The 144179-nt window shown below is 42.0% G+C and overlaps 8 protein-coding genes, 2 pseudogenes and 1 gene segment (V, D, J or C); 7 read left to right on the top strand and 4 right to left on the bottom strand.

The window, feature by feature from the left end:
• Positions 1-16715: 16715 nt before the first annotated feature.
• LOC135510081 (uncharacterized) lies at positions 16716-17841 on the bottom strand. The gene is made up of 5 exons (XM_064930875.1): positions 17790-17841; positions 17338-17685; positions 17119-17247; positions 16966-17015; positions 16716-16841 (listed from the first exon to the last, which is right to left on the bottom strand). Exons 1-5 carry the CDS (start codon positions 17839-17841, stop codon positions 16716-16718), a joined length of 705 nt encoding a protein of 234 aa, XP_064786947.1.
• A 4155-nt stretch (positions 17842-21996) lies between these two features.
• Positions 21997-23628, bottom strand: LOC135510557 (uncharacterized). Its single transcript, XM_064931573.1, has 4 exons — positions 23213-23628; positions 22912-23046; positions 22642-22703; positions 21997-22529 (listed from the first exon to the last, which is right to left on the bottom strand). Exons 1-4 carry the CDS (start codon positions 23559-23561, stop codon positions 22398-22400), a joined length of 678 nt encoding a protein of 225 aa, XP_064787645.1. The 5' UTR covers positions 23562-23628; the 3' UTR covers positions 21997-22397.
• Positions 23629-48371: 24743 nt separating this feature from the next.
• Positions 48372-50017, bottom strand: LOC135510545 (uncharacterized). The gene is made up of 5 exons (XM_064931557.1): positions 49939-50017; positions 49431-49793; positions 48965-49315; positions 48699-48865; positions 48372-48608 (listed from the first exon to the last, which is right to left on the bottom strand). Exons 1-5 carry the CDS (start codon positions 49982-49984, stop codon positions 48465-48467), a joined length of 1071 nt encoding a protein of 356 aa, XP_064787629.1. The 5' UTR covers positions 49985-50017; the 3' UTR covers positions 48372-48464.
• A 2202-nt stretch (positions 50018-52219) lies between these two features.
• LOC135510543 (uncharacterized) lies at positions 52220-89440 on the bottom strand. The gene is made up of 8 exons (XM_064931555.1): positions 87208-89440; positions 86935-87134; positions 53949-54027; positions 53471-53821; positions 53003-53353; positions 52767-52895; positions 52574-52623; positions 52220-52476 (listed from the first exon to the last, which is right to left on the bottom strand). The coding sequence occupies exons 2-8, from the start codon at positions 86938-86940 to the stop codon at positions 52357-52359; spliced, it is 1086 nt and encodes a 361-aa protein (XP_064787627.1). The 5' UTR covers positions 86941-87134; positions 87208-89440; the 3' UTR covers positions 52220-52356.
• LOC135511210 (uncharacterized) lies at positions 62963-63956 on the top strand (annotated as a pseudogene).
• On the top strand, positions 77357-79874 carry LOC135510544 (uncharacterized). The gene is made up of 6 exons (XM_064931556.1): positions 77357-77433; positions 77577-77939; positions 78085-78435; positions 78549-78680; positions 78795-78844; positions 78949-79874. The coding sequence occupies exons 1-6, from the start codon at positions 77388-77390 to the stop codon at positions 79090-79092; spliced, it is 1086 nt and encodes a 361-aa protein (XP_064787628.1). The 5' UTR covers positions 77357-77387; the 3' UTR covers positions 79093-79874.
• A 5599-nt stretch (positions 89441-95039) lies between the features above and the next one.
• Positions 95040-97323, top strand: LOC135510541 (uncharacterized). Of its 2 annotated transcripts, XM_064931554.1 has the most exons (6): positions 95040-95120; positions 95259-95624; positions 95741-96091; positions 96272-96412; positions 96621-96682; positions 96799-97323. In XM_064931554.1, the coding sequence occupies exons 1-6, from the start codon at positions 95057-95059 to the stop codon at positions 96928-96930; spliced, it is 1116 nt and encodes a 371-aa protein (XP_064787626.1). In that variant the 5' UTR covers positions 95040-95056; the 3' UTR covers positions 96931-97323. The 2 variants fall into 2 exon arrangements, with proteins under 2 accessions (XP_064787626.1, XP_064787625.1); XM_064931553.1 differs by having other exon boundaries at positions 96621-96912.
• Positions 97324-113703: 16380 nt separating this feature from the next.
• LOC135510554 (uncharacterized) lies at positions 113704-114911 on the top strand (annotated as a pseudogene).
• Positions 114912-128187: 13276 nt separating this feature from the next.
• LOC135510558 (uncharacterized) lies at positions 128188-130185 on the top strand. 2 transcript variants are annotated; one of them is made up of 5 exons: positions 128188-128279; positions 128508-128869; positions 128978-129561; positions 129739-129788; positions 129907-130185. That transcript is itself a non-coding variant. In a coding variant (3 exon segments), coding segments are annotated over 3 exon segments (225 nt in total).
• Positions 130186-134931: 4746 nt separating this feature from the next.
• Positions 134932-136831, top strand: LOC135510546 (uncharacterized). Its single transcript, XM_064931559.1, has 6 exons — positions 134932-135000; positions 135112-135453; positions 135667-136017; positions 136166-136294; positions 136438-136487; positions 136594-136831. Exons 1-6 carry the CDS (start codon positions 134940-134942, stop codon positions 136711-136713), a joined length of 1053 nt encoding a protein of 350 aa, XP_064787631.1. The 5' UTR covers positions 134932-134939; the 3' UTR covers positions 136714-136831.
• A 966-nt stretch (positions 136832-137797) lies between these two features.
• LOC135510547 (signal-regulatory protein beta-1-like) lies at positions 137798-140116 on the top strand. Of its 2 annotated transcripts, none has more exons than XM_064931561.1 (6): positions 137798-137860; positions 137998-138366; positions 138528-138860; positions 139214-139267; positions 139439-139473; positions 139776-140116. In XM_064931561.1, exons 1-6 carry the CDS (start codon positions 137818-137820, stop codon positions 139914-139916), a joined length of 975 nt encoding a protein of 324 aa, XP_064787633.1. In that variant the 5' UTR covers positions 137798-137817; the 3' UTR covers positions 139917-140116. The 2 variants fall into 2 exon arrangements, with proteins under 2 accessions (XP_064787633.1, XP_064787632.1); XM_064931560.1 differs by having other exon boundaries at positions 139136-139267.
• The last annotated feature ends 4063 nt before the right edge of the window (positions 140117-144179 follow it).

Below are 144179 nucleotides of genomic sequence, written 5' to 3'. Positions count from 1 at the left end.
ACAGGGATGCTGGCCCGTGTTGACTCCAATGCTTCTCACAGTTGTGTCAAGTTGGCTGGATGTCCTTTGGGTGGTGGACCATTCTTGATACACACAGGAAACTGATGAGTACGAAAAACCTATGCAACATTGCCGTTCTTGACACACTCAAACAGATGTGCCTGGCACCAACTACCATACCCCATTCAAAGGCACTTGCATCTTTTGTCTTGTCCATTCACCCTCTGAATGGCACACATACACATTCCCTTATCCCAAGGCTCAAAAATAATTTTTAAACCTGTCTCTTCCCCTTCATTTACACCAATTGAAGTGTATTTAACAGGTAAAATGGATCATAGGGATCACCTGGATTCACCTGGTCAGTCTATGTCATGGAAAAAGCAGTGTTCTTAATGTTTTGTCCACTCACTGTATATTTATTAACATGTGACTATCAGGATCTCCTCGTGGTTATATTGTAATTTAACAAACAGGCTTGAGGCTGGGTCTCCTACACAGAGCTGTGTTTACAACCTCCCCAAGAGGAACCTCAGCCTCTCTGATGCTGGGACTTACTACTGTGCTGTGGCCTGAAGTGGGGATATACTATTTTGGAAAGGGACCAAGCTGGACATTGAACATAAGTGATATTTCTGTCATTTCTGAAAATGTTGAACATTCTTTCACATTGCTGTGAATACAACGTATGCCTGGTTGAACAAAATGTTCTGAATTTCCTTTATCACTATCTATATTTCCACAGATGGTTGTAAGGAGGACCCTGTTCTCTTGGTGTCCTGTCTGGGTGTAACGTTGGCTCTTTGTGTCATCATCATCATTGTCCTTGGTTGTGTTAAGTATAAGATGACCAAGAAAACCTCTCTGCTGTGAAGAGGTCAGCATTATCATTGCCCACAATATATATATAGAATGTGCCGGAGAGGATGGCTGATGTTTTACGTGCTCCTGACCAACAGTGTGATTTTGTTCGTTTTTTTGCAATGTTTATAACTTATTTTTTTACTTATTTTGTTCAATAATGTTGCTGCTACTGTCTCTTCTGACCGAAAATAAATTCTGGACATCAGAACAGCGATTGCTCACCATGAACTGGTAGAATCTTTATTCCTTTAACGTGTCCGACGAGACTAACATGAAGGATATACTGCTTTTTTGGGAACATGCCTAAATCCACGTCATTTGCTTGAGTAGAAGATGGAGAAAAAGTGGGCTGAAGTTGGGCTGCCTTCTGAGAATATTCAGGCGAGCGAGTAAAACCCCACTACCATCCATTCTATTGGCAAACATGCAATCATTGGAAAATAAAATCTATGCAAAACTACCAACGGGACATTAAAAACTGTAGGAATTTATGTTTCACTGAGTCGTGGCTGAACGATAGCTGAGCAGCTGGCGGATTGAACAGCTGGCGGGTTTTACACTGTCTCGGCAGGAGAGAACAGCAGCCTATGGTAAGGCAAGGGGGGACAGTCAATGTATATTTGGAAACAACAGCTGGTGCACAATATCTAAGGAAGTCTCAAGGTTTTACTCGCCTGAGGAAGATCATCTCATGATTCATCTGTATTTTTCGTAGCTGTCTACATACCACCACAGACCAATGCTGGTGCTATGATCACAGTAAATGAGCTGGATACTGGCATAAGCAAACAGGAAACCACTCATCCAGAGGTGTCACTCCTAGAGGCCGGGGACTCTAATGTAAGGAAACATTATTCCATTCTACCAAATTTCCACCAGCATGTTAAATGTGCACCCAGAGGGAAAAAAACCTCTAGACCACCTTTACTCCACACACAGAGACGCGGACAAAGCTCCCCCTTGCCCTTAATTTGGAAAATCTGACCATAATTCTATCCTCCTGATTCCTGCTTACAAGTAAATATTAAAGCATGAGGCACCAGTGACTGGGTCAATAAAAAAATGTCTCCTTTCTCATCCTCCTGGTTTTGACCCTTGCCTGTCCTGACTCTGAGCCCCCCTGCCTGACCACTCTGCCTGCTCCTGACCCTGAGCATGCCTGCCGACCTGTACCTTTCACCCACCTCTGGTTTACTGACCCTTGCCTGCCTTTATCTGTCTATGGCCTGCCCCTGTTGGAATATTTGATCATTGTCAATTTGACGTGTCTGCATCTGGGTCTTACCTTGATCCCTGATAGTACGTACTGGCCATGACTGACCCAGCATACCAGGGCCAGCTGCGCAACGTCATCTCCACCCAGGGAACCACAATCAGTAGGCACAAGGAATTGCTTCATGGCCTTGTAGATGGGGTCCAAACTTTGGCTGAACACCATGACCGGTGTTGGACAGTTTGCTGGAGCAATTCCATGGGTAGTCTGTGAGGCCGCCTACCATGGTGGTAACCACACAGCTACTTAGCGACTCAACTGCTCGCAGCGCCATCTCATCGGTCACTCCACCTTCTCGGGAGCCCTGCTTACCTTCTCCGGAATGCTTCTATGGAGAGGAGAGCACCTGTTGGGCATTCCTAGCTCAGTGTGCCCTCGTCTTTGAGCTTCAGCCCTCCACTTTTCCCTCGAATTGCTCCAACATGGTGATGTCCGGGAGGGCTCTCAACTGGGCTACTGCCGTCTGAGAACAACAGCCGGCCACATGCGCTAGTCTGGAGGGGTTTGTGGTAGAACTGAGAAAGGTTTTTGATGCTCCGCCTGGAAGCTAATCCAGATTTGTAAGCACTCCCGCAGTGTAGCTGATTATGCATTGGATTTACACACGTTGGCAGCGGAGAGTGCTTGGAATCAAGAGGCACTGTTCGATATGTTCCTGCACATCGTCTCGGAGGAGGTCAAGGACGAGCTTGCAGCCCGGGAGTTACCTACGGAGCTCGATTCGATCATCGCTTTGACGATCCGTATCGATGGGCACTTACGGGAACAATGGAGGGAGAGGAAACTGGATTCCCTGAAGCTTTCCTCTCTGCAGTCCTGGAGTAGGCCCATTCCTCCAGGCTTTCCATCCACCGGGGATCACGTTGAACACATGCAATCATGCAATAACGCTTTTGGTGGCCTAGAATGTTTCCGGATGTTGCCGCATTTGTCTTCGCCTGCACAGTCTGTGCTCAGAATAAGACTCTTCTGCAAGCTCCGGCTGGTCTTCTTCAGCCGCTGGTCTTCTTCAGCCACTGCCTGTCCCTCATCGTCCCTGGTACCACATATCCCTGGATTGCGTCACGAGTCTCCCCAATCTGAGGGAAACACTGAAATCCTGACTGTGGTCGACCGGTTTTCCAAAGCTGCTCACTTCATTCTTCTCCACTAAACTACCCTCGGCCAAGGAGACGGCCCAGTTCATGGTGCATCACATCTTCCAGATACATGGTCTGCCGTGGACATGTTCTCCGACTGGGGGCCTCAGTTCTCGTCCTGGAAAGCGTTATGCGCCCTCATTGGTTTGTCGCCCAGCCTGTCTTCTGGGTTCCACCCCCAGTCCAAAGACCAGTCGGAGCGAGCCAACCAGGATCTTGAGACTACTCTGCGCTTCCTGGTCTTTGCCAACCCCTCCTCCTGGAGCCAGCACATGGTGTGGGTCGAGTACGCCTGCAACAACCTTCCGTGCTCTGCCACAGGCCTTTCTCCATTTGAGAGTTCCCTGGGGTCTTAGCCCTCGCTCTTCCTCGAGCAGGAGGAAGACGTCGGGGTACCTGCTGCCCAGATGCTTGTCCGCCGCTGTTGTCATACCTGGAGAGCCCGGTCGGCTCTCCTCAAGACCACCTCCAGGTATTGACGACAAGCGGATCGCTATCGGACACGGGCTGCCCGACATCGTCTCGGGCAGAAGGTATTGCTATCCACCCGGGATCTGCCCCTCTGGGTGGAATCCCGCAAACTCTCCCCCCAGTTCATCGGCCCATTTCCCATCTCCAAGAGTATTAGACACACTGCTGTTCGTCTTCTGTTGCCACGTACCCTTCGTATACATCCCACCTTTCATGTGTCCAGAGTCAAACCTGTGTCTCAGAGCCCTTTGTCTCTATTTTCCAAGCCCACTCCTCTTCCTCGTATCATCGACAGTCAACCGGACTGCACGGTGAGACAGTCTCCTGAAGTTTCGACCTCGGGGCAGGGGGTTCCGAAATACAAAATTCAATCTTATTTTTCCATTTCATGACATAAGCCCATTTTCTGGACATATTCACTGAATTTAGCCTTCAGAAATAACACCAGGGTTTGATTTGACAGCTTGGATCCCGTGTGGATTTTAGTTTCCATTGAAATGTTTGACTGGGAGCGTTATGGCCTGGACGAGAGGTGCTGGGTCCCCGCCAGGGATATCCTGAACCCAGGCCTTATCGCCGACACCACGGTCAACCAGGTATTCGCCCAGGTAGGACGCCAGGTGGTGCCCCTAGGGGTGTACTGTCACACCCTGATCTGTTTCACCTGTCTGTGTGCTTGTCTCCACCCCCTCCAGGTGTCACCCATCTTCCCCCTTATCCCCTGTGTATTTATACCTGTGTTCTCTGTTTGTCTGTTGCCAGTTTGTCTTCTTTGTCAAGTCAGCCAGCGTGTTTTGTATCAGCTCCTATCTCTCTTTTCTCATCCTCCTGGTTTTGACCCTTGCTTGTCCTGACTCTGAGCACACCTGCCTCACCACTCTGTCTGCACCTGACCCTGAGCCTGCCTGCCGACCTGTACCTTTGCCACCAACTCTGGTTTACTAATCCATGCCTGCCTTGACCTGTCTATTGCCTGCCCCTGTTGGAATATCAAACCATTGTCAATTCGACATGTCTGCATCTGGGTCTAACCTTGATCCCTGACAGGAAGCTCATAAGAAATCCTGCTATGCCCTCCGACGAACCATCAAACAAACAAAGCGTCAGCGCAGGACTAAGATCGAATCATACTACACAGGCTCGCAAACTATTACAGACTACAAAGGGAAGCACAGCCGAGAGCTGCCCAGTGACATGAGCCTACCATATTACTTCTATGCTCACTTCTAGTCAAGTAACACTGAACCATGCATGAGAGCATCAGATGTTCCGGATGACTGTGTGATTATGTTCTCCGCAGACGAAGTGAGCAAGACTTTTAAACAGGTCAACATTCACAAGGCAGCAGGGCCAGACAGATTACCAGGAAATGTACTCCAAGCATGCGCGGTTCAACTGGCAAGTGTCTTCACTGACATTTTCAACCTCTCCCTGTCTGAGTCTGTAATACCAACATATTTCAAGCAGACCACCAAAGTCCCTGTGCCCAAGAACACTAAGGTAACCTGCGTAAATTACTACCGACCCGTAACGCTCACGTCTGTAGCCATGAAGTGCTTTGAATGGCTGGTCATGGCTAACATCAACACCAGTATCCCAGAAACCAAAAACCAGGGCAGCCCAACCCCCTTCCTGGAGATCTACAGTCCTGTGGGTTTTCAGTCCAACCCTATTTTAACACACCTGATTCTACTTATTAGCTGCTCAACAAGACCTTAGCTAGCTGAATCAGATATGTAAAATTAGGGTTGTACTGAAAACCTACAGGACAGCAGATCTCCAGGAAGATGGCTGAGCAGCCCTGCACTAGACTCACTCCAACTTGCGTATCGCCTTCACAGATCCGCAGATGATGCAATCTGTATTAACCTCTTACACTTATGGTGGCGCTATTTCATTTTTGGAAGAAAAACGTTCCCGTTTTAAACAAGATATTTTGTCACAAAAAGATGCTCGACTATGCATATAATTGCTACTGTTCGAAAGAAAACACTCTGACGTGTCCAGAAATACAAATATCTTCTCTGTGCGTGCCCTTTAACGTGAGCTTCAGGCAAAACCAAGATGACTTGGCATCCAGGAAATGACAAGGATTTTTGAGGCTCTGTCTTTCATGATCTCCTTATATGGCTGTGAACGCAAGAGGAATGAGTCTGCCCTATCTGTCGTTTCCCCAAGGTGTCTGCAGCATTGTGACGTATTTGTAGGCAGATCGTTGGAAGATTGACCATAAGAGACCACATTTACCACGTGTCCGCCCGGTGTCCTGCGCCGAAATTGGTGCGCAAAAGTCACCTGCCAGTATTTTTCCATGGGGCATAGAGAGAGAAGCAAGCTTCCACGAACTGCATGTCAATGAAGAGATATGTGAAAAAACACCTTGAGGATTGATTCCAAACAACGTTTGCCATGTTTCGGTCGATATTATGTAGTTAATCCGGAAAAAGTTTCACGTTGTAGGTGACTGCATTTTCGGTTCGTTTCGGTAGCCAGGCGCAATGTAGAAAACGGAACGATTTCTCCTACACACAGACGCTTTCAGGAAACACTGCGCATTTGGTATGTGGCTGGGAGTCTCCTCATTGAAAACATCAGAAGCTCTTCAAAGGTAAATGATTTTATTTATTTGGTTATCTGGCTTTTGTGAAAATGTTGCGTGCTACATGCTACACAAAATGCTATGCTAGCTTTGCATACTCTTACACAAATTAGTCAATTTCTATGGTTCAAAAGCATATTTTGAAAATCTGAGATGACAGTGTTGTTAAGAAAAGGCTAAGCTTGAGAGCAAACGCATTATTTTAATTTTATTTGCGATTTTCAGAAATCGTTAACGTTGCGTTATGCTAATGAGCCTGAGGCTTAGTCACAATCCCGGATCCGGGATGGGGAGTTTCAAGAGGTTAAACTCCACACTGCCCTTTCCCTCCTGGACTAAAGGAACCCCAATGTGAGAATGCTATTCATTGACTACAGCTCGGTCCTCAGATCTGGCATTGGTCCTCAGATCTTCAAAATGTTCTACAGCTGCACCATCGAGAGTATCTTGACTGGTTGCATCACTGCCTGGTATGGCACTGCCTGGTATCGCAACTGCCAAGCTTCCTGCAATCCAGGACCTCTATACCAGGCGGTGTCAGAGGAAGGCCCTAAAAATGGTCAAAGACTCCAGCCACCCTAGTCATAGACTGCTCTCTCTGCTATCGCATGTCAACTGGTACCGGAGCTCCAAGTCAAGGTCCATGAGGTTTCTAAACAGTTTCTAACCCCAAGCCATAAGACTCCTGAACATATAATCAAATGGCTACCCAGACAATGATACTCTCTGTTATTATCAATACATAGTCACTTTAATAACTCGACCTACAGGTACATATTACCTCAATTACCTCGACTAACCGTTGACTCTGTGCTGGTCGGTACCCCTTGTATATTGCCTCGTTAGTTATTTTACTGCTGCTCTTTATTAATTTGTTACTGTTCTTATAGGTATTTTTTTTTATTGAAACTGCATTGTTGGTTACATTCCTTGTAAGTAAGCATTTCACTGTTTGTTTTTCCTCTCAGGATGAAGATGCTGAAAACTCCATGACGCTGCTCTGAACGTCATCCACAAGAAAGTAAACGCCGGGAGACAGAGGGGCGCCATGGAGAGAGACACTGTTTACTCTGGGGTGAGATGACAAACTATGGACAGAAATGTAGACCTTTGCTCTTCAATAACTTTCATTGATTATCTTTTCTACACTACATGTATAACTATGGCTTTTTCATTGTGTGTTACGATTACTTTCTGTCAATCTCCTTTTAACATTGATACTGTTGTGCATTATAATTCAAATAAAGCATTCAAATGCTTTCATATAGAGATATTGTTTGATTTGATATTTCTCACTGTCCTTAAATTTCATCCACAGATTCGGTTTGCAAGAACCATATTAGGCTGATGCTCAATGTAACAAAGCTATTTTTGGTTGCATAATGCATCTATTGACTGGTGTTTTAGTGTCTCAAACCCTTTTTTAGCTGTATCCTAAAAACATCTCTGTGGTGTTCTGAATACCCTAAACAGATCTAACTCTCAGCTGAACTCATCTCTAACCCCCAGCAATGACTGTCAGTCCACACCATGTGCTCTCTACACACACATCTGCGGCTCTAAACCACACACAATGTCACCAAGTGTACAACTCACTCTCTTCATGAGAAAAGCCTGAACTAAAATTACAAATACTATAATTTGAACAGTGCTGAGAGACTGGTTTTAAATATGATGTACACATTGTGATTTGGCCGTTTTCAGAAACTATTGACAAAATCTTAACGTATGATTCCAAATTTCAGGATTGCAATTCATGTATCTTTCAATAGGGAGCAGCAGTATTTACAGAAGACCATGTGACTGCTTAACCAGTAGAGTTGGCAGCAACTTTTAGAAGATGAAAATGTTCAAATTGTTCACAAATATTATGAAGAATCGTTGAAAACATACTATCCTGTGATAGTTGATGTGTGTAGTCATAATATCTGTCAACAAAGGCACAACAAAGACACTGTGTGGCTGTTAAGGATCTATAACAAGGTAATATATACATTTATTACATATATATTACACATCTGTATCATGTTATAAATCCATTACAGAATCATAGACTCACATGCATCAAACAGTCTAGGTAGTCATCATCACTGGATAATTGCTATTAACATCAACTAAGTTATTATAAAGTATAGCTTAGTTACCACAAGGAGCAACACAATCACTCAAAATGAAATGGGCAACAAAGTGATCTCTATATGATGATGACAATGACTCTTGTTGACGTGTAGTTTGTATTGACTGCCAGGGAGTCAACCAATTTCTTCAAGTCATCTCTTCTCTGTAATGTGTTTTAGTTGTGTTGATAGCATTTCAATCACCCCCACCCCCACACAGTGAACAAGTTCCCAGCTACTCTGCACTCTTCTGTAAGCCCCAGACGAGGCCATATCTACTCTCTGGTCAGGTGGGCCTGCTGGCTTTGTGCACACAGGACCCTCCTACCTGCTCTCTGTGTCTCTGTGTCTCTATGTGGTTTTCAGCAGGATGTCTATGTGGTGTCACTGTTGTTCTCACTATCTTTACTTGTTGTTCATGTTTCCCCTGACAGCTTACATCCAAAATAAAACAGTTATTTATTAAACTAACTGTAATATACATTTAATTATCCGAAATCAGTTATAAACCACAAATAACTACTAAATAACCCTTTTTTAACCATCCGAGTTAAGCAACTCATGTGTGGTACAGCACCATCTATTCTCACTTGTGGTCCATGGGGAGGGGCCATTGTGATGATGTCATGGGAAAACTTTCAGTACATTCTCAAACAGGCATGTCTTGTGAAGCACAAAGTCAACTGCAGGTTCCTCTTCCAGAATGAAACTTAAAAAAGGAGGATCCTCCTTAGATTGCTTCCTTTCAGAACCACACTAACCACAGACTTAAACAGACTATATGAGGTGGGTCACATTAGCTGAGTGGCTGGGGTATCCAGTCAGGCATGCACGCTCAGGTGTTACACTTAGTGAATGTTTCCCGTGAATGATATACTAGGAATGGAGGAATGACGTGCACTAGTTTCATTGGGTAGGTGTTTACATTACTCATATTCACTCTTGTACATATATACAAAAGTATGTGGACAGCCCTTCAAATTAATGGATTTGGCTAATTCAATCACTGAGCCTTATTGAAGAGCTAAGTGACTTCCAACGTGGCACCGTCATTAGATGCCACCTAACCAACAAGTCAGTTCGTCAAATTTCTCTCCTGTTAGAGATGCCCCTGGTCAACTGTAAGTGCTGTTGTTGTGAAGTGGAAATGTCTAGGAGCAACAATGCACTACCACAAAGTGGTAGGCCACAGAAGCTCACAGAACGGGGATCGCCAGGTGCTGATGCATAAAGCGTGTAAAAATCGTCTGTCCTCGGTTGCAATACTCACTCCGAGTTCCAAACTGCCTCTGGAAGTTGTCAGCACCCGACGTCAGCACAAGAACTGTTCATTGGAAGCTTTATGAAATGAATGTCAAAGAATGAGCAGCCCTATACGCCGCTCTGAACGTTGTCCACAAGTAAGTAAACGCCGGAAGACAGGGGAGCGCCATGGAGAGAGACACTGTGTCCTCTGGGGTGAGACACCAAAACATGGACTGAAATGTCAACTATTGCTCTTTAATAACTTGCATTAAGATTGTGTTTTCTACACTATATGTATTACTATGGCTTTTCATTGGGTGTCACAATTACTTGTATTCTGTCAAGCTCCTTTTAACATTGATACTGTTGTGCAATTTAGATCAAATAAAACATTTCATACAGATGCATTGTTTGGTTTGCATTCATATTTTTCTCTGTCTTTAAATTTCACCCACCAATTTAAAATACATCAACCATATTAGGCTTATGCTCATTGTAACAAAGCTATTTTTGGTTGCATAACGCACTGTGAATATGCATCTATTGAATGGTGTTTTTTAACTGTATCCTGAAAACATATCTGTGGTGTTCTGACGGCCCTAAATAGATTTTCCACTCTGCTAAATTCATCTCTAAGCCCCAGCAATGACCTTCAGTCCTCACCACGTGCTCTCTACACACACCTCAGTGCATCTAAACCACAAACAACCATGTCACTAAGAGCACAACTCACTCTCTTCATGAGAATAGTCTTGAAGTAAAAATAAACATCTTAGGTGAATATACTTTGAGCAGAATTTATATTGTTGAGACTGATTTCAGATATGACAATGTACACATGGTGACTGAGCAGTTTCCACAAACTATTGACAAAACGTGAACGTATAAGTGCACCTTGCAGGATTGCAATTCGTGTATCTTTCAATAGGGAGCAGCAGTGTATATGAAGGTCCCTGTGAATCAAATCAAATCAAGTGAATGGCGCCAGAGGGGATGGCTGCTGTTTTACGGGCTCCTAACCAATTGTGTTATTTTAAATTGTTTGTAACTTATTTTGTACAAAATGTTGCTGCCACCTTCTCTTATGCCCGAAAAGAGCTTCTGGATATCAGAACAGCGATTACTCACCTCGAACTGGACATAGATTTTTTATTTAATGAGTCTGACACAGGATATAATGTTGCTCCCGGACAAGGCCCAAATCCCCATTATTCACATGAAGAAAATAAGGAAATACAGGGGGAGCAGATCAGGGTGCCTTGTGTGAATTCGTCAGCGAGTGGGTAACCCGCCTCTACCATGCATTCTATTGGCCAACGTGCAATCACTAGAGAAACAATTCAATGAGCATAGTGACTTTACAAATGACCTTGACTAACCTGTACCCTGCACATTGACTCGGTACCTGTACCCCATGAATATAGCCTCGTAACTGTTATGTCATTTTCTTGTGTTTTTTAATTTAAAAAAAATGTACTTTCGTTTTTGTAATAAATATTTTCTTAACTCTATTTCTTGAACTGCTTTGTTGATGTCATCCACAAAGTAGATAACCGACTTGCCAAAACTATAGTTTGCTAACAAGAAATTAGTGGAGTGGTTGAAAAACGAGTTTTAATGACTCCAACCTAAGTGTATGTAAACTTCCGACTTCAACTGTATATCGACTATGAGACAAATAGGACATGGCCTGCTTATGAGTTGGCATGAAAGAAAGCTAGATTAATTCAACTGAAAATGGCAAGAACAGGTGTTCGTAGCTAAATGCTTTTGGTTAGCTTGAGAATAATAATTGAGTGATTTATCATTCTATGGTATGTAATATAGTAGAATGTTATAAACCGACACTGAATCATAGGAGCTAACTACTAGCTATGTAAAAGTTTAACAGGAGAATGCCCAGTGCTGCTTACCTGAGAAGCCATCACCACACAGTCCTTCTTCGAAGGTGTCTGCTATGACTTCCTTTTTGTCAGAAAAAAGTTGCTTTCAGAAAAATTACTTTTGATAGAAAATAAAGAAGTTTTGCTCTCGACAAAAAGACACAAATGTACCTCCATTGCATTTAACAATTTGCCTGTGAACAACCACACCTTCATACAAACATGCTACTGTATGCAGAATTCTTGACGCACAACCGAAGTTGCTGCCGTATCCTGACAGCACCTCCACTAGCGACCTACTCAGGCGCATAATAATGACACTTGGAAGAGGGAGATGAACGAGATGGGAGTAGTCATTTGTTAAGTTGGGGAGTGGGGCTAATAGCTGAACAACAGACTAACCCCCCTATCACAGACCAGATTTTCTCTAACGACCAAAGGGTAGCTTGCTGCTCAATGTAATAAAGTACTTACGTTTCAAATAAGTTAACTTACACGTTATGTTGGCTGACAATTTGTTAGCTACGCCGTCCTTACGGACCACATGGCATATCATTACAGCAGTATGTGCCAGTATGTTAGCTAGCTATCTAATATTAGTCAAACTTGCCAGTATATTAACAAAATCTAACTACGCAACATTTATTGACTTGATTATTCCCGTCATTCTTAGTTTAGCTAAATGGTATAGTCATTGTGAGTTCTCAATGGACATTCGGGTGCTTTCGTAAATTCACTCCGACTATCTACACCGATTTCAGAGCACTCTTGTCTGAGTGTACCAGCGCGCATAATAATGAATTTAGAGTACTGCCAATTCTACTGTTAAGGCGGTAATAGTGAGTTCCATGTACACTGCTGCATCCTATTGAAAAAATAAATTAAGTGCAGTACTTCGATCTGCACGTATGCATTTTCACATTTTGTATTGTTTGTGAAAACGTCTCAGTTACAATGTATACATTGTCATATTTTGATTATAGATTATATTTTACGGAGACTTGATTACACACAGGTGGATTGTATTTATCATCATTAGTCATTTAGGTCAACATTGGATCATTCAGAGATCCTCACTGAACTTTTGGAGAGAGTTTGCTGCACTGAAAGTAAAGGGGCTGAATATTTTTGCACGCCCAATTTTTCAGTTTTTGATTTGTTAAAAAAGTTTGAAATATCCAATAAATGTTGTTCCACTTCATGATTGTGTCCCACTTGTTGTTCATTCTTCACAAAAAAATACAGTTTTATATCTTTATGTTTGAAGCCTGAAATGTGGCAAAAGGTCGCAAAGTTCAAGGGGGCCGAATACTTTCGCAAGGCACTGTACTTGTGTTTGTTATATTGTTCTATGTTCCATATATTATTAAACTCACCAGCTGCACTTGTTTTCCGACTCCCAGCGTATACATTACAGAATACGTCCTCAACAAATGGAAGCATCAGGTAATCAGGACATCTCCCAAATGGTTGAAGAACAGGTATATCTACTTCTTCAACACCACAACCAGCTGGTGAAACAGGGGAAGACTATGGACGAGGTTCTTCGCAGTCTTCAACGTCTGGAACATTCCCGAGAAGCGTTGCCTTCATCTAGCAGACGATACTCTAACACCAGTCGACCCAGTGAGACAGCACACCAGTCCACTCAGCAGTCCACCCAGGTCAATAATGACCGTCTGTCCTTCCCGGATTAATATGATGGAACCCCATCTCAGTGCCGTGGCTTCCTACTCCAGTGCTCCCTCTATTTTGTGCACCAGATGAGAGCTCCCACCACTGAGAGGTCCAAGGTTGCCACGGTTATTTCTCTGCTGACTGGGAGAGTGTTGGAGTGGGCTACGGCCACCTGTGAGAGAGGAGAGGAGGATATGGATTCATATGAGAGGTTCATGGCTCTATTCAGAGGTATCTTCGTTCATCCACCGGAGGGAGTGCAGAGAGGGGGGTGAGCGCCTAATCCAACTGTGGCAGGATGACCAGACTGCTGCTGAGTACCCACTCACCTTCTGGACTGTAGCAGCATCCAGCTGATGGAATGAGCCAGCGGTTCGTATGCTATTCAAAAGAGGAATGCGCGAGGAGGTCCAGACGGAACTGGCATGTCGCGATGACAACCTCTCCTTGGACACACCCATCGTGATGACCATCCGTCTGGATAACCTAATTCGGGAGCATCAGTACCCTCATCGCTTTTCTCCCTCGCTCGGTGACCATTCTGTATCAGAGCCTGAGCCCATGGAGGTAGTGGTCACACACTTCCCCGTGGCTGAACGACGTAGACGGAAACAGCTGGGGCTCTGTCCCTATTGTGTTCAAGGAAGGATCCAGCTTCAGCAGTGTCTGGTACATCCTCCACAAGAGCAGAAGGACAGTCATCTTCCACCCCCTGGGGCAAGTGTGATTACCCCAACCTCATAATTTTCTGCCAGACCCTTTTTAGTGTCGATCACACTAGCTGGCTGTCCCTCAGGAGTTGTTTCTACAGCGCTAGCGGATTCCGGTGCCATGGGGAGCTTTATTGACCAGACCTTTGCCACCTCTCTAATATCACCTCATACACATTCTCTTCTCCGTTTCGTGTCCAATCCCTTGAAACTCAACCACTAGGATCACATCACCACACCACTCACCCTCACCTTGGAGTCCGTTCATCAGCAGAATGCTCCCTTCCTCATCAAGAGTGCACCAGATCACAAGATCATCCTCAGCCTCCCATGGCTCCAACGCCATAACCCCACCATCTCATGGTCGAGGATGAACATCACCGACTGGTCACCCGAATGCCAGAGGACCTGCTTTCCCATTCCATCTCGCATCGTATTCCCTGTGGTCTGGGACGTAGATGTAGATTTTCGCCAGGCTCTGGAGCGGGAACCCACACCCACTAATTGTCCTCCTTAGCGCATATACAATACGGGGATAAGGGAGTGGCTGTTGACTTGGGCACACACGGCTGTCGTCGCTGGATATCCTGGGATCACCCGTACTATTCAATCTATCTCCGATAAGTATTGGTGGCCCAACTTGGCACAGGATGTTATTTGTTACATCAACTCCTGTTCTGTGTGTGCTCAAACTAAGTCCCCCCGGCACACTCCAGCAGGGAAGCTCCTTCCCCTTCACGTGCCTCAGCATCCCTGGTCTCATCTGTCCATTGACGTTGTTACTTTGTTATCTCCCCTCCTCTGATGGTTTCATCACCATTCAGGTGGTTGTAGACAGATTTTCCATATCATGCCAAAAGGGGAGTGGGCTAGATTCCTTCCCTGGGCTTAGTCACTTCCAATCAACCGGCCCTGGCTCCGTGGACTCCGAGCCAGACCAATGCCCCAGTGGTGGACAACTGGTTCCGGTGCGCAGAGGATGTTTGGAGTGATGCTCATGTGATGGTCCAGCTTGCCGTCATCGCCAGAGAAGGAGCAGGTGCCCATGTTCCATCCTGGTGATTGCGTCTGGGTTTCCACCAGGACCTTCCCACTCCACATGCCCTGCAAGGTGCAAAGCCCCCGGTTTGTGGGGCCGTTCAAGGATCTTCGGAAGGTCACATATAGTTAACAGCTTTCCAGTGACTACCGTATCTCACCTTCGTTTCATGTCTCCCTTCTTAGGCCGGTGTTTCCTGGTCCCTTGGCTGATGCTGTCCCCCACGACACCCCTCCGATAACTGGTGTTTGAGATGCACATGAAAAAACCCCACTATATTTTCTGCTTTTTATTACATTTACCAAATGCCTATAGTAAGCACTTTAAATGTATAAAGAGCATGTATAACATTAGTCAATTGAGCTAGATGTTACTGACATGCTTTCCAGATCAAAGAAAGGTGAGGAGTTTAATCATCCTAGTTGCTTCCTTCACTGGACGAGACTGACCTGTGTAAAATGCAGTCTCTCCACAGAAAGGAATGGAAACTTGTGTTTGCGTTCACTGGTTGATTTAAGATAACGTCTGATTCTGATGGTCAAATTTGATGAGCTGAACACTCGATAGACCGCCTAGTAGACCATGAATAGAACAAACACTATCCTTTCATGTTGTTCTACAGCTTGATTCTGTAATGCACTACTTTATCACATAGCAAGTTTGAATATGTCGATGTTCAGTTTTTTTGTTGATTTTTTAAACGTCACTACTGTGGATTTATCCTTTATTAGGCCTAACTATGCTCACACTGTCTACAATACTATGTACTGCAGCTGGCCAACAGAGGGCTTGTCCACCCAAAGTAAGAGACACAACAGCAACAGAGACACAACAACACAACAGCAACATCTGACTGACACCACGGAGACATCCTGCTGAAACCACATAGAGAGAGACAGAGAGAGAAAGACATAGAGGGTCCTGTGCAGAAGGCCAACAGGCCTTAACAAAGTGTAGATAGCTACAGCCTTGTGTATTCTTCATAGCAGACCACAGAAAGCCTGTACATATGATGCTGTGTATGTAAAGGGGTGTGTGGCATGCAATCTGTAGGCCTATGTCTTAAAGAGAAAACAAGGAAGAAAACCTACACTAACTGGCCTGTCCTCCTTCTGTGGTGGTGGCTGTTATGCCACTTTCACTATGAGTGATTATGTTTAAAGGGGCCTACGTTATTCACTGTAACATGATGCAAGGGACTACCTGACTTCACATAAATGTGAAGACATTGACCTTTACACTGTAAGCACTCAGACCATTGTTGCACTAAAGGGTGTGACTAGTACGGTGGCCCTGAGAGGAAAAGTAGAGTGCAGTGTGTTGCTGCAGGTCAGTCTTCCTGTGTTAAAGGTCTATGAAAGGTTCATTTCCAAAAGTGTAAGGTCACTGTAACATCCTCCACTATGACCACAGAGGTGTGTGAACAAAATGCATTGAGTTCAACTTATTCAAATTAATTAGGTTTAACCGCTGGAAATGCTTTCTTTTTTCTTGACAAATGCAAATCAACCGTAAAAAAAAGTTTGACAGAGAAGTTAAACATGAAATGATTTATACTTTTAATTACATAAAAAAAATATTTAACAACTGTTTTCATCACATTTCTTCAGCATATCCATTCAAAGAAATAGCTAACGAAGCTAGAGCTAGTTAAAGAGTTATCTAGTATGAAGGGGAAATTGTTTAATTCATCCAGTTCTACTGTCTAATTCCAGAGTACATGACCACTGTCTCTTCCTCCATGTTTCCTCTCTGTCTTCTAGACCTGTTCTTCTTGTTGCTCAGAGGCAGAGAAACATAATAGAGACTGTCTGCATCTTGGCTCTGTGAAGAACAAAATAGTTTTTTGACATTAAAGGTATTACTTTTTGCAGAATTTGGTTTTGCAAGCCAAGTGTGAAAGTTTGTATTTGTACAAGACATGCAACATAAAAGTTTTTCTGCTTACACTTGCATCTGACCGGGAAACTGAAGGACCTCTTGTCTGAGAGACCAGTTCTGAGAAAAAAAGACACAAAACCCTATAGATACTGCCAGGTCTTCCAGTTGATCTACATCTAGAGATGGTGACATCAACGAAAAGCAACTTTTAATCACTTACCACTGCACTGCAGACACGTTGTCTTCTTCATCTTGTAAATGATGCAGGCAAGGAGAATGATCAAGATAAACGCAAAGGCCAATGTTACGGCCAGGCAGTATACAAAGAGAAGAGGTTCTACACTCCCGCCTGCTGAAATTTTAGAAAAAATAGAAGACACTCAGAATAGCAACCATATGTATAGGAGATATGAACAACAATGAAAGCTATTTAACCTACCCTCAATGTCCAACTGGGTCCCGTTCCCAAACAGTATCTCCCCACATGAGGCCACAGCACAGTAGTAAGTCCCAGCATCAGAGAGAATGATGTTCCTCTTTGGGAGGTTATAGACACAACTCTGTGTTGGAGACCCAGCCTCAGGGCTCTTCTCACACTGATCACTCCTGTCTCCATGGGTGTAAATGATTCCTGGATGGGATTCTCCTGAGCCTTGTCGAAACCAATAGACGCTGTGTTCTGCACAGGTCTCAGTGTGTATTGTACAGTTCAGAGTCACAGAGTCTCCTGGCTGAACTGACTCAGACAAAGGCTGCTGGAGCACAGACATGCTGTTGGACCCTGAATCTGAAGAGAGTGAGTAAGATCATGGTGTGTAAATTCCATGTTTTTTTGCTAGATTCATTAATTTAGCATTATATGAACACACATTAGGAAGCAATTGAAGTTACCTTTGACAATTAAAAATGTTCCTTCTCCAAATGTGACTTGGCCCACTTCCATAGCACAACAGTAGTATATAGCTGAGTCCCCTGACTCTGTCTTTGAGATGGTCAGGTTAAAGCTGTCAATTCCTCTCTTCACACTTAAACGTTTAGTCTCATTAAAGTCCTTGGTAAAATGCAAACTATTTTTAGAGAGATAATATGATGATGCCATGAGAAGAGGCTTCTGTCCAACAGATTGCTTGAACCAAGAGACTCTGCTCATCAAATCAAGTTGAAAAAAGCATGTGAGAGATACACTTTGTCCCAGGCGTGTAACTATCACAGGGTCTGGTTGGATTACATCCTTGTTAAGTGCACAACCTGTGAATCAAACAAACTAAATAAATCAAAGACAAAGGTATAGTACATATTTATACATTATTAACATTATTCAGACTACATAGTCATTCAAATGGATTCAAAAATACTGTTGTAAAAAAGTATAAGGAACCGTATTAATATTTCTTACTTACCCAAATTGGCATAAAACAAAAATATTGTCCAATATATAATCATAATTTGAATGTCCTTTCTGCACTATACAGTGTGTAGGTCTGACAACAGGGCACCTTTTATATGATGACACTCATTGGGTAATCATTATGAAGTAGGATGACACACTGAACTGAGTGATATTATTGGATGTCTGAACAGGCATAAAACATGTGATAAAAACTTCAATCTAACATGTGTCCTGTGGCATACCATAGTTAGAGCAGCCCTTCAAATGATGTACAGTCAGAGTTACTGGTTTGTATTTTTTCATTAGTTGGGTCGCTGGCTGAGACTACAGGTACATATGTCCTCTTTGACATACACTCTTTGAAATACATTGTATTTCTCACTTCATGTCTGTAGATGGCAATTCAAAGCTTTCAGAAGGAAGTGAACTCTGGTGTTTTTTGGCACCTTTTTGACAAAATAAAGATTTGAAAAATCGATACATTTTGTTGCACACTTCTACAAAAACAAGTCAACCTCAGCCACTACTGCTGAGGATTTGAGAGTTATGATCAGACTTATGATCAGCTTATCAGCTTTCACACTTGGAGGACAATTATGTTCTGGAAATGAGTTATTTTACATTTATATCAGGCCAAACTAGGCCCATGCAAAGGCATCCTACAGCAAATGAGAAATGTATATAATAGCCAGTTCACACTGGAACAGTCAAGATCAAAGTTGAGTTCAGAGGAAGAGTGGAACATAACTTAGAATGATGCTGATTGAATGACCCTTACATGTCACATCCTGTCTTGATAAGTCAACCAGAGTAGATGGTGTCTTACTCTCTCTGTTCTCTCCTCTGTCTCCTGGGCTTGGTACTCTTCATTTCAGTGAACATCAGGGTAGTATAGTTCAGGGCATCATCGTCACTGTGGAGCTATGGAGATGAAACACAGACTCACTCAATTCAGACTCTGGGTCAAATCTAATGCTGTACTATTTATAGTGGGGCAAAAAAGTATTTAGTCAGTCACCAATGGTGCATGTTCTCCCACTAAAAAAGATGAGAGGCCTGTAATTTTCATCATAGGTACACTTCAAGGATGACAGACAAAATGAGAAAAAAAATTCCCGAAAATCACATTGTAGGATTTTTAATGAATTGATTTACAAATTATGGTGGAAAATAAGTATCTGGTCAATAACAAAAGTTTATCTCAATACTTTGTTGTATACCCTTTGTTGGCAATGACAGAGGTCAAACATTTTCCCTAAGTCTTCACAAGGTTTACATACTCTGTTGCTGGTATTTTGGCCAATTCCTCCATGCAGATCTCCTCTAGAGCAGTGATGATTTGGGGCTGTTGCTGGGCAACATGGACTTTCAACTCCCTCCAAAGATTTTCTATGGGGTTGAGATCTGGAGACTGGCTAGGCCACTCCAGGACCTTGAAATGCTTCTTACGAAGCCACTCCTTCGTTGCCCAGGCGTTGTGTTTGGGATCATTGTCATGCTCAAAGACCCAGCCACGTTTCATCTTCAATGCCCTTGCTGATGGTAGACTTTGTTACTTTGGTCCTAGCTCTCTGCAGATCATTCACTAGGTCGACCCGTGTGGTTCTGGGATTTTTGCTCACTGTTCTTGTGATCATTTTGACCCCACGGGGTGAGATCTTGCCCCAGATCGAGGGAGATTATCAGTGGTCTTGTATGTCTTCCATTTCCTAATAATTTCTCCCACAGTTGATTTCTTCAAACCAAGCTGCTTACCTATAGCAGATTCAGTCTTCCCAGCCTGGTGCTGGTCTACAATTTTGTTTCTGGTGTCCTTTGACAGCTCTTTGGTCTTGGCCATAGTGGAGTTTGGAGTTTGACTGTTTGAGGTTGTGGACAGGTGTATTTTATACTGATAACAAGTTCAAACAGGTGCCATTAATGCAGGTAACGAGTGGAGGACAGAGGAGCCTCTTAAAGAAGAAGTTACAGGTCTATGAGAGCCAGAAATCTTGCTTGTTTGTTGGTGGTCATTAAAAATCCTACAATGTGATTTTCTGGATTTTTTTTCTCATTTTGTCTGTCATAGTTGAAGTGTACCTATGATGAAAATTACAGGCCTCTCTTATCTTTTTAAGTGGGAGAACTTGCACAATTGGTGGCTGACTAAATGTTTTTTGCCCCACTGTATATTAACAAAATGTATCACTTACCTTTGATGTCAAGCTTGGTCCCGTTTCCAACCTGACAAGAAAGTCTACATGTCAGTAAATCTGTTTCCTATGGTGATCTGATTATGTGAATAATTACCTCATGTTCAAGACATAGTATCCAAAAAAGTGCAAAAAGTTGCAGAAGGTACTGATTTGAGCATTTTTTTTGCATCATGTTCTATCATCTATAAGTGACTCTGTTGAGCTTCTGAATTAATTTGAGATACCTTCAAATGATTTGGACTTTATGTGTGAAAAAGGCTAATATTGGACCCATGACTTGAATGGGATATCTGCCACAAATGCTAAAATATTAGCATTTAGAAACAGTGCCATGTAAACTAAACCAAAGCAAGGATTGCTGTCATATCTTGTCCAAAGACTGCTTATAGGGTAAGGAAACCAATGTGTAATTTCAGGGGCACAACTTCCACTAGGGACAGTGTCTCCTGGCTGGACTGACTCAGACACAGGCTGCTGTACAACAATTAACATAACTAGCCATATTTTATAACATTACTCTTAATAAAACAGTACCCCACCTTTCAGAAAGAGAATGTATTTGAATTCCATTCCCCTATAGAAAATGTGGTGGCTGAGTGTTGGAGATATGTCGATGATAAAAATCAATTTCCACTTTGCATTGTGAACTGAGGGTAATCCATAAACTCATTGTGAAATATTGCAACACCATCATACTTGTGAATTGGAAATACAAGTTGAGGACTCTTTCCTACAGTTATCTTGTAGCATCAGATAAGATGTTCTGTTCAGATAGAAGCATTGCAGAGTCACATTGTCTCCGAGATGAACGTGCAGAAGAGGACATGGATTGCCAATGTCCACCGTGTTCACAATAAATGAAATGCAGAGAAGATTAATCAGACAACACAAACATTTACTTACTTCAATTACATTAATCTTAAATCCTGGTTGGGTGTGGTGTACAGTGTTTGGTTTCCTTGAGTGTGTGAATGAAACATTGTTAAACATTGATTCAGGAGTAAGAAATATTAGAATCCTTGGTTTACAAATAGTATTTTAAGTTGTTAAACTGGAATGATAAACAGGACTAGACACAAACTGAACATCTTTCAACTTCTTCTCTCTTGTCTGGTGTAACAGAGATGAGGGTCAAGAGACAAAGTGAAGTGACAGCATCAGCGGAAATATGTATCTACATGCACCACAGGTTGGCTCCATTGGTTGTTTGAAGAGGAAGTGAGGTCCAAAAAATGTCCCATCTTACATACATACAGTATGTATTCATAGATGAATCAATGATGCTATTCTCTCTAAAAATGTTTACGCTATCACAAAGGAGTGCTATCACAAAGGGAGGAGTGGTGTGAAGTCAGAGTTACTGGTTTGTATTTTTTCATCATTTTTGTCAACGATCTACACAAAACACTCATGTCAAATTGGAAGAAAATCAAAGACAAGATAAGTGGTAAGAATTGGGCAAGTGAATAAACATAGGAAACAAAAGAATGTGTTTATTGAACTGTCACACACACATATATAGGCAGGTTACAGAGTTCCATGTTACAACTAATATCATCAAAGGGAAGAGTTCAGACATTTGTAAATCATTATATACATTTTGTTGTACACTTCTACAAAAATACATGGATCCAGTCAGTAAACCTCAGCCACTATTGGTGAGGATTTGAGACTTCTGAAACCATCCTAGAATCATCTTTCACACTTGCCGGACAGTTATGCTCTGCATCTGAGGGATTCCATGTCGTTATTAGGAGAATTTTCCAATGCAGTGACTGTCTCTACAGCTAGACCCTACTATTACATTTTATAACAAATGAGGAATGTACAGAACAGCCAAGTCACACGGACACAGTAAAGCTCAAAGTGGAGGTCAGTAGGGCTCAACTTAAAATTATGCTGATTGGAGGACTGTCACATCCTGACTTGATGACTCACACCAGAGTAGATGGTTTCTTCCTCTCTCTGTTCTCTCCTCTGTCTCCTGGGCTTCTTGTCAGTGAACTTTAGGCCAGCATAGTTCAGGCCATCATCGTCACCGTGGAGCTGTGGGAATGAAACACAGACTCACTCAGTTCAGTCTCTGGGTCAAATCTAATGCTGTACTCTTATGCTTATCCAGACGCACTCTTGATACAGTGGAACTGATCCAGCTAACCTGTTGGTCTGTGTTGTTGGAATGAGGATTCCCATAGTGGCTTTGCTGAAAAGGGGTCCCCGCTAAAAGACAAATGTCAAAACATTCAATATATTCTAAACCTTTTCTTGTTTACCAATAAAAATACATACTACTGTGAATGTCATATTTTCTGTTTCAAAATGAAGTAGGCCAGAGAGGGATGTGATAAAAGGAGGTTGAGCCTTCACCCTACTTTATGATCTATAACTATTATTAATGTTACTATTATTATGAAGACTTTTACTGTACCTGCACAGTGTTCACATTGTGACCTCTTCATTATCACACAGAGGATAATGTTGACAATCACACTCAGAATCACAGCAGTTGTCAGGCCAGATATAAATACGAAGAAAAGAAGATTACTCTTATAACCCAACAGGTCTGAAACTCAAAAAACAAGGCTTAATTATTTTCTATTCTTTTTTTTCTCAATGCATTTGGCATGAATGTTAGTTAAATCATTTGAAATCTACTATCAACTAAAGGTGTAAGATTTACATATCGATATTGATGTAGTAGTGCCGTATTTTGGTTATGCACAACTTACCTTCAACATCCAACTTGGTCCCGTTCCCAAACAGTATCTCCCCACATGAGGCCACAGCACAGTAGTAAGTCCCAGCATCAGAGAGGCTGAGGTTCCTCTTGGGGAGGTTGTAGACACAGCTCTGTGTAGGAGACCCAGCCTCAGGAGGACAAGCCTCTGGACTTTTCTCACACCAATCACTCTTGTCTCTAAGGGTGTAAATGATTCCTGGATGGGATTCTCCTGAGCCTTGTCTAAACCAAAAGACACTGTGTTCTCCTGCACAGGTCTCAGTGTGTATTGTACAGTTCAGAGTCACAGAGTCTCCTGGCTGAACTGACTCAGACAAAGGCTGCTGGAGCACAGACATGCTGTTGGACCCTGAATCTAAAGAGAGTGAGTAAGATCATGGTGTGTACATTCCATGTTTTTTTGCTAGATTCATTAATTTAGCATTATATGAACACACATTAGGAAGCACTTTAAGTTACCTTTGACAATTAAAAATGTTCCTTCTCCAAATGTGACTTGGCCCACTTCCATAGCACAACAGTAGTATATAGCTGAGTCCTCTGACTCTGTCTTTGAGATGGTCAGGTTAAAGCTGTCAATTCCTCTCTTCACACTTAAACGTTTAGTCTCATTAAAGTCCTTGGTTAAATGCAAACTATATTTAGAGAGATAATATGATGATGCCATGAGAAGAGGCTTCTGTCCAACAGATTGCTTGAACCAAGAGACTCTGCTCATCAAATCAAGTTGAAAAAAGCAAGTGAGAGATACATTTTGTCCCAGTTGGGTAACTATCAACGGGTCTGGTTGGATTACATCCTTGCTAAGTGCACAACCTGTGAAGAAAACAAACAAAATAAATCAGACAAAGGTATAGCACAGAATTATACATTATTATCATTATTCAGACAACATAGTCATTCAAATGGATTCAAAAAGACTGATGTAAAAAAGTAAAAGGATCCACATTTATATTTCTTGCTCACCAAAATTGCCATAAAACAAAAAGATTGTCCAATATATAATCATAATTTTACTGTCCTTTCTGCACTGTACAGTGTGTGGGTCTGACAACTGGGCACCATTTATATGATGACACTCATTGGGTAATCATTATGAAGTAGGCGGAAACTCTGAACTGAGTGATATTATTGGATGTCTGAACAGGCATAAAACATGTGATAAAAACTACAATCTAACATGTGTCCTGTGGCATACCATAGTTAGAGCAGCCCTTCAAATGATGTACAGTCAGAGTTACTTGTCTGTATTTTTTCATTAGTTGGGTCGCTGGCTGAGACTACTGGTACATATGTCCTCTTTGACATACACTCTTTGAAATACATTGTATTTCTCACTTCATGTCTGTAGAAGGCAATTCAAAGCTTTCAGGAGGAAGTGAACTCTGGTGTTGTTGGCACCTTTTTGACAAAATAAAGATTTGAAAAATCTATACATTTTGTTGCACACTTCTACAAAAACAAGTCAACCTCAGCCACTACTGCTGAGGATTTGAGACTTATGAAACCATCCAAGTATCAGCTTTCACACTTGGAGGACAATTATGTTCTGGAAATGAGTTATTTTACATTTATATCAGGCCAAACTAGGCCCATGCAAAGGCATCCTACAGCAAATGAGAAATGTATATAATATCCAGTTCACACTGGAACAGTCAAGATCAAAGTTGAGTTCAGAGGAAGAGTGGAACATAACTTAGAATGACGCTGATTGGATGACCCTTACATGTCACATCCTGTCTTGATGAGTCAACCAGAGTAGATGGTTTCTTCCTCTCTCTGTTCTCTCCTCTGTCTCCTGGGCTTGGTACTCTTCATTTCAGTGAACATCAGGGCAGTGTAGTTCAGGGCATAATTGTCACTGTGGAGCTGTGGGGATGAAACAAAGACTCACTCAATTCAGACTCTGGGTCAAATCTAATGCTGTACTATTTAGCTTTAATACTCTTATCCAGTCTCACTCTTGATACAGCAATTCTGCTAACCTGTTGATTTGACGTGTTGGCATAAGGATTCCCATACTGGCTTTGCTGAGAAGCATTCCAATCTAAAATATAAAATACAAAAGATTTAAAACCTCTTCTTGTTTACTAATTTAAAGCCGTACCACCGTGTCTTATTTTCTGAGTATGGCTGAGTATGGCCCAAATAAATACCTTCAACTTCCTTTGTCTTGATTTTTGTTAAATGTTTCATTTATCTTATCACAAGGTAGTCATTGTCAAATGAGTTTTGCGGAGAAACAATGCACCTTATTCATTGCAGTTACAGTGAATAAAGTTAACAAGTAAGGCTGTGTCATTCATCCAGTCTGTTCCCAGTGTACACCATCTCTTCCTACATGTTGCTTCTCTGTCTTCTAGACCTGTTCTTCTTGTTGCTCAGATTCAGAGCTACATAATGAAGACTGTCTGCATCTTGGGCTGTGAAGAACAATTATAAAATTATTTTATTGTAACCCCTTTCACACTTATGTTTATGATAATACAACATCAGGAATTCGGCTTATCCCTGGATCTGAAGAGGAGACTGCTAGACCTCTTGTCTGAGAGAAGGGTCCTGAAATGAAACACAGATAAATAAAGATACAACTCCATCTTCCATAACAGATACATCTGGTGATATCAAAGAAGAGCAACTTCTATGAAGGTGTCAGCGATTGGGTGCAGAGATGTAGCGGAGTCAGTCACAGGACACAGGTTTGAGCAACACAACTGAGTTTACTCACAAAAGTCAAGCAAGATTCCAAATAGGAAAATATATACAAACTAACACCTACAACAACCACTAAGACACCAACAATCACGGACAGACCAGAAACGTATGCCAGAGGGTTAAATAAGGATCATGATATGGGAATTGAAACCAGGTGTGATTAATACAGACAAAATTAACCTACATGAACCAATTAACACTCTGTTCTCCTGAACAGGTCTCAGTGTGTATTGTACAGTTCAGAGTCACAGAGTCTCCTGGCTGGACTGACTCAGACATAGAGTGCTGAACAACAGTTGTGATTCAAAACGTAAAGTGCAAAAATGCTGGAGATTAATTTCAAGTTATTTTCTCTCTAAATTCAGATTTTGTACCTGTATGAATAAGAATGGATCCTTCTCCAAATTCCACCTTGTTGGAAATATAACTCCCACAGTGATATGTTGCTGAATCTGAGAGCTGCATGTCTGAGATCCATAGCTGTTTTATTCCTTTACCACTTGGCACTGAGAAGTGAAGGTTGCCTTTAAATTCATTGTGAAATGTAGCATTAACGTCATACTTGAGGATTGTCACCCAAGGTTTTCTTGAACCACAAGTGCAGTGCTAAGTTGCCTTCATGGAAGCAGTGCAAAGTCACTGTGTCTCTTATGTTGGCTAACACAAGGTGCATGGCTGAGTATTGTACCACAGCTAGAATACACACAAAGACAAATATGAATTGCATCAATAATGTTCCTGGGTGTCTACAAATTGAGGGTGTACCCCCTATAAGCACTTAAAAATACAAGTTGGACCTACCCATCTCCCTGAGAAGTGGAAATATCAGGCAGAGTGTGATGATCCATCTAGACACCGTTGCCCTAGAGCACACAAAAAACTATACATACCTCGGCCTAAACATCAGCGCCACAGGTAACTTCCACAAAGCTGTGAACGAACTGAGACACAAGGCAAGAAGGGCCTTCTATGCCATCAATATTTGACATACTTGACATACCATTTAGGATCTGGCTAAAAACCCTTGAATCAGTCATAGAACCCATTTCCCTTTATGGTTGTGAGGTCTGGGGTCTGCTCACCAACCAAGAATACACAAAATGGGACAAAATTCTAATTGAGACTCTGCACACAGATTTCTGCAAAAATATCCTCTGTGTACAATGTAAAACACCAAATAATGCATACAGAGCAGAATTAGGCCGATACCCGCTATCTATCAAAATCCAGACAAGAGAAGTTAAATTCTACAACCACCAAAAAGGAAGGAATTCGCAAACCTTCCATAACAAATCCATCCCCTAGAGAGAAGAGTCCTCTAAGCAAGCTGGTCATGGTCCCTAACACAAACAGACCCCACAGAGCCCCAGGACAGCAACACAATTAGACCAAAACAAATCATGAAAAAACACCTTGACTGACCCAAATGGAAGTAAATCTTTGACTATGTACAGAATCGGTGAGCAGAGCCCTGCTATTGAGAAATTAAGGCAGACCTGGCCCTCAAGAGAAGACAGACTATGTTCACACTGCCCACAAAATGAGGTGGACACTGAGCTGCACTTCCTATCCTCCTGCCAAATGTATGACCATATTAGAGAAACATATTTCCCTCAGATTACACACACCCACAATGATTTTGAAAACAAATCCAATTTTGATAAACTCCCATATATTTTGGGCGAAATACCAGTGTGCCATCACAGCAGCAATATCTGTGACCTGTTGCCACACAAAAAGGGATGTTTTTATTGTTTATTTCACTTTTGTTTATTATCTATTTCACTTGCTTTGGCACTTACGTTGGCACTTGCTTCGCCAATTTAAATTGAATTGAATTTGAAATGAAAATTGAATTGACATTGAATTGATAATCTATTAGGTTGTCACCCTCTTTACTAACTGTGTCTTGAGTGGAAGCAGTCTACCCATGTAAACAACATTTCAACAGTGGGCATTTTGGTGATTGGTTGAACTGTACGCATCGTTTTTGTTGATGTCTTATACAGCCCTCCATTGTCTTCACAGGTTAACTGAGAATCACTGACTGTATATAGTCAATGCTAAAAGTGGAACAATTCTAGTCATTTGCAACACATGGCTGGATGAAAGCTGTCTAATACTCTTATCTGGATAGTCTGAACAATTCAAATATCATCGAAAAACCATTTTTCTTTTTTGGCAATCATCGTTTTCTGTACAGCACTTTGTGACATCGGCTGATGTTAAAGGGGCTTTATAAATACATTTGATTGATTGATTTAACACCTGATTTACCATCACAGGTTGTTGTTGTTGTTTTTTAAATAGTCGTTTGCACTTTTGTACTTTTTAAGCATACATTACATGTACCTGTATGCTCTTGGTATCAACATCAGTGGTTAGAGCGTTGGACTAGTAACCGGAAGGTTGCGAGTTCAAACCCCCGAGCTGACAAGGTACAAATCTGTCGTTCTGCCCCTGAACAGGCAGTTAACCCACTGTTCCCAGGCCGTCATTGAAAATAAGAATTTGTTCTTAACTGACTTGCCTGGTTAAATAAAGGTAAAAAAAAAAAGTTGTGTGCCTTAGATATCTTTGGTTCCACCATATGCAGCAGTTACAGTTCTCCTGATGACCTATAGGAGGACTGTTATTCATAGAACATGACTTGATACTGAACGTACAGGATGAATAGGGGTGGAGCATCATGATTGTATAAGGGGGAAACACTTACAGGATGAAGCAAGTCTATTTTATGTCAGTCTTACTTTCACTATTTCACAGAAAAATTAAGTGTAACACCTTAGAGTTTAGTAGGGGTCAGAGGTGTACCTGGGTGGGTAGGGCTCTTGGCTGTAGCCTGGATACACATTCTACTCTACACTCTGTAAACTAATGATTACAGTTCAAGATTTGATAAAACATATGATCTTGTAAGTGATAAGATACTGTGTTAGTCTACATGTCATGCAGTATGTCAGTGGATCTGTGTTTCTAATAGTGATGGGGGAGAACAACAACTGAAGAGAGTAACTGACTGACACCACATAGACATCCTGCTGAAAACCACAGGGTGTGTAGAAGTTCAGCAGGCCTGTCCAAAGTGTAGAGATGGTCTCGTCTTGAGCTCTCAGCAGACCAAAGTGTTCAGGTACCTGTGAACAGCTCACTGAGTGCATGTTGAGTGGGTGGGTTCAACATGGTAACAGTATGTTGTCTCTGCAGAAGCCCTCTGGACAAATATTCATACAGACATACTGTATGTAGAGAACACTTCAACAATGGGCTTATTGGTGATTGGTCGGACTGGACGTGTGCGTCATTTTTGTAAATGCCTTATTCAGCCCACCATGGTTTGCATATCTGAAAATCACTCATATAATCAATGTTTAAAGTGGACGAATGCTTACTTTCTATAATATTTTGTGCAGGTTTGGTGAATCACACCTATTGGTGTCTTGATGATGATGTCTTTTTTTGTAAACATGGTGTTGTTTGAAAGCGCTATCTGGACAAAGATGTCCAATCCTGAGGTTTCACTGTGGAAAGAGAAGTATAAATGTCCATCAGTAAAATGTGTTTAAAATAATAACATGCAGTATGTCAGTGGACTGTGTTTCTAATTGTCATGGTCATGATCAACAATGCAAGCATGAGAGAAAACACACAGACACCACATAGACCTTCTGCTGAAACCACATAGTGAGTGAAAGGCCAATCAGGCCTATCAAAAAGCAAAGAGCTAACAGCAGACCAAAGTGTGCAGGTACCTGTGAACAGCTCACTGAGTGCATGATACATGGGTGACTTTAGCATGGTAACAGTAGGTTGTCTCTGCAGCAGCCCTCTGCACAAACAAACATACAGACATACTGTATGTACAGAAACTAAGAGATGGAAGAAGTCTATTTTAGTCTGTATCTGTTGTTTAAATAGATATTTATTAATGCAAAAAGAAGGCACATTCAGTACACAGGGATTTCGGTTCAATCAATTAACACATACAGCATAAGCAAGGATGATGATGCTCAATTGAATTAAAAGTCGCAGGCTAATATTTTTCAAATGCAATACGAGCAACAAAGCAATCTCAGTTAATCATCATTTGTAATGCATAGCGATGATACAGTATCTCCTACTTTACTCAAAAACCTGTCTCTAGTCTATTGACACTGGTCTTAGCTTTATCTATTTACTGTTGGTGTAGATGATGATGAAGATGGTAGGACAGAAGAGGAGAATTCCCGTTCCTATGATGGAGAGAAGGACCAGGATTCTCATCTGTGGAACAACATCACCATCTGAAACCATAAAATTGCTCTTTCCATAACATAGACTGACCAGGTGAAAGCTATGATTCCTTATTGATGTCACTTGTTAAATCCACTTCAATCAGAGTAGATGAAGGGAAGGATACAGGTTAAAGAAGGATTCTTAAGCCTTGAAACAATTGAGACATGGAATGTGTGATTCAGAGGGTGAATGGGCAAGCCAAAAGACTTAAGAGCCTTTGAATAGGGTATGGTAGTAGGTGCCAGGCACACTGGTTTGTGTCAACAACTGCAATGCTTCTGGGTTTTTCATGCTCAACAGTTTCCTGTGTGTATCAAGAATGGTTCACCACACAAAGGACATCCAGCCAATATGAGGAACGTGCCACAAGAGCATTCATGAGGTTGTTCACTGATGTTGGGCGATTCGGCCTGGCTCACAGTCGGCGTTCCAATGAATCCCAAAGGTGACCGATGGGGTTGAGGTCAGGGGTCTGTGCAGGCCAGTCAAGTTCTTCCACACCGATCTCGACGAACCATTTCTGTATGGACCTCGCTTTGTGCACAGGGGTCTTGTCATGCTACAACAGGAAAGGGCCTTCCCCAAACTGTTTCCAGGTTGGAAGGACAGAATCATCTAAAATGTCATTGTTTGCTGTAGCATTAAGATTTCCCTTCACTGGAACTAAGGGGCCCCAGACCATTATTCCTCCTCCACCAAACTTTACAGTTAGCACTACTTTACAGTTAGCACTACCCAGATTCCCAGAAACCCATTTCATGAAGCTCCACGTTATTGTGCTGACTTTGCTTCCAGAGGCAGTTTGGAGCTCGGTAGTGAGTGTTGCAACTGAGGACAGACAATTTTAACGCGCTTTGCTCTTCAACACTCGGCGGTCGTGTTTTCTGAACTTGTTTGGCCAACCACTTCGTGGCTGAGCCTTTGTTGCTCCTAGACATTTCCACTACACAATAACAGCACTTACAATTGACCGGGACAGCTCTAGGAGGGCATAAATTTGACGAACTGATTTGTTGTAAAGGTGGCATACTATGAGTGCCACATTGAAAGTCCCTGAGCTCTTCAGTAAGGCCATTCCACTGCCAATGTTTGTCTATGGAAATTGAATTCCTGTGTGCTCGATTTTATACACCTGTCAGCAATGGTTGTTGCTGAAATAGCCGAATCCACAAATTTGAAGGGGTGTCCACATACTTTGGAAAAATATAGTGTATTTTTTATTTTTTATATTTAACCTTTATTTAACTAGGTAAGTAGGTTAAAAAGAAATACTGATTTACAATGATGGCCTACTCTGTCCAAATCCTTACGACGCAGGGCCAATTGTGTGCCGCCCTTCGGGACTCCAAATCACGGCCGGTTGTGATGCAGCCTGGATTCAAACCAGGGATTGCAGTGACGCCTCTTGCACTGAGGTGCTGCAATGACATAGAACGCTGTGCCGCTCGGGAGCCCTTTTATGTACAAGTGTGAACATGAGCAGGGTAAACACCTACACAATGAACCAAATACATTTCATGTCAGTCCTCCATTGCTTGTACATCATTCAAAGAAACATTCACGAAGTGTAACATTTGAGAGTGATATTCTGATTGGACAACCCCAGCCAAACAGCTAGTGACACACTTTATCTAGTCTTTTTAACTCTGTGGTTAGTGTGGTTCTAAAAGGAAGCAATCTATCAGAAGGAAGATCCTCCTCTATTGGTCTCATTCTGACAGAGGAACCTGCAGTAGTTTGTGTGCTTCATAAGACATGTCTTTTTGAGAATTTACTGAAAGTTCTTCCATGACATCATCACAAAATGGCCCCTCCGCCCTGGACCACAAATTAGAATAGATGGTGCTGTACCACACATGAGATGCTTAACTAAGAGGGTTCAAATATGGTTCATCAGCAGTTCTTTGTGGTTTGTAACATATTTCAGATAACTAAATATATATTAGTCAGTTTAATAAATAACTGTTTTGCTGACTGTAAACTGCCAGAGGCAACATGAACAACAAGTAAAGATAGTGAGAACAACAGTGACCTCACATAGACATCCTGTTGAAAACCACAGAGACACAGAGAGCAGGTAGGAGGGTCCTGTGGGTACAAAGTCAGCAGGCCCACCTGACCAAAGCATAGACACAGACTCATCTTGGGCTTACAGAAGACTGCATAGTACCTGGGAACTTGTCAACGTGTGGGGGTGGGTTTCAGTGACATGTTATCAACACAACTAAAAGAGAACAACACATTACAGAGGAGAGATAACTTGAATAAATAGGTTTTCTCCCATACTTATTCAACTACTCCCTGGAAATCAATTTAAATAAACTACACGTAAACACAGGCATCATTGTCTTCATCATATAGAGATCACTCTACTACCAGTTTTATTTTTAGTGATTGTGTGGCTCCTGGTAACTTAGATACACTTTATAATAACTTAGTTGATGTTAGTAGTAATGATCCAGTGATGATGACTACCTGGACTGTTTGATACAAGTGACTGATTCTGAAATGTATTTACAACATGGTACAGATGTGTAATACGTATGTAATACATTTATATATTACCTTGTTACAGATTCTTAAAAGCCACACAGTGTCTTTGTTGGGCCTTTGCTGACAGACATTATGAGTACACACATCAACTATCACAGGAAAGTGAACAATTTGATAATTTTCACAACTTCTAAAAGTTGATGCGACTCTACTGGTGAAGCATTCACCGGGACTTCCATATACACTGCTGCTCCCTATTGAAATTTAAATGAATTGCAGTCCTGCAAGGTGTACTTATAAGTTCACATTTGTCAATAGTTTCTGAAAACTTCTAAATCCCAATGTGTACATTGTCATATTTGAAATCAGTCTCTCAACGATATACTGTTCAAATTATATTCAGCTAAGATTTTATTTTTAGTTCAGGCATTTCTCATGAAGAGAGTGACATGGTTGTTTATGGTTGTTACATCCGTTGTTGGAATGAGACCAAGGCGCAGCATGGTAAGCGTACATCTTTCTTTATTTTGATGAACACCAAAAAAACAACAAAAGATAAACAAACGTAACGTTCTGCAGGCTACATAGTAACTGAGCAAAAACAAGATCCCACAAACTAAGGTGGGGAAAAGGCTGCCTAAGAATGATCCCCAATCAGAGACAATGATAGACATCTGCCTCTGATTGGGAACCATACCCGGCCAACAACCATACCCGGCCCGCTTCCGTGGAACCGGGCCATGGATCGTCGCCAGAGGCTCTGGTCTGGGAACCCCCACTGGAGGCTCTGGACTGCAGACCGTCACGGGAGACTCTGGAATGTAGACAGGAAGTTCAGGAAGTTCCATAGTTCCATAGTTCAGGAAGTTCCATACTGTTGACCGTCTCAGGAGGTTCTGGGCTGTGGACCGTCTCAGCAGGTTCTGGACTGTGGACCGTCTCAGGAGGTTCTGGACTGTGGACCGTCTCAGGAGGTTCTGGACTGTGAACCGTCTCAGGAGGTTCTGGACTGTGGACCGTCTCAGGAGGTTCTGGACTGTGAACCGTCTCAGGAGGTTCTGGACTGTGGACCGTCTCAGGAGGTTCTGGACTGTGAACCGTCTCAGGAGGTTCTGGGCTGTGGACCGTCTCAGGAGGTTCTGGACTGTGGAACGTCTCAGGAGGTTCAGGACTGTGGAACATCTCAGGAGGTTCCGGGCCATGGATCATCACTGCAGGCTTCGTGCCATGGATCATCACTGGAGGCTTTGGGCCATGGATCATCACTGCAGGCTTCGGGCCATGGATCATCACAGGAGGAGGGTAGCCTACTGCAGGTGTTACAGAGTTTGTGTTCTTATTTTAATTGTTTTATTTTTTTGTTCACCTTTCTTTAACCAGGTAGGCCAGTTGAGAACAAGTTCTCATTTACAACTGTGACCTGGCCAAGATAGAGCAAAGCAGTGCGACACAAACACAGAGTTATACATGGGATAAACAAACGTACAGTTTGAGAACAGTCTATGTACAGCGTGTGCAAGTGTAGTAAGATTAGAGAGGTAAGGCAATAAATAGGCCATAGTGGCGAGATAATTACAATTTAGCAATTAAACACTGGAGTAATAGATGTGCAGAAGATGAATGTGCAAGTAGAGATACTGGGGTGCAAAGGAACAAAGAAATACATAACAATATGGGGATGAGGTAGTTGGGTGGGCTATTTAAAAATGGGCTATGTACAGGTACGGTGATCAGTAAGCTGCTCTGACTGCTGATGCTTAAAGTTATTGAGGGAGATATAAGTCTCCAGCAATTCTTTCCAGTCAATGGCAGCAGAGAACTGGAAGGAAAGGCGGCCAAAGAGGAGTTGGCTCTGGGGGTGACCAGTGAAATATACCTGCTGGAGCGTGTGCTACGGGTGGGTTCTGCTATGGTGACCAGTGAGCTGAGATAAGGCGGGGCTTTACCTAGCAAAGACTTATAGATGACTTGGAGCCAGTAGATTTGGCAACGAATATGAAGTGAGGGCCAGCCAACGAGAGCATACAGGTCGCAGTGGTGGGTAGTATATTGGGTTTGGTGACAAAACGGATGGCACTGTGATAGACTACATCCAATTTGCTGAGTAGAGTGTTGGAGGCTATTTTGTAAATGACATTGCCAAAGTTAAGGATTGGTAGGATAGTCAGTTTTACGAGGGTATTTTGGCAGCATGAGTGAAGGATGCTAGGAAGCCAATTCTAGATTTATTTTTGGATTGGAGATGCTTAATGTGAGTCTGGAAGGAGAGTTTACAATCTAACCAGACACCTAGGTATTTGTAGTTGTACACATATTCTAAGTCAGAACCGTCCAGAGTAGTGATGCTAGATTGTGGGCAGGTGAGGGCAGCGATCGGTTGAAGAGCATGCATTTAGTTTTACTTGCATTTAAGAGACAGTTGGAGGCCACGGAAGGAGTGTTGTATGGCATTGAAGCTCGTCTGGAGGTTTTAACACAGTGTCCAAAGAAGAAGAAGTGTACAGAATGGTATCGTCTGCGTAGAGGTGGATCAGAGAATCACCAGCAGCAAGAGCGTCATTGATGTCATTGAGCAGAGCACTGTGTTGATACAGGAGAGACAGATGGACATCTGTGGATTAGATGAAGGAGGTGTTGAGATCAGGAGGTGAGGACAGGTCACCTGAAGGGAGTAATACGGGTTTGGGATCTTGTTACTCTCTTTCTGTTAAACCATAAGAAGGATTGGAGAGAAGAAGGAGTGCCTTAAGTGGGATATAAATATCTGGATGGGACAAATGTTGGGTTGTCGGTGTAACAGCGTTCTTCGTTTGTCGCAAGAGAGTCGGACCGAAATGCAGCGTGTTGGTTACTCATGTTTTTTTAATGAAACAAATGACGATACATGAAAATACTGAGACAAATACAAAAACAACAAAACGGAACGTGAAACCTAAGTGCAGCCTATCTGGTGAAACTACACAGAGACAGGAACAATCACCCACGAAATACACAGTGAAACCCAGGCTACCTAAATACGTGTTCCCCATCAGAGACAACAAGAATCACCTGACTCTGATTGAGAACCGCCTCAGGCAGCCAAACCTAAACTAAACACACCCCTAATCAACCACAATCCCAATGCCTACAAAAACCCCAATATGACAATACAGTAACATAAACCCATGTCACACCCTGGCCTGACCAACTAATTAACTAAAACACAAAATACTAAGACCAAGGTGTGACAGTCGGATTACAGCTGTACAGAACCGTTGGGAGAACATAAATGGTTAAAGAAAAGTGTGATAAATAAAAACATATACCAATTTCATTTTTAAGGACCAAAAACTGACAGCTGTTCCATATAAATTGCAAAATAGTTGGGAAGAGATTTTCAATGTACCCATTCCATGGCACATGGTTTATGAATTGATACGCAAAACAATGCCGGATTCAAAACTTCACATTTTTCAATATAAATTACTATACAAAATTCTTGCAACTAATAGAATGTTATACATATGGTGGATACAATCTTCATTTATTTTGGTATTGTCCATATGTAGCTCGTTTTTGGTCACAGGTCCAGGAATGGCTGAAGAATTGCAACATTTGCCTAGAACTAACACTACAGATAGCAATACTGGGTCAGTCAATAGTCAGTCAATCAATAATATAATATTTTTTTTTGCAAAAATGCTTATTTTTAATTTACAATCTATAGAAGCTATGAGAATAGGAAGGTTCAATTATTTTGTGAAGCATCACAGCACAGTTGAAAAATATATGGCAAATAGAAATCCGAAATGGATGATGTTGAGAGATAGATGAAAGGGGTTTAATGGAGCTGAAGGGTGGGACTGGATGGTGTTGAGGGATAGATGAAAGGGGTTTAATGGAGCTGAAGGGTGGGACTAATAACAAGATAAACAATGTAAAACATACGGGATCTGTAAAATAGGTTCGGAACTTTTGTTAAATAGCACAGTTACAAATAGAATCAAACTGGATGGACATCAGAAATAGAGGAAGGACTAAGAACAAACAAGAGAGAACTACTGTAAAGTAGACTGTGTCTGTAAAATGTGTATAAGTGTATAAATTGAAGGTAAAAGCAGAAGTGTTTATTAGTTTACTCCGATTGGGGGATCGGCGGTAGGGTTTGTGGGGAATAATAAAGGTATGTTCTTTAAAAAAGTATGTATGTCTATAGGTGTCTGTATGTATATATGTGTATATGTATGCATGCGTGTATGGATATATATATTTACCAAAAAAATATGGGGGATTGGAAATGATGCAGACAATTACATTGGAAGTGTCACGGCAGATTTCCTCCTCTTCGTCTGAAGAGGAGTAAGGATCGGACCAAGATGCGCCGTGGTAAGTGTTCATGACCATTTTAATAAGAAAAGCACTGAACACTATGTAAAACAAAAACAATAAACAAAAACGTGAAATAACCAAACAGTACCGTGGGGCGACAAACACACACACGGAAACAAACACCCACAAACCAACAGTGAAAACCAGGCTACCTAAGTATGATTCTCAATAAGAGACAACTAACGACACCTGCCTCTGATTGAGAACAATACTAGGCCGAAACAGAAACCAAACATAGAAAAACAAACATAGACTGCCCACCTCAACTCAGCCCTGACCATACTAAATAAAGACAAAACAAAGGAAATAAAGGTCAGAACGTGACAGTACCCCATCCAAAGGTGCAGACTCCGGCCGCAAAACCTGAAACTATAGGGGAGGGTCTGGGTGGGCGTCTGTCCGTGGTGGCGGCTCTGGCGCGGGACGTGGACCCCACTTCACTACAGTTTTTGTCCACCTCCTCAACCGGCCCCGTGGACTCTTATGAGCAGCGACCCTCGCCGCCGACCTCCGACTGGGGACCCTAGCCATGGGTCCCAAATGGACGGGAGACTCCGGCCGCGCCGGACAGGCGGGATACTCCGTCAGCGCCGGACAGGCGGGAGACTCTGGCAGCTCCGGAGTGAAGGGCGATTCTGGCATTGCCTGGCTGATACGAGGAGCTGGAATGTACCGCACCAGGCTATGCACCGGGGACACCGTGCACTCCAGGTTGGCGCAGGTCTCCTACCTGGCGCGCCACACTCCAGGGTCCTCTCCCCTCTAGAATTTCCTCCCAAGTCCATGAGTCCAGTGTCTTCGGCCGCTGTTGCTGCTGCCCATTACCACGCCGCTTGGTCCTCTGTTTCCGTGTGTGTGTTTGTCGCCACACGGTACTGTTTCGGTTTGGTTATTCCACGTTTTCGTTTATTGTTTTTGTATTTCATAGTGTTTAGCGCCTTTCTTATTAAAATCACTTACTACGCTGCATCTTGGTCCGATCCTTACTCGTCTTCAGATGAAGAGGAGATCAGCCGTTACAGGAAGCAGCCTTCTTTCCGCAATATTAAGCTGATCCACCCCTTAAAAAAAATATTTTAAAAAACGAGATGGTGGATTTCAGGAAAGAGCAGAGGGATCACCCGCCTATCCACATCGACGGGACAGCAGTGAAAAAGGTGGAAGGCTTCACGTTCCTTGGCGTAGACGTCACTGACAAACTGAAATGGACAACCCACACAGGCAGTGTGGTGAAGAAGGCACAACCTCAGGAGGCTAATTAAATTTTGCTTGCCATTAAGCTCAAGGCTTGTCATTAAGCAAGCACTGCCTGCTACGGCAACTGCACCGCCCATAACTGCAAGGCTCTCCAGAGGGTGGTGCGTTCTGCCCAACGCATTACCTGTGGCAATCTACCCACCCTCCAGGACAATAAGATAATCAAAGACATCAACCACCCGAGCCACTGCCTGTTCACCCCGCTATCATCCAGAAGGCGAGGTCAGTACAGGTGCATCAAAGCCGTGACCGAGAGACTGTTACACAGCCATCACTAGCAAATTAGAGGCTGCTGTCTATAGGCATAGACTAGAAATCACTGGCCACTTTAATATGTATATGCTGTATTCTATACTATTCTACTGTATCTTAGTCCGTTCCCCTCTCACGTCGCTCGTCCATATGTATATAGTCTTAGTTCACTCCTACTTAGATCTGTGTGTATTGGGTATATGTTGTGTAATTTGTTAGATATTAATGCACTATAGGAGCTAGAAGCACAAGCATTTAGTTTATGTGACCAATATACTGTAATGTGATTGGACATTGAACACTATGGTGGCCCTGAGAGGCAAAGTCGAGTACAGTGTATTGATGCAGGTTATTATTCCTGTATTAAAGGTCTATGAAAGGTTAGTTTCCAGTAGTGGAATGTCACTGTAACACCCTCCACTAGGACCACCGAGGTGTGTGAACAGAATGCATTGAGCTCAACTTATTCAAATAGATTTTGGAGTTGGAAATTCTTTCTTTTACTTGCAAATCAAATGTTTGACTGAGAAGCAATGCATTACAATTTTTGTACCTTGTTACAGCTATGTCCACTAATTTCAACACATTTTACTGAAGCATTCATACAAAGCTAATGAAGTTAGAGCTCGTTAAACAAACAAAGTTTAGAGACTATTTGATTTGAGCCAGTTGAAATCTGTAAATAATTGTATAATTCGCATAGTAGTAGTAATTATCGTGTCATGGGTCAATTGGAATGATCTTTGTGCATTGTATTTGGGCAGTGTCAGGACCCGGTTACGAACCTGGGTCTCCGGAGTGAGAAACAGTCACTTAACCAATTGAGCCACGAATAGTCAGCAGAACCCAGAAGATGAGGCAGACACAGCAGTACTTAAGACGGTGTATTTAATAAAGTAAAAAAGAGAAGTCCTTCAATACAAAAATGGCAAATCCAAAAGGTGGTAGGAATAGCACAAAAAAGCCTCAAGAGATACTCAAAAACAAAAACAGAATTCCACAAGAGCATCCACCGGAATCGACAAGAAAACACAGAACACTAGGGCTGGGTGCTAACATACAAACACAGAGCCCAGAACTGAGGGAAACTAAGGGTTTAAATACAATCAGGGGGAAACGAGGCACAGGTGCAAATAATAATGGGGAACAAGGGAAAAAACATAAGGTCAAAAAGCACAATGGGGGCATCTAGTGACCAAAACCCGGAACAACCCTGGCCAAATCCTGACAGAATCCCCCTAGGAACGGCTCCTGACGTTCCTACCAGCTCTCTCAGGGTGGAGGGCCCTGAACTGACGAATGAGGTCAGGGTCCAGGATGTCTTTGGCAGGAACCCAGGAGCGCTCCTCGGGACCGTAGCCTTCCCAGTCCACCAGATACTGCCAGGACCGCTGCACCCGGCGGGAATCCAGTATCCGATGGACGGTATAAGCCGGCTGGCCTCCAATGACACGAGGCGGAGGGGGAGGTCTGTCTGCCGGGACAAGGGAGAAAAACAACAGGTTTTAACAATGAAATGTGAAATGTGGGATTAATCTTAAGGGATCTGGGTAAGTGTAGGCGATAAGAAACTGGGTTAACTCTCCTGGCAACCTTGAAGGGACCGATGTATTTTTGGGACAGCTTGCGAGACTCCACCTGTAGAGGTAAGTCTCTTGTGGAGAGCCAGACTCTCTGGCCGGGGCGCAGGGTAGGCCCGGGACGGCGACGTCTGTTGGCTTGTTGTTGGTACCTCTGTGAGGAACGCATAAGATTAAGACGGGTCTTCCTCCACATAAGCCGACAGCGTCTGACGAACTTCAAGGCTGAAGGCACTCTGACTTCTGCCTCCTGGTCCGGGAACAATGGAGGAGCATAGCCAAACTGACACTCGTGCGGGGACATACCAGTGGAGGAGGAGCGCAAGGTGTTGTGCGCGTATTCGGCCCAAACAATAAAGGATGACCATGTGGACGGGTTGTCACGAGTCATACATCGGAGGGTGGTTTCCAGCTCTTGATTCATCCTCTCTGTTTGGCCGTTGGACTCCGGATGGTACCCTGAAGATAGACTGGCAGAAGCCCCCATGAGTTGGCAGAAGGCCTTCCAAAACCTTGAGGCGAACTGGGGACCTCTGTCAGAAACCATATCTTGAGGAATGCCGAAGACTCAGAACACATGATTAATTACCAACTCAGCCGTTTCCTTGGCAGAAGGTAACTTAGTCAGAGGGACGAACCTGGCCGCCTTTGAAAACCTGTCGATTATGACTAGGATAGTAGTATTGCCATGGGATGGAGGAAGTCCAGTAATAAAGTCCAATGAGATATGGGACCAGGGTCTGTGGGGAACAGGTAAAGGGTGAAGGAGTCCTTGAGGGCGGAGGTGAGAAGATTTGCCCTGGCAGCACACGGGACAGGCATTGACGAAAGTGGCAACGTCTTCTCTTATGGTAGGCCACCAGAACTTACGCTGGATGAACTCCAAGGTGCGACCTACGCCCGGATGACAGGTGAGGCGAGAGGAGTGCCCCCACAGAAGGACCTGAGTCCTCACTGCCTTGGGGACAAACAACCGATTGGCAGGACCTCCTTTCGGGTCCGGTTCGCTAGCTTGAGCACGTCTCACGGTATCCTCAACTTGCCACGAGATCGGAGCCACAATCTTAGCAGCAGGAAGGACAGGCATGTCCGTGTCATCTCGAATGGCAGGAGCGTAGACTCGGGACAGGGCATCCGGTTTGAGATTCTTCGACCCGGGCCGATAGGTGAGGATAAACTGGAATTGATTGAAGAAAAGAGACCATCTAGCTTGTCTAGAGTTCAACCGCTTCGCCTGCTGGATATACTCCAGATTTTTGTGGTCCGTAAGCACTTGAAACGGGTGAGAAGCCCCATCGAGCCAGTGTCTCCATTCCTTCAATGCCATCTTAACCGCTAGGAGTTCACGATCCCCCACATCGTAGTTCCTCTCAGTCGGGGTAAGCCGGTGTGAGAAGAAAGCGCACGGATGAAGCTTCTTGTCTTCACCCCTCTGAGACAGGACAGCTCCAACACCAACCTCTGATGCGTCTACCTCCACCACAAATGGTTCATCCGTAGTCGGTAGTATCAGGATGGGAGCAGAGAGAACGCGCTGCTTGAGTCCTTGGAAGGCCGTCTCAGCTTCTCTTCCCCACAAAAACCTTGCATTGCCACCCTTGGTTAAAGCTGAGAGAGGGGCTGCCACCAAGCTGAAGTTCTTGATGAACTTGTGGTAAAAATTTGTGAAGCCCAGGAAACGCTGAACTTCCTTAACGGATTTGGGGGTGGGCCAATCCGCTACCGCCCCTACCTTCCTGGGGTCCATTTGGACTCGACCGGGTTCCACTACAAATCCCAGGAATTGTACTCGGGATGAATGGAATTCACATTTTTCCGGCTTAACGTACAGATGGCTGTCCAGGAGGCGTTTGAGTACTTGTCTGACATGCTTAGTGTGTTCTTGAAGGGAGCTCGAAAAGATGAGGATGTCATCCAAGTAAACGAACACAAATATGTTAAGCATATCCCTAAGCACATCGTTTATGAGCGCTTGGAACACCGCTGGGGCGTTGGTCAGGCCGAAGGGCATCACCAAGTATTCATAGTGACCAGTAGGCGTGTTGAAAGCGGTCTTCCACTCGTCACCAGGTCTGATCCGCACAAGATGGTATGCGTTCCGCAGGTCAAGCTTAGTGAAAACAACTGCTTCCTGGAGCAGCTCGAAGGCTGTAGCGGGTAACGGTTACGGACGGTTATGGCATTGAGTCCCCGGTAGTCGATGCAAGGACGTAATCCACCGTCTTTCTTGGCCACAAAGAAAAACCCTGCTCCCGCCGGGGAGGTGGATGGACGCATGAGGCCTGCTTCCAGAGCGTCCTTGATGTAGGTATCCATAGCAGCTCGTTCGGGTGGAGATAGGGAAAGATCCGACCCCTGGGGGCAAGTGCCCGGAAACAGGTCGATGGGGCAATCGTAAGGTCTATGGGGTGGTAGCATGGTGGCCCTCTGTTTGCTAAACACCAGTTTGAGGTCATGGTAACACTCGGGAACTCGGGTCAGGTCGATGGATTCTAAAGACTCGGGAGTAGAACTCGGGGAATTCTGGAAAATACAAGTAGCTTGGCACGTAGGACCCCACTGCTTGATAGTGCCCACAGACCAGTCGATGTGAGGGTTATGGCTGTGAAGCCAGGGGTATCCAAGGACGAGAGGGAACTCGGAACAGGAGATCAAATGAAAGTTCATCAATTCCTGGTGTTGTGAAACTGAAAGTCGCAAGGAGGTAGTGACATGAGTGACAAGTCCAGATCCCAAAGGGCTTCCATCCAATGTAGTGACCCTCATGGGTTCACTTAGAGGTTCAGAGGGAACGCCATTCTCCTTCGCCCAGACACCATCCATGAAGTTACCTGCGGCTCCAGAGTCTACCAAGGCTTGAAGGTGAAGCTTGTGGTTGTACCAGGAGAGGGTGACTGGAATGAGCAGACGGGAGTTGGACGGATGGGAGGAGGTTATGTTTCCCGTTACAGTTCCCCCCGGTCTGTACGGGACAGAGCGTTTCCCTGGAGCCCTGGACACGTGGAACGGAAATGGCCCGGTTTGCCGCAATATAGACAGCGTCGCTCCCTCATCCGGCGGTCTCTCTCAGCCTGGGAGATGCGTCCAATCTGCATGGTTTCCGATGGAGCCAGCGAGGATAAAGGTGGGGACTCGGAGCTGGGACTGATAGGGGCTAGAGGTCTACGGTTGAGTTCTCTCTCTCTCAGACGCTGGTCAATGCGTGAGGCCAACTTGATCAGGGACTCGAGATTGTCCGGTGGTTCCCGAGTGGCCAGTTCATCTTGGATAGTGTCGGAAAGGCCTTTCAGAAAGCACACCGTGAGCGCCTCGTTGTTCCAGCCACTTGCTGCTGCCACCGTGCGGAACTGGATGGCATAGTCCGTCACGCTGCGCCAACCTTGGTGGAGAGTCAGGAGCTGTTTGGCTGAGTCAGAACCACTGCTTGGGCCTTGAAACACTCGTTTGAATTCCTCAGCAAAGGCAGAGTAGCTGGCACAGCAGGAACTATGGGCATCCCACACAGCAGTAGCCCAGGCCAGGGCTTTTTCCGACAGCAGGGTGATGATATAAGCGATCTTAGACCGGTCGGTGGGAAACGACGAGGGTTGTAGCTCAAAGGAGAGAGAACATTGGGTGAGAAACCCTTTACAAGCACTTGGATCACCTGAGAACCGTTGGGGAGGTGGAAGACGAGGTTCAGCCAGGGGGTTAACTGCCATGGGTACGTGAATCTGAGGTACTGGGACGGGAACTGTTGCCGGGGTAAGACGATCAGATATTTGCTTAATGGAAGTCAGCATCTCCGACAGAAGATGAGAATGTCTAGCCATTAAGGCCTCTTGCTGAACCAGGGCGGCTTCGTGGCGTTGGACAGTCTCCTGGTGGTGGGACAGCATGGCAAAAAGGTCCTGGGAACTGGCTGCCTGTGGGTTCATTTATGGCTCTGTGTTTCTGTCAGGACCCGGTTACGAACCTGGGTCTCCGGAGTGAGAAACAGTCACTTAACCAATTGAGCCACGAATAGTCAGCAGAACCCAGAAGATGAGGCAGACACAGCAGTACTTAAGACGGTGTATTTAATAAAGTAAAAAAGAGAAGTCCTTCAATACAAAAATGGCAAATCCAAAAGGTGGTAGGAATAGCACAAAAAAGCCTCAAGAGATACTCAAAAACAAAAACAGAATTCCACAAGAGCATCCACCGGAATCGACAAGAAAACACAGAACACTAGGGCTGGGTGCTAACATACAAACAGAGGGCCCAGAACTGAGGGAAACTAAGGGTTTAAATACAATCAGGGAAAACGAGGCACAGGTGCAAATAATAATGGGGAACAAGGGAAAAAACATAAGGTCAAAAAGCACAATGGGGGCATCTAGTGACCAAAACCCGGAACAACCCTGGCCAAATCCTGACAGGCAGAGGGAAATAATAAAGGCTGATTGCAAGAATGATTCAATATGGGTTGAGTCAGGAGTCATGTGTCTGATGGATCGTCATTTCTGTTCTATAACATTGTCTTATATAGTTACTGTTTGATATCATTATACTCTCTTTTTGTGAATATACAGTTTTTTATTCTTAGAGATTGAAAGTAGTGTTAGGTTTAAGCTGTAAATATCTAGTGGACTGCAGTAGACTATAGGAATATGTACTCCCCAGTGGTGAACCATCATTCAGGGCAGGTGTGGCTGAGCCCCACATTTGAGCCCCACATTTATTTTTTATTTTTTTGGCCTTTCCTGATTTTCATGTTAGTTTTGCATTCATATGTGTCACAAATCCATTTGCAAACAATATATATATATATATATATATATATATATATATATATACTTTTTAGTTTTTTTGAGTAAGGCAACTCCAATATGCAGGTGTTTCAGCCTAGCTCAGTGCTTTCTGTAGTGGTGGGGCAAGCCAGCAGAAAATATGAAGTGTTGCGCCATGATTGGCTCAGTTTTCTGTAACTCATGGGACACTACGTCACAGCTAAGTCTAAGGGTAGAGCTAGAAAAATTCAAGCCCCTTGGGTGCTGCCATAGAGTTACATTAGAAGTGCCTATCAAATAAGGTTCAAGGTTATCGGCCACAGATAAAATGATGTCAAATCTCATATCTACAGTGGCTTTGATTGGACTTTCAAAATCTTAGCTTGCTGTGATTATCATGAATCAAGTCGACAATCTACAAAAAAAATGTTAATCCTTGTCATATGAAGAGAAATAATGAAGAGAATTTATAGATAAATGTATCGGTGCAAATCCTTTTTAATCCTTGTCATATGAAGAGAAGTAATAGAGAAATTATAGATAAAATATATTTGTGATCATCGGCCATTGGACATAAACATTACAAAACAAGTTGGAATTTGCTAATTCAACCATGAGTGGTTTGGAAGGAATCAGTGGCCAACTGCAAGCATCGCAAAGCAGTCTTTAGCCTTCTATTCAGTGCTGTGGCTGTGTGGTCCCAAGTCTAAGTTTAAGTGTCTCCTTTCCTAGTTCAAAATGATAAACATTCAACATTGGCCATGCGGTCAATGAAGCATGATTTATGCCACGCTCAAAACAACTGTTAACTCGGAACTGCAAAGTCTGACTTTAGTGAGTTCAAGACAACTGGGAACTCGTGAAAAATTAGCTACAACTGGGAAAATTTTGAATTTTCATCCAACTTGAGCCTTTTTCTTGAGATACGACCTGAAGTTCACTGATGTCATCATGATTCAACCTTTTTTTCCCGAGATCCTAGTTGTCTTGAAAGCACCATAAATCCAGAGAATTCCTGACTTTGATGACAAAGTTTAATGACAAAATTTTCCCACGAAGGACCGTCTCGCAACCTTTCTGTTCAAGTGAGCACAGCACAACAGGTGAATGCAAAAATAGCTTGTATGCTGCTGGATAAATTATGTAACATGTCAGGGAGATATGTATACTGTAGATAAGAAAGTAATACAAAGTGTATGTTGTGTAGTAAACTGTTAGTAGCCCATGTGCCTCAGCCTAATCATTTGGTCTATTTTCACCTCTTAATTTCGCCTACTGTTCTGACTTGGTGGTGCACATGTAGCCTATAATCTGTTTTTGAGAAATGTAATCATTGAATATTGTAAGAGCTTTCATTGTCTCTTTATGCCCCTTTTATTTATCCTACGGTTTTGACTTTGTGAACAGGGAGAACACTGTAGAGGCTTTGTTGATATGCATCCCACATTTTTTGGGGGGTCCCCACCAAGATGTACATGCTAAAATCGTCACCGGTACTGCCAATTACTCAATGTCTCTTCTGACTGATAAGAAGACACGTGAAAGGCACAGAGGAGTATGAAGGTTCTGGACTCGACAGGCTGGAACACAATAACATCCATGGGAGGAACAGACTCAGTCCCTGCGCAGCAACAGAGCCTAGTCGTAAGGTATAAATACATATGTGTCTGTGAAAGTTTGTTGTGCTTTTGCAGCTGCAACACCTAGTTTGGTGAATACATTTAGCTTGTATCCATCTGGATTATTGTAACAGATATTAGAACCTAACACAATACTCCTGATGGTATATAGGAGGTATGTTGTGCATTTAACATGTGTTGACATGTAGGGGTAGAGCAACGTCAGTGTATATAGGAGAAACCTACAGAGTGAAACAAGTCAATTTTGTGTCAGTCTCGTTCCCTGTATATCATACACAGAAACATCCACTAACTGAAGTGTAAACCTGAGAGTTCCATGACTGATTGGACACACCAGCCTAACTAATACATGTGACATGCTATTTCTATTCTGTTTCACTCTCTGGTTAGTGTTGTTCTCATAGGAAGTAATCATCCTCTATTGGTCTCCTTCTGAAAGAGAATCCTGCAGTAGTCTTACAAGACTTGTCTAATTCAGAATGCACTGAAAAGTTCCCACATGACATCATCATAAACTGTCCCCTCCCCTGAGCCCATAGATCTAGACTAGATGGTGCTGTATCACACATGACACAGTTAACTCAGAGAGTTCAAATAGGGTTCATCAGCAGTTCTTTGTGGTTTGTAACTGATTTTAGATAACTAAATAGTCAGTGTAATAAATAACTTTTTCGGCTGTCGCTGCAAAATGTAAAGGGCAACATGAAGAAAATGTAAAGATTGTGAGAACAACAGTGACAACACATAGACATCCTGCTGAAAACCACTTAGAGACACAGAGGGCAGGTAGGAAGGTCCTGTCTGTGCAAAGCCAGCAGACCCACATGACCAATGCTTAGATATGGCCTCATCTTGGGTTTACGGAGGACTGCAAAGTACATGTGAACTTGTTGTGTGGGGGTGGGTGGCATGCTATCAACACAAATAAAACAGGACAACACATTACAGAGGAGAGATGAATTGATAAATAGTTTGTCTCACATACTTATTCAATTACTCCCTGGAACTAAATACAAAACTACATGTAAACACCTGTATGTTTGTTATACAGATCACTCTACAACCAGTTTTATTTTGAGTGTCTGTGTGGCTCCTCCTGGTAACTAATCTACACTTTATAATATCTTAGTTGATGTTAGTAGTAATGATCCAGTGATGATGACTACCTAGCCTGTTTGATGCATATGACTCTATGATTCTGAAATGGATTTATAACACGATACAGATGTGTAATATGTAAGTAATAAATGTATAAATTACCTTGTTATTGATTCTTAACAGCCACACAGTGTCTTTGTTGGGCCTTTGTTGACAGATATTATGACTAGACACATCAACTCTCACAGGAAAGTACTTTTTCAACGATTCTTAGTGAACAATTTGAACATTTTCACGACTCTTAATGAAGTTGCTGCACACTCTACTGCTCAGGCAGTTATTGGGACTTCCACATACACTGCCGCACCCTATTGAGTTCCTGTACCTATTGAGTTCCTGTACCTATTGAGTTCCTTCACATATGCATATTCACATTTTGTGTTGTTTGTGAAAACGTCTCAGTTACAATGCGTACATTGTCATATTTTGATTGAATTATCAACAAGGACACAGGACACAGTTTAAAAAGAGAGTTTGAGACAACTGAGTGTGTGTTAGTCAGTAGAATGTACTCTACGCATGCTATTATAAACATCATGTAATCAGGATGCGGTGTACCTGCAAACCTACCAGTTTAACTTGAAGAATATGAGAGAAAATCAAACAAAACATCCACATTGCAGTGAATTTGTTTTATTTGATACAAAATGCACGACAGTAATGTAAAAAGGAGTTAGAGAGAATACAAGAAATTGTAACACAATTATAATAATAAACACAATGTGTAACAGAAAAAAGCAATGCAAGTCTTTTCAGTCCTTGTTTTGGCACCTCACCCCAGAGTACACAGTGTCTCTCTCCATGGCGCTCCTCTGTCTCCGGGTCTTTGGCTTCGTGTGGATGACATTCAGAGCAGCGTAATGGACCGACGTGAGTGTGTCGTTGTCTTTTTGATCCTAAGAAGAATAGCAGAACAAATTCCAAAGACATCAGGAAATGATCTGATCATTTCTTTACAGTTCATCAACGTCATAATGTCTGAATACCTGGTTATAAGAACTGTGGACTGCCGGACCACTTGGCTGAGGGTGCAGAGAGATTTTCTTGGTCATTTTGTAAGTAACACAACCAAGGACAATGATGATGATGACACAAAGAGCCAACGCTACACCCAGGCAGTACACCAAGAGAACAGGGTCCTCCTTACAACCATCTGTAGAAATACAGACAGTGATAGAGGAAATTCAGGACATTTTGTTCAACCAGGCATAAAATGTTAGAAATATTTTAGAAATGTCAGAAATATACTGACAGTCCATTTCCAGCTTGGTCCCGTTCCCAAACAGTATCTCCCCACATGAAGCCACAGCACAGTAGTAAGTCCCAGCATCAGAGAGGCTGAGGTTCCTCTTGGGGAGGTTGTAGACACAGCTCTGTGTAGGAGACCCAGCCTCAGGGCTCTTCTCACACTGATTATTCCCGTCTCCATGGGTATAAATGATACCTGGATGGGATTTTCCTGAGCCATGTCTGAACCAATAGACACTGTGTTCTCCTGCACAGGTCTCAGTGTGTATTGTACAGTTCAGAGTCACAGAGTCTCCTGGCTGAACTGACTCAGACACAGACTGCTGGAGCACAGACATGTGGTTGGACCCTGAATCTAAAGAGAGTGAATAAGATCATGGTTTGTACATTCTTCCCTGCTAGATTAATTAATTTAGCATTATGTGAACACACTTCAGTAACAACATTTTTAAAGCAACTTATTAAGTTACCTTTGACAATTAAAACAGTTCCTTCTCCAAAATTGTCTTCCCTCGCTAACAAATTAACACAGTAGTATGTAGCTGAGTCCCCTGACTCTGTCTCGGAGATGGTCAGGTTACAGCTGTCAAATCCTCTCTTCACACCCAAACGTTTAGTCTCAGTAAAGTCCTCGGTAAAGTTGTTGAAATAGAAAATGTTTTCACTGCCAAAATAAGATGATGCCATGAGAAGAGGCTTCTGTCCAACAGTTTGCTTGAACCAAGAGACTCTGATAAACTGAGATCGACAAAAGCAATTGAGTGATACACTTTGTCCCAGTTGTGTAACTATCAACGGGTCTGGTTGGATTACATCCTTGTTAAGTGCACAACCTGTGAAGCAAACAAACGAAATAAATCAGACAAAGGTATAGCACAGAATTATACATTATTATTATTCAGACAACATAGTCATTCAAATGGAGGAAAAACACTGACATCAAAAGTATAAGGAACCATATTAATATTTCTTACTTACCCAAATTGGCATAAAACAAAAAGATTGTCCAATATATAATCATCATTTCACTGTCCTTTCTGAACTCTATAGAGTGTGGGTCTTGTGTGTGGGCCCCTTTTATATGATGACACTCATCGGGTAATCATTATGAAGTAGGTGGAAACACTGAACTAAGTGATTTTATTGGCTGTCTGAACAGGCATAAAACATGTGATAAAAACGACAATCTAACATGTGTCCTGTGGCGTACCATAGTTAGAGCAGCCCTTCAAATGATGTACAGTCAGTGTTACTGGTTTTTATTTTATCATTTGGGTTGGTGGCTGAGACTGGTACATATCTCCTCTTTGACATACACAGGGGGTTTACATTGTATTTCTCACGTCACATTTGAAGAAGGCAATTCAAGCTTTCAGGAGGAAGTGAACCCTGGTGAGGTTGGCACCTTTTTGGCGAAACAAATATTTGAAAAATCTATACATTTTGTTGCACACTTCTACAAAAACAAGTCAACCTCAGCCACTACTGTTTTTCACTAGTCATGTGACATTCAATAGTCACATTGCCTCCCAGCTCTGCTTTCTGGGAAGAAGTGGGCTGAACAAGAACTGGTGTTGAGATGCACCTGAAAACAACAATGTTTACTGCATTTATTACATTTTCCAAATGCCTATAGTGAACACTTTAAATGTATAAAGAACTTGTATACCATTAGTCAATTGAGCTAGATGTTACTGACATGCTTTCCAAATCAAAAGACATGTGAGTACTGTATTCATCCTGGTTGCTCCTTCACGGGACGAGACTGACCTGTGTAAAATGCAGTCTCTCCACAGAAAAGAATGGAAACTTGCGTTTGCGTTCATTGGTTCATCTTTGATGGTCAAATTTGATTGGCTGAACACTTGGTAGGCCGCCCAGTAGACAATGAATGGAACAAACACTGTCCTCTTATGTTGTTGTGCAGCTTCATTCTGTGTTGCACAACTTTATTACATAGCAAGTTTGAATATGTCGATGTTCAGTTTAATGTTTTGAACAATGTCACTACTGTAGATTTGTCCTGTCTTAGGTCTAACTACAGTTCATACTGTCTGCAATACTATGTACTGCAGCTGGCCAACAGAAGGCTTGTCCACACAAAGTAAAAGACACGACAGCAAGAATCAATGGATCCCTTTACTTAAGGTTTTTCTTGCCATTGTGGTCCATGGGAGTCATACAGTAGTTGGGACCTGGTTGGCCACATGTTATGACACTGTCATCCTCTAGGGCCTCTATGACTTGCATACAGTCACTTAGTAACACAGAGAAACAGAAAACATGTCAATAGTTTACTTAACCAACAATACCTCATACACTATTTATTCTGAATGTATTGACAGATTAAATTCCTCCCATCATATAATTAGAAGGAGGCTCTTTCTTCTTGGTCCAGATGATGATGATACTTTACATCACACTTCAGACCATGGTTTGTGTTTAACTACGGACTTCAGATCTCTAGGTCAATTAACTAGTAAATAGTTAATTGTGTTTTCACACAGATTCAATGTCGACTTACGTATAGTTAACTAGATGCCTCAAAAAAATAGTGTTCTATTGTTGATTAAAAGGGCAACATGAAGAGTAAAAGAGTATGTGATACATCTAACTGACTGACACCACTGAGATCCTGTTGAAACCACATGAAGAGAGACAGAAAGAGACAGAGACAGAGGGAGAGAAAGACATAGAGGGTCCTGTGCAACAGGCCAACAGGCCTTACCAAAGTGTAGATAGCTACAGCTTAATGTTTTGTTCATAGCAGACCGCAGAGTGCATGTAAATATGTTGCTGTGTATGTGAGGGGGTGTGTGGCGTGCAATCAGTAGGCCTATGTCTTAAAGAGAAAACAAGGAAGAAAACCTCCTACACTATAATTGACCTGTCCTACATTTGTGGTGGGGGCTATGGTCCACTTTCACTATGAGTGATTATGTTGAAAGGGGCCTATGTTATTTACTGCAACATGATGCAAGGGACTACCTGACTTCACATAAATGAGAAAACATTGACCTTTGCATTGTAAGCACTGTGTTTAGAGACCAGTGTTGCACTCAGGGGTATGAACAGTACTCTGGCCCTGAGAGGGAAAGTAGAGTGCAGTGTGTTGCTGCAGGTCAGTCTTCCTGTGTTAAATGGCTATGAAAGGTTAGTCTCCAATGGTGGAACGTCACTGTAACACCCTCCACTATGACCACAGAGGTGTGTGAACAGAATGCATTCAGTTCAACTTATTCACATTTATTTGGTTTAACAGATGGAAATGCTTTATTTTTCTATTTGCACTTTATATTACACTTAAAAAACTGAAGCATTCATATAAAGCTAATTACGTTAGAGCTAGTTAAGAGCTATCTGGTATAAAATGACAACTATTTAATTCATCCAGTTCTACTGTCTGATCCCAGAGTACACCGTCTCTTCCTCCATGTTGCTTCTCTGTCTTCTAGACCTGTTCTTCTTGTTGCTCAGATTCAGAGCTACATAATGAAGACTGTCTGCATCGTGGGCCTGTGAAGAACAATACAAAATGGAGGAAGAATATGACTACACGTTATTATTATTATTTTTTTACGTAGTAATAGAAAATGTAATGAATTTGACTTACCCCTGAATCTGAAGAAGAGACTGCTGGACTTCTTGTCTGAGAGGCGGGTCCTGAAAAGAAAGACAGAAAATATAAAGATACGACTACTCTTTCCGTTACAGATACATCTGGTGATGTCAAAGAAGAGCAACTTCAATGGAGAACTTTACCTGCTACATACATCATTAGTTCATTTAATTTGGATATTTCTCACCTCTGCACTGCAGACACTTTGTCTTGTTCATCTTGTACATGATGTAACCAAGGAAAAGTATCAGGATAAATGAGAGACCCAATGCTGAGCTCAGGCAATACACCATGAGAAGAGGGTCTCCGTAATTGTCTGGAAAAACATGTTCTTATAAATATAAATAACTTGTACTGTATGTAGTTGGACAAAGTAAATTATACAATAGATATAAACAAAAACTGTAAAGACGTATCACTTACTACTAATCTCCAGCTTGGTCCCATTTCCGAACAGTATCTCCCCACATGAGGCCACAGCACAGTAGTAAGTCCCAGCATCAGAGAGGCTGAGGTTCCTCTTGGGGAGGTTGTAGACACAGCTCTGTGTAGGAGACCCAGCCTCAGGGCTCTTCTCACACTGATCACTCCTGTCTCCATGAGTGTAAATGATTCCTGGATGGGATTCTCCTGAGCCATGTCTGAACCAATAGACACTGTGTTCTCCTGCACAGGTCTCAGTGTGTATTGTACAGTTCAGAGTCACAGAGTCTCCTGGCTGGACTGACTCAGACACAGACTGCTGAGCAAGATGCTGGTTCCTGGACCCTGCACCTTTTACACAATAAAACCAAGGTCCTAATGAACTTCTAATTACAAATGAAATTCACAATTTCCATATGCAAAGCCACTGAAACAGTAACATTCCGTATTAACTTCTGTGTTACTCACCTTTATGCATCAGAAATATACCATTTCCAAAGATCATGCCATCATAATCACGTGCAGCACAGTAATACATCCCCACATCCCATGTCTTGGCATTTGAAATGGTCAGCACAAAACTGTCTCCGTTCTTCTCTGCAGAAAACCGAGGGTTGTTGTCAAACTCCCCATAGAACGTTGGATCTTTTGAGTCAAGGTAAAGAGATACCATCATCACTGGAGCTTGTCCTACTGTTAGTTTGAACCAGTTGTAGTAGTCTCCGCCAGTCCCAGAGATGAAGCATTTCAAATCAACAGTGTCTCCAGGGATGAAGTTCTTCAAAAGATCAGACTGAGTGATGATACCAATGGACAACACTGAAAAAAATACATGTTTTATGTCAATCAAAGCCTCCACTCCAGATTCATGCGTTTACAGGTCCCGTAACATTAAGTACCCCTATTCCACCAGATTTTTTAAAATCTTGTCAACACAATGTCTTACCTGCTCTAAATAAAAGAGAGATTACGAGACACAGTTTTGTCATCGTCCTCTTCTGTGGATTGCATGTCCTTTTGTCGTCCTGTGAGTCAGATAAGAGTGAGAATCAGGAGGTTATGGGTGTCTTTTTATACATGACTGGAGAGATGGTCCACTGGCCTGATTGGCTGCTGTGACATTAGTAAAGACACGGAACAGGAAAGTTGAACCCTCCCCTCTGATCTTTTTCTATCCTCATGCTACATGAGTACACTTTCCGTTTTCTTCAGAAAGCTATCGCCTTAGTAGTGATTGAGAGATATGGACAACAAATGCTTATACAGTATATTCTTGTCCACATTTCAGTTCCTGAATGTAAGTGTTTACGATAATATGGCTTGATTACGATTGGCAGGCTCCTATCTACACACTCATAGAAGTGTAATTTAATAAACGTATCATTAACATTATTCATGAGTATGGCAAATGCATGTGAATGTCTTCCCAAGCAGTTGACATCTATGACTAAGTCGTTGTGGTGGAAGGGGCGTTCTACTAAGATAACATATGGAATTGTTTTAAGATGGTCATACCATGGATCAGTTACCTATTTGATTTTGAACTTTAGAACCCTTTAGGTATCAAAAAATAATAAAGTATTTGATAAAACATTGAATGTGGCCTTTACTGCTATAGTCCATTGAAGCGCATCGAATTACGCATTTATGAATGGAGAAAAAAAAGACAGCAAAAAAATCACAAGGAATAAGGTTTTGAGGTGTCTGTCCTATATCTACGAGATATAAGAAAGCTTTAGGTTTTTTGGACATATATGTAACCCAGAAAGATGTTAATCTCTCAAAATAAGTCTCTCACTGTCGCCGCCTGTTCTAGAACCCCCTCAGCTCCCAGCGGTGCCCTGGACACCATATGTGAATTGATTTCCCCCCATCTATCTTCAGAGTTCGATGTGTTAGGGGACCAAAACTGGGATATGCTTAACACCACGGAAGTCCTACAATCTAAGCAAAATGCCCTCAATCTCACACTAATTATCAATGAACCCACCAGGTACATGGGCACCCTCATAGATATCATCCTGACCAACTTGCCCTCCAAATACACCTCTGCTGTTTTCAATCAGGATCTGCCATGAGTCCGCGGTCAAACGACCACCCCTCATCACTGTCAAACACTCCCTAAAACACTTCTGCGAGCAGGCTTTTCCAATCGACCTCGCTCGGGTATCCTGCAAGGATATTGACATCATCACGTCAGTAGAGGACGCCTGGTCGTTCTTTAAAAGTAATTTCCTCACCATCTTAAATAAGCATGCCCTTTTCAAAAAATTTAGAACTAAGAACAGAGATAGCCCATGGTTCACTCCAGACCTAAATGCCCTCGACCAGCACAAAAACATCCTGACTGCACTAGCATCGAATAGTCCCCACGATATGCAACTGTTCGAGGAAGTCAGAAACCAATACACGCAGTCAGTTAGGAAAGCAAAGGCTAGCTTTTTCAAACAGAAATTTGCATCCTGTAGCTCTAACTCCCAAAACCTTTGGAACACTGTAAAGTCCATGGAGAATGAGAGCACCTCCTCCCAGCTGCCCACTGCACTGAGGCTAGGAAACACCGTCACCACAGATAAATCCACGAAAATCGAGAATTTCTCGACAGCTGGCCATGCTTTCCCCCTGGCTACCCCAACTCCGGCCAACAACTCCGCATCCCCTGCAGCTACTTGCCCAAGCCTCCCCAGCTTCTCCTTCCCAAAATCCAGATAGCAGACAATCTGAAAGAGCTGCAAAACCTGGACCCGTACAAATCAGCTGGGATAGACAATTTGGACCCTCTCTTTCTAAAATTATCCACCGCCATTGTTGCAACCCCTATTACCAGTATGTTCAACCTCTCATTCGTATCGCCCGAGATCCCTAAAGATTGGAAAGCTTCTGCGGTCATCCCCCTCTTCAAAGAGGGTGACACTCTAGACCCAAACTGTTACAGACCTATATCCATCCTGCTCTGCCTATCTAAATTATTCGACATCCAAGTTAGCAAACAGATCACTTCGAATCCCACCGAACCTTCTCCACTGTGCAATCTGGTTTTCGAGCAGGTCACGGGTGCAACCTCAGCCACGCTCAAGGTACTAAAAAATATCATAACCGCCATTGATAAAAGACAGTAATGTGCAGCGGTCTACATCGACCTGGCCAAGGCTTTCGACTCTGTCAATCACCAAAATCTTATCGGCAGACTCAACAGCCTTGGTTTCTCAAATGACTGCCTCGCCTGGTTCACTAACTACTTCTCATATAGAGTTCAGTGTGTCAAAACAGAGGGCCTGTGCAGTCTCTATGGGGGTACCACAGGGTTCAATTCTCGGGCCGACTCTTTTCTCTGTATATATCAACGATGTCGCTCTTGCTGAGCGTGATTCCTTTACCCACCTCTACGCAAATGACACCATTCTGTATACATCTGGCCCTTCTTTGGACACTGTGTTAACAAACCTCCAAACGAGCTTCAATGCCATACAACACTCCTTCCGTGACATCCGACTGCTCTTAAACACTAGTAAAACTAAATGCATGCTCTTCAACCGATAGCCACCCTCCTGCCCGACTGGCATCACTACTCTGGACGGTTCTCACTTAGAATATGTGGACAACTACAAATTCCTAGGTGTCTGGCTAGACTGTAAACTCTCCTTCCAGACTGATATTAAACATCTCAAATCCAAAATTAAATCTAGAATCGGCTTCCTATTTCGCAACAAAGACTCCTTCACTCAACATTACCCTCTTATAAAAAATTACAAGACAGAAATACCTTATTTCCATAAGTATTCGGACCATTGAGCACAGGTACATCCTGTTTCCATTGATCATCCTTGAGATGTTTCAACAACTTGATTGGAGTCCACCTGTGGTAAATTCAAATGATTGAACATGATTTGAAAAGGCACACACCTGTCTATATCAGACTCCACAGTTGACAGTGCATGTCAGAGCAAAAACCAAGCCATGAGGTCAAAGGAATTGTCCATAGGGCTCCGAGACAGGATTAAGTTGAGGCACCAAAACATTTCTGCAGCATTTAATTTCCCCAAGAACACAGTGGCCTCCATCATTCTTAAATGGAAGAAGTTTGGAACCATCAAGACCCTTCCTAGAGCTGGCCACCCAGCCAAACTGAGCAATCGGGGCGAGAAGGGACTTGGTCAGGGAGTTCACCAAGAACTCGATGGTCACTCTGACAGAGCGCTAGAGTTACTCTGTGCAGATGAGAGAACCCTCTAGAAGGACAACCTTATACATCTATGCAGCAGTCCACCAATCAGGCCTTTATGGTAGAGTGGCCAGACGGAAGCCACTCCTCAGTGAAAGGCACATGACAGCCCCGCTTGGAGTTTGCCAAAAGGCACCAAAAGACTCTCAGACCATGAGAAACAAGATTCTCTGGTCCGATGAAACCAAGATTGAACTCTTTGGCCTGAATGCTAAGCGTCATATCTTGAGGAAATTTGTCACCATCACTACGGTGAAGCACGGTGGTGGCAGCATCATGCTATTGGGATGTTTTTCAGCGGCAGGGACTGAGAGAATAGTCAAGATCAAGGCAAAGATGAACAGAGCAAAGTACAGAGAGATCCTTGATGAAATCCTGCTCCAGAGCGCTCCTCCTCGACCTCAGACTTGGGCAAAGGTTCACCTTCTAACAGGACAAGTACACAGCCAAGAAAAGGCAGGAGTGGCTTCAGGACAAGTCTTTGAATCTCCTTGAGTGGCCCAGCCAGAGCCCAGATTGGAACCATATCGAACATTGACCTGAAAATAGCTTTGCAGCAAAGCTCCCCATCCAACCTGACAGAGTTTGAGATGATCAGCAAAGAAGAATGGGAGAATCTCCCAAAATACAGGTGTGCCCAGCTTTTAGTGTCATACCCAAGAAGACTCGTTGCTGTAATTGCTGCCAAAGCTGCTTCAACATAGTACTGAGAAAAGGGTCTGAATACTTATGTAAATGTCATATTTAGCAACAACAATAAAAAATGACCTGCTTTTCTTGTCATTATGGGGTATTGTTTGTTGATTGATAAGGGAAAATATATATATCCATTTTAGAATAAAGCTGTAACGTAACAACATGTAGGTAAATCAAGGGTTCTGAATACTTTCCGAAGGCACTGTATATAGACGTCTCCTTAATTATTGTATCCTCTCAATACTTTATTGAAAACATTCTAATATTTGTCAGACATCACGTGATAAAAGTCCATGTTTAGGGGACCTGCTTGGTTCTGGTCCCGGTTCTGACCGACCAACATGTTCACTTATAAATTGACCTGTAGACACCGTAGATCAAAATGTCTTGCATTGAGCAATAGCCCTGGTTCCCACGGACACAGTAGTACATTTTTTGTGTGACTTAGGATCTGAATTCTGAAACCACTTAAACCTGGGATGTCCCTCCCACCATTTCATTCGCTCATCCGACTGTCAATCAACTCCTGGCTGAACCCTACATCACAGCGCAGCAGGAGAGAGCGGTTTCATCACTACAGCACATTAAGAGATCGATTTATAGCCATTCATCTAAAATAATGAAGATATTTTAAACAAAAAACACTTTCTGTTTGTCATAGATGGACAAGATTTGTATGAGATGGAAGGCAGTTATAAAGAAGTTTAAATCTATAGTTAGTGGTTTTATAATTTAATTATACTATATTAAGAAAGTATTTTCAAGCCTTTCTCATGCAGTTTTGTTGAATAGAAAATATGTCATGCAATATTTCCTATTTTCACATTTTTGTCATATTTGTAGTTTCTTGAGCTTTTGTCCTCATAAGTGACAAAGCAATTTATAGCTATTTTCACCAGAAAGGTGATATTTTAACCTTTCTTGGAGTATGCAGCATTACTAATTATTGTTTATGGCCCTCTCATGATAAATTATTACTTTTAAATGTTTTATTACATAGATTACATTTTAGATTACATTTAAGAGAAAGTATTTTGTTAACATTGTCAGATGAATATCATGACAACAACAGGTTGTGGTCTGCATATAAATGTAATGTGTGTATGATTCAGACAGAGGGTTTGGTGCAGAGGGTGAAGACGGAGACCTTGGTTGCATCCAAAATGGCACCTTGTTCCCTATATAGTGCACTACCCTTGACCAGAGGTGACCAGATGTTTTTTGACTAGGGCCCATAGGGAGCCATTTCAGAAGCACACTTGTCATTTGGTTGATAACTGTTTTGTTATCTATAAGGAAACAGACTGCATGGCCCTACGTCCCTGAAAAGTGTGAAAACTATGATCTGAAAGTGTTGGACCTGAGCGTTAGTTATCAACCTCCTCAGAATCACCTGTCCAGCAGAAATAGTGACATTGAAAAAGTGACAAGGCTCATCACAGGCCTTAGAAACACAGTGAGAAAGTATCTGCATGCAAATCAAACTTCATTGGTAGCAAACCATAACAACCCCTTAATGTTACAGTAACAGAGGAGGTTTTGAACTCAAAAGTACCTAAGAAAAAAAAGTTCAAGCCAAATGTGTGAAGGCATGATGTCAGTGTGTTTAGTTGTTGAGTGGAAACGTTGGACCACAGAGATCTCTGTATGAGGTGGGTTTTTTCCATCCGTGTTCACGCCAGCGAGGTGACACTTACTACAGGTCGAGGATGTTGCGTCTGCAGTGAATGCATCAGATGAGAGTCTGCAGAGAGGGTTGACACCTGCCTCTGTACACTCAACATTACAGCAGTAGGTCTATTGTTTATGGTGAATTCACTCTGCATGCAAATACATCATGGATGCGCTATGACTGAAGTAGACCTACAAGTGCTCAATGTGTTCAAGATGTTGCATACAACACATTTATAGTACTTTTGAACATAGCCCACTAAAGTATGGTTATTGTACTAAAAAGCAGATGGTGGTGTGCAGGTGTCCCAAACCTCCGGTGTCCAACATACAGTATCATTGTACATCAGAGCATTCAATTAAACTCAACTCTATTATGATAACAAAAGTAGATAAGTGTTTGTCTTTATTTGTACTCCACCCACGTTGTGCACAAATCTAGTCTAGAGCCTGGGGGAGTTTGGTTTTGGTCAGGTATTTATAGTGAGAGAGAGAGAGAGAGAGAGAGAGAGAGAGAGAGAGAGAGAGAGAGAGAGATTCGTCTCGCTAGCAACAATTCATGGTCAAATGAATCAATAGCTGCATGTAATTTGAAATGTCTTTATTCCTTTGGAACTTCTGTGAGTGTAATATTTACTGTTAATTTTATTGTTTATTTCACTTTTGTTTATTATCTTCTTCACTTCACACAGGACAAGAACGCCAAAGTAACCTGTCTAAATGACTATCGCTGCTTGGTACATACATCTGTAGCCATGACATGCTTTGAAATGCTGGTCTTGGCTCACATCAACACCATCATCCCAAACGTCCTGGACCCACTCCAACTTGCATTCTGCCCCAACAGATCCACAGATGACGCAATCTTGATTGCATTCCACACTGCCCTCCACACTGTCCTTTTCCACCCGGACAAAAAGGAACACCTACGTGAGACTGCTGTTCATTGACTACATCTCAGCATTCAACACCACAGCACACTTCAAGCTCATCCATTAAAAAAATTATCTGGGATCAAACACCTCCCTCTGCAACTGGATCCGGCACTTCCTGATGGGCTGCCCCCAGGTGGTGAGGGTAGGCAACAAATGATATGCTCGCATTAGACTAAATCATGCATGAGCGCACCAGCTGTTATGGATGACTGTCTGATCACGCTCTCCATAGCCGATGTGAGAAAATCCTTTAAACAGGTTAACATTCACAAGGTCGCAGGTCCAGACGAATTACCAGGACGCCAACTGAGAGCATGCGCTGACCAGCTGGCAAGTGTCTTCACTGATATTTTCAACCTCTCTCTGACCCAGTCTGTAATACCTACATTTTTCAAGCAGACCACCATAGTCCCTGTGCCCAACAACAACAAAGTAACCTGTCTGAATAACTATCGCCCCATAGCACTCAAATCTATAACCATGAAATGCTTTGAAAGGCTGGTAATGGCTCACATGAACACCATCATCCAAGACACCCTGGACCCACTACATTTTGAATCCCCCTCCAAAAGATACACAGATGCACAGATGACGCAATCTCTAATGTCCTCAGCACTGCCTTTTCCCACCTGGAAAGGGCAGTGTCTTATGACTGCTGTTCGCAAGCATTTCGTAAAACAATAACATATGTGTATGTGACCAGTACAATTTGATTTCTTTTGATCTTTATTTAACTAGGCAAGTCAGTTAAGAAGAAATTCTTATTTTCAATGACAGCCTAGGAACAGTGTGTTAAATGCCTGTTCAGAACAACAGATTGGTACCTTGGCAGCTCAGGGATTTGAACTTGCAACCATTTTGATTTACAAGCCCAACGCTCTAACCACTAGGCTACCCTGCCACCCCATCTGACTTGACTACAGCTCACCATAACGCATCCAAGCTCATGACTAAGCTAAGGAGCCTGGGATTAAATACCTCCCTCTGCAACTCGATCCTGTACTTCCTGACAGGCTGCCACTAGGTGGTGAGGGTAGGCAACAACACATCCGCCGTACTGAACCTCAACACCGGGGCCCCTCAGGGGTGCATGATTAGTCCCCTCCTGTACTCCCTGTTGGCCCATGCCTGCGTGGCTGCCACGACTAAGACACCATCATTAAGTATGCAGATGAAACAACAGTTGTAGACTTGATCACAGATTACAATGAGACTGGGGGGTCAGAGACCTGGCAGCGTGGTGTCAGGACAACAACCTCTCATTCAATGTCAGCAAGACAAGGGAGCTGGTCGTGGACTATAGGAAACAAAGTGCAGAGCACGCCCCCATCCGCAACGACGGGGCTGTAGTGGAGCAGGTTGAGAGCTTCCTCGGTGTCCACATCACTAAATAATTATTATTTTCCACACACACCAACACAGTAATAAAGAGGGCAGAGTTCCCTGCCATCAGGCGGTGTCAGACGAAGGCCTTTGTCAAAGACTCCGCCCACCCAAGTCATACTGTTCTCTCTGCTATCGCACGGTAAGTGGTACCGATGCACCAAATCTTGAACCAACAGGACCCCGCACAGCTTCTACCTCAAAGCAATAATACTGCTAAATAATTAGTTAAATATTTAACCAATAGCTACCCAGAGTATTTGCTTGATGCTTTTTGTACTAACTCTTTTGACTCATCACACATTCTATGATCACTGTTTATTATCAATCCTGTTGCCTAGTCACTTTATCCCTACCTATATGTACATACCTACTTCAATTATCTCGTATCCCTGCACATCGACTCAGTAGTGGTACCCCGTGTATATATCATTATCATTACCCATTGTGTGTTTATTCCTTATGTTATTATTTTTCTATTCAGTCTCTTTTTCTCTCTCTGCGTTGTTGGGAAGGCCCCGTAAGTAAGCTTTTCACTGTTTGTTTACATGTGACAAATACATTTGATTTAATTTTGATTTGATTTGCCAAGCAGAGACGCATCGGGTCCCATATTTACAGTCTTTGGAGTTGATTTCAGCCAGACTAAAAAAGTACTATATAAAAATGTCAACTCTGAGTTGGGCTGGGTTGGGATGGGCTCAGTATTAGAGGCACTAGAGACTGGAATAGGATCCTTTACTGTTTGTCCAATTATCAAACGAGAACTGGTCTTTAATAAAAGTTTCATTTCCCAAATAAATAACCAGCCACATCAAGCCACTATTTCATTGTCTTGGTACAATAACTCTGACTTGCTTTACAATGTCTTCTCTAAACTGTGGTAAACCAGGCAAAAAATGTTTTGATTCCTGTTAACACAGCCAATACAATCTCTCGTTTTAGTGTTCCCTCCTACACTGTATAACAGCTATGTAAAGTGTCATCATTTAAAGGGTGGACCGTTGTCAGACCCTCATTCTATACAGTCCAGAAAGGACTGACGTTACAATGATGATCAGACATTGGACAGTCTTTCTGGTTTTTTTGCCAACTCTGGTAATACATTTTTATTTAGATCCTCTTTAAAGATCTATATATTATTGGCTTTTAGAATCGATTTGATTTAGTTTTTAGCAATTTTATTTTAGATGTTTTTCTATCTTTATCTTGGTCTTTGGTCCGTATTGTTTGTTTGCTTTGACAGTTTGTGCATTAATAACCAAGGACATTGTTCAACCAAACCCAGTAATGGTTACTCACCATAGAGGTGGTGTGAATATCACTTGCTTTTGGCCAACTGATGTCAATACCAATGTCGCTTGGTTCAAGCAGACTCTTGGACAGAAACCCCTTCTCATGGCGTTGTCATTTTAAAGTGGCTAAGATATTTTTTACTTTAACAACTTTACCAAGGACTTTACTGAGACTAAACATCTGAGTGTGAACAGAGGAGTTGACTGCTTTAACCTGACCATCTCCAAGACAGAGCCATGGGACTCTGCTACATACTACTGTGGTGCTATGAAAGTGGGCAAAGTCAAATTTGGATAATGAACTGTTTTAATTGTCAAAATAACTTAACTTCTCTAATTTTGGATTTTAGGTTTGTACCATCAAATTAAAAATATACTTTAGAATGTGCTTATAAATGAATACACCAGGCCAATACAATTTACACTATGATCTTACTCCGTCACGCTCTTCAGGTTCAGAGTCCAAAAGCATGTATGTACTTCCGCAGCCTGTGTCTGTGTCAGTCCATCCAGGAGACTCTGTGATTCTGAACTGTACAATACACTCTGAGACCTGTGCAGGAGAACACAGTGTCTTTTGGTTCAGACATGGCTCAGGAGAATCCCATCCAGGAATCATTTACACCCATGGAGACAGGAGTGATCAGTGTGAGAAGAGCCCTGAGGCTGGGTTTCCTACACAGAGCTGTGTCTACAACCTCCCCAAGAGGAACCTCAGCCTGTCTAATGCTGGGACTTACTACTTACTATGATATTCCTCTTAGGATCAAGAAGACAATGACACACTTATGTCGGTCCATTACGCTGCTCTGAATGTCATCTACAAGAAGCCAAAGACCCAGAGACAGAGGAGCACCATGGAGAGAGACACTGTACTCTGGGGTGAGGTGCCAAAACACGGACTGAAACGTAGACTTTTCCTCTGTATAGACTTGCATTTCTTTCTCTGTGTTTTATGCTTATGTGTAACTTGTGGCTTTTCAGTGTAACTATTGTACAAAACAATGGCGTGTATTCTGTCAAACTCCTATTTACATTGATAATGTTGTGTATTTTAGATCAAATCAAAATTAATCTGCTGTCGTATGAGGTATTGTGTGATTTGCATTCATATTTTCCTCTGTCCTTACATTTCCACAACAATTTCACCCACAGATTCAGTCTGCAACAACCATATGCGGCTTATGCTCTATATAGCAAAGCTTTTCTAAAGCTCTCTTTTTAAGCTGTATCCTGTATCAGATCTCTGTGGTGTTCTGACGGCCCTAAATGGATTCTCCACTCAGCTTAACTCATCGCAAACCCCCAGCAATGACCATCAGTCCTCACCACACACTGTCTTCACACATCTCAGTGCATCAAAACCACTGTCTTCATGAGAAAAGCCTGAATGAAATATACATGTCATAGCTGAGTATATTACAGTTGATAATGTTGAAAAAAAAAAAATCAATAATCACAATGTGGACACTGAAACAGAGCAGTTTTAATAAATAATCTACCAACTGTGTATTTATTTTATGTGGACATTGAAGTATTGCAATTCTACTAAATGTCAATAGGGAGCAGCAGCATACACGGAAGTCCTCATGACTGGATCAACAATAGAGTTTTAGGAACTTTTAGAAGTTGTCCAAATGTTTAAAATGTTAGATTCTATGACAAGGTAATATTTAAATGCTTACACAGCAATTACAGGTTTTGAATCAATTTCAGCATCATGGAATAACATGCATGAAATGGGAGACAATCTATTTATTCAAATCAACTCTCTCTAACGTGTTGTCCTCTTTTAGTTGTGTTGATAGCATGACACTAACACTCACCCCCACACAGTGAACAGTTTCACAGGTATTTTGCAGTCTGATGTAAGCACAAGATGAGGTCGTATCTACATTTTGGTGGGAGGGCCTGCTGGCTGCTGTAAGCACACGGGACCCTCCTACCTGCTCTCTGTGTCTCTATGTGGTTTTCAGCAGGATGTTGATGTGGTGTCAATGTTGTTATCATTATCTTAACTTTTTGATCATGTTGCCCCTGACAGCTTACATCCAAAGCAAAACAGCTACTTTTAAAACAGACTCTATATATTTAGTTATCATATATCAGTTACAAACCACAACAAACTGCTGATGAACCCTATTTGAACTCTCTGAGTGAACTGTCTCCTGTGTGATACATTTATTCTAGATCTATGGGCTCAGGGGGAGGGGACAGTTTATGATGATGTCATGGGAGGCATTTCAGTACATTCTGAATCAGACACGTCTTATAAGACCACTGCAGGATGCTCTGTCAGAAGGAGTCCAATAGAGGAGGAGCCTCCTTCTGTTAGATTGCTTCCTATGAGAACAGCACTAACCAGAGAGTGAAACAGACTAGACAACATGTGTCACATGTATTCGTTAAGCTGGGGTGTCATGTCAGCCATGCACTCTCAGGAGTTAGTAAATGATATACAGGGAATGTAAGACTGACTAAAATGTACTTGATTCATTCACTACAGGTATTTCCCCCACTTATACTCATGACGCTCCACCCCTGCTCACTCTTATACTGTAGATGACAAGACATGCTCTGTACACTACAGACCTATTGGTTGTCTGGAGTATTGTAACTGTTGAATGACATGGTCAAAATGGTGTTCGTTTCCTTTCCAATTCTTCAGGTACACTTGTTTAGCTTGACCGGCGCAATGGAGGCAAGATAAATCAAGTGCACCTAAAGGAAGTGTGAGAAAACCAGTAGTCTACTATTTAACCCAGGTCTGTCCAGAGTGGTGAGACAACCATAAACCAACAAACAAGTAAAACCTTCAAGATAATTACTTACAAGACCTTTCAACAGCATCCTGTGTCAACAACTTAAACAACTGATACCAACTGAAATTGGATTCATCTTTCTCTTGTGTTCTGTACATACAGTATGAATGTTTGTGTAGAGGGCTTCTGAAAGAAACAACCTACTGTTACCATGCTAAAACCACCCACGCATCATGCACTCAGTGAGCTGTTCACAGGTATCTGAACACTTTGGTCTGCTGTGAGCTCAAAACGACACCATCACTGCACTTTGGATAGGACTGAAACCCTTGTGCACACTGTGTGGTATTCAGCAGGAAGTCTACTGTATGTGGTGTCAGTCAGTTGCTCTTATTCTGCGTTGTTCACGCCCATGAAAATTGGAAACACAGATCACTGCCATGCAGACCAACAAAGTATCTTATTACTTACAAGTTCAAAGGTTTTATAAATTCTCCAACTGTAATCGTTAGTTTACAGAGCGTAGAGTAGAATGTGTATCCAGGCTGCAGCCACGAGCCGTACCCACCCAGGTATGGGTCACCTGGAGTATTGTAACTGTTACAAATTCCCTGCTGTTGACTCGTAGCCCATCATATTATTCTCAGAGCCCTTTCCCAGGGACAAACTCTTTAACTTTCTAACTCCTGCAGTAGGCTCCCCTCCCCTCTGGAGCCTAGCAGGCTAGGGGTCGTAAAGTGGCCCCTCACACCTCTGTCCCTTGCCAAAACGATTGGTTGCTAGAGGTCATGGTTGCCAGGTGCTTCATCACACCATGATGTCAGCCGATCACAGGCAGTCATCTTTGGGTCCCAGATCCCAAATTCCTGTCTCCCCCTCTCAGTCACCAGTAACAGAAAGAGCAGCAAACTCATCTCTGTCCGTCAAAACAAAAAGCTGGACTCACTCATATCTCTTTGGACATGTGGGATGGTGTGCATGCACAAAGTGAGTTGTGAGACATGTCTATATTGTTCTTAATAGTTATCTATTGTTACATTATGTATGCTGCCTCTGTACAGTTTGTGGCCTATAAACATTTTCAGGGATTATATACCATTCATACATTCCTGTATTACTGTTTACTACAGCTCTTGTAATATCGCATTTACAGCATATTGATTGCATTTTAATTCCTTCTACAGAACCACAACCTTTCCCACGTTCCATCCCCATGTACATCTCCTGGGTGTGTGAATGAAGTTCCTGTGTGCCAACTCTTTGGCTGTCAGTTGGTCACAGACTAGTAAACACGTAAAGCTGGGTTGCTGTTTTTCAGTAACTGTTGAATGTCCCGGTCAAGATTACATTTGTTTTCTTTCAAAGACGTAGGGTACACTTGTATCATAGAAGACACAGGGGATTGTGTGTGGCTGTCCATGTGGGTGTTTGAGTGAGAAAGACACAGGGGAGAACCTATCAGTAAAAAAGCACAGCCCCTTTCATTTTCGACTCTGAAGTCAGGAGATTTTCTAGTTAGTTGTCAAAAGGAGGTAGCCTAGCATGAGCCTTGGCTTTTGCGAGCCAGAACAGCTCATAGGAACCGCAACCTATATCCTGTTTCTGTAGAAGGAGGCAGCTTGATGTACAAGTACACCCCCTTGACAGGACTGTAGTCGATCACATTGCCTTATCCGAAATCTAAGATGGATCATTTGTCACTTTAAATAATGCCACTTTAATAATGTTATCATATCTTACATTACCCATCTCTTAAGTATATACTATTTTTTATACCATCTATTGCTAACTTGCCTATGCTGCTCATCCATCGCTCAATCATATATTCTTATTCCATCCCTTTACATTGTGTGTAACAGGTAGTTGTTGTGGAATTGTTAGATTACTTGTTAGATATTGCTGCACTGTCAGAACTAGAAGCAAAAGCATTTCGCTACACTCGCATTAACATCTGCTAACCATGTGTATGTGACCAATAACATTTGATTTGATTTGATTTTGACAAGGACATGGTAAATAAAAATCGAGCTGCTTTTTCAATACATCGGCAGGACAGAACAGTGGTGAAAGAGAGTGAACCGGCTCTACGTATTCGACTGGTTTGCGACCCACTGACACCGCCCCCAGATAGAGGGGAATAAGCCAGTCCAAGAGTTGACACACACACAGGAAATGTATTTACACACACTGGAGGTGACTGTGGAGATGGACATAGGAATGTACATGGGAATAACACGTGGGAAAGGTAGTGGAATGGTAGTAGTTCTGAAACAGAGGTAATGAATCCACGGTACGCAATACTATCTAATAGCACAAGTAGAGCAACAAGGCTATTAAAAAGGGGGGGGGGCTGTATGAAAATGTATATGCTACCTACACATTACAATACAGCAATACACAAAGGCAGCATACAACAATCGTAACTAACGATGAAGAACAAACAACAAATATCACATAACTCACTGTGCACGCACACCACCCCACAAGCCCAGATAGATGTTATTGACTACAGTTGTTGATGGGTAGAGACAGAGATGATTCTGATTGAGGTAGAGTGCAAGTATTGTGTGACCTGCATCGTCAAGGAGATGAACAGATATCCGACCCCCTAATAACGTCCCTAACAACCTGTCAGGGCAGTGACACAGGTCAGGGAGAGTTTGAGAGGCAGGTTTATGCTACCCGCTAGACTCTTAGGTTCCGGACGGTCATGGGGGAAGGGGAGTGGAGTGTGTAGCTCAGGGTTGTGAGGTGCTGATTATTTCACCCACAGATTCAGTCTGCAACAACCATATGCGGCTTATGCTCTATATAACAAAGCTTTTCTAAAGCTCTCTTTTTAAGCTGTATCCTGTATCAGATCTCTGTGGTGTTCTGACGGCCCTAAATGGATTTTCCACTCAGCTTAACTCGTCTTTAAACCACAGAACTTACCATCAGTCCTCACCACACACTGTCTTCACACACCTCATTGCATCAAAACCACAAACATCCATGTCACTAAGAGCACAACTCACTCTCTTCATGAGAAAAGCAGTGCAAACTGAGCAGTTTTAATGTATTTAATGTGCACATTGAAGTATTGCAATTATATTATCTTTCTAGTCCTCATGACTAGCTCAACATTAGAGTTTCAGCAACTTTTAGAAGTTGTCAAAAGGTTCAAAATGTCAGACTCTATAACAAGGTAATAATTACATACTTACACATCAATTACAGGTTATGAATCCATTTCAGCATCATAGAGTAACATGCATCAAACAGGCTAGGCAGTCATCATCACTAGTTTATTACAACTAACATCTACAATGTTATAAATTGGAGCAAAACAATCACTTAAAATAAAATGGATAGAAAAGTGATCTCTATATGATTAACACAATGACTGGTGTCTGTGTGTAGTTTTGTATTGACTTCCAGGGAGTAGTTGAATAAGTACAGTGCCTTGCGAAAGTATTCGGCCCCCTTGAACTTTGCGACCTTTTGCCACATTTCAGGCTTCAAACATAAAGATATAAAACTGTATTTTTTTGTGAAGAATCAACAACAAGTGGGACACAATCATGAAGTGGAACGACATTTATTGGATATTTCAAACTTTTTTAACAAATCAAAAACTGAAAAATTGGGCGTGCAAAATTATTCAGCCCCTTTACAGTGCAGCAAACTCTCTCCAGAAGTTCAGTGAGGATCTCTGAATGATCCAATGTTGACCTAAATGACTAATGATGATAAATACAATCCACCTGTGTGTAATCAAGTCTCCGTATAAATGCACCTGCACTGTGATAGTCTCAGAGGTCCGTTAAAAGCGCAGAGAGCATCATGAAGAACAAGGAACACACCAGGCAGGTCCGAGATACTGTTGTGAAGAAGTTTAAAGCCGGATTTGGATACAAAAAGCTTTCCCAAGCTTTAAACATCCCAAGGAGCAATGTGCAAGCGATAATATTGAAATGGAAGGAGTATCAGACCACTTCAAATCTACCAAGACCTGGCCGTCCCTCTAAACTTTCAGCTCATACAAGGAGAAGACTGATCAGAGATGCAGCCAAGAGGCCCATGATCACTCTAGATGAACTGCAGAGATCTACAGCTGAGGTGGGAGACTCTGTGCATAGGACAACAATCAGTCGTATATTGCACAAATCTGAGACACACCAAACATGTGGAAGAAGGTGCTCTGGTCAGATGAAACCAAAATTGAACTTTTTGGCAACAATGCAAAACGTTATGTTTGGCGTAAAAGCAACACAGCCCATCACCCTGACCACACCATCCCCACTGTCAAACATGGTGGTGGCAGCATCATGGTTTGGGCCTGCTTTTCTTCAGCAGGGACAGGGAAGATGGTTAAAATTAATGGGAAGATGGATGGAGCCAAATACAGGACCATTCTGGAAGAAAACCTGATGGAGTCTGCAAATGACCTGAGACTGGGACGGAAATTTGTCTTCCAACAAGACAATGATCCAAAACATAAAGCAAAATCTACAATGGAATGGTTCAAAAATAAACATATCCAGGTGTTAGAATGGCCAAGTCAAAGTCCAGACCTGAATCCAACCGAGAATCTGTGGAAAGAACTGAAAACTGCTGTTCACAAATGCTCTCCATCCAACCTCACTGAGCTCGAGCTGTTTTGCAAGGAGGAATGGGAAAAAATTTCAGTCTCTCGATGTGCAAAACTGATAGAGACATACCCCAAGCGACTTACAGCTGTAATCGCAGCAAAAGGTGGCACTACAAAGTATTAACTTAAGGGGGCTGAATAATTTTGCACGCCCAATTTATCAGTTTTTGATTTGTTAAAAAAGTTTGATATATCCAATAAATGTTGTTCCACTTCATGATTGTGTCCCACTTGTTGTTGATTCTTCACAAAAAAATACAGTTTTATATCTTTATGTTTGAAGCCTGAAATGTGGCAAAAGGTCGCAAAGTTCAAGGGGGCCGAATACTTTCGCAAGGCACTGTATGTGAGACAACCTATTTATTCAAGTCATTTCTCTGTAATGTGTCGTCATCTTTTAGTTGTGTTGATTGCATGTCATTCACCCCCACCCCCCACAAAGTGAACAAATTCACAGGTACTCTGCAGTCTGCTGTAAGCACAAGAAGAGGTTGTGTCTACTCTCTGGTCAGGTGGGCCTGCTGGCTTTGTGCACACAGGACCCTCCTACCTGCTCTCTGTGTCTCTATGTCTCTATGTGGTTTTCAGCAGGATGTCTACGTGGTGTCACTTTTGTTCTCTCTATCTTTACTTGCTGCTCATGATGCCCCTGCCAGCTTACAATCAAAGCAAAACAGTTATTTATAAAAGGGACACTAATATATATATATATATATATATATATATATATATATATATTTAGTTATCATATATCAATTACAAACCACAAAGAACTGCAGGTACTTTTCACAGGTACTTTGCAGTCTGCTGTAAGCACAAGATGAGGTCGTATCTACGTTTTGGTGGGAGGGCCTGCTGGCTGCTGTAAGCACACGGGACCCTCCTACCTGCTCTCTGTGTCCCTATGTGGTTTTCAGCAGGATGTCTATGTGGTGTCAATGTTGTTATCAATATCTTAACATTTTGATCATGTTGGCCCTGACAGCTTAAATCCACAGCAAAACAAGCTATTTTTAAAACAGACTCTATATATTTAGTTATCATATATCAGTTACAAACCACAACGAACTGCTGATGAACCCTATTTGAACTCTGAGTGAACTGTCTCATGTGTGATACATGTATTCTAGATCTATGGGCTCAGGGGGAGGGGCCAGTTTATGATGATGTCATGGGAGGCATTTCAGTACATTCTGAATCAGACAAGTCTTATAAGACCACTGCAGGATGCTCTGTCAGAAGGAGACCAATAGAGGAGGAGCCTCCCTCTGATAGATTGCTTCCTATTAGAACAACACTAACCAGAGAATGAAACAGACTACATAAAATGTGTCACATGTATTAGTTAATAAGCTGGGGTGTCATGTCAGCCATGTACTCTCTGGTGTTACACATCAGTTAGTGCATGTTTCTGTAAATGATATACAGGGAATGTATGACTTACTAAAATGTACTTGTTTCATTTTGTAGGTGTTTCCCCCTCATGTACTCATGATGCTCCACCCCTATTCACCGTCATACTGTACATGACAAGACAAGACATGCTCTATGCACTACAGACCTCCTATTGGTCGTCTGAGGTATTGTAACTGTTGAATGACATGGTCAAAATAGTGTTAGTTTCCTTTCCAATTCTTTATGTACACTTGCTAAGCTTGACCGGCGCAATGGAGGCAAGATAAATCAAGAGCACCTAAAGGAAGTGTGAGAAAACAAATAGTCTCCTATTTAACCCAGGTCTGTCCAGAGTGGTGAGACAACCACAAACCAACAAACAAGTAAAACCTTCAAGATAATGACTTACAAGACCTTTCTACATCATCCTGTGTCAACAACTTAAACAACTGATACCACCTGAAATTGAATTAGTCTTTCTCTTGTGTTCTGTATGTACATTATGTCTGTATGAATGTTTGTGCAGAGGGCTTCTGAGACAACCTACTGTTACCATGCTAAACCCACCCACGCATCACGCACTCAGTGAGCAGTTAACAGGTATCTGAGCACTTTGGTCTGCTGTGAGCTCAAAACGACGGCATCACTACGCTTTGGATAGGCCTGATACCCTGGTACACACTGTGGTTTTTAGGAGGATGTCTACTATATGTGGTGTCAATCAGTTGCTCTTATTCTTCGTTGTTCACGCCCATGACAATTAGAAACACAGACCACTGCCATGCAGACTCACAAAGTATCTTATTACTTACCAGTTGAAAAGTTGTATAAATTATTAATCTGTAATCATTAGTTTACAGAGTGTAGAGTAGAAGGTGTGTCCAGGCTACAGCCAAGAGCCCTACCCACCCAGGTAAACCCCTGACCCCTACTAAACTCTAGGGTGATACAGTTCAGTAATGGATATCTATGTGAATGATAGGGATTGAGAATGATAGATTTGTTAGATTTCTTTCATTCTGTAGGAATTTCCCCCATATACACAAATGATTCCCTCAAGAACTGTCCACCTCTATCCACAACAGACCTCCTATGGGTCATCTGGAGTATTGTAACGGTTTCAAATTCCCTGCCTTAGCACACCATCTCATTCTCACAGACCTCTCTCAAAGACACAAACTCATTAACTTTCTAACTCCTGCAGTAGGCTCCCCTCCCCTCTGAAGCCTAGCAGGCCAGGCTATGGGTCGTAAACTGGTCCCTGACACCTCTGAGAGGTAATGAATTTACGGTATACAATACTATCTCATAGTACAAGTAGAGCAACAAGGCTATTAACAAGCGAAGGGCTGTATGAAAATGTATTTGCTACCTACATATTACAATATAGCTATACACAAAGGCAGCATACAACGATAGTAACTACCTATGACGAACAATGTACAAATATCACATAACTCACTTTGTGCATGCCTCCATCCCACAAAAATATGGTATTGAGTACAGTTGTTGATGGGCAGAGACAGAGATGTTGCTCTCTGGCAATGTTTGAAGGAGACTGAAAGTATTGTGTGACCTGTATTGTCAAGAGGTTGGGCCGATGTCTGACCCCATAATAACCATAACCTCCCTAACAACCTGTCAGGGCACAGGTCACACAGGTCAGAGAGAGTTTGAGAGGCAGGTTTATGGTACCCGCTACTCATGGTTCCGGACGGTGGTGGGGGAAGGGGAGAAGAGTCGGGAAAGCTCAGGGGAAAGGGTGTGTGTGTCACTTTGTTAACAGCTGGTACGCGATCTCTAAAAGTAAGGAAGAATTGAGGTTCTGCTCGCTTGAGTTAGAATACCCCATGATAAGCTTTAGACCATGCTATTTACCAGTAGAGTTTTCATCTATATTTTTTGTAGCTGTCTATTTACCACCAGAAACTTGCACTGACCACAGCTGTATACTCCTGATTCCTTCTTACAAGCATCAACTCAAACAGGAAGTACCAGTGGCACCCTTTATATGGAAGTGGTCCGATGAAGCTGATTTTAAACTGCAAGACTGTTTCGCGAGCACAGACTTGAATACGTTCACCACATCAGGCTTCATTAATAAGTGCATTGAGGATGTCATCCCCATAGTGACCGTATGTATGTATCCCAACCAGAAGCCATGGATTAGAGGTAACATCTGCAATGAGCTAAATCTGAGGGACACTAATCCGGATGCTTATAAGACATCCTGCTATTCCTTTTGACTAAATATCAAACAGGCGAAGCGTCAATACTGGACCAAGATCGAATCCTACTACACCGGTTTTTACGCTCGTCGGATGTGGCATTACTTACAAACTATCACAGATTACAAAGGGAAACCCAGCTGCGAACTGTCCAGTGATGCAAGCCTTCCAGACGAGTTAAATATCTGCTCACTTCGAGGCAAGCAACACTGAAACATGCATTAGAGCACCAGCTGTCCCGGACGCCTATGTGATCATGCTCTCCGTAGCCAATGTGAGTAAGTCCTTTGAACAGGTTAACATTCAAAAGGCAGCAGGTCCAAATGGATTACCAGAGCATGCGCTGACCAGCTGGCAAGTGTATTCACTGAGATGTTCAACCTATTCCTGACCCAGTCTGTAATACTTACATGTTTCAAGCAGACCACCATAGTCCCTGTGCTCAAGAACGGCAACATAACCTGTCTAAATGACTATCGCCCCTTTGTACTCACATCAATAGCCATGAAATGCTTTGAAAGGCTGGTCATGGCTCACATCAACACCATCATCCCAGACACCCTGAACCCAATCCAGTTCCTCGGTGTCCACATCACTAAGGAATTATCATTTGTATTTATTAAGGATCCCCAGCTACCTTTCCTGGGGCCCGGCAACATTAAGGTAGTTTATATACAATTTCAAATACTTTTCATAACACTTTTCACAATGCATTAAGTGTGTTCCCTCAGGCCACCACTCTACTACCACATATCTACAATACAAAATCCATGTGTACGTGTGCCTGATAGACACCTTATTATGTGTATGTGTAAGCGTTTATTTGTGTGTCTGTGTGTGTCTCTTTACAGTCCCAGATGTTCCATAAGGTGTATTTTTATTCTGTTTTTTAAATCTGATTCTACTGCTTGTATCATTTACCTGATGTTGAATAGAGTTCCATGTAGTCATGGCTCTACATAGTACTGCGCATCATACTCTGTTCTAGACTTGCGGATTGTGTAGATATGTGGGGTATGCATGGTTGTCCGAGCTGTATGCTAGAAGTTTGAATAGACAACTCGGTGCTTTCAACATATCAACAGTTCTTACAAAAACAAGTAGTGACGAAGTCAATCTCTCCACCACTTTGAGCCATGAGAGATTAACATGCACATTATTAATGTTTGCTCTACGTGTACATTTAAGGGCCAGCCGTGCTGCCCAGTTCTGAACCAATTGTAATTTTCCTGGGTCCCTCTTTTGTGGCACCTGACCACATGACTGAACAGTAGTTCAGGTGCGACAAAACTAGGGATTGTAGGACCTGACTTGTTGATAGTGTTGTTAAAAAGGCAGAGCAGCACTTCTCCCCATCTTAGCCACTGTTGTATCACCATGTTTTGACAATGACAGTTGACAATCCAGGGATACTTCAAGCAGTTAAGTCACCTCAACTTCCTAAATTTCCACATTATTTATTACAATACTTATTTGAGGTTTAGTGTTTAGTGAATGATTTGTCCAAAATACAATTCTTTAAGTTTTTGAAATATTTAAGACTACTATTTAAGTGTTACAGTGATTTCACTCACTGTAGTAGCTGACGTGTATAGTGTTGAGTCATCTGCATATGGTCTTTACTCAAAGCCAGTGGTATTTCATTAGTAAAGTTTGAAAAAGTAAGGGGCTTAGACAGCTGCCCTGTGGAATTCCTGATTCTAACTGGATCATGTTGGAGAGGCTTCCATTAAAGAACACCCTCAGTGTTCTGTTAGACAGGTAACTCTTCATCCACAATATAGCAGGACTGTAAAGCCATAACATTTACATTTTTGCAGCAGCAGACTATGATCGATAATGTCAAAACCCGCACAGTCTGTTGTATCATTGTGTTGGGTCAAACACAACTGTTCCCATGTTCCACACACACCAACACAGTCGTGAAGAGGGCACAACAACACCTCTACCCCCTCAGGAGGCTGAAAAGATTTGGTATGGGCCCTCAGATCCTCAAAATGTTATACAGCTGCACCCTTGAGAGCATCTTGAATGGCTGCATCACCGCTTGGTATGGCAACTGCTTGGCATCCGACTACAAGGGACTACAGAGGGTAGTGCGTATGGTCCAGTTAATCACCGGGGCCGAGCTCCATGCAATCCAGGGCCTCTACAACAGGCCCAGAGGAAGGCCCTAAAACTTGTCAAAACTCCAGCCACCCAAGTCATACTGTTCTCTCTCCTATTGCACAGCAAGCAGTACCGATGCACCAAGTCTGGAACCAACAGGACGCCGAACAGCTTCTACCTCCAAGCAATAAGACTGCTAAATACTTAGATAAATAGTTAACCAATAGCTACTCAGACTATTTGCTTGACGCTCTTTTGACTCATCACATACGCTGCTGTCACTGATTATTTTCTATTCTGATGCCTAATCAATTTAACGCTACCTTTATGTACATACCTATCTCAATTACCTCATATCCCTGCACATCGACTTGGTAGTGGTATCCCGTGTATGTAGCCAAGTTATCATTAGTCATTGTGTATTTATTCCTCATGTAATTACTTTTCCATTATTTCATTTTTTTCTCTCTGCATTGTTGGGAAGATTCCGCAAGTAAGCATTTTACTTTTAGTTTGTGAAGCATGTGACAAGTGAATTTGAGTTTGATTTAATTAGCAAAGCTTATCAGTCCCCATTTTTACTGTCTTTGGTATGAGTTAGGTGCCAGACAGACTAAAAACATACTATGGATTAATGTAACCTTTGAGCTGGGCTGGGTTGGGATGGGCTCAGTATCGGGGGCACTAGAGAGCAGAATAGGATCATTCACTGTTTGCCCAAACATCATAAGAGAACTGGTATGTAATTAAATTGTAATTTCCCAAATAAGTAACCAGCTGAATCAAGCCACTATTTGATTGTCTCAAAACAATAACTCTGACTTGGTTTACAATGTCTTCTTTAAACGTTTTTTTTCCTGCTCAAATTGTGGTAAACCAGACGACATATTTGCTATATTTGCTAGTACTCTTTATTCCTGTTCAAACAACCAATACAATCTCTTGTTTCAGAGTTCCCTCCTACACTGTATAAAAGCTATGTAAAGTGCCATCACATAAAAGGTGCCCCGTTGTCAGACCCTCATTCTATACAGTGCAGAAAGGATTGACGTTACAATGATGATCAGACATTGGGCAATCTTTTTGTTTTATGCCAACTCCGGTAAGACATGTTTATTTACATCCTTTCAAACATTCTATATATTATTGGCTTTTAGAATCCAGTTGAATTACTTTGAAGCAAGTATTTTAGATGTAATTGTGTCTTTATCTTGATCTTTGATTCATGTTTGTTTGGATTTACAGTTTGTGCATTAACCAAGGACATTGTTCAACCAAACCCAGTGATGGTTACTCACCGGGGAGCTAGTGTGAATATCACTTGCTTTTGGCCAACTGATGTGAATACCTATGTTGTTTGGTTCAAGCAGACTCTTGGACAGAAACCCCTTCTCATGACATCGACACTTTCCAGTGGACAATATTATTACTTCAACAACTTTTCCAAGCATTTCACTGACACTAAACATCTGAGTGTGAAGAAAGGAGTTGACAGCTTTAACCTGACCATCTCTAAGACAGAGCCATGGGACTCTGCTATATACTACTGTGGTGCCATGAAAGTGGGCAAAGTTAAATTTGGAGATGGAACTTTATTGATTGTAAAAGGTAACTTAACTTCCTTCCCTAATTTGGGATTTTATTTTTGCACCATTAAATTAGAAATATACTTTACAATTTGGCACTAAATGTACAGTATATATCAGGCAAATACAATTTAAACACTATGATCTTACTCCGTCACTCTCTTCAGGTTCAGAGTCCAACAGCATGTCTGTGCACCAGCAGCCTGTGTCTGAGTCAGTCCAGCCAGGAGACTCTGTGACTCTGAACTGTACAATACACACTGAGACCTGTGCAGGAGGACACAGTGTCTATTGGTTCAGACATAGTTCAGGAGAATCCCATCCAGGAATCCTTTACACCCATGGAGACAGGAGTGATCAGTGTGAGAAGAGCCCTGAGGCTGGGTCTCCAACACAGAGCTGTGTCTATAACCTCCCAAAGAGGAACATCATTCTCTCTGATGCTGGGACTTACTACTGTGCTGTGGCCTCATGTGGGGAGATACTGTTTGGGAACGGGACCAAGCTGGATGTTGACCGTAAATAATCATTCTGATATGTTCTGATATTCTTTCATGGTGCTATGAATAAACCAATGTCTGGTGGATCAAAATGTCCTGAATCTCCTCTGTCACGGTCTGTATTTCCACAGATGGTTGTAAAGAGGACCGTGTTCTCTTGGTGTACTGTCTGGGTGTAGCGTTGGCTCTTTGTGTCATCCTCATCATTATCCTTGCTTATGTTTTGTATAAGATGATCAAGAAAACCTCTCTACTCTGCAGAGGTAAGCGTTATCATTGCCAACAATATATGATTAAGATGTTGGTGAGGTTTATGATATATTTTAGTCATGAAACTGATTGTATGACAATGATTCCTTCATGTGTTTTACTAAAAGGAATGCACCCTCAGACACGTGGTCTGGCAGTCGTCAGTTCTCATAACCAGGTATGCAGACCATAAAGATATATAACATTTTTGGATTAACTGTAAACAGATCCTTCTATCAAATGATCAGGTAATTTCCTGATTTGTTTTGTTATTCCTCTTAGGCTCAAGAAGATGATCACACACTCACGTCGGTCCATTACGCTGCCCTGAATGTCATCCACAAGAAGCCAAAGAGCCGGAGACAGAGGAGCACCATGGAGAGAGACACTGTGTACTCTGGAGTGAGGTGCCAAAACATGGACTGAAACATCAACTTTTGCTCTTTAATAATGTGAATTGATTTGTTGTTTCCTACACTATATGCTTAACTATGGCTTTTTCATTGTGTGTTACAATTTGTTGTATTCTGTTCAAGCTCCTTTTAATAACTTTTCATGGTATTCTTTCATTGTAATAACTACTGTAAATTGGACAGTGCAGTTAGATAAACAAGTATGTAACCTTTCTGCCAATATCAGATATGTCTATGTCCTGGGAATTTTTCCTGTTACTTATAACTTCATGCTAATCACATTAGCCTATGTTAGCTCAACCGTCCCGTGGAAGGGTCATCGATCCCGAATTAAAACCTCTGAAGGATTACCCCCTTTTCTTTCAATTTTCGCCTAAAATAACATACCCAAATCTAACTGCCTTTAGCTCAGGCCTTGAAGCAAGGATATGCATATTCTTGGTACCATTTGAAAGGAAACACTTTGACGTTTATGGAAGTGTGAACGGAATGTAGTAGAATATAACACAATAGATCTGGTATAAGATAATACACAAAAAAATGGCATTAGTGTATGAGCAAAATTTTAGACTGATCCAATGAACCATTGTATTTATGTAAAAAAAATGGTATCAAGATTGCCCAAATGTGCCTAATTTGTTTATTAACATTGGTGTGGTTGCGCATTTTAGAGTAGATCCAATAAAACATTAAACTGCTTACATATAGAGATCTTGTTTGGGTTACATTCATATTTGTCTCAGTTCTTAAATTTCACCCACAGATTCAGTGTGCAACAACCATATTAGGCTTGCGCTCAGTCACAAAGCTCTTTTTAGTTGCATAATACACTGTAAATATGCATCTATTGACTGGTGTTTAAGTTTGTCTGAAACTAATTTTTAGATGTATCCTAAAAACATCTCTGCGGTGTTCTGACTGCCTTAACTAGATTTAACACTCAGCTCAACTCATCTCTAACCCCCAGCAATGACTGTCAGTCCTCATCACGTGCTTTCCACACACACCTCAGTTCATCTAAACCACAAACAACCATGTCACTCTCTTCATGAGAAAAGCCTGAACTAAAAATAAAAATCTTAGCTGAATATAATTTGAACAGTATGTTGTTGAGAAACTGATTTCAAGTATGACAATGTACACATTGTGATTTAGCAGTTTTCAGAAACCATTGACAAAATAAATCTAACTTGCAGGACTGCAATTAATTTATCTTTCAATTTGGAGCAGCAGTGTATATGGAAGTTCCTGTGACTGCTTTGCCAGTCGAGTCTCATACATTTTTAGAAGTTGTGAAAATGTTCAAAATGTTGATTAGTTGAAAACGTACTTTCCTGTGATAGTTTGTGTCTAGCCGAAATAGTGGTCAAACAAGTGCCCAAATAACCCAACGTTTGGCTGTTAATAATCTAAAACAAGGTTATATTGTTTAGTACATGCTTATTAGAAGTATGTAACATGTTATAAACGCATTTCCGCATCATGTATTCACATGCCTCAAACAGGCCTGGAATTGTACATCACTGAATCATTAATACTAACATCAACTAAGATATTATAAAGTGTAGCTTAGTTACCAGGAGGAGCCACGCAATCCCTCAAAATAAAATGAATAGCAGAGTGATCTCTATATGATGTGGACAATGACAAATGTTTACGTGTCGTTATTTTAAAATTGAGTTCCAGGGAGTGGTTGAAGAAGAATGGGAGACAACCTATTTACACCCACCCCCACACAGTGAACAAGTTCTCAGGTACTCTGCAGTCTTCTGTAAGCCCAAGATGAGTCTGTGTCTATGCTTTGGTCAGGTGGGCCTGCTGACTTTGTACCCACAGGAACCTCCTACCTGCTCTCTGTGTCTCTGTGTCTCTATGTGGTTTTCAGCAGGATGTCTATGTGTTGTCACTGTTGTTCTCACTATCTTTACTTGTTGTTCATGTTGCCCCTGACGGTTTACAGTCAGCAAAACAGTTATTTATTAAACTGACTGAAATATATATTTAGTTATCTGAAATCAGTTACAAACCACAAAGAACTGCTGATGAAAACTATTTGAACTCTCTGTGCTGTATCACACATGAGAGAGTTAATTGAATCTATTCTATATCGATGGGCTCGGGGGGGGGGTGACTTTATGATGATGTCATGGGAGAACTTTCAGTACATTCTCAACCAGACAAGTCTTGTACAGCACAAAAACTACTGCAGGTTCCTCTGTCAGAAGGAGACCAATGGAGGAGGATCCTCCTTCTGATAGATTGCTTCCTTTAAGAACCATACTAACAGGAGTGAAAAATAGAGTGGATCAAATGTGTCATGTATTGGTTGGAAAGTTGACTGGTGTCCAATCAGACATGCACTCTTAGGTGTTACACATCAGTCAGTGCATGTCTCTGTGAAGGATATACAGGGAATGAGACTGACATACAATAGTCTTGTTTCATTCTGTTGGTGTTTTCGCATATGTACTCTGCTACCCCCCTTCACCTTTATACTGTACATGACAAGACATGTTCTAGACACAACAGACCTTCTACTGGTCATCTGGAGTATTGTAACTGTTGAATGACCAGCTGGACAAATAATATTTGTTTTCTTTCAAATACTTAAGGTATACTTATATCAAAGAAGACATGTATTAGAAAGACAAAGTACTACAGAGACATAATGTACTTAAAAGAGACATGCACAGTGCAGTGGCTCTACTGAGGTTAATTAATTAGAGGATCTGGGCTGACATTAAAAGAAAGGGCAAAAATATAGCTATACCATATTTAAAAGGGCATTAGTAACCAACAAAGGTCTGGAATTAATAGGCCATGCTATTGCCACACTAATAATACTATTTAATGTTGGAGGCCTGAGATGAAAACCTTGAGCCAAAAATGGAGGTTGTGGGCAAGAAACCTACTACATTTTGGATTAATTTTACCTCTGGGCTGGGCTGGGTTGGGATGGGCTCAGTACCAGAGGCACTAGAGAGCGGAATATGATCCTTTACTGTTTGTCCAAACATCAAAAGAAAATTGTTCTTAATAAGTTTCACTTCACAAGTAAATAAGTATGGTATCAAGCCAGGATTTAATCAGCTTGATCTAATAACTCTGACTTGATTGTCTTCTTTAAAAGTCTGTCTGGGTTGCTCAAACTGTTGTAAATACACTTGCTAGACTGTAGCTTTTATTCCTGTTCAGACAGCCAATAGAGTCTCTCAGTTCAGTGTTCCCTCCTACTGTATGACGGCTACATGTAAAGTGTCATCATAAAAGAGGTGCCCCGTTGTCAGACCCTCACACTATACAATGCAGAAAGGATTGGCATTACAATGAAGATATGACATTGGTCAATGTTTTTGTTTAACGCCTACTTCGATAAGTAAGTAAGAATTTTAAAAGTGGATGCTTTTTCAAATAATTTTATGCCATAGTATTTTGAATCCATTTACATTAGTTGTAGTATGAGTATGGAAAGTATAATGAGATGTACTGTCTTTATAATGGTTAGAAATTCTTCTTGATCTATTTATATTTTTATATTTTACAGTTTGTGCATTGAATATGGACATGGTTCAACCAGACCCTGGGATTTGTACAGAGATGGGAGGTACTGTGTCTCACACTTGCTTTTGTTAATCTGATATGATGACCTATGTTGCTTGGTTAAAGCAGACCTTTGGAGAGAAACGTCTTCTGATAGCATCATCATTTCACCACTCTCAAGAGAGTTCATATGTCTACAACTATACCAAGGACTTTAACGAGACTAAACGTCTGAGTGTGAGGAGACAAGATGGTAGCTTTAACCTGACAATCTCCAAGATAGAGTTAGGAGGCTCCGTACATAATACTGTGATGCAATGTTAGTGGGCAAAATCAATGTTTAATTGCTTTAACTGTCCAAGGTAACTTAACTTCCTTCCCTAATTTTGAATATTCATTTTGCGCAATACAATTCAAATAAAATGGCAATAAATAAAAATAGCAGGAAAATACAATTTACACACAATGATCTTACTCTGCCACCCTCTTCAGAAGTCTGTCGGAGTAAGTCCAACCAGGAGACTGTGACTGAACTGTAGAATACACACTGAGACCTGTGCAGGAGAACACAGTGTCTATTGGTTCAGACATTGCTCAGGAGAATCCCATCCAGGAATCATTTACACCCATAGAGAGAGTAGTGATCAGTGTGAGAAGAGCATTGAGCCTGGGTGTCCTACATAGCAATGCATTCAAGAAGTATTCAGACCACTTGACTTTTTGGACATTTTGTTACATTATAGCCTTATTCTAAAATTGATTAAATATGATTTTCCCTCAATCTACACACAATACCCCACAATGACAAAGCAAAAACATAGGAATGTTTGCAAATTATAAATGTGAAATATCAACATTTTACTCAGTACTTTATTGAAGCACTTTTGGCAGTGAATACAGCCTCAGGTCCTCTTGGGTATGAAGCTACAAGCTTGGCACAACTGTATTTTGGGAGTTTCTCCCATTCTTCTCTGCAGATCCTCTCAAGTTCTGTCAGGTTGGATGGGGAGTGTTGCTGAACAGCTATTTTCAAGTATCTCCAGAGACGTTCGACTGAGTTCAAGTCCAAGCTCTGGCTGGGCCACTCAAGGACAGGTCCTGAGCGCTCTGGAGTAGGTTTTCATCAAGGATCTCTCTGTACTTTGCTCCGTTCATCTTTCCCTCGATCCTGACTAGTCTCCCAGTCCCTGCCACTGAAAAATATTCACCACAGCATGAATCTGCCACCGCCGTCCGTCACCGTAGGGTTGGTATTGGCCTGGTGATGAGCGGAGACTGGTTTCCTCCAGACGTGATGCTTGGCATTCAAGCCAAAGAGTTCAATCTTGGTTTCATCGGACCAGAGAATCTTTTTTGTCGTGCTCTGTGAGTCTTTTATGTTTCTTTTGGCAAACTCCAAGTGGGCTGTCAAGTGCATGTTACTGAGGAGTGGCTTCCATCTGGCTACTCTACCATAATGGACTGATTGGTGGAGTGCTGCAGAGATGGTTTTCCTTCTCCCATCTCCACAGAGGAAATCTGGAGCTCTGTCAGAGTGACCATCGGGTTCTTGGTCACCTCTCTGACCATGGCCCTTCTTCCCTGATTGCTCAGTTTAGCCAGGTGGCCAGCTCTAGGAAGTGTATTGGTGGTTCCAAACTTCTTCCAATTAAGAACGATGGGGGCCACTGTTCTTGGGGACCTTGAATACTCCAGATATTTTGGTGCGCTTCCCCAGATCTGTGCCTCGACAATACTGCCTCGGAGCTCTATGGACAATTCCTTCGACCTTATGGCTTTGTTTTTGCTCTGACATGCACTGTCAACTGTGGGAGCTTATATAGACAGGTGTGTGCTTTTCCAAATCATGTCCAATCAATTGAATTTACTACAGGTGGAATCCAATCAAGTTTTAGAAACATCTCAATGATGATCAATGGAAACAGGATGCACCTGAGCTCAATTTCGGGTTTCATAGCAAATAAGGTATTATGGTTTTTAATTTTTCATACATGTTCAAACACTTCTAAAAACCTGTTTTCGCTTTGTCATTATGGGGTATTTTGTGTAGATTGATGAGGGAAAACAATTATTTAATCCATTTTAGAATATGGCTTTAACCTAACAAAATGTGGAAGAAGGGAAGAGGTCTGAACACTTTCCGGAAGCACTATAGGGCTTTGTCACTTTATATAACTGTGAAGAGATAGTAGATCCTCAACTTTTAAGCCAACATCACCAGTCTATGGGTAAAGTGTTTGAGAAGAAATAGTAGAAAATCATTTTAAATTATTGTATGTTTGTTTTTTAAGTTTCAGATATGTTGGGTGATCAGAGTAAGCATATTTTTGTCATTATTCTATCTTGCCTGACAACTGCTGTGATCCTGAGTGTGATTGTCAACATGTTCCTCTTCGTGAGAATGAAGAGGTCACGATGTGAACACTGTGCAGGTACAGTAAAAGTCTTCATACTAAGCAATAGTAACAATAGTTATAGATCATAAAGACGGGTGAAGGCTGGCCCTCCTCTTATCACTTCCCTCTCTGGACATTGTTTTCGTTTCACAAGCCTACTTCATTTTGAAGCAGAAAATATGACATACATAGTATGTTTCAAGTGTTTTGAATATTTTGTTATTAATCTTTTAGTAGGGACCCCTTCTCAGCAGAGCCAGTACGGAAATCCTTATGCCAACACGTCAGACCAACAGGTTAGCAGAATTGCTGTATCAAGAGCGAGACTGGATAAGAGTATTAAAGCTAAATATTACAGCATTAGATTTAACCCAGAGTCTGAATTGAGTGAGTATTTGTTTCATCCCCATAGCTCCACAGTGATGAGGATGTCCTGAACTACACTGCCCTGATGTTCACTGAAAAGGAGAGTACCAAGCCCAGGAGACAGAGGAGAAAACAGAGAGAGGAAGAAACCATATACTCTGGTGTGTCAGATAGACAGGATGTGGCTGTCCTCCATTCAGTATCACAGGCGGCCGGTGGCACTTTCATTGGGGAGGGCGGGCTCATAGTAATGGCTAGAACTGAATAAACGGAATGCTATTGAACGCATCAAACATATGGATACCATTGCATTCACTCCATTCCAGCCATTGTTATTAGATGACCTCCCCTAAGCAGCCTCCTGTGATCAGCATAATTCTAAGTTAAGCCCCACCCCTCCTCTGAATTCCACTTTGATCTTGACTGTGTCCGTGTGACCTGGCTATTTTGTACACTTCCGGTTTGCTGTAGAATACCATTGCAGGGGCCTAGCTTCACCATCATTTCCCCCCAAAGTATGAAAGCTGATACGAGGATGGTTTCAGAAGTCTCAAATCCTCACCAATAGTGGCTGAGGTTGACTGACTGGATACATTTGGTTTTGTAGAAGTGTACCACAAAATATATATTATGATTTTCAAATGTCTGAACTCTTCCTTTTCCTGATAATAGTTGTAACATGGAACTCTGTAACCTGCCTCTTATACTTGTGTGATATTTCAATAAACATGTTTTTATTTACTACTTTTAATGACTTGCCTAATTCTTATCACTTATTTGCACCAGGTATCAAATGATCACATCTTTATTTTGTCAAAAAGGTGCCAACCTCACTAGAGTTCACTTCATCCTGAAAGCTTGATCTGCCTTCTACAGACATGTAGTGAGAGATGCAATGTAAACCCCTAGTGTACGGTATGTCGAAGAGGGCATATGTACCAGGAGTCCCAGCCACCGACCCAAATTATGAAAAAATACAAATCAGTAACTCTGACTTTATAGTATTTTGAGACATATGTGCCAGTAGTCTGCCACTGACCCAAACGTAAAGAAATAAAAACGAAACGCTTTAACTTTATGGTATTTTAAGAAGGGGTTGGAACTGAAATTATTTTCCAATTGTTTCGTTCAGAACAAAACCAACATTTATTTAGTTCTGTTCCACTGTTCCGAAATTGCAAGAGTTCTGAACTGGATCTAACCAATAAAAAGTAAGAGTTTATATCGTCCCCTCTGTTCCTTTTGGAACATCAGATATAGTAATTATTTTACATTTAGCTCAACATGAATGAATTACTTCAGTGCAGATAGAGCAGCTTGCTATGGAGCGGGCAAAGTATTTACATGCGTTGGCCAGACGAGTTTAGGGCACGAGATGCGACTGAAATTTTGCAAGATGGCGCCAACAGAGAGGGTCGCCTCGCTTCTAGTCCTCAGGAAACTATGCAGTATTTTTTTATGTATTATTTTTTACATTGTTAGCCCAGGAAATTTTAAGTGTTATTAAATACAGCCGGGAAGAACTATTGGATATCAGAGCGACATCAACTTACCAACATTACGACCAGGAATATGACTTTCCTGAAGCAGATCCTTTGTTCGCACCACCACCCAGGGCTTTGGATCTGATTCCAGAGGCTGACCCAAAACAATGTCACCGCAGAAGAGGTAGACGGAGCGGCCTCCTGGTCAGATTCCGGATGCGTGCACACACCCACTGCTTCCGGGTATATTACTCGCCAATGTGCAGTCTCTAGATAACAAGGTAGATGAAATTAGGGCAAGGGTTGCTTTCCAGAAGACATCAGGGATAATAATACACTCACATGGGATATGTTGTCGAAGTCGGTACAGCCACTGGGATTCTTTATCCGTCTCACCGACAGAAAGAAACATTTCTCTGGGAAGAAGAGGGGTGGGGGTGCATGTTCCATGTGTCACGCCCTGATCGTAGATTGCTTTGTATGTTTCTATTTTTAGTTTGGTCAGGGTGTGATGTGGGTGGGTATTCTATGTTGTATGTCTAGGTGTTGTGTTTCTATGTTTAGGCCTGGTATGGTTCCCAATCAGAGAGAGCTGGTTATCGTTGTCTCTGATTGAGAACCATACTTAGGCAGCCTGTTTTCCCGCTATGGGTGTGGGTAGTGGTTTTCTGTTTAGTGTATGTCACCTTACAGAACTGTTTAGTTTCTTTCATTCACTTTGTTATTTTGTTTTTGTGTTCAGTCTAATAAATTAACATGGACACTTACCACGCAGCATATTGGTCCGATCCTTCCTACTCCTCAGATGACGAAGAGATTTGTTACATCATGATTAACGACTAATGGTGTAATCGTAACAGCATACAGGAAATCAAGACCTTTAGTTCACCTGACCTAGAATTCCTCACAATCAAATGCTGACCATATTATCTCCCCAAGAGAATTCTCATTGGGTATTGTCACAGCAGTGTATATCCCCCCCCAAGCCGATACCACAACAGCCCTCAAGGAACTTCACTGGACTCTATACCAACTGGAAACCATATATCCTGAGGCCGCATTTATTGTAGCTGGGGATTTTAACAAAGCAAAATTGAGAACAAGGCTACCTAAATTCTATTAGCATATTGATTGTAGCACTCGTGCGGGCAATACACTAGATCACTGCTACTCTGCGATGCATACAAAGCCCTCCCTCGCCCTACCTTCAGCAAATCTGACCACAACTCCATTTTGCTCCTCCCGTCTCATAGGCAGAAACTCAAACAGGATGTACTCGTGATGAGAACAATTCAATGCTGGTCCAATCGGAATCCACGCTTCAAAATTGTTTTGATCACACGGACTAGGAAATTTTCCGGACAGCCTAAGAGAATAATATTGATTTATACACTGATTCAGTGAGTGAGTTTATAAGGAAGTGCATTGGGGAAGTGGTATCCACTGTGACTATTAAAACTGACATTAACCAGAAACTGTGGATAGATGGCAGGCATTCGCGCCAAACTGAAAGCAGGAACCACGCATTTAACCATGGAAACATGACTGGGAATATGGCTGAACACAAACAGTGTACTTTTTCCCTCCACAAGGCAGCTTTTACTTCCAACCTAATATTATTATTTTTTACCATTATTTAACTAGGCAAGTCAGTTAAGAACAAATTCTTATTTTCAATGAAAACCCCAGCTCGGGGGTTTGAACTTGCAACCTTCCGGTTACTAGTCCAATGCTCTAACCACTAGGCTACCCTGCCGCCCTTAATACTTTGAACTACACGTGTGCCTTTTCTGTTTTACCCCTAGAACCTGCGCAGGTTTTCCTTAGTGTCGCCCCATTGTGACCTCACCAACTTATATACATTTAGCAGAATGCATTATGTAAAATATGTTGCATTATGTTACATCACGTGGTGTTTTGTTGTTTGACTATCAATACTTTGAAGTGTCGGTAAAGGGACAAAGTCGAGTCGCAATTCAACGGATCAGACACGAGACGTATGTGGCAGGGTCTACAGGCAATCACAGAATACAAAAAGAAAACCAGCCACGTCTGTTTTCAGACAAACTAAACACCTTCATTGTCTGCTTTGAGGATAATACAGTGCCACCAATGCGACCCGCTACCAAGGACTGCGGGAACCCCCTCTCCTTCTCAATGACTAATGTGAGTAACACATTTAAACTCGCAAGGCTGCCGGCCCTGACGGCATCCCTAGCCGCGTCCTCAGAGCATGCGCAGACCAGCTGGCTGGTGTGTTTTACGGACTTATTCAATCTCTCCCTATCCCAGTCTGCTGACCCCACATGCTTCAAGATGGCCACCATTGTTCCTGTACCCAAGAAGGCAAAGGTAACTGAACTAAGTGATTATCACCTCATAGCACTCACTTCTGTCATCATGAAGTGCTTGAGAGTCTAGTCAAGGATCATATCACCTCCACCTTACTGGCCACCCTAGACCCACTTCAATTTGCATACCGCCTCAATAGGTCCACAGACCATCACACTGCACACTGCTCTATCCAATCTGGACAAGAGGAATACCTATGTAAGAATGATGTTCATTGACTGCAGCTCAGCATTCAACACTATAGTACCCTCCAAGCTCATCATTAAGCTTGAGGCCCTGGGTCTCAACTCCGCCTTGAGCAATTGGATCTTGGACTTCCTGATGGGCCTCCCCCAGGTGGTGAAGGTAGGAAACAACATCTCCACTTCGCTGATCCTCAACACTGGGGCCACACAGGGGTGCATGCAGAGCCCCCTCCCATACTCCCTGTTCACCCATGACTGTCCAGGGGGCTTCTGCAGAGACAAATTACTGTTACCATGCTAAACCCACCCACGCATCATGTAGTCCCTGAGCTGTTCACAGGTACTTGAACACTTTGGTCTACTGTGAGCTCAAGACAAGGCTGTCTCTTTACTTTGTACCTGGTTGGCCTTGACTCACTATGTGGTTTCAGCAGGATATCTATGTGGTGTCAGTGTGTTTTCTCTCATGTTTACATTGTTGATCACGACCATGACAATTAGAAACACAGTCCACTGACATACTTCATGCTACATAGCCTCTATCTATCACATGGGCCAGATTCCCAGATGCAGATTATGCCTAGTCCTGGACAAAAAATACATGTTCGTGTTCATTCTTGAACTACAATAATTGATTTAAAGAGTTTAAAAGTATAAGTTGAAACAATGTATACTAGGCTAAAGCCTAGAGCCCTACTCACCCAGGTAAACCCCTGACCCCTACTTAACTATCAGGTGTTACACTTAATGTTTCTGTGAATGATAGTGAAAGTAAGACTGACACTTGCTTCATCCTGTAGGTGTTACCCCCTTATACACTCATGATGCTCCACCCCTATTGATCCTGTACGTACAGTATCAAGTGATGTTCTATGTATAAAAGTCCTCCTGTAGGTCATCAGGAAAACTGTAACTGCTGCATGTGATAGAACCCAAGATATCTAAGGCACACAACTGATGTTGATACCAAGAGCATATGTAAGCATATTCATTTGTTTTTGCCATTCAGCCTCTGAATCACACAATCCATGTCTCAATTGTCTCAAGGCTTAAGAATCCTTCTTTAACCTGTCTCCTCCCCTTAGTCTTCCCTGATTGAAGTGGATTTATTAACAAGTGACATCAAAAAGGAATCATAGCTTTCACCTGATCAGTCCATGTAATTTAAAGAGCAATTGTATTATTTCATATTGTGACGTTGATCCACAGATGAGAATCTTGGTCCTTCTCTACATCATAAGAACTGTATTTCTCCTCTGCTGTCTGATCATCTTCATCATCATCTACACCACCCGGAAATAGATAAAGCTAAGACCAGCGTGAATAGACTAGAGGTGGGGTTTGGAGTAAAGTAGGAGATACTGTATCATTGCTTTGCATTGCAAATGATTATTTATAGAGATTGCTTAGTTGCTTGTGGTGCATTTGAAAAATATTAGCTTGCAATTTTAATTCAATTGAGCATCAGCATCCTTGCTTATGCTGTATGTGTTAATTGATTGAACTGCTCTCCTGAAATCCCTATGTTCAGAATGCACCTTCTTTTTGCATTAATTTTGCATTGTTTAATCTATTTAAGCAACTGATATGGAAAAAACCTTATTCCATCTCTTGGGTTTTGTACATAGTTTGCCTGTATGAATGTTTGTCCAGAGGGCTTCTGCAGAGACAACCTACTGTTACCATGCTGAACCCACCCACACATCATGCACTCAGTGAGCTGTTCACAGGTATCTGAACACTTTGATCTGTTGTGAGCTCAAGACAAGACCGTCTCTTTGTTTTGTTTAGGCCTGGTTGACCTTTCACTCACTATGTGGTTCTAGAAGGATGTCTATGTGGTGTCAGTCAGTTACTCTCTTCAGTTGTTGTTCTCCCCCATCACTATTAGAAACACAGATCCACTGACATACTGCATGCCATGTAGACTAACACAGTATCTTATCACTTACAAGATCATATGTTTTATCCATTCTTGAACTGTAATCATTAGTTTAGTGTAGAGTAGAAGGTGTATCCAGACTACAGCCAAGAGCGCTACCTATCCAGTTACAAACACTGGCCCCTAATAAACTCTCAGGTGTTACACTTAATGTTTCTGATAATGATAGTGAAAGTAAGACTGACCAAGTTTATTCACCCAGTGGGTCAAGCAGCTACAAAGACAAATACATGTTTCCACCAGCACAAGTATTTATACTCCCCTTTAGGTAGAGTCCCTTCCTTTTCTCAAACACTACATCTTTGTTGCTAGGCAGGACGTTAAGTGACGTGGGTAATAAACTGTTCCTTCTCCCTTTATGTGACCTGACCTGACCTCGGCCCATTCTTCACATTCTTCACTAATCCACAGCTATCCACCCTTATCAGTGACCGCAACCATGTGATTGCCTTTTCCCTTACTTAGTAACTTTTCAGGCCCATGGCACTTATCTACCCTCACTTGACCCCACCATATACATTCCTCCTACACATAACCATTACCTTCTGGTGTAGCAAGTATTTCAAATTACAACCCAACAGAAGACACCCAGGTACTTTATTGATACAATTCATATTTGCCTTTGTGTGTATTCTAGCTGTGGTACAATCCTCAGTCATGCGCCTTGTGTCCACAATTAACTTAAAGGCAACCCTCGCTTCTCAGTGCAAAGGATCTCAGACATGCAGGATCTCAGACATGCAGCTCTCAGATTCAGCAACATATTAATGAGAGAGTTCTTATTCCAACAAGGTGGATTTTGGAGAAGGAGCCATTCTCATTATTAAATGTTCACAATCTGAATTTAGAGAGCAAATAAATAGAAACTAATGTTCTGCAACTACAATCTTGATCATTCTTGCATTTTACGTTTTGGAAATACAAGGTCTTATTTAAATGTGAGTTATTTGCAAAATCAGACATTAATGCAGCTTAAGTTTTCAACAAATGTTTAGTTCGGACACAAAATAGGTGTCAAATGTTAGTGTGCAGAGGTGAGGACGGAGTCAGGCGCAGGACAGTGTACAGAGTAAAATAACGTACTTTACACTGGAAATAATGAACCATGAAATCCACGCAGGGAATAACCCACCCTAACACAAAAGACTGACACAAAACAAGGAACAATCATGCACAAAACATAATGAGAACCAGAGGGTTAAATAGGGAAATAAGAAAACCGTAATGGGAAGCAGGTGTGTAAAATCAAGACATAACAAATGGAAAAAGAAACGTGGATCGGTGGCAGCCAGAAAGCCGGTGACGACGACCGCAGAAAGCCGCCCGAACAAGGAGAGGCACCAACTTGGGCGGAAGTCGTGACAATAGGAAACACCTTTACTGACATCAAAACTTTTTTGTCAGGTTCTGCATCCAGAAACCCAACCGTTGTACCTCAACCTGTTTCTGAGTCAATCCAGCCAGGAGACTCTGTGACTCTGAACTGTAAAAAAACACACTGAGACCTGTGCAGGAGAACACAGTGTCTATTGGTTTAGACATGACTCAGGAGAATCCCATCCAGTGAGAGGAGCCCTGAGGCTGGGTCTCCTACACAGAGCTGTGTCTACAACCTCCCCAAGAGGAACCTCAGCCTCTCTGATGCTGGGACGTACTACTGTGCTCTTGCCTCATGTGGGGAGATACTGTTTGGGAATGGGACCAAGCTAGACATCAAGGGCAGGTGAAACATCGTACAGTTTTGTTTTTATCTATTGTATAATCTACTGTGTAAAACTGCATACAGTACTAGTTTTTTAGATCACACAAGAAATTGTGCAATAATTTCCCAGACAATAGCGCAGACCCTCTTCTCTTAGTGTACTGTAACAGGTAAAGTCGTTGATAGAAGTTGCTCTTCTTTGACTTCACCAGATGTACCTTTACTGGAAGAAGGAGTTGTATCATTATCTCTTCTGTCTTTCTTTTCAGGACCCGTCTCTCAGACAAAAGGTCCAGCAGTCTCTTCTTTAGATTCAGGGGTAAGCAGAATTCCTGATGTTGAACTATCATATAAAGAAGAGTGAAAGGGGTAACAATAAAAACATATAGTAATAGTCCCTTACATTTTATAATTGTTCTTCACAGGCCAAAGATGCAGACCGTCTCCATTATTTAGCTCTGAATCTGAGCAACAAGAAGAACAGGTCTAGAAGACAGAGAAGCAACATGTTGGATGAGATGGTGTACTCTGGGATCAGACAGTAGAACTGGATGAATGACGCAGCCTAACTTTGTTAGCTGTAGCTGTAATGAATTAGGTGCATTGCTTCTTTGCCTCACTCATTTGACAATGACTTGTGATAAATAAAGCGTTTCACAATAATCAAGACAAAATACGTTGAATGTACTTATTTATTCCATATGCAGGCATCTTTATGCTGTAGTGATGAATAGTTTTTACTCTTCTCATGCCACTAGCACCCGCCTCACACACACAGCAACCTATTTGCAGGTACTCTGGTATCATTTGTTAATTCAGAAGAAAAGAAGACATGGTAGTCCGCCTTTTAAGAAGAGATGTCAATTATTTTACATGTTTTGTCTATGTCTTTTAGTGGGAACCCCTTCTCCGCCAGTATGGGAATCCTCATGCCAACACGTCAGATCAACAGGTTAGCAGAATTGCTGTACCAAGAGTGGGAATGGATTAGAATATTAAAGCAAAAGAGTACAGTATTAGTTTTGACATAGAGTTTGAATTGAGTGAGTGTGTGTTTCTTCCTCATAGCTCCACCGTGACAATGATGGCCAGAACTCTACTGGCCTGAAGTTCACTGACAAAAAGAGCACCAAGCCAGGAGACAGAGGGAACAGAGAGGAAGAAACCATCTCCTCTGGTGTGTCATAGAGGCAGCATGTGACATGTGAGAGTCATCCAATAGGCATCATTCTAAATTAAGTTCCACTCTTCCTATGAACTCCACATTGATCTTGACTGTTCCAGTGTGAACTGGCTATTATATACATTTCTATCTTGTTTTAGGATGCCATTGCAGGGGCCAAGATTTGCCTAATTTAAAAGTAAAATCACTCTGATGCAGAGCATAATTGTTCAGAAAGTGTGAAAGCTGATACTAGGATGTTTTCAGAAGTCTCAAATCCTCAGCAGTAGTGGTTGAGGTTGACTGACTGGATACATTTGTTTTTGTAGAAGTGTACAACACAATGTATATAATGATTTTGAAAATATATGAACTCCTACTTTTAACGATAATGGTTGTAAAATGGACCTCTGTAACCTGCCTTAATGCTTATATGATATTTCAATAAAACTCTTATTTGCACCAGGTATCAAGTATTGCATTTTTTTTAAGTTGCCAAACTCACTAGAGTTCACTTCCTCCTGAAACCTTGAACTGCCTTCTACAGTCATGAAGTGAGAAATACAATGTAACCCCCCTGTGTCAAAGAGGACATATGTACCAGTTCAGCCATCGACCCAAATGATGATGAAATACAAACCAGTAACTCTGACTGTACATCATTTGAAGGGCTGCTCTAACTATGGTATGCCACAGGACACATGTTAGATTGAAGTTTTTATCACATGTTTTATGCCTGTTCAGACAGCCAATAAAATCACTTAGTTCAGTGTTTCCTCCTACTTCATAATGATTACCCGATGAGTGTCCTCATATAAAAGGTGCCCTGCTGTCAGACCCCTCACACTATGCAGTTCAGAAAGGAAATTATGATTATATATTGGACAATATTATTGTTTTACGCCAATTTGGGTAAGTAAGAAATATTCCTATGATTCCTTTTATTTTTCATATCATGTCTTTTTGACTATGTAGTCTGAATAATGACAATAATGTATAATTCTGTACAATACCTTTGTCTTTGATTTATTTAGTTTGTTTTCTTCACAGGTTGTGCGCTTAACAAGGATGTAATCCAACCAGACCCTTTGATAGTTACACAACTGGGACAAAATGTATCTCTCACTTGCTTTTGTCGATCTAATTTGATGGTCAGGCTCTCTTGGTTCAAGCAAACTGTTGGACAGAAGCCTCTTCTCATGGCATCATCATTTTATCACACTCAAAACAGTTTTTATTCCAACAACTTTAACAAAGACTTTACTGAGACTAAACGTTTGAGTGTGAAGAGAGGAGTTGACAGCTTCAACCTGACCATCTCAAAGACAGAGTCAAGAGACTCAGCTACATACTACTGTGTTGCTATAGAAGTGAGCAAAGTCAGATTTGGAGAAGGAACTATTTTAATTGTCAAAGGTAAAATAACTTGCTTTTAAACAAGTTGGTACTGAAGTGTGTTCATATAATGCTAAATTAATTAATATCTCAGGAAAATAGAACGTACACACAATGATCTTACTCACTCTCTTTAGATTCAGGTTCCAACAGCATGTCTGTACTCCAGCAGCCTGTGTCTGAGTCAGTCCAGCCAGGAGACTCTGTGACTCTGAACTGTACAATACACACTGAGACCTGTGCAGGAGAACACAGTGTCTATTGGTTCAGACATGGCTCAGGAAAATCCCATCCAGGAATCATTTACAACAATGGAGACAGGAGTGATCAGTGTGAGAATTGCCCAGAGGCTGGGTTTCCTACACAGAGCTGTGTCTACAACCTCCCCAAGAGGAACCTCAGCCTCTCTGATGCTGGGACTTACTACTGTGCTGTGGCCTCATGTGGGGAGATACTGTTTGGGAACGGAACCAAGCTGGACATCGAAGGTAAGCTGTGCATAACCAAACTATCACACATTTTCTCTCAAATGGTAGAAAATATCAATATGTAGTTCTTTTACTTTCAATTCATATTAGATTTCAAGTATAACTTGTATAGCTCATTTTTATGCCAAAATCACAGAGGAATAAAGAATAATCGAAAATAATCACGCCTTGTTTTTTAAGTTTCAGACCTGTTGAGCGATCAGAGTAATCTTCTTTTCCTCAACATTATATCTTGCCTGACAACTACTGTGATTGTGAGTGTGATTGTCAACGTTATCCTCTGTGTGAGAATGAAGAGGTCACAATGTGAACACTGTGCAGGTACAGTAAATGTCTTCATACTAATAGTAACATTAATAATCGTTATAGATCATAAAGTAGGGTGAAGGCTCGACCTCCTTTTATCACATCCCTCTCGGGTCTACTTCATTCTGAAGCAGAAAATATGACATTCACAGCAGTATGTGTTTTTATCAGTAAACAAGAAAAGTGTTCCAATATATTGAATATTTTGATATTTGTCTTTTAGCGGGGACCCCTTTTCAACAAAGCCACTATGGGAATCCTCATTCCAACACCTCAGACCAACAGGTTAGCAGGATCAATTGTACTGTATCAAGAGTGAGTCTGGAGACGTTTGTTAAAGCAAAAGATTACAGCATTAGATTTGACCCAGAGTCGGATTTGAGTCTGTTTCATCCCCACAGCTCCACGGTGACGATGATGGCCTGAACTATGCTGGGCTAAAGTTCACTGACAAGAAGCCAAGGAGACAGAGGAGAGAACAGAGAGAGGAAGAAACCATCTACTCTGGTGTGAGTCATCAAGTCAGGATGTGACAGTCCTCCAATCAGCATCATTTTAAGTTGAGCCCTACTGACCTCCACTTTGAGCTTTACTGTGTCCGTGTGACTTGGCTGTTTTGTACTTTCCTCATTTGTTATACAATGTAATAGTCGGGCCAAGCAGAAGAGACTGTCACTGCATTGGCATACTCTCCTAATATCAATGTAGAATCATTCAGATGCAGACCATAAATGTTCAGCAAGTGTGAAAGCTGACACTAGGATGGTTTCATAAGTATCAAATCCTCTGCAATAGTGGCTGAGGTTGACTGACTGGATATATCTGCTTTTGCAAAAAATACTGTATGTTTAATGATTTTGCAAATGTCTGAACTCTTCCTTTTGGTGGTAATGGTTGTGACAACGAACTCTGTAACCTGTCTTTTTGCTTGTGTGATATTTAGATAAACATGTTTTTATTTCATGCGTTTAAGACTTGCCAAATTCTTACCACTTATTTGTACGAGGTAATCTTATTAGTGTTATGTTAAGATCATTGATAAAATGACAAATAAATCAATTTTAATCCCACTTTGTAACACAGTAAAAAAGAAAACATCCAATGTTAGTGTAGATTTTCTATAGGCATTGTATGTGCTGCTAGTCTCAGAAACCAACTCAAATTATGAAAAAATGCAAAGCAGTAACTCTGACTTTACACCATTTGAAGATAGATATCACAACTTTTTGAAAGCGTAAGCATTTTAAAGAGAAATTCATCACTGATTCATCAATGAATACAGACTGTATCAAATCAAATTGATTTATAGCCCTTCTTACATCAGCTGATATCTCAAAGTGCTGTACAGAAACCCCTAAAACCCCAAACAGCAAGCAATGCAGGTGTAGAAGCACGGTGGCTAGGAAAAACTCCCTAGAAAGGCCAGAACCTAGGAAGAAACCTAGAGAGGAACCAGGTTATGAGGGGTGGCCAGTCCTCTTCTGGCTGTGCCTGGTGGAGATTATAACAGAACATGGCCAAGATATTCAAATGTTCAATGATGACCAGAAGGGTCAAATAATAATAATCACAGTGGTTGTCGAGGGTGCAACAGGTCAGCACATCAGGAGTAAATATCAGTTAGATTTTCATTGCCGATCATTCAGAGTATCTCTACCGCTCCTGCTGTCTCTAGAGAGTTGAAATGTCTGAAACAAGCATGTCCAGTGAACAGGTCACGCTTCCATAGCAGCAGGCAGAACAGTTGAAACTGGAGCAGCAGCACGGCCAGGTGGACTGGGGACAGCAAGGAGTCATCAGGCTAGGTAGTCCTGAGGCATGGTCCTAGGGCTCAGGTCCTCCGAGAGAGAGAAAGAAAGACCCTAGCCCCCCGACACCTAAACTATTGCAGCATAAATACTAGAGGCTGAGACAAGAGGGGTCGGGAGACATTGTGGCCCTGTCTGACGATACCCCTGGACAGGGCCAAACAGGCAGGATATAACCCCACCCACTTTGCCAAAGCACAGCCCCACACCACTAGAGGGATATCTTCAACCACCATCTTACCATCCTGAGACAAGGCCGAGTATAGCCCACAAAGATCTCCGCCACGGCACAACCCAAGAAGGGGGGGTGCCAACCCAGACAGGAAGATCATGTCAGTGACTCAACCCACTCAAGTGACGCACCACTCCTAGGGACGGCATGGGAGATCACCAGCAAAGCCAGTGACTCAGCCCCTGTAATAGGGTTAGAGGCAGAGAATCCCAGTGGAGAGAGGGAAACCGACCAGGCAGAGACAGCAAGGGCGGTTCGTTGCTCCAGAGCCATAAAAATGTAGATCTATTGGAGAAAGCCCTGCCTCCAGCTGTTTGCTTAGAAATTCTGGGAACAGTTAGGAGGCCTGCGTCTTGTGACTGTAGCGTACGTGTAGGTATGTACGGCAGGACCAAATCGGAAAGATAGGTAGGAGCAAGCCCATGTAATGCTTTGTAGATTAGCAGTAAAACCTTGCCTTAAAACTTCTTATGGCTTGGGGGTAGTATTTCGACATCTGGATGAGAAGCATGCCCAAAGTAAACTGCCTGTTACTCAGGCCCAGAAGCTAGGATATGCATATAAATGGTAGATTTTGATAGGAAACACTCTAAAGTTTCTACAACTTTTACAATGATGTCTGTGAGTATAACAGAACTGATATGGCAGGCAAAACCCCGAGGATAAACAATCCCCCCACAAAACAATTCAGCCTTCCACTGTTTCCAATGGCTTTCATGTTTATTATGAGGCGAAGTCCTCCCAGATTACAGTCCCTAGGGCTTCCACTAGATGTCAACAGTCTTTAGAAAGAGTTTCAGGCTGGTTTTTGGAAAAATGAGCTCGAAGTTGTAGTTTTTCTAAGTGGCTCCCATTAAGGTTGTAGTGTATCCATGCGCGTGGATGGAAGCGCGTTCTTTGTTATTTATCTCCAGTAATGAACATACTATTCTCTGTCTTAAATTGGATAGTTTATTTATATACTAGGGTAGTTTTGGATTCATTTTATATGCATTTTGAAGGAGGGAAACCGGTGGAATATTGAATGAAGCGCACCAGATAATTGGTATATTTGGATAGAAAACACTCTAAAGTTTTCAAAACTGTTAAAATAATGTCTGTGAGTATAACAAAACTGATATGGCAGGTGAAAACCTGAGGAAAATCCATCCAGGAAGTGGGATTGTTTTGATGTGGGTACTTTTCAATTGAATGCCTATAGAGTTTCTAATGGGTTCGGACCAGATTGCAATTCCTGTGGCTTCCACTAGATGTGAACAGTCTTTAGACATTGTTTCAGGCTTCTTTTCTGAAAAATGAAGAAGAATGAGACCTTTCTCTCAGTGGACGGAGGAAAAATGCAGAGTTGGTTTTCGGCGTGACCGATTGCGCGCCCTTCGTTGTTTTTCCTTTCTATTGAATATGCTATTGTCCGGTTTAAATATGACTGATTATTTAGACAATTGACAACCTGAAGATTAATTATAAACATTGTTTGACATGTTTCAACAAACTTTACCGGTACAATTAGGATGTATTCATCTGCATGTTTTGACCGCCTTTGAGCCAGTGGATTACTGGGAAAAAAACGCACCAACAAAACTGAGTTTTTGGGATATAAAGAGGGACTTTATCGAACAAAACAAACATTTATTGTGTAGCTGGGACTCTTGTGACTTCAACCATATGAAGATCTTCAAAGGCAAGTGATTAATTTTATTGCTATTTCTGACTTTTGTAATTCCTTTACTTATGCATATGCATATCCTAGCTTCTGGGCGTGAGTAACAGGCTGTTTACATTGGGCACCACATTCATCCAAAATTCAAAATACTGCCCCCTACCCAAGAGAGGTTAACTGATTTTTGTACTCTGACATACTTGGGTAGGCGGAGGGAGTCTGGGAAGGCATCTAAGAATCTTTGGGTTGTCAGAGAATTTATAGCACGACTTTTGATGATCCTTCGTTGGTGTCTGAGCAGATTATTTGTTGTGATTGCAAATGTAGTAAAATGGTGGTCCGATAGTCCAGAAATATGAGGAAAAATATTAAGATCCACAACATTTTTTCCACGGGACAAAACTAGGTCCAGAATATGACTGTGGCAGTGAGTAGGTACGGAGACATGTTGGACAAAACCCACTGAGTCGATAATGGCTCTGAAAGTGGGTCTGTGGACTTTTCCATGTGAATATTAAAGTCACCAAAAATGTCAATATTATCTGCCATGACTACAATGTCCGATAGGAATTCAGGGAACTCAGTGAGGAACGCTGTATATGGCCCAGGAGGCCTGTAAACTGTAGCTATAAAAAGTGATTGAGTAGGCTGCATAGTAGGCTGCACGTTGTTCTGTATCTGTATGTAAGTTGGGAATCCTGTCTAAGAATCATTTACACTTATGGAGACAGTAGGGATCAGTGTGAGCAGAGCCCTTTAGTTTAGTTTAGTTTATTAATTCGACCATTTAAAAAAACAAGCACACATAAAACTTAAAAGCCATACATGCACATGAATAAAATCATTGAGGATAACACACAATAAAGTCTGGGACTTATTTCCATTGTGGTCCTCTTGAGACAAGATGGCGAGACAAGATCGAACACAGTATGGCGGGTGAAATAATTAAACAAAAACATAAAAGAAGATAATCTATCTCATCATTCCAGTTACATCATAGGGGTTATTCATATGGGCACAGAAGACATCAAACATATTTTTACTTTATGTTTAAAGCTGTCCAAAGAGGATGTTGTTTTTATAGGCAGAGAAAACTCATTCCATTCTGAGGCTCCAGTATACAAGAAGGTACCTTTCCCAGCATTACTCCTGAACCTGTATAAGCACACCTCAGCAACACCTAAATATACATCTAGTGCTGTGATTGTGTGCATCCCTAACATGGGGAAAGTAATCACTGTAAACCAAACCTAGTCTAATCTGGGACACCCTAGCCTCAATAGGCATCCAGTTTAGTTCCTGAAAGCAGCTCCTACCTATGTGAGTACGTGGACTCACCTTCAATACTACCCTGATCAACTTATTCTGGGCTATCTGTGAGCTTCTCCTTCATACGTTTAGATCAGCCCCCAAACCAGGAAGTACTGGCATAGTCAAAATGGCATTGAATGAGGGCAGTAGCTAGCACTTTCATGGAGTCCTTATCAAGCAGCTTGGACTTTCTAGCCAAAAACTTAGTCCTGGCATTAACCTTCCCTAGCACCTTATTGGCCATGCTCACACCTCCCAAGCTTCCATCAAGGATACATCCCAGGTAGCTAACAGAGGTTTTGGTAGTCAGCACCTCACCCCCTGTCTCCACTCTGATTTCAGACGACCTACACAATTTAGGTCTGGATCCAAAAATAATTGCTTCAGTTTTCCCTAAGTGCAGAAATAGCTTATTATCTCCAAGCCATTTGCTAATGTTAGTAAGCTCTGTGCTAAGTATTCTCTCCAACATAGTTTTACTTTTGTGAGACACCAGAAGTGTAGAGTCATTCGCATAAAGAAAAAGACGGCAAGAACAAGTGTCTTTCATATAATTAATATACACTAAAAACAGCAGAGGCCCAAGCACGCTCACCTGCGGAACGCCACAACTCATTGGTTTTGCCTGAGACAGTGAACCATTAACCTCTAATACTTAGTCCCTACCTGATAAATAGGACTTTACCCAGCCTAGAGGGATACTGCTTAACCCCAGTGCCTCCAGTTGGAGATTAGGAGACAGTGGTGAACTGTCTCAAAGGCCTTCTGTAGGTCAAGCAGTACCACTCCACACAGATTTCCCTCATCAATCTCTTTCCTGATGAAGTCATTCAAGTAAAGTAGACATGAATCAGTGGAGTGTGTTTTTCTAAAACCCGACTGAAAATCATACATTAGACCCTGTTTGTTAACATATTCATACATTTGCTAATGTACAATTATCTCCAGGATCTTTGATGTTACACAGAGGATAGATACAGGCCTATAATTCCCAGGGTCAGACTTTATCCCCTTCTTATACAGAGGTATAACTTTAGCTTGTTTCATGTCCCTGGGAAAGGTGCCTTGTTCAAGAGAGTGATTAACAATATGCGTAAAGAATGGCCAATTTGCTCATCAGAATCTATTAGAAACCTTGCAGGAATATTATCCAGACCTGTGGCTTTGGAGCATTTAAACTCTGCCAGCATACTGACTATTTTGGCTGTTGCTACCTTTGCAAAAGAAAAAGAGTTTGGCTGAACCCCTAACTCTACATAATAATTCTTGACTTGGTTGCTTCCATACAAACCAGAACTGGTGGGCAGCTTGCTAACCAGCTTGCTGGCAACCGAAGTAAAAAAAGAATTGAATTCATTGGCAACCTCTGCTTTTTCACATACCATCTCCCCTTTGATGTTCAGTACAATGCTATTTAGTTTGTTTTTGGTAGTTCTACTACAGCCTAGTTCCTTTATCATGAGATTCTAGAATCTATCCAAGCAAGGAATAAGACCTTTAAGAAATGTAAGAACTCCCAAGAGCAGCATGATTTTGTCCTATATAAACGTCATAGAAATGAAGCACAGAGCCGGACAGATGAAGCTAAGAGGGGTTACTTTGCTGAGATAATAATCTCTGCTTTACCCTGACCCGTCTAATGGGAGCCATCACATTCACCACATCAAGAAATCAACATTTAAAGGCTTCCCAGGCACTGTCTACCCCTACTCTATCTAACACAGGTGAGCAGTCATTTTTACCCGCTTCCTCCCTAAACTTTTCTGCACAGTATTTTTTGAGTCCTCTGATTCTAACGGTTTTGTGACACTTAAATATATCTTTAAAAGTCCTCTTGTGCAAAATGTAATAAAATGTTCACTGATTCCATAGACTATTACTCCACTCTGCGATATTTTAGGTTTATCAGACACCAATATTAAGTCAATAGTACTTTGCACTGTTTCACATATCCTGGTGGGATTATATTATCATTTGGGTCAGAGCAAGTGTTCTACAAAAGTTCATAAATACATTGTGGGTTGGGCTATTCTTTTTGCAGACATCAGTATTGAAATTCCCTAACAAAATGATTTCCGTCAACAGGGAATCATTACAGTTTGACAACACAATTTCAAGACCTTCATAGAATGCATTCTGCTTGGGCGGCCTATAATATAACACACCACCAACAAAATCGACTTGGTTTTGGGAAGGCAGATATCCAGCCAGACAATCTCCAGATCAGCGTTTAAATCCGATCTGACATTAAAAGCAATGTCTGATCATACAAACGCACATATTCTCCCACCGTTCTGATTCCGATCCTTCCTGACAACAGGAAGTACCTATCTATTTCTGAGTCACAAACAGATGAACTATGTCTCAGTAAAACATGACACCCACCTCTGATTTGCAAACCAACAGGCGTATCTCATCGATCTTCGGTAGTAGGCTTTGGACGTTTAAGTGCACAAAATGTAAGCCCTTCTTCCCCAAGGCCTCATTGAATTTCTGATCCACTTGTAACTCGCCTCCCACTGTGCTGCCATCTTCCCACTGCCCTGCCTCCGGTGGCCTCTCTGTCGCCATGGAGCACGCCTCCCCAGGTGCAACTCCATCATCCTCACCACCGTGTCCCCCATCACTCGCCTCTGGTTGTCTCCGCTCCGCTGTGGACCCCCCCCCCCCTCCTCCGGTGCACTCTCCACCCTCAGTAGTCCTCTGGTCCCACTCCACCTTCAATGCTCACACACCCCGCGGGTACAGCACACCGACAGCAACGGTAAGCTTCATTGACCACAAAGCTAGAATCGCTGCATTTTAAATGAATCCACTGCGCGCATTCCAAACATACCAAAGCTTACTCTTTATCCACCGTTCGCAAGAGGAGCATGGGTGCATAGGCCGTTTGGGGTTCGTGATAAAGTGAGGTCCAGGGCATTGATGGATATCACCCGATAATAAGTTATTATAAGATCTCTACCATTTAACCTACAGGACAGTAATTTTCCAGGAAGATGGTTGTGCAGCCCTGTCCTAGACCCACTCCAATTTGCATACAGCCCTAACAGATCCAAAGATGATGCAATCTCTATTGCACTCCACACTGCTCTTTCCTACCTGGACAAAAGGAATGCCTATTTGAGAAAGCTATTCATTGACTACGGCTCAACATTCAACACCATAGTGTCCTCAAAGCTCATCACTAAGCTAAGAACCCTAGGACTTGTAACGGTCTGAGTGTAGTGGGTGAGGAGTCAGGCGCAGGAAGCAGAGAGTTCAGGGGAGTGCTATTTTAATGCACAAAGAAACGGCGAACATAAGCCAACTCCACGAAAACACAAGGCGTAATGAACAAACAAACGCCCCAAACAGGGGGACTTAAACTGTCCAGGAAAAACCACGAAATGGGAAAACATGAAACCCATAGACGTGCACACAAGTACACCAAACAGACGGTCACAATAATTAATCCCGCACAAGGAACCAGGCGGGCCGGCTGACTAATAAAGCCTCACTACTAAATTACCTAACTCAAAACAGGTGCACTCAATAAACACATAAGGAGGGGGAGGAAATAATCAGTGGCAGTTAGTAGGCCGGCGACGACGACCACCGAGCGCCACTCGAACGGGAAGGGGAGCGTCCTTCTGTCGGAGTCGTGACAGGACTAAACGCCTCCCTCTGCATCTGGATCCTGGACTTCCTGATGGGCCGTCCTCAGGTTGTAAGGTTAGGCAACAACGCTGATCCTCAACACGGGGCGGCCCCTCATTGGTGCGTGGTAAATCACCTCCTGTACTCCCTGTTCACTCATGACTGCACGGACAAACACGACTCCAACACCATCATTAAGTTTGCAGATAACACAACAGTGGTAGGCCTGTTGACCGACAATGACGACATTCTATAGGGAGGAGGTCAGAGACATGACCGTGTGAGCAGGTTGAGAGCTTCAAGTTCCTTGGCATCCACATCACCAACAAACAAACATTGTCCAAGCACACCAAGACAGTCGTGAAGAGGGCACGACAAAACCTATTTCCTTTCTGGAGACTGAAAAGATTTGGCCTTGGTCCTCAGATCTTCAAAATGTACTATAGCTGCACGAATGACTGGTTGCATCACTGCCTGGTATGGCAACTGCTCGGCCTCAGTACACAAGGCACTACAGAGGGTACTGCGTACGGCCCAGTACATCACTGGGGCCAAGCTTCCTGCCACCCAGGACCTCTATACCAGGCGGTGTCAGAGGAAAGCCCATAAAATTGTCGAAGATTCCAGCCACCCTAGTCATAGACTGTTCTCCCTGCTACCGCATGGCAAGCGGTGCCGGATCACCAAGTCTAGGTCCAAGAGGCTTCTAAACAGCTTCTACCCAAAAGCCATAAGACTCCTGAACATATAATCAAATGGCTTCCCAGACTATTTGCATTGTCCCCCCATTTTACACTGCCGCTGACTCTTTGTTATGATCTATGCATAGTCACTTTAATAACTCTACCTAAATGCACATGTTACCTCAATTACCAAGACTAACCGGTGCCGCCACACATTGACTCTGTACCGGTACCCCATGTACTGTATATAACCTCACTATTGTTATTTTACTGCTGCTCTTCAATTATCTGTTACTGTTATTTCTTATTCTTATTTTCTTTTAGGTATTTTTTACATTTTCTTTTCTTTTTAAATTTCATTGTTGATTAGGGCTTGTAAGTAAGCATTTCACTGTAAGGTCTACATGTCACACCTTGGTCTTAGTATTTTGTGTTTTAGTTAATTAGTTGGTCAGGCCAGGGTGTGACATGGGTTTATGTTACTGTATTGTCGTATTGGGGTTTTTGTAGGCATTGGGATTGTGGTTGATTAGGGGTGTGTTTAGTTTAGGTTTGGCTGCCTGAGGCGGTTCTCAATCAGAGTCAGGTGATTCTTGTTGTCTCTGATAGGGAACCGTATTTAGGTAGCCTGGGTTTCACTGTGTATTTCGTGGGTGATTGTTCCTGTCTCTGTGTAGTGTTCACCAGATAGGCTGTAATAGGTTTCACGTTCCGTTTGTTGTTTTTTTGTATTTATTAGTTATTTCATGTATCGTTCCGTTTTTCTTCATTAAAGACATGAGTAACTACCACGCTGCATTTCGGTCCGACTCTCATTCAACAAACAAAGAACGCCGTTACACTACAGGGTATTCGGTACAATACAATTTGATTTGAAATGTGATATGCTTAATCTGTTGATGCAGTATACATTTTATGTTTTAGTCATGAAAATGGGTTAATTCGTTGTATGATGATGATGATAATGATGATGATGATGATGATGATGACGATGATGATTCCACCATGTGTTCTTCTACAGGAACGTACCCCTCAGTCAAGTATTCCGTCAGTACCCAGTTCTCATAACCAGGAAGACCGACATAACACTTGTCCAGCTGCTGCTTATTCAATGGATTGTTTCTTCATTCAAATATGAAAATAGGCATTGAGCTATAGGTGTTGTTTCACTATGAATATTTTTGTCTGATGAACACTTATTTTTGTTATTCCTCTCAAGATCAAGATGCTGAAAAATCCATGACGCTGCTCTGAACAACATCCACCAGAAAGTGAACACCGGGAGACAGAGGAGCGCCATGGAGAGAGACACTGTTTACTCTGGGGTGAGATGACAAAATATGGACTGAAACGTAGACCTTTGCTCTTTAATAACTTGCATTGATTATATTTTCTACACTATATATACTGTATAACTATGGCTTTTCATTGTGTGTTCCAATTACTTCTTTCTGTCATGCTCCATTTTAATATTGATTCCGTTGTGCATTTTAGTTCCAATAAATCATTCAAATGCCTTATTTTTTCTCTTTACTTTGATATTTTTCTCGTACTTAAATTTCATCCACTGATTCAGTTTGCAGGAACCATATTAGGCTGATGCTCAATGTAACTAAGCTATTTTTGGTTGTTTAATGCACTGTGAATATGCATCTATTGACTGGTGTTTTAGTTTGTCTGAAACTCGTATTGAGCTGTTGATAGGTGAGAATTGTCTGTTAATTGAATGACTAGAATATTCCGCGACTAGAATATTCCACATATAATTGTATGGAATTGTCTTGCTTGTTCTATGTTGCTATTGTCTATATTGTAATTGTTTTTAATAACCTGCCCAGGGACTGCAGTTGAAAATTAGCCGGCTGGCTAAAACCGGCACTTTTACTGAAACGTTGATTAATGTGCACTGTCCCTGTAAAAATAAAAAATAAACTCAAACTCAAACTCAATTGATTAGAATGTATAAAATCATAATCAATAAATGTGTAGTCCTATTCAGAATTAGGGTAAAACAATATGTCTTTATGGTATTTTAAACACAGACTGTCTGAGCTCGGTGCCGACCTGACTAGAGATTTGGGAGAGAACGGGGAGTACGTCTCAAGGACTAGGTCACTATCTCTGTCGGCTGGGTAGTGAGACAGACAGTGTGTGCGTAGCAGGACATGTGTGTGCATCTGTTTGTGTGCATGTGGGTATGTGTGTATGTGCGTCTATTTGTGTGTGTGTGTGTGTGCGTGTGTGTGTGCGTATGGCTGTGTGAATGTGTGGGCGTGAGAAGTCAGTATAAAATGACTTGTTTTGTATTCTTGACTTCAGAACGTTCCGTGAATAAACCTTCATTCGACCATGATCTTACAAATTCTGGTTTGCAGACAGAGAGTAATATAATTAAATTGGGTGATGTACCTGGAGAACATAATTCTCTTATCAGCTGTATCCCGAAAACATCTCTATGGTGTTCTGAATACCATAAATAGATTTAACACTCAGCTCAATTCATCTCTAACCCCCAGCAATGACTGTCAATCCTCACCACGTGCTCTCCACACACACATCAGTGCTAAAAATATGAATATTATAATTTGAACAGCATATTGTTGAGAGACTGATTTAAGTATGAAGTACACATTGTGATTTGTCCGTCTTCAGAAACTATTGACAAAATCTTAACTTATAATTCCATTTTGCAGGATTGCAATTCATTTATCTTTCAATAGGGCGCAGTAGTGTTTATGGAAGTCCCCTGTGGCAGCTACACCAGTAGAGTAACAGCAACTTTTAGAAGTCAAGAAATGTTCAAATTGTTCACTACTTTTATGAAGAATCGTTGATAAAACACTTTCCTGTGATAGTTCATGTGTGTAGTCATAATATCTGTCAGCAAAGGCACAACAAAGACACTGTGTGGCTGTTAAGAATCTATAACAAGGTAATATATACATGTATTTCATACATATTACACATCTGTATCATGTTTGAAATCTATTTCAGAATCATAGACTCACATGCATCAAACAGGCTAGGTAGTCATCATCACTGGATCATTACTACTAACATCAACTAAGATATTATAATGTGTAGCTTAGATACCAGAAGGAGCAACACAATCACTCAAAATGAAATTGGCAAAAAATGTCTGTATATGACGATGACAATGACTCATGTTGACATGTAGTTTTGTATTGACTTCCAGGGAGGAGTTGAATAGGTATGGGAGACAACCTATTTATTCATGTCATCTCTCCTCTGTAATGTGTTGACCTCGCTTAGTTGTGTTGATAGCATTTCAATCACACCCACCCCCACACAACAAGTTCACAGCTACTCTGCAGTCTACTGTAAGCCCCAGACGAGGCCATATCTACTCTCTGGTCAGGTGGGCCTGCTGGCTTTGTGCACACAGGACCCTCCTACCTGCTCTCTGTGTCTCTGTGTCTCTATGTGGTTTTCAGCAGGATGTCTATGTGGTGTCACTGTTGTTCTCACTATCTTTACTTGTTGTTCATGTTGCCCCTGACAGCTTACAGCCACAACAAAACAGTTATTTATTGAATGTAATATATATTTAGTTGAAATCAGTTACAAACCACAAATAACTACTAATGAACCCTATCTGAACCCTCTGAGTTAAGCACCTCATGTGTCATACAGCACCATCTATTTTAACTTGTGGTCCGGGGGGGGAGGGGCCATTTTGTGACGATGTCATGCGAGAACTTTCAGTACATTCTCAAATAGGAATATCTTGTGAAGCACAAAGTCAACTGCAGGTTCATCTGTCAGAATGAGAATAAAAAAGGAGGATCCTCCTTAGATTGCTTCCTTTCAGAACCACACTAACCACAGACTTAAACAGACTAGATGAGGTGTGTTACACTAGCTGAGTGGCTGGGGTATCCAATCAGGCATGCACGCTCATGTGCTACACTAAGTGAATGTTTCTGTGAATAATATGCAAGGAATGGAGGACTGACATGTACTTGTTTCATTGTGTAGGTGTTTACACTTCTCATGCTCACTCTTGTACATACACTGTATATACAAAAGTATGTGGACAGTATGGTGGAACAACTGCAAGATTATGTTATAATACTTTTTTTGCATCAAATGGTTGTGTTATGAATAGACTATTCTGTAAACTATTGTGTGTGTGTTCTACTGAGGATGGGCTTCTGGGAGATAACACTGACAGGAGATTTATGATGTCTTTTGGGTGATAAAACCTAAAGAGCATTCCAGAGCATGACTTAATGTTTCTGTTCTATATCGTACCAGAGAGAGATGGCTCCAGTTTGGAGCCGGAGGGCCAGACACTGGTCTCTACACAATGAAAACTGTTGACACAAATCTTAACCTTTTTACCCATTCTATATATCTATTGTTCGTCATGTAGGTTGAAAAAGGTGTATCTTGGCTATAAAATACCTTTGTACTTTTGTCTCGGGGCTCTCAACGAATCATTTGATTGTGAATCGTCGACCTGCCATGACCAGCCATCATTATCGTAGAGCACTCAATCGATTCACTCTATATGTGTGGGTTGTATTGACCTGCTCCCTTATTAATACGTGATTAAATATTTAGTTTAAGTATAACTCTGACTTGTGTGATAGGTTTGTCTCTCCTCATTTGATAGTAAAGAAATTAACCACCAGAACAGCCCTTCAAATTAATGGATTCGGCTATTTCAGCCACTGAGCCTTACTGAAGAGCTCAGTGACTTCCAACGTGGCACCGATACTGGATGCCACCTAACCAACAAGTCAGTTAGTCAAATGTATCTCCTGTTAGAGTATCCCCGATCAACTGTAAGTGATGTTATTCTGAAGTGGAAATATCTAGGAGCAACAATGCTCAGCCGCTGTGTGGTAGGACACACAAGCTCACAGAATGGGACCGCCAGGTGCTGATGCGCATAGCGCTTAAAAATCGTCTGTCCTCAGTTGCAACACTCACTAGTTCCAAACTGCCTCTGGAAGTAGTCAGCACCCGACGTCAGCCCAAGAACTGATCGTCAGGAGCCTCATGAAATTGATTTTCATGGATGAGCAGTCGTATACAAGCCTAAGATCCCCATGCGCAATGCCGCACGTCGGCTGGATTTGTGTGAAGCTTGCCGCCATTGGACTCTGGAACAGTGGAAGCGAGTTCTCTGTAGTGATTAACCACGCTTCACGATCTGGCATTCCGACGGAATAATCTGCAATTGGCAGATGCCAGGAGAACACTAAATGCCCCAATTTATAGTGCCAACTGTAAAGTTTGGTGGATGAGGAACAATGGTCCAGGGCTGTTTTTCATGGTTCGGGCTAGGCCCTTTAGTTCCAGGGAAGGGAAATCTTAACGCTACAGCATACAGCATACAGCATACAGCATTCTAGATTATTCAGTGCTTCCAACTTTGTGGCAAGAGTTTGGGGAAAGCCTTTTCCTGTTTCAGCATGGCAATGCCAATGTACACAAGAGAGGTCCATGCAGAAATTGTTTTTCAAGATAGTTGTGTGGAAGAACTTGACTGGCCTGCACAGAGCCCTGATCGCAACCCCATCAAACACCTTTGAGAGGAATTGAAACGTCGACTGCGAGCCAGGTTTAATCGTCCAACAGCAGATCAAACTTCAATAATGCTCTTGTGGCTGAATGGAAGCAAGTCCCCGCAGCAATGTTCCAACATCTAGGGGAAAGCCCTCCCAGAAGTGTGGAGGATGTTATAGTATCAAAGGGATCACCCCCACTCCCCAGATGAGAATCCTGATCCTTCTCTCCATCATGAGAACTTGAATTCTCCTCTCTGCTGTCTGATCATCTTAATCATTGTCTACACCACCAGGAAATAGATAAAGCTAAGGCTAAAAAGTGTTAATAGACTAGAGATGGGTTTTGGAGTAAAGAAGGAGATACTGTATCATCGCTATACTTTGCAAATTATGATTAATTGAGATTGCTTAGTTGCTCGTATTGCATTTGAAAAATATTAGCCTGCAACTTCTAATTCAATTGAGCATCATCATCCTTCCTTATGCTGTATGTCTTAATTGATTGAACTGCTCTCCTGAAATCCCTGTGCTCAGAATGTGCCATCTTTTTGCATGAATAAATATCTATTTAAACAACTGATATGGACAGAAATAGACTCCTTCCATCTCTTGGGTGCTGTACATAAAGTGTGTCTGTATGAATGTCTGTCCACAGGGCTTCTGCAGAGACAACCTTGAGCTGTGAGCTCAAGACAAGACCGTCTCTTTGCTTTGTTTAGGCCTGGTTGGCCTTTCACTCACTATGTGGTTCTAGAAGGATGTCTATGTGGTGTCAGTCATTTATTCTCTTTCGTCGTTGTTCACGCCCATCACTATTAGAAACACAGATCCACTGACATACTGCATGCCATGTAGACTAACACAGTATCTTATCACTTACAAGATCATAGGTTTTTATCAATTATTGAACTGTAATCATTAGTTTAGCGTAGAGTAGAAGGTGTATCCAGGCTACAGCCAAGAGCGCTACCCACCCAGGTACACCTCTGACCCCTACTAAACTCTCAGGTGTTACACTTAATGTTTCTGTGAATGATAGTGAAAGTAACATGAAATCAGTGGTGTAAAGTACTTAAGTAAAAATACTTAAAAGTACTAACGACTTAAGTAATTTTTTGGGAAATCTGCACTTTACTTCCCATTTCATATATTTTAAAACTTTTACTTTTACTTAACTACATTCCTAAAGAAAATATTATACTTTTTACTCCATTCATTTTCCCTGACACCCAAAAGTACTTGTTTACATGATAAATGCTTAGTAGGACAGGTAAAATGGTCCAATTCACGCACATATCAAGAGAACACATGGTCATCCCTACCGCCTCTCATCTGGCAGATTCACTAAACATAAATGCAGTGTTTGTAAATGATGTCTGAGCGTTGGAGTGCACCCCTGACTATCCGTAAATGTTTAAAAAAAAGAAAAAATAATATGGTGCCGTCTGGTTGGCTTAATATAAGGAATTCAAAATGATTTATACTTTTACTTTTACTTTTGATACTTAAGAATATTTTAGCAATTACATTTACTTTGAAACGTACATATATTTAGAACCATATACTTTTAGACTTTTACTGATGTCGTATTTTACTGGGTGACTTTCACTTTTACTTGAGTCATTTTCTATTTAGGTATCTGTACTTTTACTCAAGTATGACAATTGGGTACTTTTCCCACCACTTCTTAAAATAGAGTTGCTTCATCCTGTAGGTGTTTCCCCCTTATACACTCATAAGGCTCCACACCTATTCATCCTGTACGTACAGTATCAAGTCAGGTTCTATGTATATCTGTCCCCCTATAGGTCATCAGGAGAACTGTAACTGCTGCATGTGGTGGAACCAAAGATATGTACTGATGTTGATACCAAGAGTTATAAAGGTACATATAATGTTTGCTTCAAATGCTTTAAAAAAAAGTTCACCTATGATGGTAATTCAGGTGGTAAAGTATGATTCCCAATAAGGGAAAAAAGTTGATGATATTTGAATTGATCTTACACAGACTATCCATCCAGATAAGAGTTTTAACAGAGTATTAGACAGCATTCATCCAGCCAGTTTTTGCAAATTGCTAGCATTGGTCCACTTTTAGCATTGATTATATACAGTAAGTGATTCTCAGTTTACCTATGAAGACCATGGTGGGCTGGATAAGGCATCAACAAAAATGACAGTTCAACCAATCACCAAATAGCCCACTGTTGAAGTGTGGCCGACTTGGGTAGACTTCTCCACTCAAGACACAGTTAGTAAAGAGGATGACAACTTCAAAGATGATCATCACACTTCCTGATATTTCCACTTCTCAGGGAGATGGGTAGGTTCAACTTTTATACTACTGTGCTTAGAGGTACACCTTAAATTTGAAGACACCAAAGAAATGTATTGATGCTATTCATGTTTGTCTTTGTGTGTATTCTAGCTGTGGTACAATCCTCAGCCATGCGCCTAGTGTCAGCCAACAAAGAAGACACACTGACTTTGCACTGCTTCCATTAAGGCAACTTGACACTACACTTCTTGTGGTTCAAGCAAAGCTTGGGTGACTATCCTCAGCTCATGACAACTTTTTACAAGTATGACAATAATGCTACATTCTACAATGCATTTAAAGGAAACCCTTGCTTTTCAGTGCAAAGTGGCAAAGGAATAAAACAGCTATGGATCTCAGACATGCAGCTCGCAGATTCAGTAACATATCACTGTGGGAGTTATGTTTCCAACAAGGTGGAATTTTGAAAAGGAACCATTCTAATTGTTAAAGGTACAAAATCTGATTTCAGAGAGAAAATAACTATATTCTTGATCATTTTTGCACTTTACATTTTGGATATACAATGTCTTCATTAAATGTGAGGTGTTCTCAAAATCAGACATTACTGTAGTTTTCAACAAATGTTGAGTTAGGACACAAAAAAGGAAACACATTTACTGACGTGAAAACCTTTTTGTCAGGATCGGCATCCAGAAACACCATCGTTGTACAGCAGCCTGTGTCTGAGTCAGACCAGCCAGGAGACTCTGACTCTGAACTGTACAATACACACTGAGACCTGTGCAGGAGAACACAGTGGATATTGGTTCAGACATGGCTCAGGAGAATCCCCTCCAGGAATCATTTACACCCATGGAGACAGGAGTGATCAGTGTGAGAAGAGCCCTGAGGCTGAGTCTCCTACACAGAGCTGTGTCTACAACCTCCCCAAGAGGAACCTCATTTTCTCTGATGCTGGGACTTACTACTGTGTTGTGGCCTCATGTGGGGAGATACTATTTGGGAACGGGACCAAGCTGGACATTGAATTTGATGACTATTATCTACAGATGAAAATCCAGGTCCTTCTCTCCATCATAGGAACTGGAGTTGTCCTCTGCTGTCTGACCAACTTCATCATCATCTACTTCATCAGGAAATAGATCATCCTAAAACCATAATTGAGATAGGTTTTGCGGTAACTTCTGGAGATCATCACTTATGCATTGTATTTTATGATATTTATTGAGACTGCTGAGTTGATCATATTGTGTTTTTAATATTAATGGTCTGTAACCTTGCCTAAAAAGTTTTATGTTAATTGATTAAATTGCTCCCTGTGTATGTACCTTTTTTTATAAATATGAATTTTAACATCTGATACCATCTGAAATTGACTTCTTCCTCCTCTTGTTTTCTGTACATGCAGTATGCCTGTATGAACACTTGTCAAGAGTGCTTCTGCAGAGACAACCTACTATTACCATGCTAAACCCAAGCACTCATCATGCACTAAGCTGTTCACAGGCATTTCGCTACACTCGCATTAACATCTGCTAACCATGTGTATGTGACAAATAAAATTTGATTTGATTTGAGGTACCTGGACATTTTGGTCTACTGTCAGCATAAGACGAGACCATCTCTACACTTTGGACAGGCCTGCTGAACTTCTACACACCCTGTGGTTTTCAGCAGGATGTCTATGTGGTGTCAGTCAGTTACTCTCTTCAGTTGTTGTTCTCCCCCATCACTATTAGAAACACAGATCCACTGACATACTGCATGACATGTAGTATCTTATCACTTACAAGATCATAGGTTTTATCCATTCTTGAACTGTAATCATTAATTTACAGAGTGTAGAGTAGAAGGTGTATCCAGACTACAGCCAAGAGCCCTACCCACCCAGTTACACCTCTGACCCCTACTCAGATGTTACATTTCAGTTAGTGCTTTTTGTCTGTGAATGATAGTGAAAGCAAGACTGACATAAAATACACTTGCTTCATCCTGTAGGTGTTACCCCCTTATACACGCATGATGCTCCACCCATATTGATCGTGTACGTACAGTATCAAGTGATGTTCTATGCATAACAGTCCTCCTGTAGGTCATCAGGAAAACTGTAACTGCTGCATGTGGTGGAACCAAAGATATCTAAGGCACACAACTGATGTTGATACCAAGAGCATAAAGGTACATATAATGTATGCTTCAAAAAAGTACAAACTACCTGAAAAACATATTTTAATATGAACCTGTGATGGTAAATCGGTTCTTAAAGTATGATTTGCTAAGATGGAAAAAAGGTTGTTGGATATTTGAATTGTTGTTACACAGACTATCTATCCAGATAAGAGTTATAACAGAGTATTAGACAGCTTTCATCCAGCCATGTGTTGCAAATGACAAGCATTAGTCCACTTTTAGCATTGATCATATACAGTAAGTGATTCTCAGTTTACCTGTAAAGAGCATGGTGGGCTGCATAAGGCATCAACTACAAAGCACCCAGTTCAACCAATCACCAAATAGGTAGACTTCTTCCACTCAAGACACAGTTAGTAAAGAGGATGACAACTTTAAAGATGATCATCACACTCTGCCTGATATTTACCCTTCTCAGGGAGATGGGTAGGTTCAACTTTTATATTTCTGAGCATATAGGGAGTTGATATATTGATATAATTAACTTTGTTTGGATAGGAGGCAGCATTGGGAAGTTTGGATGAAAAGCGTGCCCAGAGTTAATTGCCTTTTACTCAGGCCCAGAAGCTAGGATATGCATATACAGTGGAGCAAAAAAGTATTTTAGTCAGCCACCAATTGTGCAAGTTCTCCCACTTAAAAAGATGATAGAGGCCTGTAATTTTCATCATAGGTGAGAAAAACAAATCCAGAAAATCACATTTAATGAATTTATTTGCAAATGATGGGTGGAAAATAAGTATTTGGTCACCTACAAACAAGCAAGATTTCTGGCTCTCACAGACCTGTAACTTCTTCTTTAAGAGGCTCCTCTGTCCTCCACTCGTTACCTGTATTAATGGCACCTGTTTGAACTTGTTATCATTATAAAAGACACCTGTCCACAACCTCAAACAGTCACACTCCAAACTCAACTATGGCCAAGACCAAAGAGCTGTCAAAGGACACCAGAAACAAAATTGTAGACCTGCACCCGGCTGGGACGACTGAATCTGCAATAGGTGAGCAGCTTGGTTTGAAGAAATCATCTGTGTGAGCAATTATTAGGAAATGGAAGACATACAAGACCACTGATAATCTCCCTCGATCTGGGGCTCCACGCAAGACCCGTGCAGTCAAAATGCAACAGTGTGTGAAAACCTTGTGAAGACTTACAGAAAACGTTTGACCTCTGTCATTGCCAACAAAGGGTATATAACAAAGTATTGAAATAAACTTTTGTTATTGACCAAATACTTATTTTCCACCATAATTTGCAAATAAATTCATAAAAAAATCTTACAATGTGATTTTCTGGATTTTTTTCCCTCATTTTGTCTGTCATAGTTGAAGTGTACCTATGATGAAAATTACAGGCCTTTCTCATTTTTTTAAGTCAGAGAACTTGCACAATTGGTGGCTGACTAACTACTTTTTTGCCCCGCTGTAATTGGTAGATTTGGATAGAAACCACTCTAAAGTTTCCAAAACTGTTAAAATACTGTCTGTGTGTATAACAGAACTCATACGGCAGGCCAAAACCTGAGACAAATTCAACCAGGAAGTGGGAAATCTGTAGTTTTTTTTAAGTGATTGCCTATCCAATATCCTGTGTCTGTGGGCTCATATTGCACTTCCTAAGGCTTCCAGTAGATGTCAACAGTCTTTAGAAGTTGTTTCAGGCTTGTATTGTGAAAGGGGATCGAATAAGAGCTGTTTCAACAAGTGGTCAAGCTGAAAGACATTAGTTTAGTCTCGTGCGTGAGCGCGACACTTGTTCTCTTTCCTTTCTAATTGCAACGGGATTGTCCGGTTGGAATATTATTGAAGATGTATGATAAAAACATCCTAAAGATTTATTATACATCGTTTGACATGTTTCTCATAACTTTAATGGAACTTTTTTGACTTTTCGTCTGAACTTTATGCCTGCGCTTTGTGCATTTGGATTACTGGACTAAACGTGCGAACAAAAAGGAGGTATTTGGACATAAAGATGAACATTATCGAACAAAACTAACATTTATTGTCTAACATGGAGACCTGGGAGTGCCATCAGATGAAGATCATCAAAGGTAAGTCATTCATTTTAACGCTATTTCTGACTTTTCTGACCTAACATAATCGCATGGTGTGCTTTCACCGTAAAGCCTTTTTGAAATCGTACATTGTGGCTGGATTAACAAGAAGTTTATCTTTAAAATGGTGGATTACACTTATATGTTTGAGGAATTTTAATTATGAGATTTCTGTTGTTTGAATTTTGTCAATAATGCTACATTCCACAATGAATTTCAAAGGTAACCCCCGCTTTTCAGTGCAAAGTGGCAAAGGAATTAACACCTACGGATCTCAGACATGCAGCTCTCAGATTCAGCAACATATTATTGTCAGAATGTCAAGGCTCAGGAGAAGACCCAGATGCAGACATTTTCGAAAGGAACAAAAGTTTATAACTCAAACAAGTGGCAGGCAAACAACAGGTCAAGGTAGGCAGAGGTCAGTAGTCTATAGCAGAGTCAGAAAGGTACAGACGGCAGGCAGGCTCAGGGTCAGGGCAGGCAGAGGTCAGTATTCCAGGGTGGTAAGGCAAGGTAAAGAACGACAGGCAGGCTCAGGGTTAGGGCAGGCAGAATGGTCAAAACCAGGAAAGCTAGAAAACAGGTACTAGAGACAGACAGGAGCACGGGAAAAGACGCTGGTAGGCTTGACGAAACAAAACGAACTGGCCACAGACAAACAGAGAACACAGGTATAAGTACACTGGGGATAATGGGGAAGATAGGAGACACATGGAGGGGGTAGAGACAAGCACAAAGACAGGTGAAACAAATCAGCGTGTGACAGTACCCCCAAGGTAGGACGCCACCTGGTGTCCTACCTGGGCGGATACCTGGTTGACCAGGGTGCCGGCGTTGGAACTCAGCAATGAGGCCTGTGTCCAGGATGTCCCTGGCGTGGACCCAGGATGTCCCTGGCGGGGACCTCCGGGCCATAACCCTCCCAGTCAACCAGGTACTGGAATGCCCTGCCCCAAGGTTGAATCTTCAGGAGGCACCTCACTGCCGTCAATGAGAAGGGGAATAGGGGTGGGCCTAGAAACAGGAGACAAAGGGCTGTGAGATACAAAATGTAAGATGATTGCGGAGGTTATGGGGCAACAGAAGACAAACAGCAGAGGGGCTAATAATCTTGGAAATAGGGAAAGGGACGATAAAGCGTGGGGAAAGTTTGCGGGACTCTACTCGGTGTGGCAGGTCTCTACTGGACAGCAATACCATCTGCTCGAGAATACCCGGGGAGCCGGGGTCCGGTGGCGGTCCACTTGTTGTCAATACCTGGAGGTGGTGCCGAAGAACATGGCTGACGTTTTACATTCTCCCAACCAATTGTGCTATTTTGTATTTTTTTTTGCTTTTTGTGTAACTTATTTTTTAACTTATTGTGTACATAATGTTGCTGCTATCATCTCTTATAACCAAAAATACTATTAAGATTATCCTTCCAACGGGACCTTAAATACTGTAACATCTTATGTTTCACAGAGACGTGGCTGAACAAAGATATGGACAATATAGAGCTAGAGGGATTTTCCATGCACCGGCAGAACAGAGACGTTACCTCTGGTAAGACGAGGGGTGGGGGCGTATGTCTTTTTTGTCAATGACAGCTGATGTGCAATGTCTAATATTAAAGAAGTCTCGAGGTGTTGCTAGCCTGAGGTGGAGTACCTTATGATAAGCTGTGTACCACACTTTCTACCAAGAGAGTTCTCAGCTGTATTATTCGTAGCTGTCTATTTACCACCACAAATCGAAGCTGGCACTAAGAACGCTCTCAACAAACTCTATGAGGCCATAAGCAAAGAAGAAAATGCTCACCCAGAAGCAGCGCTCCTAGTGGCCGTGGACTTTAATGCAGGCAAACTTAAATTTTAGGACATTTTTACCAGCATGTCACATGTGCAACCAGGGGGAAAAAAATCCTAGACCACCTTTACTCCACACAAGGAGATGCATACAAAACGCTCCCCTGCCCTCCATTTGGAAAATCTGACCATAATTCTATCCTCCTGATTCCTGCTTGCAAGCAAAAACTAAAGCAGGAAGTACCAGTGCCTCGCTCAGTACGGAAGTGGTCTGATGCTGCACTACAGGACTGTTTTGCTAGCGCAGACTGGAATTTTTTCTGGGATTCATCCAATGTCAATGAGGAATACACCACCTCAGTAATCGTCTTCATCAATAAGTGCATCGATGATGTCATCCCCACAGCGACTGTACGAACATATCCCAACCAGAAGCCATGGATTACAGGCAACATACGCATCGAGCTAAATGCTAGAGCTTCTGCTTTCAAGGAGCGGGAGTCTAATCAAAACGCTTATAAGGAATCCTGCTATGCCCACAGAGGAACCATCAAACAAGCAAAGCGTCAATACATACACGAGAGCACCAGCTGTTCTGGATGACTGTGTGATAAAGCTCTCGGTAGCCAATGTGAACAAAACCTTTAAACAGGTCAACATTCACAAAGACGCTGGGCAAGACAGATTACCAGGATGTGTACTCAAAACATGTGCGGACCAACTGTCAAATGTCTTCAATGATATTTTCAACCTCTCCCTGACCAAGTCAGTAATACCTGTTTCAAGTAGACCACCATAGTTTCTGTGCCCAAGGAAGTGAAGGTTACCTGCCTAAATGATTACCGCCACGTGGCACTCACGTCAGTAACCATGAAGTGCTTTGAAAGGATGTTCATGGCTCACATCAACAGCATCCTCCCGGACACCCAAGACCCACTCTTAGTCACCTCCTGTATTCCCTGTTCACCCACAAACATGACTCCAACACCATCGTTAAGTTTGCTGATGACACAACAGTGGTAGGCCTGATCACCGACAACAATGAGACTTCCTATAGGGAGGAGGTCAGAGAACTGGCAGTGTGGGGCCAGGAAAACAACCTCTCCCTCAATGTTAACAAGACTAAGGAGCTGATCGTGGACTGCAGGAAAAGGCGGGCCGAGCAGGCCCCCATTAACATCGACAGGGAAGTAGTGGAGCAGGTCGAGAGTTTCAAGTTCCTTGGTGTCCATATCACCAACGATCTATCATGGTCCAAATATACCAAGACAGTCGTGAAGAGGTCACAACATAACCTTTTCCCCTCATGAGACTGAAAAGATTTGGAATGGGTCCCAGATCCTCAAAAGGTTCTACTGCCTCACCATCGAGAGCATCCTTACCGGTTGCATCACCGCCTGGTATGGCAACTGCTCGGCATCTGACCATAAGGTACTACAGAGGGTTGCGCGAATGACCCAATTCCTCACTGGGGCCAAGCTTCCTGCCATCCAGGACCTATATAATAGGCGTGTCAGATGAAAGCCCATAAAATTGTCAGACTCCAGTCACCCAAGTTAAAGACTGTTTTCTCTGCTACCTCACTGCAAGCAGTACCGGAGAGCCAAGTCTAAAACCAAAAGGCTCCTCAACAGCTTCTACCCCCAAGCCATAAAACTGCTGAACAATTCATAAAATCGTCACCCGACAATTTACATTGACCCCCGCCCCCTCTCCTCCCTTTTGTATGTTGCTGCTACTCGATGTTTGTTTGTTACCTATGCATAGTCACTTCACCCCCACCTACATGTACAGATTACCTCAACTGACTCGGTACCGGTGCCCCCTGAATATAGCCTCTATATTGTTTTTCTTATTGTGTTACTTTTTATTATAACTTTTTATTTTAGTCTACTTGGTACTTGGTAAATATGTTCTTCTTCTTGAACTGCGCAGTTGGTTAAGATTTATCTGTGCTGCTTTGCATGGTTTTAAATGCCTATGTGCTTGTCTATGTACACAGTAACCTTTCTCTCCTTTCTTATTTCACAGGCACTAGTACATGCTACTATTTCGACCTGTTGTGCCGAATAATTTCTATGCAATAGCTCAGTGTCAGGCCCCTTTCGTCTCCACTCAGGAACAGTTATCTACCCATTCTGTGTCACTCCTATCTTCTCTCCTCATGCAACTCAAATTCATTCTGCTCTCTCTCTCTCTATCTTGCTCCTTTCCTATCCCCCCCTCCTTCTCCTCTCTGCTCCCAAACCATCAAGGTCTCAGCAGTGCGGGCAGGGCTTTTCCGTCTGCCCTTTCTACTACCTGTGTGTCGCTCTGTCTCATAACAGTCAGTATCAAATATGGGGTGTTCCCAAATATTTACTAAATGTCTCACTGTCTGAACTCGTGGATTTTTAGATAAATCACCTGTCTTTGGTGGCCATCTCTAAAGTAATTGCATAGGTTGATTCAGGTTATCTCAATGCTCTCAATAATCCTGAATCACCACAGATGTCATATATCCCTGTCATGTTGGCTTCGATTAGGTTCTAAATACTTAACATAAGTCTACCATTAATCCAAGGCTATGCCCTTTCTTTCTTCTCATTGGTTCAAATTACAACTATGTCGAAGAACTATAAACTCGTTCATAATTATCAATTACTCAATTTACCTTAAAATCAGTATCACAAATTACCTTAAATTCATTATGCAAATGGCCCTCCCATGATGCTGATTAGACCACAAAGGAAAGCCATGATAGAGGTCAAAGGTCATACCACCCTTTTACCTTCGTGTTCCATACTATATTATACAAATTAAAGAAAAAACATCAAACATTTTCTACATGTTGTACCCCAGGTTCCCAGAACATTCCCTTATCAAAATAATTCACGTGTTTAATTAAAACTCCGAAAATAAAACTTCTCATATTCTATATGTGTGTACCCCTTTAAGATATCGTGTCTCTAGAAAAATGGAAATCTCCTCAAACCAAAAGGCTAAAAACAAACCAAACATTTCCAGGCCTTTTCAATTTTGGTATAAACATGCCTCTACCTCCCTTACTCCCTTCAGGATTACAGCCCCAAGAAAACATTCCAAAAAAGACAATCAAGCACTGTGTCACGCCCTGGTCTTAGTATTTTGTGTTTTATTTGGTCAGGCCAAGGTGTGACATGGGTTTTGGTATGTGGTGTGTTTTGTCTTGGGGTTTTTTTCATAGGTTTTGGGATTGTGGCTTAGTGGGGTTTGCTAGCAAAGTCTATGGCTGTCTGAAGTGGTTCTCAATCAGAGGCAGGTGTTTATCGTTGTCTCTGATTGGGAACCATATTTAGGCAGCCATGTTCTTTGAGTGTGTCATGGGTGATTGTCCTTGTTCCTGTTCCTGTATTAGTTTGCACCCGTTTAGGCTGTTTCGTGTTACGTTTCTTGTTTTGTAGTGTTTGTGTTTAGTTGTTTTCATTAAACATGAATCTCAATAGGGAAGGGCAGCAGGAGCAACAGCAACAGCGGCGCAATGAGGAATGGACATGGGACGATGTATTGGACGGCAAGGGTTGCTACACATGGGAGGAGATCCTGGCGGGAAAGGATCGCCTTCCATGGGAACAGGTGGAGGCAGCCGGAGAGAGGAGCCGGCGATATGAGGGAACACGGTTGGCAAGGAAGCCCGGGAGTCAGCCCCAAAAAATTCTTGGGGGTGGGAGCTCACAGGGAGTATGGCGACGCAAGGTAGGAGACCTACGCCAACTTCCTGTGCTTACCGGGGGGCTAGAGAGACCGGGCAGGCACCGTGTTATGCTGTGGTGCGCACGGTGTCCCTAGTGCGGGTGCATAGCCCGGTGCGGTACATTCCAGCTCCGCGTATCGGCCGGGCTAGAGTGAGCGTCGAGCCAAGTGCCATGAAGCTGGCTCTACGCATCTGGTCCCCAGTCCGTCTCCTTGGGCCGGCTTTCATGGCACCAGCCTTGCGCACGGTGTCCCCGGTTCGCCTGCATAGCCCAGTGCGGGCTATTCCACCTCGCCGCACTGGCAGGGCGACCGGGAGTATTCAACCAGGTAAGGTTGGGCAGGCTCGGTGCTCAAGAGCTCCAGTGCGCCTGCACGGTCCGGCCCTATCCAGTACCACCTCCACGCATCAGCCTTCCGGTGACAGCTCCCCGCACCAGGCTTCCTGTGCGTGTCCTCGGCCCAGTACCACCAGTGCCAGCACCACGCATCAGGCCTACAGTGCGCCTCACCTCTCCAGCGCTGCCAGAGCCTTCCTCCTCTACAGTGCTGCCGGAGTCTCCCGCCTGTTCAGCGCAGTCAAAGCCTTCCGCCTCTACAGCGCTGCTGGAGTCTCCCGCCTGTTCAGCGCTGCCAGTCTGCAAGGAGCTGCCAGTCTGCAAGGAGCTGCCAGAGCTGCCAGTCTGCATGGAGCAGCCAGTCTGCATGAAGCCGCCAGAGCTGCCAGTCTGCAAGAAGCCGCCAGAGCTGCCAGTCTGCAAGAATCCGCCAGAGCTGCCAGTCTGCAAGAAGCCGCCAGAGCTGCCAGTCTGCATGGAGCAGCCAGAGCTGCCAGTCTGCATGGAGCAGCCAGAGCCGTCAGTCAGCATGGAGCAGCCAGAGCCGTCAGTCAGCACGGAGCAGCCAGAGCCGTCAGTCTGCATGGAGCAGCCAGAGCCATCAGTCAGCATGGAGCAGCCAGAGCCGTCAGTCAGCATGGAGCAGCCAGAGCCGTCAGTCTGCATGGAGCAGCCAGAGCCATCAGTCAGCATGGAGCAGCCGGAGCCGTCAGTCGGCATGGAGCAGCCGGAGCCGCCAGTCAGCATGGAGCAGCCAGAGCCGCCAGTCAGCATGGAGCAGCCCAAGCCGCCAGTCAGCATGGAGCAGCCAGAACCGCCAGTCAGCATGGAGCAGCCAGAACCGCCAGTCAGCATGGAGCAGCCAGAACCGCCAGTCAGCATGGAGCAGCCAGAGCTGCCAGTCAGCATGGAGCGGCCAGAGCTGCCAGTCAGCATGGAGCGGCCAGAGCTGCCAGTCAGCATGGAGCGGCCAGAGCTGCTAGTCAGCATGGAGCGGCCAGAGCTGCCAGTCAGCATGGAGCAGCCAGAGCTGCCAGTCAGCATGGAGCAGCCAGAGCTGCCAGTCAGCATGGAGCAGCCAGAGCTGCCAGTCAGCATGGAGCAGCCAGAGCTGCCAGTCAGCATGGAGCAGCCAGAGCCGCCAGTCAGCATGGAGAAAGCCGTTACACACTGTCCCTTTAAAATACAATTAACTCAACCTGCAATCCACTTTGCGGACAGATTATAATGTTAGAATACCTTCACTTCCTGTTCAATTTTACTGGTGTTACCAAAACAGTCAAACCAAGAATCAATAACCAGAAAAACTTTTACGATTCAACTATTCAGACCTGAATCCCTTACAGCTAAATATAGCCCAGCATGCACAACCAACCAGTGATGACCACCTAGCAATTTTGTTGCTAGATTTGGCAAATTTAGCTACATTTAAAAATGTATTTGGAACTTTTAGCAACTTTTGAAAAGTGACTCAAAGCTATAATGCACGCATTTTCCCTCTAAATGACACAAACTATTTTCTCTGTCACACCCTCAGTCACAACATCATTGCTTGGCTGCAAAAGTGCATTGTGAGTGATGTCAGCAGCAGGCGCTCAACCCGTGCCCAGGCAGCAGCAATTTCAGCGAATTGCAAATCATTGTTGGCTGACTGCAGCAGCAGTAGTAAAGGGTTCGACAAGCCAAACCCAATGAATATAGTTGGTCATGAATGTTTGATCTTGAACAGAACTTACAACATCATTCAACATCTCTCAATCAAAATTGTACTGCCAGAAGTACAGAAAAGAGTGGTTGTCTGTACCTGAACAACTGTCAAATCAATTTGAGTAACATTATAGTGTATTCTACGTAATGACACAGTTTTACGTTATCACGCAATGATATCGCAACGTCATTTAGCAACAAATCAACCTGCCTCTAGCAACTTACTCTGAAAATTAGTTGGCAACACTGCAACCAACTCTCCTATTCCTGCCTCTAGGCAAAAATATACCCCCTCCTCAAACTGAGTTCTGCTTTAATTCTATCATAAAAGTAAAACCAAACTTTCCACTTTCTCTTCTGCAAAATGTAAAAGTACCATGTACTTCGCTCAGTTTATTACATATGTCAGTCAGCCAAAACATTTCGGTGGGCACCACTCTATCGCCATTATCTCTATTATTTAAAATTTCTTTAGATTTAGGTAACTGTCTCTTTTATGATTCCATACTTTAAATACGACTCCATTCTCAATTGGTTATTCCAGCAGACCATTTAGGCAAGACAACGTATTACATCGAAATCGCCTCGCTATTATTTAGAATGAATTAGTCTTTCAATTTAACCTAAACAAGCTATTAAAATGTTCAGTTTATATCTTAAACAAACACTAACAACCGTATCTCTCCTGGCAAAACATATCAATACTTGAATTGCAATCAGAATGAATTTAAGTCTATCGGTGCATAGGCTGCGATACAATCCAGAGTCTCCCACATTGTAGGCAAGAGTTCTACCCCTGGACCACCAGCACTATTGAAAAGATGGAGACGCAAATAACCCTATTATTATAATTGTCTGTAGTCGTAAACTACGGCACGTACTACCGAGACAATTCCCAGAAAATAGCCCTAATTTGCCCTAAGCATGGAGCAGCCAGAGCTGCCAGTCTGCATAGAGCAGCCAGAGATGTCAGTCTGCAAGGAGCTGCCAGTCTGCAAGGAGCTGCCAGTCTGCAAGGAGCTGCCAGAGCTGCCAGTCTGTAAGAAGCCGCCAGAGCTGCCAGTCTGCAAGAAGCCGCCAGAGCTGCCAGTCTGCATGGAGCAGCCAGAGCCGTCAGTCAGTATGGAGCAGCCAGAGCTGCCAGTCAGCATGGAGCAGCCAGAGCCGCCAGTCAGCATGGATCAGCCAGAGCCGCCAGTCAGCATGGAGCAGCCAGAGCTGCCAGTCAGCATGGAGCAGCCAGATCCGTCAGTCTGCCAGGATCCGCCAGTCAGCCAGACTCTTCCAGATCCGCCAGTCAGCCAGACTCTTCCAGATCCGCCAGTCAGCCAGGATCCGCCAGTCAGCCAGACTCTTCCAGATCTGCCAGTCAGCCAGACTCTTCCAGATCTGCCAGTTAGCCAGGATCTGCCAGAACCGCCAGCCAGCCAGGATCTGCCAGATCCAACTACCTGCCTGAGCTTCCTCTCAGTGCCGAGCTTCCTCTCAGTGCCGAGCTTCCTCTCAGTGCCGAGCTTCCTCTCAGTGCCGAGCTTCCTCTCAGTGCCGAGCTTTCTCTCAGTGCCGAGCTACCCCTCAGTCCCGAGCTACCCCTCAGTCCCGAGCTACCCCTCAGTCCCGAGCTGCCTCAGTCCCGAGCTGTCCCTCAGTCCCGAGCTGCCCCTCAGTCCCGAAATGCCCCTCAGTCCAGTGGGGTTCTGGGTGAGGACTACTAGGCCATGGTCGGTGGCGAGGGTGAACTATCCAAGGACTCGAGGAGGAGGGACTAAGACTTTGATAGAGTGGGGTCCACGTCCCGCACCGGAGCCGCCACCATGGACAGACGCCCACCCGGACCCTCCCCTATAGTTTTTGGTGTGCGTCCGGGAGTCCGCACCTTGGGGGGGTTCTGTCACGCCCTGGTCGAAGTATTTTGTGTTTATCTCCATTTATTTGGTCAGGCCAGGGTGTGGCATGGCTTTTTGTACGTCGTGTGTTTGTATCGGGATTGTAGCTTAGTGGGGTGTTCTAGTTAAGTCTATGGCTGTCTGAAGTGGTTCTCATTCAGCGGCAGGGTAGCCTAGTGGTTAGAGTGTTGGACTAGTAACCAGAAGGTTCTGAGTTCAAACCCCCGAGCTGACAAGGTAGGCCGTCATTGAAAATAAGAATGTGTTCTTAACTGACTTGCCTGGTTAAATAAAGGTTAAAATAAAATAAAAAAAGAGGCAGGTGTTTATTGTTGTCTCTGATTGGTAACCATATTTAGGCAGCCATATTCTTTGAGTGTTTCGTGGGTGATGTCCCTGTTCTGTGTTTATTTACACCAGTATAGGCTGTTTCGGTTTTCGTTATATTCATTGTGTTTGTTGTTTTTGTATTGATTCGTGTTCACGTTTGTTTATTAAACATGGATCGTAATCTACACGCCACATTTTGGTCCGACTCTCCTTCACACCTAGAAAGCTGTAACAGACTTGCCCAATTCTTACCACTTATTCGAATTTCTTCCACTTTGACATTGTTATTTATTGTGTAGATCGTTGATGAAAAATGACAATTAAATCAATTTCAATCCCACTTTGTATCAAAAATGAATACTTAAGTGTTAGTGTAGACTTTCAATTGCCACTGACTTTAAACCACTTGAAGAAAAATAGCACTCCATTGTGATAGCGCAAGCATTTTAGAGAGAATAGCATCATTGATTCATCTATGAATACATACTGTATGTATGTAAGGTGGGACATTTTTTTGACCTCACTTCCTCTTCAAACAACCAATGGAGCCAACCTAAAAGTTGTGCCTCCTGTGGTGCATGTAGATACATATTTCCGCTGATGCTGTCACTTCACTTTGTCTCTTGACCCTCATCTCAGTTGTTCTGCTACACCAGACCAAAGAGAGAGAAGTTGAAGGATGTTCAGGTTGTGTCTCGTCCTGGTTCTCATCCAAGCCTGTAAGTTCGTCTCACTGTATGATCTATGTTATTGTAGTTTAACAACTTAAAATAATTTTGGTAAACCAAGGAATCTAATATTTCATACTCCTGAATCAATGTTTAACCATGTTTGATTCACACACACAGGGAAGCCAAACACTGTACACCACACCCAACCAGGATTTAGGATTAATGTATTTAAAGTAAGTAAATGTTTGAGTAATCTTCTCTTTATTTTATTTATAGTGGACACGGAGGACATTAGCCATCCAAGTCCTCTTCTGCACGCTCATCTTGAATGTGATTCTGCAATGCTTCTGCAATGCTTCTGCAATGCTTCTATCCGGACAGACATTCTCATATCTCATGGTACAAGCTCGCAGTAGGACAGAAGCCTCAACTTGTATCAACAATTTACAAATATGATGGTGGTGCAAAATTCCACACTGAGTTTAAAGATAACCCCCGGTTCACAGTGCAAAGTGGAAATGGATTTGTTCATCTACATATCTCCAACACTCAGCCATCTGACCCCGCCACATGTGTCTGTGGGGGAATTCATGTTAATGTGATGGAATTCAAAAACGTGATAATTCTCCTTCTGAAAGGTAGGCTGTTGTTGTATTAACAGTAATATTGTAAAATATAGCTTGTATGTTAATTCTTCAAATGTGCGAATCCATCATCTAAAATTAATTCATAACTTTTTATTTCAGGATCAAGCAAAACTGTTGTACAGCAGCCTGTGTCTGAGTCAGTCCAGCCAGGAGACTCTGTGACTCTGAACTGTACAATACACACTGAGACCTGTGCAGGAGAACACAGTGTCTATTGGTTCAGACATGGCTCAGGAGAATCACCTCCAGGAATAATTTACACCAATGGAGACAGGAGTGATCAGTGTGAGAAGAGCCCTGAGGCTGAGTCTCCTACACAGAGTTGTGTCTACAACCTCCCCAAGAGGAACCTCAGCCTCTCTGATGCTGGGACTTACTACTGTGCTGTGGCCTCATGTGGAGAAATACTATTTGGGAATGGGACCAAGCTGGACATTGACCACAAGTGATATTTCTGACATTTCTGTAAATGTCTAACATTTCTTCATATTCATATGCCTGGATGAACAAAATGTCCTGAATCTCCTCTATCACTGTCTGTTTTTCTACAGATGGTTTTAAGGAGCACCAGGTTCTCTTGGTGTACTGTTTGGGTGTAGCGTTGGCTATTTGTGTCATCCTCATCATTATCCTTGGTTGTGTTTTGTATAAGATGACCAAGAAAACCTCTCTTCTGTGCGGAGGTAAGTTATCATTGTCTACAAAATATGCTAAAGCTGTAGGTGCAGTATAGATTACAAGTTTTGGTCATGAAACTGGGTAAATTCATTTTCTGAAGATGTTGATGATGATGTTGCTGTTGATGATGATGATTATGATTATGTTGATGATGGTTGTTCCTCCATGTGTTTGTCTAAAAGAAACGCATACTCAGTCAAGTGGTCCGGCAGTCCCCGGTTCTCATAACCAGGTATGCAGACCATAAAGTGATTTTTTTTGTACGAGTTTCATGAACCGTAAACAGATCCTTCTATTAAATGATCAGGTCATTTCATGATGTCTTTGGAATGTATTGTTATTTCTCTTAGGATCGAGAAGATGATGACACACTCACATCGGTCCATTACGCTGCTTTGAATGTCATCCACAAGAAGCCAAAGACCCAGAGACAGAGGAGTGACATGGAGAGAGACACTGTGTACTCTGGGGTGAGATGCCAAAACATTGACTGAAACATCAACTTTTGCTCTTTAATAATAACTCACACTGATTTTGTGATTTCTACACTGTATGTGTAACTATGGCTTTTCATTGTGTGTTAAAATTGTATTCTGTCAATCTCCTTTTAACAATGATACTGTTGTGCATTTTAGATCCAATAAAACATTAAACTGATTTCCTATAGAGATATTGTTTGGTTTGCATTCATATTTTTCTCTGTCCTTAAATTTCTACCACAGATTCAGTTTTCAACAACCATATTAGGCTGATGCTCAATGTAACAAAGCTATTTTTGGTTGCATAATGCATCTATTGACTGGTGTTTTAGTTTGTCTCAAACTCTTTTTTTAGCTGTATCCTGAAAACATCTCTGTGGTGTTCTGAATACCCTAAATAGATTTAACACTCTGCTAAACTCATCTCTAACCACCAGCAATGACTGTCAGTCCACACCATGTGCTCTCTACACACCTCATTGCATCTAAACCACAAACAGCCATTTCACTAAGAGCACAACTCACTCTCTTCATGAGAAAAGCCTGAATTAAAATAAACATCTTAGGTGAATATACTTTAAACATCATTTAGATTGTTGAGACTGCTTTCAGATTTGACAATGTACATATTGTGACTGAGCAGTTTTCACAAACCATTGACAAAATTCCTTTATCTGTCGATAGGGAGCAGCAGTGTATATGGAAGTCCCCTATGGCAGCTTCACCAGTAGAGTCACAGCAACTTTTAGAAGTTGTGAAAATGATCAAGTTGTTTACAAATTTGTCAAAGAATCATTGAAAATGTCATTTCCAGAGATAGTTAATGTGTATAGTCATATCTGTTAACAAAGCCCCAACAAAGACACTGTGTGTCTGTGAAAAATCTATAACAAGGTAATATATACATTTATTACATACATATTACACATCTGTATCACGTTATAAATCCATTTCAGAATTTTAGAGTCACTTGCATCCAACAGGCTAGGTAGTCATCATCACTGGATCATTACTACTAACATCAACTAAGATATTATAAAGTGTGGCTTAGATACCAGGAGGAGACACACAATCATTCAAAATAAAATGGGTAGCAGAGTACTCTCTACTGTATATGACGAAGACAATGACTCGTGTTTGTGTGTAGTTTTGTATTGAGTTCCAGGGAGTAGTTGAATAGGTAACCTATTTATTCATGTCATCTCTCCTCTGTAATGTATTGTCCTCTTTAAGTTGTGTCGATAGCATGTCACTCACACCCACCCCCCACACAGTGAACAAATTCACAGGTACTCTGCAGTCTTCTGTAAGCACAAGATGAGGTCGTATATAATATGTTGGTGAGAGGGCCTGCTGTCTTTGTGCACACCCTCCTACCTGCTCTCTGTGTCTCTGGTTTTCAACAGGATGTCTGTGGTGTTAATGTTGTTCTCACTATCTTTACTTGTTGTTCATGTTTCCCATGATAGCTTAGTCACATCAAAACAAGTATATATAAAACTGACTGTAATATATATTTTGTTATCTGAAATCAGTTACAAACCACAAATAACTGCTAATGAACCCTATCTGAACCCTCTGAGTTAAGCACCTCGTGTATGATGCAGCACCATCTATTCTAACTTGTGGTCCTGGGGGGGAGGGGCAATTTTGTGATGATGTCATGTGAGAACGTTCAGTACATTCTCAAATAGACATGTCAGTGAAGCAAAAAGTCAACTGCAGGTTCCTCTGTCAAAATGAGACCAATAGAGGATCCTCCTTCTGATAGATTCCTTTTAGAAGCACATTAATCACAGAGTAAAACAGACTAGATAAAGTGTGTCAAATTAGCTGTTTGGCTAAGAGAGTAGAGCCCTGACCTCAACCCCATCGAAAAACTTTGGGATGAATTGGAACACCTACTGCGAACCAGGCCTAATCACCTAACATCAGTGCCCCACCCCACTAATGTTCTTGGGGCTGAATGGAAGCAAGTCCCCGCGGAAATGTTCCAACATGTAGTGGGAAGCCTTCCCAGAAGAGTAGTGCTGTTATAGCAGCAAAGGGGGGGACAAACTCCATATTAACACCCATGATTTGTGAAAGTGATGTTTGACAAGCAGAAGTCCACCCCCAACAAATTGAGACTATTCTGAGGGCAAAAAGGGGGGGGGGGGCTTTTTGCCCTCAGAATAGTCTCAATTTGTTGGGGCATGGACTCTACAAGGTGTCAAAAGCTTTACACAGGGATGCTGGCCTATGTTGACTCCAATGCCTCCCACAGTTGTGGACCATTGATACACACTGGCAACCTTTGAGCTTGAAAAACACAGCAGCGTTGCAGTTCTTGACACACACCGGCACTTACATATTTTGTCTTGCCCACTCTGAATCACACAATCCATGTCTCAATTGTTTCAAGGCTTAAGAATCCTTCTTTAACCTGTCTGCTCCTGTCACAATCGCCGTAAGAAGCGGACCAAACTGCAGGGTGGTATGTGTTCATGATGATATTTTAATTAACAAAAGCACTGAATACAAAACAATAACCGAAAAACCACTGTGCCGCTATAAGAACTGTGCTAACAAGCAACATACACAGACAATCACCCACAATGACATAACAGGCTACCTAAATATGGTTCCCAATCAGAGACAACGACTAACACCTGCCTCTGATTGAGAACAATTTCAGGCCAAACACAGAAACAGACAAACTAGACATACAACATAGAATGCCCACTCAAATCACACCCTGACCAAAAAAAACCTATAAGCATACAAAGCAAACTATGGTCAGGTTGTGACACCTCCCCTTCACCTATCCTGATTGAAGATGGATTTAACAGGTGACATCAGTAAGGGATCATGGCTTTAAACTGGTCAGTCAATGTCATTTAAAGAGCAATTGTATTATTTCATATTGTGAAGTTGATCCACAGATGAGAATCCTGGTCCTTCTCTCCATTATAAGAACTGTGGTTCTCCACTGCTGTCTGATCATCATAATCATCGACTATATCACCAGGAAATAGATAAAGCTAAGACCAGTGTCAATAGACTAGAGATGGGTTTTGAATTAATTCTGTGATACTGTATCTTCGCTATGTATTGCAAATTATGATTTATAGAGATTGCTTTATTGCACGTATTGGATTTGAAAGATATTCTAATTCAATTGATCATCATCATCCTTGCTTATGCTTTATGTGTCAATTGATTGAACTGCTCTTCTGAAATCCCTGCGTACAGAATGTGCCTTCTTCTTGCATGAATACATATATATTTAAACAACTGATAGGGACTAAACTAGACTTCTTCCTTCTCTTGTGTTCTGTACATACAGTATGCCTGTATGTATGTTTATACAGCGGGCTTCTACAGAGACAACCTACTGTTACCATTGTAAGAATATTTTAAGATAAATACACAACGCAGATGACTAAAGGCCAAGAGGACTACAGGTCAAGAGGGCTAGAGAGTAATTGAACTAGTGTTTTTTAGAAATTCCAGTCCAGGACTCATAGCTACATGTGGCAAGCTCTCATTGGTCCAAATTGTCTATACATTGACTCTGAAACAGGATACCTGGTATTTGGTCATTGGCCCAATTTAACTGCAAGGAATTGAAATTGGTCAACCACAGGCTAGGCTTGGGTATTAACATCCGAAATCTACTTTCCAGCATAAGAACTGTGATTTGTTCTTTTTTAATAAATATATTTTTCTCCCCCTGATTTGCTTTGGGGTCTGTGTTATTGAAGAATAACATCAACTGCTAACACCATGCTAAACATACCCACACATCATGCACTCATTGAGCTGTTCACAGGTACCTGAACACTTTGATCTCCTGTGTGCTCAAGACAAGGCCATCTCTTTGCTTTGGACAGGCCTGGTTGGCCGTTCACTCACTACGTTGAGTGAACGTTTCAGCAGGATGTCTATGTAGTGTCAGTGTGTTTTCTCTCATGTTTACATTGTTGATCACGACCATGACAATTAGAAACACAGTCCACTGACATACTTCATGCTATATAGCCTCTATCTATCACATGGGCCAGTTTCCCAGACACAGATTATGACTAGTCCTGGACAAAAAATACATGTTCGTGTTCATTCTTGAACTACGATAGTTGATTTACAGATTAAAGTAGAAGTTGGATTAATGTATACTAGGCTACAGATAAGAGCCCTACCCACCCAGGTACACCCCTGACCCCTACTAAACTGTCAGGTGTTACACTTCAGATAGATCCTGATTCTGTGGATAATAGGTCATTAGACTGACATAATACAGACTTGTTTCATCCTGTATGTGATTCCCCCATATACACTCATGATAATCCTCCACTGTTCCCCCTGGTACATATCAAGTTATGTTCTATCTATAACAGACCTCCTATAGGTCATCAGGAGAACTGTAACTGTTGCATGGGGTGGGGCCAAAGATATCTCAGGCACAAAACTGAGTTTGATACCAAAAGCATATACAGGTACATAATGCAGTGTGTGCTTGAAAATGTATTGCAGGCTTACCAGACAACAGTATTACTTTAAACCCATTTACTGATGGACATTTATATTTCTCGTTCCACACTGCAACCTCAGGATTGGACATCTTTGTCCACTCAGTGCCTGCAAAGTACACAATGTAAAAAAATAATAATATATATATATATATATATATACATCATCATCAAGACACCCACCCTGCACAAAATATCCAATAAAGTAAGCATTGGTCCACTTTAAACATTGATTATATGAGTAATTTTCAGTTATGAAGACCAGGGTCGGCTGAAAAAGGCATTTACGAAAATGATGCACGTGTCCAGAACGACCAATCACCAATAAGCCCATTGTAGAAGTGTTGTCTGCATAGTAGACTTTTTCCACTTAAGACACAGTTAGTAAAGAGGATGACAACATCAAAGATGGTCATGGCACTGTGTATCATACTTCCACTTTTCAGAGTGGTGGGTAAGTCACACTTATATATTTCTCTGCTTATAGGATGTACACCTTTATTGATACAATTCATACATGTATATTGAGGTATATAATGAAGTTCTGTACTTTTGTGTATTCTAGCTGTGGCACAATCCTTAGCCATCCGTCTCATGTCAGCCAATGTTGGAGACACAGTGACTTTGCACTGCTTTCATGAAGGCTATTTGGCAATGCACTTCTTGTGGTACAAGCAACCCTTCGGATATAATCCTCAGCTCATGTCAACCTTTTATGAGTATGAAAAGAATGCTATATTTTACCATGACTTTAAGGGTAACCCTCGTGTCTCGGTGGAAAGCGGCAATGGAATAAACCACCTAAAGATCTCAGACATACAGCTTTCTGATTCAGCAGAATATTATTGTGGAAGTTCCTACTCCAATATGGTGGAATTTGCAGAAGGATACATTCTTATTGTAAAAGGTACAAAATACAAATTTAGAGAGAAAATAACTAGTTACTTATGGACTGCAACAAGGGGAACATCTTGAGCACTTTTTCCACTTTACCATCTGGATACAATGATACTGAATACAAAATGATGTATTCCCATAATCAAATATTATTTTATGTATTCAACATATGTTTAGTTAAGATCCAAACATATATTTACTGACATTATAACCTTCTTATCAGGTTCAGGATCCAGAAACACCACCGTTGTACAGCAGCCTGTGTCTGAGTCAGTCCAGCCTGGAGACTCTGTGACTCTGAACTGTACAATACACACTGAGACCTGTGCAGGAGAACACAGTGTCTATTGGTTCAGACATGGCTCAGGAGAATCCCATCCAGGAATCATTTACACGCATGGAGACAGGAGTGATCAGTGTGAGAAGAGCCCTGAGGCTGGGTCTCCTACACAGAGCTGTGTCTACAACCTCCCCAAGAGGAACCTCAGCCTCTCTGATGCTGGAACTTACTACTGTGCTGTGGCCTCATGTGGGGAGATTCTGTTTGGAAACGGGACCAAACTGGACATCAAGGGTAGGTGATATCTCTTACATTTTTGTTTATATCTATTGAATAATCTACTGTGTAAAACTGCACACAGTACTAGTTATTTGATCACATGAGAAAACATGCAATCCTCCATATAGTTACTATGCTTCTAGCACAATCTTTATTTTCACAGACAATGGCGCAGAACCTCTTCTGTTGGTGTATTGCCTGAGCTCAGCATTGGGTCTCTCATTTATCCTGATCACTGTCCTTGGCTTCATAATGTACAATATGAACAAGAGAAAGTGCCTGCAGTGTAGAGGTAAGTGAAGTCCATACCTAATAAATGAATAATGTATGTAGCAGGTTAATTCCTTCATAGAAGTTGCTCGTCTTTGATATCACCAGATGTATCTGTTATGGAAGAAGGAGTTGTATCATTATCTCTTCTGTCTTTCTTTTCAGGACCCGTCTCTCGGACAAGAGGTCCAGCAGTCTCTTCTTCAGATGCAGGGGTAAGCAGAATTCCTGATGTTGTATTACAATAAAAATATCAGTTGCTATATATTACTATATAGCATATAGTAATATTCTCCCACCATTTTATATTGTTCTTCACAGGCCCAAGATGCAGACAGTCTCCATTATGTAGCTCTGAATCTGAGCAACAAGAAGAACAGGTCTAGAAGACAGAGAAGCAACATGGAGGAAGAGACGGTCTACTCTGGGATCAGACAGTAGAACAATAAATCAGATTCATGAGCTCCAAGTTATTGTATTAGTTTTGTTATTGTAACTGTAGCTACTAATAAATTAAATGTATTGCTTCTCTGCCATGTGATCAGATGAATAAAACATTTAACAATAATCAAGACAAAGGAAGTTGAATGTATCTATTTGGGCCATACTCAGGCATCTTTAAGTTGTAGTGAAGAAAAGTGTTTTCCATTCTCACGCGACTAACACCGCCTCACACACACAGCAACCTATTCACAGGTACTCTGTGGTGTGTGATGAACACAAGATGAGGAAGTCGCCAAGGCTTTGTTAGGGCCTGCTGGTCTATTGTACACATGACACATGTCTCTCTTTCTCTGCTCTTTACTCTCTCTCTCTCTCTTTTTCTCTCTTTCTGTGGTTTTCAGCCGGATCTCAGAACTCTTGGTTCTCTCATACTGTAGGCTATAATACTTGCCCTTCAAGTTGACCATTTTTAGCAACAGCTAACCAACTCTGTAGATGAGGCAGCTTATGTATGTATATATATTGGACTGAAATATGTGGGAAAAAATGTCCTTTGACCTAGAGATCAGAAGTTCTTGGTCAAACACAGCCCACGGTGTTAACTGTAACGTATCATTATCAACCAGGCCTAGAAGAATCTGTGTCATTAATAACAATATAATGAGAGGAATTTATATCCATCCAATTGAGTGTAAATCCTGAATGAGAGATCACTAAATGAAGACTACTGTATTGTGTTTGCTGTGTTTTTTCCATATATGTTTTGGGGAGGCGAAGTGACTGTGTGGTGATAGAAGCCCTAGAGGATGAGAGTGTCATACCATCAAAGTCACTCACACTATGTGTCTCTAAGACAACAGTAGCTGCAGTAATAAAGAATATTGGATGCCAAACGTCAATGATTATATACCTATAAGTCCAGCAAGGAGACTCTGAACTGTAAAATACACAGTTAAAGACCATAGTCTCGAATGAGTCGTCAACAAATATGATGCGGTCAAGTTCGACCAATCACCTGTAACTCCATTGTTGAAGTGTTGTCTACATGGGTGGACTCTTTCCACTCAAGACCCAAGTTGTGAAGAGCTGACAACTTTAAAGATGATCACATTGTGTCTTATATTTCCACTTCTCGTAGAGATGGGTAAGTCCATCTTTAATTATTCACTGCTTATGTGATGATTTGGAGACATAAGGTTTCCAATTACTATTTTAGACACTTTGAGAATCCAAAGTTGTATTTGAGATATGTAACAGCTAATATATGTTTATGTTCTGTAGTTCATGGGGTAGCTGGGATTGAATCTTTATCCATACTTCAGGAGAGTGGTCTCAAGTCAGCCAAAATTGGAGACACAATGATTTTGCATTGCTTCTATGAAGGCGACATGGCCATGCATTTCTCCTGGTACAAGCAAAACTTGGGAGATAAACTTCAGCTCTTCTCAACCATTCATTATAAGTATGACAGGAATGCAACATTCTACCATGAGTTTAAGGATAACCCTCGCTTCTCAGTGCAAAATGGCCCAAAAAAGAATCACCTAAGGATCTCAGACATGCAACTCTCTGATTCCGGCACTTACTACTGTGGAAATGCTTATATCAATAGGGTGGAGTTTGGAAAAGGAGTTATTCTCATTGTAGAAGGTACGTAGAAAGTTTTGTTTTAAATCTGAATTTACAGATATACGGTGTAAAAATGTGCTATTATGTTAATCAGATGAGATCTTAATTTAACAAATGATAAATTAAAATACTCGCTGCCGTGATAATCTAGAAATGAATGGGTTAGTTTAACTTTTTGTCAGGTTCCAGAAACATGCCTATACTCCAGCAATCTGTGTCTGAGTCAGTTCAGCCAGGAGACTCTGTGACTCTGAACTGTGCGATACACACTGAGACCTGTGCAGGAGAACACAGTGTCTATTGGTTCAGACAAGGCTCAGGAGAATCCCATCCAGGAATCATTTACACCCATGGAGACAGGAGTGATCAGTGTGAGAAGAGCCCTGAGGCTGGGTCTCCTACACAGAGCTGTGTCTACAACCTCCCCAAGAGGAACCTCAGCCTGTCTGATGCTGGGACTTACTACTGTGCTGTGGCCTTACTGTTTGGGAACGGGACCAAGCTGGACATTCAAGGTAAACCCAATTTCCTCTGCTATACATTGCCACAAATATATTTTAATGTATACCACATAGCTCAAAATGACTGCTTTTTGTTTCAACCAATTCATGGCCCTATAACACGGTAGCCTTAGTTTTAGTAGGTAGTTTATTTTGGCACAATGTATTTGGTAAAAAGTGTTTGTCTCTACAATGGGGACTTTTTACTTTGAAATTGACTAGTTTGCTGGTATCATATTTTACCTAAGTGTTCATGAATACAATAGGAATCTACTGATACCTTTTCACAGTTCCAGAGCATTATTCTCCATTTGATCTAAGTCCTACTGTTCTTACCTTGGTCGTGTCCAACATCGTTCTTGGGACAGTGACCCTTCTGCTTGCCTGGGCACTTTACAATAATCTGAACAGACATCACAGAGGTAATTATTTTACTTTATATCGTGTCTGTTTCATGTATATGTATAAAATGTCAAGTCTGTCAATGCCAATTTAATATCTAACTTATAAGCATTGTCGATTAACTACATGAGGTAGGAAAATGTATTGTCTTAAAAATAATAAATGGCCTTCCTCTGTTTCAATCTCTGAAGGGAGGAAAGAAGGTCCAACATCCCAGGGGAATCAGGTAATTTCAAAAAGGTTCATGAATAGTAAAGTGTCTCTTTACAACTGTCATTTAGCTTTCCTTACAACTAGTATTCAGCTTGGAAGTAATAGATTACTGCACGAGATGTAACTTACTTTTCTTTGTGATGGTTGTTACTTATTTCCATGGACTTTCTCTCTGTCACTGTTCCACTGACTCCAAGGTCATTTAGTGGGTGTACAGTGTGTTTGACAGGTCTTTTGTAGAGGAGAAAATCAAATGTCATATAGCAGTTCATACTAGCATCATAATGCATTTTGCCATGGTTTCCCCTCTCACAGAATCAAGGCAGTGACGTGTTGAACTATGCTGCTGTGAGTTTCACTCGCAAGAAGAACTCTTCTTCCTCCGGAGGAACAAGAGGGAAGACCAGCAGAGAGGATGCAGTGTACTCTGAGGTCAGGTACCTTCAGCAGGAGTGAGAAACACAGTATCACCACTGTCACAAAGACTCCCAAGCAGAACCAGTTTACTCTTTGTAATAAAAGGACTGTTAATAACTGAAATGTATGTAATTTTGACAATGTCTGTATGTTAGATTTATATGATTATCCTGTAATGCATTCAAACCTTTTACTTGTGCTTTTAATGAATATACATTTACTGATGGAGGATCCCTTGTTCGCTGTATGTTTATGTTGTTTTATCATAATAAACTCTAATATTTGAACCCTCCATACATCTGTTTCCTCTGTAAAGTACATGTTACCACAGGATTAAAAGGAATAGTAGTTTAGCTGAATGTGTGTCAGGCTCCATCAGTCCGAAACCCATCTTACACAATGAAAGGGTTACACAGTGTACAGATCGTTCTGACTCTACATACCTCATACCTCAACTGACCATCCTACCAATCCTCGACTTCGGCGATATCATTTACAAAATAGCCTCCAATACCCTACTCAACAAATTGGATGCAGTCTATCACAGTGCCATCCGTTTTGTCACCAAAGCCCCATATACTACCCACCATTGCGACCTGTACGCTCTCGTTGGCTGGCCCTCACTTCATACTCGTCGCCAAACTAACTGGCTCCATGTCATCTACAAGACCCTGCTAGGTAAAGTCCTCCCTTATCTCAGGTCGCTGATCACCATAGCATCACCCACCTGTAGCATGCGCTCCAGCAGGTATATCTCTCTAGTCACCCCCAAAACCAATTATTTTGTTGGTCGCCTCTCCTTCCAGTTCTCTGCTGCCAATAACTGGAACGAACTACAAAAATCTCTGAAACTGGAAACACTTATCTCCCTCACTAGCTTTAAGCACCAGCTGTCAAAGCAGCTCACAGATGACTGCACCTGTACATAGTCCACCTATAACTTAGCCCAAACAACTACCTCTTTCCCTACTGTATTTATTTTATTTATTTATTTATTTTGCTCCTTTGCACCCCATTATTTTTATTTCTACTTTGCACATTCTTCCACTGCAAATCTATCATTCCAGTGTTTTACTTGCTATATTGTATTTACTTTGCCACAATTGCCTTTACCTCCCTAATCTCACCTCATTTGCTCACATCGTATATAGACTTGTTTCTACTGTATTATTGACTGTATGTTTATTTTACTCCATGTGTAAATCTGTGTCGTTGTATGTGTCGAACTGCTTTGCTTTATCTTGGCCAGGTCGCAATTGTAAATGAGAACTTGTTCTCAACTTGCCAACCTGGTTAAATAAAGGTGAAATAAATAAATAAATATACAGTTGAAGTAGGAAGTTTACATACACTTAGGTTGGAGTCATTAAAACTAATTTTTCAACCACTCCACAAATGTCTTGCTAACAAACTATAGTTTTGGCAATTCGATTAGGACATCTACTTTGTGCATGACACAAGTCATTTTTACAACAAATGTTTACAGACTTATAATTCACTGTATCACAATTCCAGTGGGTCAGAAGTTTACATACACTAAATTGACGGTGCCTTTAAACAGCTTAGAAAATTCCAGAAAATGATGTCATGGCTTTAGAAGCTTCTTTTCATCATTTGAGTCAATTGGTGGTGTACCAGTGGATGTATTTCAAGGCCTACCTTCAAACTAAGTGCCTCTTATCATGACATCATGGAAAATCAAAAGAAATTAGCCAAGGCCTCATAAAAAGATTGTAAACAACAAGTCTGGTTCATCCATGGGAGCAATTTCCAAATGCCTGAAGGTACCACGTTCATCTGTACAAACAATAGTACGCAAGTATAAACACCATGGGACCACGCAGCCATCATACCGCTCGAGAAGGAGACGCGTGCTGTCCCGAAATCCACATAATCCACATAATTAAAGAAGATTGTGTGAAAGACATTTTATGCAACCTATTTGATAAGACACGGGATAATTTTAATTGAGAGAACACATCGGACACCGTCAACACTGCGCCCAGGACTAGCCCCACGTAACCCCAGGCCTATCCTGGTGAAATTCTTACGATACACTGACAGGGAGAAGGTCCGGCTCAGAACCAAAGGGCTTAGGACTTTTCAATGGAAGGGGACAAAGGTGGAGTTTTTCCCTGACTTTTCCAAAGAGGTTCAAGACAAGAGAAATGCCTTCTTGGAGGTGAGGCATATGTGCATGAAACAGGAACTGAAATAGTCGTTGCAATATCCTGCTATGTTCTGGGTTACTTTGAGAGGATCATTAAATCGTTTCACAAACGCAAGAGAGGTGTCTTGGACGTCAATGAGGCCGAAATAAATTGAATAGCGTGGTAGGCTATGGAAGTTCCATATGTTGGCAATGGTTCATCACAGATGGACTAACATTTTTCTGTAAGGAGATAGAACTTCCCATGTTGTGAGTAACTGTCTCATCGAGTGTTTATGCCACAAATGCTGCCCAAAATGTATCTTTCTGGTTTACAGCTGACATCATTATAGTACTAGATTAAGCAGGACTATAGTCCAAGCATATCATTCTGTATTATGGCTATAGTGGGGATAAATTATTTTAAGTTTTCATTCTAATAACAGCAATAGTGGGGAAATGTGTCATGAGTGACGGGCACAAGCCAAAGTGTTAGTCAGCTCATTTTATTTTATCATTACTTTGACTGTTTTTCTTTTGTGTCTGACCTCAGTTTACATTCCTTTCTTTTTGCGTTATTCAGTTCATGTATCAGTCTACACGAGAAGTGTCATCTCTTCTCTTTGCTAAAATAATGATCAGCCTGTCTTTATGTTCAATGTTTTGGTTGATTTATGTCATCTCTATGACATGTCATATCTGTCATTTCAAAATGTATATGGTCATGCCTATATTTGGCGTTGGTAAAAACGTGCTAATTCTAGTTGGCGCAAGCGCCCGGAAGACCGAGGGAAACTTCACGCGGACGAAGGCCTGATTTGGGGGGGGACGGGGGACTACCAGTCGTTTACTTTCATTGATTCGCTAAGCAGTGTCTATCAGAAATGTATTGATTTAAAATATTCTAACACTTGTTAGGTTGTGGTAATAATATATTTACAACCTTTCAGATATGTACTTTTTACCTTCTTATTTTCAATGATGGCTGCCTGTTCAGGGGCAGAATGACAGATTTTTACCTTGTCAGCTCGGGGGTTTGAACTTGCAACCTTCCGGTTACTAGTCCAACACTCTAACCACTAGGCTACCCTGCCACCCCATAATGAACAACGTGATTAAAGTTATGTTGTGGAATTCAATGGGACTAGGTTCATATTTAAAAAGATGTAAGGTATTGAATTATCTTCAACAAAAACACTCAGACGTGATTTAACTTGACAAGGTGTTTTGTGAATTCCTTGAAACACACATTACGATATTCTTTGAAACAAACAACAATAGTTTGAAACATGTACATGACTGGGAAGCTTTTAAAGCATACATACGCGGAGTAATGATACAACGATCAGCTATTATTAAGAAATTAGTTAAACAGAAATGTATATACTTGAAACAGAGCTTAAAATGCTAGAGAGGGAATATTGGTCCAATCCTAACAACATTTCTCTTGTAAATCTTACAAAAAACAAATATGAGCTGAATATTGTATTCAGTAAAATGGTGGAATATTCCCTGTACAGGCTGAAGCAGAGATGGTACGAATCTAGTGAAAAGGCAGTAAGATTGTTGGCCAGTCAATTGAAATCTAGAGAAACAGATCAGCAAGTAGGTGGAATCAGAAATATGACAGGCAAGCTGATTCCCAATCATAAAGAAATAAACAATATATTTCGAGACTTCTATCAGGAACTTTGTACGTCAGACGGTCCCTTAGATATGCAGAAAGCAGAGGCATTCTTTCAGAATCTGAACGTTCCTATATTAACAGAGGATGACAAGAATTGGCTCGACCGCCCTTTTACTTTGGAGGAATTGACTGAAACGATAAGACATGCACCCAGTGGTAAAACTCCAAGGTTGGATGGGATACCCAGTGATTAGTATAAAAGGTTTGCAGAGCAGCTTAGCCCAGAAATATTCAAAACATTTAACACATGGATTGACACAGGTCATCTCCCACCTTCTATGAGTGATACAAGTAATCACCCAAATCCTCAAAAAAGGAAAGGATCCCCATGAGTGTGGGAGTTACCGTCCAATTTCTTTGATAAATTGTGATGGAAAACTGTTTACAAAACTTCTGGCTATGAGGGTGAATCATATCATTAAGAAAATCATGAATCCAGATCAGGTGGGATTTGGAAAATGCAGAA

Source organism: Oncorhynchus masou, chromosome 23 (assembly GCF_036934945.1).
Source record: "Oncorhynchus masou masou isolate Uvic2021 chromosome 23, UVic_Omas_1.1, whole genome shotgun sequence".
Classification (NCBI taxonomy): Eukaryota; Metazoa; Chordata; class Actinopteri; order Salmoniformes; family Salmonidae; genus Oncorhynchus; species Oncorhynchus masou.
Note: the sequence above shows the minus strand (reverse complement) of the source record. Positions and strands in the feature narration are given on the sequence as shown.

Excerpts from the sequence above, each read along its gene's own strand:
- LOC135510546 (XM_064931559.1), top strand. The coding sequence starts at position 134,940 with ATGACAACATCAAAGATGGTCATGGCACTGTGTATCATACTTCCACTT. Across the intron at positions 136,018-136,165 it reads GACCAAACTGGACATCAAGG|ACAATGGCGCAGAACCTCTT; the intron begins GTAGGTGATATC and ends TTATTTTCACAG. Across the intron at positions 136,295-136,437 it reads AAAGTGCCTGCAGTGTAGAG|GACCCGTCTCTCGGACAAGA; the intron begins GTAAGTGAAGTC and ends CTTTCTTTTCAG.
- LOC135510541 (XM_064931553.1), top strand. The coding sequence starts at position 95,057 with ATGCAGTTCAGAAAGGAAATTATGATTATATATTGGACAATATTATTG. Across the intron at positions 96,092-96,271 it reads AACCAAGCTGGACATCGAAG|TTTCAGACCTGTTGAGCGAT; the intron begins GTAAGCTGTGCA and ends TTGTTTTTTAAG. Across the intron at positions 96,413-96,620 it reads ACAATGTGAACACTGTGCAG|CGGGGACCCCTTTTCAACAA; the intron begins GTACAGTAAATG and ends TTTGTCTTTTAG.
- LOC135510081 (XM_064930875.1), bottom strand. The coding sequence starts at position 17,841 with ATGGAAGTGGGCCAAGTCACATTTGGAGAAGGAACATTTTTAATTGTC. Across the intron at positions 17,686-17,789 it reads AACATTTTTAATTGTCAAAG|ATTCAGGGTCCAACAGCATG; the intron begins GTAACTTCAATT and ends CACTCTCTTCAG. Across the intron at positions 17,248-17,337 it reads GACCCAGTTGGACATTGAGG|GCGGGAGTGTAGAACCTCTT; the intron begins GTAGGTTAAATA and ends AAATTTCAGCAG.
- LOC135510544 (XM_064931556.1), top strand. The coding sequence starts at position 77,388 with ATGATGATCAGACATTGGGCAATCTTTTTGTTTTATGCCAACTCCG. Across the intron at positions 77,434-77,576 it reads TTTGTTTTATGCCAACTCCG|TTTGTGCATTAACCAAGGAC; the intron begins GTAAGACATGTT and ends TTGGATTTACAG. Across the intron at positions 78,681-78,794 it reads AACCTCTCTACTCTGCAGAG|GAATGCACCCTCAGACACGT; the intron begins GTAAGCGTTATC and ends TTTTACTAAAAG.
- LOC135510547 (XM_064931560.1), top strand. The coding sequence starts at position 137,818 with ATGATCACATTGTGTCTTATATTTCCACTTCTCGTAGAGATGG. Across the intron at positions 138,367-138,527 it reads AGTTATTCTCATTGTAGAAG|GTTCCAGAAACATGCCTATA; the intron begins GTACGTAGAAAG and ends ACTTTTTGTCAG. Across the intron at positions 139,474-139,775 it reads CAACATCCCAGGGGAATCAG|AATCAAGGCAGTGACGTGTT; the intron begins GTAATTTCAAAA and ends CCCCTCTCACAG.
- LOC135510557 (XM_064931573.1), bottom strand. The coding sequence starts at position 23,561 with ATGTCTGTGCTCCAGCAGCCTTTGTCTGAGTCAGTTCAGCCAGGAGAC. Across the intron at positions 22,704-22,911 it reads ACAATGTGAACACTGTGCAG|CGGGGACCCCTTTTCAGCAA; the intron begins GTACAGTAAAAG and ends TTTGTCTTTTAG. Across the intron at positions 22,530-22,641 it reads CCAACAACACAGACCAACAG|CTCCACGGTGACGATGATGG; the intron begins GTTAGCTGGATC and ends TCATTCCCACAG.
- LOC135510545 (XM_064931557.1), bottom strand. The coding sequence starts at position 49,984 with ATGATGATTATATATTGGACAATCTTTTTGTTTTATGCCAATTTGG. Across the intron at positions 49,794-49,938 it reads TTTGTTTTATGCCAATTTGG|GTTGTGCACTTAACAAGGAT; the intron begins GTAAGTAAGAAA and ends TTTGCTTCACAG. Across the intron at positions 48,609-48,698 it reads TCCACAGTTCTTATAACCAG|GATCAAAAAGACAACGACAC; the intron begins GTATTCAGACAT and ends TATTCTTCTTAG.
- LOC135510543 (XM_064931555.1), bottom strand. Across the intron at positions 53,822-53,948 it reads CTCTCTTTTATTTAGAGCAG|TGTTGTCCATTGGTATCATC; the intron begins GTAAGACATTGT and ends TATTTTTTTCAG. Across the intron at positions 53,354-53,470 it reads TATATTTCTGATGCATAAAG|GTGCAGGGTCCAGGAACCAG; the intron begins GTGAGTAACACA and ends ATTGTGTAAAAG.